The sequence below is a fragment of the Cottoperca gobio genome, chromosome 4 (genome assembly GCF_900634415.1).
Source record: "Cottoperca gobio chromosome 4, fCotGob3.1, whole genome shotgun sequence".
Lineage (NCBI taxonomy): Eukaryota > Metazoa > Chordata > Actinopteri > Perciformes > Bovichtidae > Cottoperca > Cottoperca gobio.
The window spans coordinates 21,615,383-21,735,382 of record NC_041358.1 but is presented as its reverse complement, the minus strand read 5'-3'; the positions used below and the strand labels follow the sequence as shown (position 1 = coordinate 21,735,382).

At 42.7% G+C, this 120,000-nt stretch overlaps 8 protein-coding genes across 20 annotated transcripts in view; 5 read left to right on the top strand and 3 right to left on the bottom strand.

The window, feature by feature from the left end:
• Positions 1 to 44,249: 44,249 nt before the first annotated feature.
• prdx6 (peroxiredoxin 6) lies at positions 44,250 to 49,272 on the bottom strand. Its single transcript, XM_029429059.1, has 5 exons — positions 49,083 to 49,272; positions 46,985 to 47,141; positions 45,673 to 45,816; positions 45,207 to 45,353; positions 44,250 to 44,548 (listed from the first exon to the last, which is right to left on the bottom strand). The coding sequence occupies exons 1-5, from the start codon at positions 49,172 to 49,174 to the stop codon at positions 44,423 to 44,425; spliced, it is 666 nt and encodes a 221-aa protein (XP_029284919.1). The 5' UTR covers positions 49,175 to 49,272; the 3' UTR covers positions 44,250 to 44,422.
• A 2,819-nt stretch (positions 49,273 to 52,091) lies between these two features.
• On the top strand, positions 52,092 to 59,060 carry plpp6 (phospholipid phosphatase 6). The gene is made up of 2 exons (XM_029429058.1): positions 52,092 to 52,730; positions 55,436 to 59,060. Exons 1-2 carry the CDS (start codon positions 52,238 to 52,240, stop codon positions 55,801 to 55,803), a joined length of 861 nt encoding a protein of 286 aa, XP_029284918.1. The 5' UTR covers positions 52,092 to 52,237; the 3' UTR covers positions 55,804 to 59,060.
• Positions 59,061 to 59,104: 44 nt separating this feature from the next.
• On the top strand, positions 59,105 to 63,156 carry LOC115006680 (dimethylaniline monooxygenase [N-oxide-forming] 5-like). Its single transcript, XM_029429057.1, has 11 exons — positions 59,105 to 59,223; positions 59,914 to 60,052; positions 60,163 to 60,351; positions 60,460 to 60,625; positions 60,709 to 60,851; positions 60,937 to 61,136; positions 61,328 to 61,463; positions 61,553 to 61,772; positions 61,870 to 61,942; positions 62,106 to 62,358; positions 62,532 to 63,156. Exons 2-11 carry the CDS (start codon positions 59,921 to 59,923, stop codon positions 62,679 to 62,681), a joined length of 1,662 nt encoding a protein of 553 aa, XP_029284917.1. The 5' UTR covers positions 59,105 to 59,223; positions 59,914 to 59,920; the 3' UTR covers positions 62,682 to 63,156.
• A 780-nt stretch (positions 63,157 to 63,936) lies between these two features.
• LOC115007068 (dimethylaniline monooxygenase [N-oxide-forming] 2-like) lies at positions 63,937 to 68,299 on the top strand. 2 transcript variants are annotated; one of them, XM_029429754.1, is made up of 11 exons: positions 63,937 to 64,007; positions 65,075 to 65,215; positions 65,411 to 65,599; positions 65,707 to 65,872; positions 65,990 to 66,132; positions 66,281 to 66,480; positions 66,644 to 66,877; positions 67,242 to 67,363; positions 67,450 to 67,522; positions 67,646 to 67,715; positions 67,803 to 68,299. In XM_029429754.1, the coding sequence occupies exons 2-11, from the start codon at positions 65,084 to 65,086 to the stop codon at positions 68,154 to 68,156; spliced, it is 1,683 nt and encodes a 560-aa protein (XP_029285614.1). In that variant the 5' UTR covers positions 63,937 to 64,007; positions 65,075 to 65,083; the 3' UTR covers positions 68,157 to 68,299. The 2 variants fall into 2 exon arrangements, with proteins under 2 accessions (XP_029285614.1, XP_029285613.1); XM_029429753.1 differs by having other exon boundaries at positions 63,980 to 64,361.
• Positions 68,300 to 75,098: 6,799 nt separating this feature from the next.
• On the top strand, positions 75,099 to 84,400 carry LOC115007038 (dimethylaniline monooxygenase [N-oxide-forming] 5-like). Of its 6 annotated transcripts, none has more exons than XM_029429707.1 (10): positions 75,099 to 75,253; positions 75,789 to 75,921; positions 76,011 to 76,199; positions 76,422 to 76,587; positions 76,826 to 76,968; positions 77,386 to 77,582; positions 82,666 to 82,813; positions 82,898 to 83,105; positions 83,208 to 83,280; positions 83,354 to 84,400. In XM_029429707.1, exons 2-10 carry the CDS (start codon positions 75,790 to 75,792, stop codon positions 83,763 to 83,765), a joined length of 1,668 nt encoding a protein of 555 aa, XP_029285567.1. In that variant the 5' UTR covers positions 75,099 to 75,253; position 75,789; the 3' UTR covers positions 83,766 to 84,400. The 6 variants fall into 6 exon arrangements, with proteins under 6 accessions (XP_029285567.1, XP_029285564.1, XP_029285566.1 ...); XM_029429704.1 differs by having other exon boundaries at positions 75,100 to 75,253; positions 75,741 to 75,921; XM_029429706.1 differs by having other exon boundaries at positions 75,121 to 75,253; positions 75,783 to 75,921.
• Positions 84,401 to 85,735: 1,335 nt separating this feature from the next.
• Positions 85,736 to 108,617, top strand: prrc2c (proline-rich coiled-coil 2C). Of its 5 annotated transcripts, none has more exons than XM_029428962.1 (34): positions 85,736 to 86,128; positions 90,072 to 90,241; positions 90,444 to 90,618; positions 90,796 to 90,905; positions 91,944 to 92,069; positions 92,193 to 92,494; positions 92,613 to 92,692; positions 93,133 to 93,278; positions 93,370 to 93,457; positions 94,292 to 94,427; positions 94,526 to 95,180; positions 95,286 to 95,458; positions 96,145 to 96,403; positions 96,511 to 96,721; positions 96,805 to 99,342; positions 100,063 to 100,226; positions 100,349 to 100,503; positions 100,952 to 101,372; positions 101,482 to 101,567; positions 101,653 to 101,847; positions 101,973 to 102,227; positions 102,407 to 102,499; positions 102,614 to 102,715; positions 102,816 to 102,987; positions 103,224 to 103,445; positions 103,669 to 103,781; positions 103,877 to 104,082; positions 104,579 to 104,810; positions 104,892 to 105,002; positions 105,157 to 105,351; positions 105,444 to 105,544; positions 105,795 to 105,921; positions 106,038 to 106,313; positions 106,715 to 108,617. In XM_029428962.1, the coding sequence occupies exons 2-34, from the start codon at positions 90,127 to 90,129 to the stop codon at positions 106,964 to 106,966; spliced, it is 8,592 nt and encodes a 2,863-aa protein (XP_029284822.1). In that variant the 5' UTR covers positions 85,736 to 86,128; positions 90,072 to 90,126; the 3' UTR covers positions 106,967 to 108,617. The 5 variants fall into 5 exon arrangements, with proteins under 5 accessions (XP_029284822.1, XP_029284821.1, XP_029284819.1 ...); XM_029428961.1 differs by having other exon boundaries at positions 103,874 to 104,082; XM_029428959.1 differs by having other exon boundaries at positions 103,660 to 103,781.
• Positions 108,618 to 109,375: 758 nt separating this feature from the next.
• myoc (myocilin) lies at positions 109,376 to 115,971 on the bottom strand. Of its 2 annotated transcripts, XM_029428963.1 has the most exons (5): positions 115,262 to 115,971; positions 112,405 to 112,473; positions 112,238 to 112,330; positions 110,574 to 110,785; positions 109,376 to 110,485 (listed from the first exon to the last, which is right to left on the bottom strand). In XM_029428963.1, exons 1-5 carry the CDS (start codon positions 115,746 to 115,748, stop codon positions 109,904 to 109,906), a joined length of 1,443 nt encoding a protein of 480 aa, XP_029284823.1. In that variant the 5' UTR covers positions 115,749 to 115,971; the 3' UTR covers positions 109,376 to 109,903. The 2 variants fall into 2 exon arrangements, with proteins under 2 accessions (XP_029284823.1, XP_029284824.1); XM_029428964.1 differs by lacking the exon at positions 112,405 to 112,473.
• A 2,655-nt stretch (positions 115,972 to 118,626) lies between these two features.
• vamp4 (vesicle-associated membrane protein 4) overlaps positions 118,627 to 120,000 on the bottom strand; it is a 9,138-nt gene continuing 7,764 nt past the window's right edge. Inside the window, exon 9 of one of the 2 annotated variants that reach the window (XM_029430249.1) lies at positions 118,627 to 120,000. This exon is cut by the window's right edge and continues 86 nt beyond it. The gene's annotated coding sequence lies outside the window, so the exon portion shown is untranslated. The other variant, XM_029430250.1, reaches the window with a different exon arrangement.

The window sequence follows — 120,000 nt, the reverse complement described above, 5'->3', positions numbered from 1 at the left end:
TCCCTCCGCAGCGTGCAATAAATAATCACAAAGAGAGGCCCAATAATTAGCTGGCATAGGTGTGAGAGGGCTATGGAGCCCAGTGGAAGGAGATGATCTAGAGAGGGAGTGCAGAATGAAAGGATAGATAGAGGGGAGTTAAAGATTAAAAGTTGATGCAGTGGTGCAGACACGGCAGACGTCGAAGCAGCCAAACAAACCCAGTGACCCCTCTCTCTGTCCCAGTGCTTTCCCTCTCTGATGTTTTCCTCTTTTGGCAGCAACAAGACATCTCCATCCCAACCCAGCCCTGCCCTTCCTCTCTCAGCCTCACCTAGCACACCAAATCACGGCCCAGTCCAGCAAAGCAACGTGAGCCAGCCCCGCCTGACCGCTCACCCAACCCTGCAGGAGGCAAAGCATGGAACCTCTGCTGCTCATGCAAAACACTGGAAAACTTTTATAGCTCCATAATATTTAAAAACTGCCCTCAGCTCCCTTTTTTTTCCCCCTCTTGTGATGCAGTCACATTCTTTCTGCATGTGCCACAGATGTTCTTACTTTATTGTAGCATTGTCATTGCTATCTTATTGTTATTTCCCCCCCTTCTATCTTGTACCCTTTTCTTTGCTTTCTCTTTCTCTTTCTCCATCTATGCCCCTCACCCCGACTCCACCACAACCTCCACCACAACCTCCACCACTGCGCGCTGCCTCCTCGTCTCGCTGGCTTGCTGTAACAAAATCAGGGGCTTAGAGAGCAGTCAGCGCCGAGATCCTCCACAATGTAAAGCAGATGTGGGACACACACCAAACCCCCCCCCCCCCCATAACACACACACACACACACACACACACACACACACACGCACACATACTGACGTGGAAGAGCAGCCTGGAGCATTTTGGGCCAGAGGGTGGAGAGAGAAGTAAGCAGAAACAGCTCTGTTGCTAGGATACGGCCAAAATAAAACAGACGCGGAGAGCTGCAGACTCTCGCTGAAACAGGCGGTTTGTTTCACACACACACACTACGAACTGTCAAGACAGGAAAACAATGTTTTGAGAGAGTCCTGGGAAAATGGATGAAATAAAAACTTTGTTGTATCAGATTTCTTGTACTCGTGTCTCGTGTTCAACTCGAGTTTGTTCACAATCAAGTAAAGAGGCAAATAGTTGCTTTGCCAATGTGATTATGCTTCAGTGTAGGGTGAGTGTGTGTGTGTGTGTGTGTGTGTGTGTGTGTGTGTGTGTGTGTGTGTGTGTGTGTGTGTGTGTGTGTGTGTGTGTGTCTGTGTGTGAGTTGAGGAGTTCAGGCTTGCTGGTACATGCAGGTGTGTGTGCAAATCTATTACTGATTGAACTGTTTTCCAGGGTGCTTATCGTAGCCAAAGGTCTGCTGTCTTCCTGAGAGATCGGGTTTGTGTGTGTGTGTGTGTGTGTGTGTGTGTGTGTGTGTGTGTTTATTTAAGAGAGAGAGAGAGAGAAAGAGAGAGACAGGGGAAGAGAGAGAAAAGGTTGGTGGCTGTCTGTCAGTGTCTAACAGCTTGTCCATCCAATCTCCACTCCACTCTCTTTATGCGTCTGTCTCTTTGGTATTTTGGCCTCTTTGGCTTCAGCAGTGTTACTTTCATGGATGTTAAATACATATTCGTGAACGATTCCTCAGAGATGTCTGTGTCCTAACCTTCCTCAGACAGAAGGTCTGCAGGAATGTTTATTTCCCTGTTCTCCAGAACAGGTGCTACACACACACACACACACACACACACACACACACACACACACACACACACACACACACAACCAAGGGGGATTCCTGGGACTAATGTTTAACAGAGAGAAATTGGACTGCACCATCAATTTTAGCTCTCTGTGTGCAGACACTGTGGTTTACTCTAGATAGCCGGGCCAAGCCTCAGAGATAAGACGACTCTCGGTCTGCCTGTGGGAAACATGAAAGCATTCTCTTTAAAACTGACTTCTCTCTCTGGCTCTCTTCCACCCTACTTTACAGTATGTGTGAATGTCAGAGACGGCTAGATCGTGTGAGCAGTGTGATTTTTACAAGTCCTCAATTGCACCCTTAAAGTTGAATACATATTTATAGGTGTTGACCAAAGTATTAGCATTACACTCATCAGGTACGTCAAGGGCATCGCACTCTCTGCAGGCACTCGTTTAAATATCCTTCCAAATATGTTCCATTATGTAGATTATACACATAAACCATCAAGCATGATGAAAACCTGTGTACTTTAAACATGTTCAGCCTGACTTGGTGACAGCTTTAGGTTGTGCAGCTGGACATCATCATGTTTTCCATATTTTCTCACATGCTGTGCATTTCCAATGACCTAGAGAGGTTATGGATACAAAGAATGAATGTTTGTAAATCCTACAGTCTTCACAACTCATCATCTCATAGTTAAACATACACAAACAGACACACACATGCACAGAACGTGCACACGCACATACTCATCTACACTTATACACAGACCTACCATGGTGAGTGCTATGAGTAGCTGTAGATTACAGAGCTGTCAAACTGGCTGCTGGAAGGAAGGCAATTAGATCAGGGGTTGTCTTGCTAATGGGCTGCCTGACCCCAGACACACACAAACACACACACACACACAAGTAGAAACAGAAATTCTTCGTCCTGAACCCTGCCCTAAACAAAAGCAGAGTACTGTTAAATGTAAGGTTGCCTTTAGGCTCAGAGGACTGTGGCTCACACATTCAGACCAGCACTGCAGGATATGCAGAGGCATGCACCTCACTAAGCCCTGACACACAGGTATGAAAAAGATTCCACTGGAAAACCACTGGAATACTGTACGGCTTCCCAGGATCTCCTAACTTTTAGTAAACACTGTGTGTGTTGTGTGGGCCCATGTGTGAATCTGTGCAATCTGTGTGTGGATTTGTAAGGATATACTGTATGTATGTATGTGTGTACAAGTGGGGTGTGTGCCTGTGCACACGTTTTAGGCAGACAGAGGATTCATTGTGATATGGTTGTGTCCCTCAAGGCGCTGGAATCTGGCACATTGTCTTTGTCGGAAACTCAAACCATTTACAACTCTCGACTTGTTTTGATCCTTTCAGAAAATTCCATTTCCTGCGGTCGGTTGGGGAGTGACTGTAGAGAAGCCTCTGGAAGGAAAAGCCTCATTATGGCTTTGGTGTGAGTTGGAAGACTTGACTTGAAGGTCAGTGCCAGCCTGACCGCTGCAATTTCCCTGTGTGAGAGTGAATTATGACCCTTAGATAAGAAGAAACCCCAATGTGGGTTCTTTGGTATTCGATGGGCGCACACAACCTGTTGAGAGGGAAGCTTCTTTAGACTTCACTTGTCAGCACAATCATGGTGATGATGTGGTTATTAATTGATACATTCATTGATATAGTTACTATAGTAACTGGTTATTAACCTGTGCATCAGTGATGCTGTGTGTGTAGTAGACAAGTGAGTGATGCACAGCTGTTGTGTTCACTGGTCGACATGAACCCAACATGGAGCAGTTCCATATTTCATTGGTGATGACATGACCACCCCTCCTCGTGACGATTATGGACTCATCCATGCAGAGTTGAGGAGTTGCGTGTGTAGGTTAGCCTGCTAATTATCTTTATGGTTTGGGTCAGGCTTTGTAGCTCCAACTGTGCATCCAACTTTGTGGCAGCAGTTATGAATGTCTCTTTCCTGTTTCAATATTGGTAATACCCCTGTAAACAAAGTGAGGTCCGTAAAGACGTTTTCCAGTTTGGCGTAGAGAAGAGCTTGACTGGCCTGCACAGAGCTCTGATATTAACCCAACACATGAAACTGTCCAACCTTATTAACCCCTGTGTTTATTTGAAATTTGCTTTACTTCCTCATTGTTTGACCCCCACTGGTGTATGTGTAAAAATAATAACAATAATATCGAAATCATCATTTTGTTCCTCTTAATATGTTGGAAATGATTGAAGTGGTTACTATTTGGCACAACGTAAGCTTAGACATTTGATGAAGCAATGTTATATATATTATATATATATATATATTGTCAGAGTAGATCACTGGTGCACATTTGTCTTTCAAAGAGTAGTGGAAGCTGTTATAGCAGTATATTGCAGTAATGCCTATAGTTTTGGAATGACAAGTTCAACAACCACATCGGGTATAATGTTCAGGTGTGCATGCACAAATACACACATAAGTAACCCCTTGTACACAAAGACACCAATGCTGCAGGGTGAATAGTTCTGGTGAAGGGGATTCTCCAAAGCAGGCTGCCTGTCAGAATGCGGGATGCCTCAGACATGGTTTTACAGCTTATTTATGTGCAATGTGTATGAATGGGTGTCGTGCATACATGCCTACATGCAGATGTGAACGCTGGGTTTGTGGCAGAAAGAAATAGAGAGAGACAGGACAGAGAGTGAGAGAGGTTATTTGTGTGTGACAGAGGGTAGCCTGTATCTGTAGCGTGTGACACACAGTGCTCTCTCTGCAGCAGCCAGGCCACAGTTTAGGGACTTGTGCCAAGGGACAGAATAGCTTGTCTGTTTCCTGCCTCTTACTGAGTGCTGATTGACAGCAGGGCTTCTTTGTGTGTGTGTGTGTGTGTGTGTGTGTGTGTGTGTGTGTGTGTGTGTGTGTGTGTGTGTGTGTGTGTGTGTGTGTGTGTGTGTGTGTGTGTGCGTGTGCGTGTGCGTGACTTCTCTGTCTCTTAGTGTATGCGTATTTCAAACTGACAGATTGACAGAAACACAGCACACGTTGCATGAAGGGTGATGTAAAGAAGTTGCCATCTCCACAGAAAAAATACACCCAGCGTCCTGTCAAATTGTCACTTATTTAACTGTTTATCTGGTCTTTTTGTTCACAATATCATGTCACACAAAAACACACAGCACTGTGGAACACATGCACGCATTTCACTCTCAATCTCACAGACCAGTCAGCCTCCATTTAAATAAACAATTTCTCCACAGAACATACTGTGGTTTATTTATTCAGGGTGTCAAATTGCGCACATGAACGCACACATACATACGTGCACAAACACACATGCTGGTCTCAGCTGTCATGTTTCGGGAGTGTCAGGTTGTGAAGAGCAGAGGTAGCTGCCTCACCTCTGAACTCTCTGCGGTCCCTCGAGGTCATGAGGACTGTAGACGCACAACATGTGTATCCGAGATTTCAGCATTCAGACAGAGGAAGGCAGAGATCAATGCAGGAAGGTTAGAGTGTGTTTGTGGAGGTCAAAGACAAAAAACAGATGTTTGCATACAGGAACAAAGTACAGGGTAAAGGATATGGTTGGAGAATAGCAGAAGTTAAGATAGGTGCGCTCGGAGTCTCTTTACCGCATAAATTAAACTGCAGAAGAAAGTCTGTGCTTTTTTAGAGTGGCTGAAATAAGGTTGCCCTTTATGTGAGTGAGCACATGAGAAGAAATCCAGTCATTGAAAATGATCTATTATTGAAGCACACATTTAAAATGAGTGTGAAGATGAACTGATAAGTAACTGATACAAGAGATGTTGTTGCACTCATCTCTAGAACCACAGATTTGACACAATTTATACATCGAATTTATTTGGAGATTGTTTTGTTAGACGACCTTGCACAACGCTGCCTGAAATGTTTACATTGCATTAGCAGTCATCAAAATGCACAATGATATGATATGATAAAATACAGTGTCTGAATACAGTGGGACACATTGTAAAAAAACAAAAACAAAAACATTTAAAGACAAATTAGTCAAATGAAACACAGTTTTGATTACATTGAAACGTTATTATTGTCTGGCATACTCTAGTAAAGGGTGGTATCACCATGCAAAGTCTAACAGATCAATAGTCGCCCATGTATTTCAGCCTGCTGAATGATTACCTGTGGTTTTCTATAGGTGGGTGGAGGGAAGACATTCCACATTGGGCCCGTTGCTTTGATTGGATGAATATGTTTGAACTTCTGAAATATCAGCACAGACATGCGCTCTTGCTTTATTTTGCATCACTTGTTTTTCTGCAGTATATATGTAGGAACAGACAAGGTAAGAAATGTAGAAGGGTCATGCTGCTAAGTTGCTAAATTTACATGTTGTTTGAAATCTTTTTTTAAGTCAGGGGGTAGTTAGGTAACAGGAGAAAGGAAGAAGAATGATAAACACTGTGTTTTGAAAAGAACACATTGAAAACAGCAGTAAAACAATATCAAAACAGAATGTACAGTTGGCACACATTTGGTGTCGCTCAAGTGTGGTTTATGTGTTTTCATTAACACGAGGTTGAAGGAGAGATTAGAAAAGAAGTGGAGCGAGGAGACATGAACTATAAACAACAGAAATTGGACACATCATCGAGGGCAGCTGATAGTCCCCCCCGCAACCCTCTTAGCAGCCCCGCCTGCGCCCTGCAATGAGCCCCCAGACATTCACTGAAGGACTAAACAGGAATCCCCCATAGCCCCGCGACAGACTGACTGACTCTGCATAGTGTAGATACACACACACACACACACACACACACACACACACACACACACACACACACACACACACACACACACACACACACACACAGACAGACTTAAATGCATACATGAATTTACACACAGGCTTACAAACAGCACAGAAATAACAGTCTGGGGTATTACCATATACACTATCTACCCAAGAACATCACCTCATCTACTTATATCACACTGCAGCGCTATATGACTTTACCACATGCAGTAATTTAAAACGAAAGTAGCACTCGTTGCTTCTGTATGGCTTTTCCCTTTGATATATTTTCATTTTCGTTTCAACGTTTCAACCTCCAGTCAGTTTTACTACCATTCACCTGATCTACCATCTTATCTCCTTTCTCTTTTTAATTTCTCTTTCACTCTCTCTCTCTCTCTCATATACAGAGGAATTTACATTATCACCTAAATCCATATGCTAACACACTTTATGCTTTCTGAAAGTACTTTTCTCACTGTTTAATTGATCAGTTTTCATTCTCCCAGCCCTCCCACAGTTCACGTCAACACTACTGTGTGATGCACAGGTGTCTGAGTGACAGAAAGTGCAGATGAAAGGAAAGGTCAGGAGTTCCTCAGCCTCAAAGTTCCTGACATTGCATCACCTCCCACAGCAGCGCTGATGAGCTTTGGTTCCCCTCAGTGCTCAGTGAAGTGCTCAAGCAGCAAGGAGGGGCTTTCTTCTGCCCTTTCCGCTCAACATTTGCATGGCACTCACTATCAGGGTTTCCCCTCAAACACAGAGTAAAGTGACACATGGGGGGAATGCATGGTCTCTCAAAGCCAGAGATAGAAGTGCTACATTTTAACTGTCCTGAGTGTCTTCACCGACACTGCTCAGGGGGAGATAATAGTAGTGGCAGTTGTAGTAGTAGTATTTTGGGAAAACACCTGAAGGAGTATAATTTCTGCTTTAGGATTTAACAGAAAACTGAAAAAAGATTGTAAGAAGGAACAGTTCCAGCTTAATCCCCATCATAATTCATAACTAAGACCTCTGCTGTATCCAGATGGCCACTGCTGTGTTTCCCTTGAAAATGTGTCAATTCATCATAATCTGTGAAATCCCAATCCAGTCCTCTGTCCCATGGCTCTTCAATGAGTCCTGTAGAAATGCACCTAAACTATTTAAAATGTTTCCTATCGTATGTAGATCTTGGCTTTACTGTACTACAGTCATTTTGAAGATCTCTTGAGATCTCGTTGGACCTGAATATGTACTGAATCTAAACTGAATATGTTCTGTCAGCTTTGCTCCATTTGTAAAATTGCGGAAAAGTAATTTCATGCTTCCGCAATGAGCTGAAGCCTTATCATCTGAGGATGATTCAGTGGTTTCGATCAGTGTGCACTTACTCAAGCATGAGTAGCTTTTCATGAAGCAGTATCATGTCAGCAGAAATGAAAATACTGTGTTCAGGAGGCGCTTACAAAAGATTGGATTGCCTCATCAGAGACTTTTGGAAGATAAAGAAATTAGTTTGACATTTTAGGAAATAGGCTTGTTTGCCTTCTTGCAGAGAGATACATGAGAAGAGCAATATCACTCTCATGTATGTAGCAAGCAACCTGTTAGCTTAGCTTAGCATAAACACAGCAGGCTCTAGGTCACAAAATCTGCCTACCAGCACTTCTAACTCACTTATTAACACATTTATCTTTGTTTAAAAACTGCAGTTTTACCTGTGCCTTCGTCTATCCAAGACCACAATAACAATTTAGGTAAAATAAGTTGCGTTCCCCTGTTATTTCCAGTTCAGGCTGATGTTCAGTTTGGCACGAGGCTGCGGGCAGATCTGCTATGTCATAATGGCTGCTCAGGACACATGAACCTCTCCGCAACGTGCTCCCTGCTCCTTTCTGTATCAGGTCAAGCTCGCCGTCAAGAATGTTGTCTATTTCCAGTTGACCTGCCGTGACAGCTAGTTAAATTCCCGGGTTATGCGATTAGCGTTGCCACAATGGAGGAAGAGGAGGGTGAGGAAGATGAGTGTGGGGTTTCCTGGGAAGCTCCCAGTCAGACATCTGCTGCCATCACTCTATCACCCTCCCACTCCCTCCCTCCTACTCTACCATCACACTGTCTATCTGCTGTTTGCCCTCTTTCTGTGTCAGAGATGGCTCTTTGTGGCGAGCATCAGAGCTCCACTGAATAATTCAAAGAGCCAGGAGGGACAGACAGTGGATTAAATCCCTGTGGAGGAGGAGGAGGAGGAGGAGGAGGAGGAGGAGGAGGAGGTAGAGAGATGAGGAGAGAGGACAGAGGGTTTTTTAGCCCATTAGACTTGAGGAGCTGAGGGGAAATTCATTGAGGAGGCAGCAGGTGGGAAGAAGTGTTAAATCAGCAGGGTGGAAAGAGAAAGGGAGGAGAGAGGCGAAAAGTGAGAAAGTAATCGAGCGGGCAACGTGTCACATGACCATCGGGAGATCCCTGAGCAGAGCTGGTCACCTGACTGACTGGAAATGCACCCTGCTGCCTGAGAACGATTCCCAGAAGTTACGTCTGTGTGTGTGAAACCATGCCTCCTGTCCTTGCCCCTAATACAGATTACATTATATAGCAGATGAGTGAATTATGTGACATTAATACATCACATCATTGGATAAGTGTATCTTTTATACTTTAAAACATATAGAATTAAATCCTACTATTTGAAATACATTCAGTAAAAACAAGATAGTAGAAATGCCAGGATGCCCTTCAGATGTCTGTCTGTGTTTACAGTAAAGTGTTGGCAGCTGGGATGAAAGGAGGATTTTCCTGAAACAAAGCTGTTTGTTTAAACGTCAAAGGTGCAGGGGGTGTTGAGTTAGTGTGACTGATCAGAGTCTAAACCGGGGTTATTCTCTTTCTCCTTCTGCTGCTGCTGGACTTTTGGGCCAGCTGTCTCACGCCCACTCAGTCACACACAAATGCACAATCTTACACACCAAAACAACCAGAACGTCATTTACAGTTCAGTACGTGCTTCTAGTTCAGAGAGTCAGGGGGATTTGATCAAGTGTCTTTCTTGGAAAAACTGTTTCTAATTCCTTATTGATTTAAAATCTCATTAAATGAGCTCTGAGTCGAAACTCATCGCTTTGCCCGACTACATAGTTCCTCTTGAATGGTTTATGTTGGCTGAGGCCACTGAGGTGAATGATTAACCATTCGGGTGGGTGAAGGTGGGTGTGGGATGAAGAGGGTTTGATTAGTCAAGTTTCAAGTGTGTGTGCGCAGTGTTTGGGGTCTAAGAGTTTTTACTCTGATAGTTTTAAAGCAAGTCTTGCCATTGTAACTGTCATATTTATTTAAAAAAAGTCAAAATATGCCAGATTCATGGTGAGATTACAATATTTTTATTAGTGTAGTGCTATGTGCTGTACGGTTTTAATTATTCTGGAGTTGATTTTTCAAAATATTGAAAAAGGTTCAGGACAAGCATGGCTATAAAAAGTGTTTACAAGTAACATGAAGAGACCAGAGATTAAGTGGTTGATCCCTTGAATAAAATCTTTGAAAGCAATCTTAACTCAATAACCACTTATTAGCTTTTTCTGTAGCTTTCAACCACAACTCCGGGTCTTCTTTAGCAGATTCAGTTTACTCATTTGTCGTCATAATACCATTGATTGTGCGGACTCCACCACTACCAACACAAACTACTATAAGAAAAGATAATTACTGAATGTAAATATATTGATTAGTTTTAGCAGAAACAATGCAGACCATGAATGGTATCACATTTTCAAAATCAAAGGAATCTTTTTATTAATTTTGTATGTTTTGTCACTCACTAAATGTTTCAAAGCTGACGGTAGACTTGACATTATTTGCCATTTTTGAACAGTATTTGAGAACTTTTCAAAATAACTTTATGAAAAATATACCACACAGTTCCCTTATCTTTTCCTCTGAAGTGGAAAGGTGAGTAAGACTTTAGTTACAGGGGTTTGCAGGTTATACAGACGTTTAATTTGATTTATGTTTCATGGTAGGTTTTGTGAGTCTTGCTCATACCACATTTCATGCTAAGGCTGATTGAGCAGCATCCAAAGCTGTGCATTCTGGGAGTGTGACTGAATAAACACATAGCAACCACAACTGCACAGTTTGTTGATGGACTTTATGACCCTTCTCTGTGCGCAGCGCCTTCAAACTTTGTAGCAGTGGATGAAAAAAAGCACACGGCATGAAAACACGTGAAATATTTTCCATGCGCACACGGTTTGTGTTCCCTGGAGGACTTCCGCACGTTAGTTTATACGTCCCCAGTGAGAATCTGGTGTTTGCTTTAGTTCCGGGTGGGTTGCGCTCTGGGTTTGTGGGTCGGCGTTTTCAGGCCCGTAGCTCTAGAAACAAGACCGGGCAGGACTTCTGTGTTTTTAAAAGAACGCCATGTGGCTGTTGTTGCTCTCATCTCCAAAATGTTTCTGTAAAAGAATGAGGATTATAAAAACTATCCGCCGGCCTCTAGGTAAATGTAGGTGAGGTTAATATGTTCAGTTCTTTTGAAGCTTACTGAAAAACACGCATCCAGTGTTGGTTTCAGAGTGCCCACTCTTGTTTCAGAGCATCAATAATGAAGTCACTCCCCAGATGGGCCAACATCACTGCAATGAGCAATGATAAAAAAAAAACTGCTCATGTCTGTCCACCATCAATCAGACAGACATCTGGCAGCGATTCATTTTGATCAAACTGTAGTGTGTTGCAGTTTTATACCTGCTCCTCTGTCTCTGTCTCCTTCTCCATCTTCCTTCCTCTCAAACCCTCTTTCTCTTCCTCTAACATAATTGAAGTGAGCTTCTCCTCTCCTATGTAACCCAATGCGCGTCTCACAGCACTAAAGTGTCGTTTGGGCCGCAGCTTAAGTACTCTGTGTGCTCTGTGCTGCGCTCTAACTTGTACAGATCAGCAGAATCCCAGATTAGACAACTGAATAATTCATTTTATTGCTTTAAATGCAGGTTGTGGTAAAAGATAGTTATAAATCCTGTTAGACTCCCGACCCTGTCCGTGTCACTGTTATGACCTGAGGATCCTACGGTGACCCACAGTGCAGTGCAAAGTGTCGTGCTGGTTATTCTATTCTTCTTATTTTTCCTCCTGATCTCTGCCTCTCATTCACTCACCCCACCTTACGAGGGCGGTGACAGCTCTGCATTAATCCTTCCAGGACTCAAGGACAAGTGGAGCAGCAGAGAGAGATTTATACATGTGTGGGGGTGGGGGGTGGGGAATGTTATGTCCATAATATTGACTGTCTTGGTAAAAATGGTAAAATAGTTTGGCAGAGAAGATTCTCTCAAGGCCAAGAGAAATATATAACGATTGTCTGCTCTTCCCTCAGATCCAATTATATAATAATGGATGTCAACATATTAGAGTGAATTAAGGTGGGGTTGTTGTTCGCCATCATCATCAAATCTTTAATAATTGATGCAGGTGATGTTTAATGTGGCCTGATATTATGATAATGGTTTAATGCTGCCCAAGTGGATCAGCATGTTAAAACCGTAATGTTTTTCCTGCGTGTGTGTGTGTGTGTGTGTGTGTGTCAGTTGTTTTCTCTGCTGTTGGAGGTGAGATTAACCTGATGATCTCATACTGTGGGTGATGCATTCTTGTGAGTCATCAGGCGATGCTGTGGGCCTTTTACTGTAACAAAGACACGCTCAGATTATCTCCCCTGCAGCTTTTATCTCCTGCTGTATTTACTGCTGCATCATCTACTCCCGTCCTCCCTCCCCCCCCCTGCCTCCACCTCCTCGCACAGCCTCACTCTCTCATCTCTGTTCAGTCCCCTTCTGCAGAAGTTGTTGGTTTTCTCCTCCTCTTCTCACTTCTTCATTCCTCTCTTTTTCTTAGGTACATTTGCAGTGGGTGAAAAAACCCCATTAAAGGAATAGTTTGACATTTACACTGCGCTTACTCGCTTTAGATCTCGAGTGTTAGATGAGAAGATCAATACCAACAACAATCTTTAGGGTGGTTTATGTTGCTTATGGATTATATTGGCTAGGACCAGTAAGAAATATTCTGGCACATAAAACCATAACTTTTATACTTAAACAGACAAGTTATAACTTATTTATGGTGAGCTTTAGAGGTGCTGATGTTAACTTTCTTTCCGCCTGTTTCAAGTCTTTATGCTAAACTAAGATAACTGGCTACTAGTTCCAGCTTCATATTTACCGTAATGACACGAGAATGTTTGATCTTCTCAGGAATAAAGCAAATAAATCTATTTGCACCAAATACAAATGCTCAATCGAGTTACTTCTCAGGCCTTCGTCAATAGCGGACTAGTCTGTTCGTCGGTTCATTTCTCCTTTCTTTGTCCTCTGCCTCTTTTCCTCCAGCTTTTCTATGTCACCCTGCCGTCTATTTGCATTTCTACCGCCGCTTGTGTTTTATGCCCTCCATCACACAGCAGTAAACACAAGAGCCACAGAGAGCGCTGGTTTGTTTTTTTAATTAGGTAAATGGACTTCAGTCTGCTGGACCAGACTGAGAAATCACTCCAGCGCTGTCATAACGATTTCTTAAATTAATGAGTTCAACTAAATGTTATTACCCACTGCTGTTTTTATTTTGGGTTTCCTTGGTTTGCTCTTGGGCTCTGAGAAGGTGAACACTCCACAGTTTCCAAAGAGCAGAGTCGACAGATGGTCATGCCAAAAGGGGAATTCACCCACGCAGCGGCCAACCTCAAACCTCAGCCTTACCTGCTCCTGACAGGCGGCAATCTGAGTCTCCCACACCCACAGAAGGTGAGGCCTGGCTGGGTTTGCCGGGCAGAGAAGTGGCCCTGCCCATCTTTCCAGGGAGGATCTCTTCAGACACAACAACAAACATGCGCTCAGACAGAGGGGTATTATCTGATGTTTTTATTGGAGATAATTATGTCAGATAATTATATCTATTAGCTATGCTGTGTCTTTTCAGCCACTCCAGTGTCAATATTATTTCAATTTCAGTCCTGAGAGCGCTGGACCCCATGGGAAAATACTGCAGGGTCGGGTAAAGAGGGGGCGTGAAGGGACCACGACATAGTGAGGTGTATGGATTTTATTTATTTATGTAATAAAGCTCTAAGAAAAATAGTTCAAAACAAATAATTGTATTTGTTTAGCTTGTTTTATTAATGTATTCAAGAGCACTTATGACCATGGAAGAAAAAAGCAGAATTTTAAATTAGTATTTAAAAAAACCCACTGAGTGATTATTTAGTATATTCAAGTAAAGCTATCATATAAATCATATGGCAGTCTATAGACGTGAATCCTTAACGTAGAAGAAAATCACATCTGTGTTATTACCAAAGACACACTGTTACCCAACCTTCCCTGTCTCCTTGTCGTATGAGCATTTCTTACTTTTGAGGGACTGTTTCCCTCACAGAGGGCTTTTGTGTGCTGCAGGTGTTGAGGTATATGAGGCTGTGCTAAGGAGTGTTTTATTCCTATGGGCCCCCTGAGGCCCCGAGGCCTGGTCCAAGAGAAAGACCAGAAGCTGTTTCAACTTCCTTTACTGTTGTTTTGTATGGAATACAACTTCAAACACTGTACGTCAGAGCGCACAGCCAACCACAGCTACACACATACACAACACACAACACATACTGTATGTTTCTCTCTCTTGTTATTACACAAACTGACACACAAAGCCTCTTTCTGCTGTACTTTCTCATTTAAAGACATTAATATGCATTATGTTAGCAGGACAGTTAAATGATGCTTCTGTATTGAAGTGATTGTTAAGTAAGTGTTGTGAAAATGGTTGTAAGCTGGTTTGTTGGGTTGTAGTCTGTCTGTATATGTTTGTCAGTGCCTGCGTGCTCTGCAGGGTTATTGTCCCATATTATGTTTGAAGTGTCTCATCTCCCAGTGGTGGAAAAAGTATGACTTCTACTATTTAAAAAGTAGCAGAATAAATATAAAAAGATTCTCTATTACAAGTAAAAGTCCTGAAATCAAAGAAGTATACAACAGTATCACAAAAGTAAATAATGCAGAATAGCCCCTTTCAGAGGGTTTTATTATTAATATAATGCATTTTTTACTAGTAATATATAATGTATAATAATAATAATATCTTTAGTCTGTAAAGTATCAAATAACTATTGCTTTTAAATGAATGCAATGGAGTAAAAAGTAAAAAATATATATATTTTTAAAAGTACAGTCCCTCTGCATTTGTCTGTGCTCCTGAAACACATTTTTATAAACCTGGAGTAAAATCCCAGGATTTCTCTTCATCCCTCTCACAGGAGACGATACAATTAGTTTTTTCTATTTCATAAGCATTGTTAAAATATTCCTTCAAATATCCCCGCTCTGTAAACGGCTGCTGCTTGCATTTGGAAGATGATTGCTAGGTTAAGGTCATTAAGGTTATCTTACAAACCATTTCTTACTGTAGGACAACTTGGAGGACTGTGCTATATTTAATATACACATTAGTCGAGCCCATAGTGATGATATACAACACAGTGTGTAATATTAGACTATAGCACCAAATGGAGTCCAGCCAACAGGTAGAGCAGCAGAGGAGAGAGCTCCCAGTATGGATTGTGTTCGCGTCTCTGAAGCCCCTGGAGCCACAACACTGACCTTTCCTGTTATGGAAATGTGCTGCTGGCTTTTCTAGGCCCACAGCCACACGCTGCTTGTTTGAATGGCTACACAGGCCCCCTTCTGCCGCCTGCGTCTTTCCTGAAGACTGCTTTTACTGTTTGAGCTGCTCTGTGAACGCACGTTTGTGGAGCATTGTTCAACAGAATGGGCACAATGTGTTCCCTTTTCATGTTATTCTCTGTCTTTATTTTGGCAACCTTTTACCTTTCTGTGTGGTACAATTGCACGGAAATTTACTCTGAACTCCTCATAAATAATGTTTGCTTCTATCTGTGTGTGTGTGTGTGTGTGTGTGTGTGTGTGTGTGTGTGTGTGTGTGTGTGTGTGTGTGTGTGTGTGTGTGTGTGTGTGTGTGTGTGTGTGTGTGTGTTGGATGTAAACCAGTTGATTTGTGATTCTAAACCATAAACAAACAAGGGTGTAGGGAGTCCACTTGTCATTTCGCAGTTAACTTCATGCTACTCGCTTCCTCCCTCACTCCTGTCCGTCACTGTGATTAGGGGCTAAACTGGGGCAAATGAAGTGACATGTTTTGCTTTGCAAAGAAAACAGAGCTGTGTTAATCCTCGCGTGTGGAGTTGTGTGTACGTCGGAGCAGGGGCTCTTGCTGCACACTGGGTCAGCAGTGATGTAGCGCTGCTCTCTGTCTGCCATCATCTGGACTTTCCATATGTGATGTGATTAGAAAGCAATTTGCTCCTTGACAATCTGATCCAAGAAAAACACCTGCTTTATTAAAACAAAACAAATTACCACATTTAGCCCCAAAGACACAGTACCGCAAGGTTTAGCAGCCTGAATACATCACATGGATGGATTATTATAAACAAATGGAGGTTTTAGGCGAACATGATCCTTATCGTGACGTATGGCGGCACTCCACCAAAATCTCCAGTATTTTTGTTTGACCCACAATCTGGACTGAAAGGCTTAACAAAACACAGCTGAACACGGCTGGTTGGATCATCATAAGTATTGTAATTGCAATTGTGTCTCAGAACTAAGTCATAGATGTTGTACTGTGTAGCCTCTTAATCTTCCATTTTTATTTAAGGAATCTTTCATCTTCTTTCATGCTGTGTAGCGCACAAATTAAATATTGAGTATCTCCAAAGCCTCAGCTCTAGTCTAACAGACCAGGTTTTCTGGGTATAACACAAGTATAATAATAGATAGAAACATTGTGTCTGTATATTTCACATCTTTTAGAGATGAAACAGATTGCGCCCGTGGGATTTCACTGTGCTGGGTTTCATAAAAAACAAGCTACCTTGTAAAATAAATATCTCTGGATTGATGTGGCTAAAGTGTCAGAAAAGATTGTAAGATCTACACAGTTTCTTCAACACATTCTGTATAAATGGGAGATTTTGAAGACAACAATTTTGGCTAGAGAGGTTTGGGGGGATTATACAGTGACGTAAACAAAGATCAGTCCCTCAGTAAAAATAGATTTAACAAACATCTTGCCAACATGAATTTGCATTAAATTTGACTTGAAATATCCTAGAAATGCCATGTGGCTTAGATCTGCTTAGGCTTGTGAAGCGTCCCTTTGTGAGGGCGTTAGTCTCTCAGAGAACGGTAATCGCCTTGCCAGCGTTTGAGGGACGTTAGCGTTGCATAGTATGCCTTAGCATTACACTAGTCAGCTGTAAGCCCGGATTGTTTATGATTTGTCAGAGAAACTAAGCACGGCATGATAATCGCTAAGCTGTTGGGATGCCCTTTCATTTTTGGCATTTTGTACAGTTTTTCGATGCTTCTGATGTACAATGAGGCCTTTTCATACCTTTGTAACACCAGTAAATCTCAGCTGAATGTGTGTTCAACTCGGAAATCAGTACGCAGTTCCCCTTGTGGGCTTCAACATAAATCTGTGTTAGAATCTGTATTTTCAGGGTTGCAACCAGAGGTCTTTCAGGCGTGACTGTGGCCTTCAGTAGAAACCAAAGAGCCAGCAGCGTTTTCTCCCCTCTGCACACTGTTTCTCTCCGTAACACTGGGTTAACCCCTTCTTTCTATCTGTAGCTTCTGATAAAGTTGATAAGTTGTCTAAAAGGAAGGAACAACATATATAGTATTTACCTGTTCCTTAATGTTTTTCACTTCCATATGCAAAATCAGAGACTCTGTCTTTATGCTTCACTGAACATTTGCTTTCTGTCTGGCTGCTCTTGGTGTTGCAAGTTTCTCCTTCGCTCACTCTCTCTTCCGCTAACCTGTTGTTACTTTATTCAGACGTCCCCCCCCCCCCCCCCCCCCCCCCCTGCGTGTCTCTGTCTGAATGTGCTGTGTTTTCTGTGTGTGCAGACTCTGTAGCATGCTTAGGATGCAATGGGAGAATGGCCAAAAGCAGCATCCCTGATACATGAAAACACAACCAAAAACCTTATACTCCCAGCCAATATTGTTCGAACACTTTCAGATGAGAAATGTTCATTGTTTTGTCATCATGTTGTTTTTCTGGACAAGAAACAGAGTTGCCATATCGGTATTAAATATGGTATTGTATTGTATTTTAATTTGATCAAATTGTCAGCATTCTAGCTTCCCATGTTTCTGAGCCAGACTTTGTGTACATCCTTTTTTCTATCATGAAAGCCTGCTTTCGGTTTCCTGTTTGCTACAGACTGCACTACTCAGACCACTATTGCCTTTCCAAGGCAAGCACATTATTTAAAAAGAAATTGTAATTAAGCATCTTATTATTAAATGTACAGGTTAAAAAAGTCTGTTCAACCAAGTGCTTAAAGAACAGGTTAAACTGCTTAAACTAGGTAAAACATGGGATCAGTAAAGATAATGATTTAATCCACTCTTGCAGGTATTAATGCTTTGTACCTTCCAAATATATATATATATATATATTTAACTTCTAACTTCCAATGGATTAGCATATTAATATAATCATTGTTTATTTATGAGACCCATGAAACCAGCAGACATGCAAGCAGCTCTGTGAGCTAAATGCTGTCATCAGAATGTTAACATGCTTGTACTATACTATAATACAAGGGTGTTAGCATATAATAATTATAGGAACGTCATTAGCTTAGCAGGTATTTGATCATCTTTTGATCCATGATGAATGTCAGAAATATTTGTTAACCAACAACTTGACTGACTTTCTTTAATTCCTAGAGCAATGCACAAAAGAGGAAAATGAGATGTGTTTGTAAAAGTTAGAAAACTTTCTGTCTCCCTGATTTCATATTACAGAGTCGACCAAATATAGTACACATCTGCTGCCAATGATCATTTAACTGCTCAGAATTATCTGAAAAACAACCCGGGGCGTTCTATACAAACAACCTGGCCAAGTTAACCGGCTGTACAAGGGTTTCAAGTAGTTGAGTCAGAACCACTCCTTCCCCAACTTGGTTTTCCGGTATGTATGAGCCTCACGGTGACAACGGTAAACAGGGATTTGTTTTTTGAAGAGTTGGCCTCCTTACGCCGAGAACACAAAAGTCAAAATCTGTTCTTTCAGCACTTCTCACCATTACCAACATACAGACAGACCAGATTCCAGCACTGGTGCCAGCCACAATAACGTGTGTGTGTGTGTGTGTGTGTGTGTGTGTGTGTGTGTGTGTGTGTGTGTGTGTGTGTGTGTGTGTGTGTGTGTGTGTGTGCATGTGTGCATTTTTGGACAAGAGATGGAGGGTGTTAGTGAGTTCAGAGGAGGATAGCGGTTGGGTGAGAGAAAACAGAGATGAAGCAGATGCTATTTCTCAGTTGGGGCAACCTGGGTGGTGCCAAGAGCCCGCCGTTGGCACGGGACTAACAAGTGTGTGTGTCTGTGCGTGTGTGTTTGTAGGTGTGTGTGTATGTGTGTGTGAGCGAGAGAGAGAGAGAGAGAGAGAGAGAGAGTGTAATTTCTAATGGGGTTAGGGGCTTGTCTCAGTGTTGCATTAGCTGTGCCCTTATAAAGACGGGAGCAGGATATACTGTTCTCATACTGAAATGCCATATTAAACAAACACCAAGCAGAGGGTGGTGAGACAGTGTGCGTGTGTGTGTGTGTGTGTGTGTATGTGTGTGTGTGTGTGTGTGTGTGTGTGTGTGTGTGTGTGTGTGTGTGTGTGTGTGTGTGTGGTGTGTGTGTGTGTGGGGAGATGGTGTCTTTCTCTGTGTGAGGCATTTACCGGCTTTAGGAGCTGGAAGACCGCACTCCTCTTGATGTAAAAATAGAATGTATACTTACAGTCTCTATACGCTCTCTATAGAAAGAGAAGACATTCAAGACCAATCATCTCCTGTGTGCACAAAGGAGGAGATCTTGAGTGGATTGTCAGAACTCAGATTGAAGAACAGGAACAGCTAATGAGGAATAATAAATGCATCAGTATCACTGTCATGTTTGGTATTCGTTTTGCAGCATTACTGTATAAGTAAAAGTTATTATCCTGAAGATTGTAAGTCTTGCTCAATTTGGAAACACCTGAGGATGGGATGTCTGTGCTCAGGAGGCTCAGGAGGTAGAGCGGCTTCGTCCTTTAATCATAATGTTGGTGGTTCGACCCTCCTGTCCTTGAGCAAGACACTGAACCCCAAGACACTGAACCTACTACATAGGAGGACGTGGTTTATTGTAAACTGTGGTGATTAATGTCATCTTCCAGCTCCGAAACAAATAACCTTTGTGTGTGTAGAGATGTAAAATCCAGGCGAAAAGGTGATCTGCCAACTTTACAGCAAATTGTATTTGGTGAAAATCAGTAAATATTAAAAACAGTGAGCCTTAGATGTAATATAAAACCGCTCTGTCTTAAACTTTCAGGGTAGTTTGTTGTTTTTGATGTGTATCAGTGTCTGCAGTCAGTCTTGTGCTGCTACTTTTCCTTTTTGCTCTCCCTTCTTCCTTTCCTCAGTCCCTCGTCTCCTCTCCTCTGTCTTAAGGTCACAGATAAGCATGTGTGTGGCTCACTCCATCAGCTCAAAGCAGCTGACACAGGTTGACCCCAGTGGTATGGTTCGCTCACACCAGCATTAACACCCTCACACACATGCACAAACAAACTGACATAGAGTTACGCGAATGTACACGCTCAGCAGCAACAGTTTTAGGCTGACTGGGAAACGCGCACTGAATGTTTGTTATGTCTGTCTGTGCGGTATTGTGTGAATCAGGCCCCATGCAGAGCGTCTGATACACTTCCACTGTGTGTGTGAACCATGCAGCTGCGCGGTTCACTGCTGTTTTCTGTCAGATGACTAAATTATTGGGTGGATAGACTTTTTAAAAGAGGCAAGAAGACATATGATTGAAGATTAACAGGAGAGGATTACAAACCACGTTAGCATCCGACTCTCATTTCTATTCCACAACTCCCTTGTTTTTAACCCACTCTCACGTCCTGCCTGTTCAACCTAACATTGGTTTTAATGCATGACTACAGCATTACTGATTACTATCATAAGTACTTTTTGCCTTTAAGGCAGCAGTTGAAATTGGCAGAAGCTCCTCACATTTAACCCCTTGGACAGGCTTGGCAGCAAAGAAGAGTGTTTGAGAGTCTTTAAGCACTTTGACATCACAGGTCAACTCTTACCGCCTGATGGAATAGCACATAGATGTGTCTCTGCTTATCGTATCCTGTCCTGTGCACCCAACAAAAGACAGTGAAGAGAAGTGATCACACATGTTGTTTATCTTGTTTGTTTGATTGTACACATTGTGGTTTTACGTGGGGTTATGTGTCAGACTATTTATTTGGCCGGTGACTTCTTGGAGACAAGATACGACAACCACAACTGGTATCTTGTCTCCAAGAAGTCACCAGATTTGAACATGTTGTTTTGTAGGGTTAAACAAACAAGATATAACATGTTAATATGTCAGTTTTTGCTGGTTGGTGGATTCTGTTTTGTTCTGACAAAGCCAGGCCAGCTGTTTCCCCCTGTTTTCATTCTTTAAGCTAAGATAAGCCGACATGCTTTATATGTAGCTTCATATTTAACGTACGGACATGAGGGTTTTATCAATTATCTCTTGGCAAGAAGGCAAATAAACGTATCTCCCAAAACGCCAAATTATTTCTGTTACTATGCAGTTCAGTTTAAACCTATGCAATCACATCGTTTCTTACATTTTTGTTTTGTTGACATATGTCAGCTACTGTGCACCACAGTCTACACTGCACTTGGAAACAAGTCAAGACAAAGGCAAGCTTGGAAGCAAATGAAAAAGAGAAAAACATTTTTTTTTTTCATTTTTAAGCGTCACAGTTTAGTCAGCTTGCTGCTTCTAATGAGGCTGTGGCTAAGAACATGTGCAGGTGTTGACTGAGATAACAACTGAAAGTGTTGCTAAAACAAAAACAAAAACATTCAAAGGAGAGAAGGAGTTCACTAGAGCTCTATAACTTGTTACACTATGTCGTTTCTGACCAGTTGGTGAGAATACAGTTGTGTTGTGTGACTGAAACCATCTTCCCTTTATTCTCACTGAGAGAGACAATGCAAGAAAGAGTGAGAGCTGGGTCCTTGTGTGTGTGTGTGTGTGTGTGTGTGTGTGTGTGTGTGTGTGTGTGTGTGTGTGTGTGTGTGTGTGTGTGTGTGTGTGCGTGTGTGTGTGTGTGTGTAGGGCTCTTTGCAGATGTAGGGCTGGCCGTGTGCCAGCAGCAGGGATCTCTGGGAGCAGACCCGGGCATGATGTCATTACCAGCCAGACCAAGGAGCCGCAGTAATCTGTGACATTGTGTCTTCGAAGGAGAGAGCCAAGCACCCAGTGTGTTTGTGTGTTAACATTATGTTTTAACTGTTTTCGTATGTGTGTGTGTGTGTGTGTGTGTGTGTGTGTGTGTGTGTGTGTGTGTGTGTGTGTGTGTGTGTGTGTGTGTGTGTGTACAGGACATGGTTATTGTCAGATTTCTGTGCCTGGTGTCCATCAGTCACACTCCTCCTTCATACTCTCCTCCCTCTGGTCATCAAAAGATGACCCTCAGAGGTTCAAGTGTGTATGAGCGTTTATGTGTGTCTCTCTCTGTTGTGGAGGTGAAATATGAGACTGTCTTGCTGTTTTCTCTTTTCTATTTCAGGTTTATGACTTTAGAAGGACAGATCAAAGTCTTACAGGATGACATTTTCTCGTTGGTCACTCTCGTTGGAGTTTATAGCAGATGTGATTTGGATGTTGGAGGAGAGGCAGTGACAGTCTGGAGGACTAATCCAATTGGTCTTTTTTATAGAATGGAAACGACAAAACTCGCCATGACAATTTTTCCCTTTTCTCATTCATTTCAGGCTGCTGTTACTCTGAGATGTATGGGGCCTGTCTGATGTTTTCCATGTTATATTTGTTTATGTTTGGCTAGTAAAGGGGGAGGCAGAGAGCCAGAGAGAGGAATCATTGAAGTGCTAGCCAGTGTTTATGTTTGTGTCTGGGTTTCCCTCTCTCACTCTCTCTCTCTCCATCTTTTCCTCTCTCTCGCTGCCTGTCTCACCATCTCCCAAACTCAAGTACAATTCAAGCCGAACCTGTCCTCCCTTCACTTTCCCTCCACCCTGCTGCCTCGCTATACACCTGCCAACCTTTACTCTCCCGCCTGTGTTTGTGCTCCAGTCTGGCTCTTGGCGTGGTCCGTCTGGATGCTGGGGAGAAGGAAAACCCATCAGGTGGAGCGCAGCTGGGAGGAGCTTTGAGGCGGGGAAGAAAGAGCGCCTGTGGTTCAGTGCGGCCTTCAGAGTTTTCCATCGGAACGCCGAAACCCAGACGTCTGAGCAAGCTTTATCAGGAAAGAGTCTGCTCCAAATGCACATACTGTGCAACAACACTCAGAAAATGAACTGGAGGAGGAGTGTGTAAATGTGTCCTCTCTGTAGTGGAAATTTTAACAACCTGGTTGACTTATGCTAACGTGCTTCTTTCTTTCTTTTTCTCTCTGTCAGTCTGTCTCTGTGTTCATGTGATTGTGAATAAATTGAAATGGCACTTCAGGTTTCACATGTCAGCAGGAAGCTCTGTTTTCAGAAGGTAGGTTTCACATAACGACCCAGTCCCCCATCTGCATCTCTTTCTACCCAAACACATTAGCACTCGCACTGCTGCTCCAATGAGCCCTCTCACCTTGGAATAAAGGGTTCACCCCACATGGCCTTTAACTCATTTCACCTCATTCTAGAGGTTCAGAGGTACCTCCAGGCCCTGAGACTGAGACATACATTACCACTTAGCTGCCTGTCACCACTCACACTGGGAGACATTCAAAGCCTCCACTGGCCAACTCTGCATGAGTGAACACAAAAATAGTTGAAAAATATCATGCAATATATTAAAACATACATTTAAATACATGGTAGGACTCATACGTAGCGTTTTGCAATATATGCAATATCAACATTATTGAAATATTCTAATTGCAGCATTGGTTTGCAGCTTTTTCCAGATGTACGTGTTTTCTTTCTGAGTTACCACACTCATTTCGTAAACTGGTGCACACACACCCAGAGGATAAACAAACAGTTGAACTGGTTGGTTATTTACCACACAGCTACCAGTTGAGGAGATTGTTACTGGAAGTTAAAGGGGCAAATTTGTAATTTCAGAATGACTCCTCTTACTGAAACTGCCCGCCCAACTCTCAGTGGTTTTTGTTTAGATAGTGTTTGTTTTATCTTCTTCCAGGTAAAATGGATCATCAAGAAACATGTTAAAGCAAACCCAGTGTAGTTGCTCACAGTGTTTCCCAATTGCATCCTTAAATATAAGACATGTGACAACACACTCACACAAACACTCATTAAATTAAAGCTTTTCATGGTGGTTATGGTTACTGGTACATACTGGTTATGGTTAAATATATTTCTTACATTTCCACTAACACTCGCTCTTTCTCACTGGGAGTTTTGCTGTAGTTTACTACTGAGAAAATGTAAACATGCAGAGAAAACTTTGACCTTTGCGTTTGCACTTTCTGTCCACCTCTGCACCAGCAGAGCTCTGAATCTCTGCCGTGCTGAAGCTCACCTTGTGCACTCATCTGTATCCCACTCACCACACCTCTTCTGATCAGGCTGCAAGGGATTCCCAGCTTGTCCACGGTGAGTTAACACCCCCCCCCCCCCCCCTGCATCGCTGTCACCTCCCACCTCCCATGTGGTTACTCCTGCCTACATGTGGTGAGCCTGTCAGTTCTCATGAGTGAGTTAAGCACTATAGTACAGACATGCTGCGGTTAGCTGATCTTTATGGTGTCCCTGACGATAATCCATAAGAAGGAGACCCCAATGAGGCCTCACTCATAACCACACAGGGACACATCAACAAATGCAAAATGTATGTGCAATCTCTCATTTATGCAGAAATGAAACAAAGTGAAATGACAGTTTAGTTTGTTTTTGCAACTAAAAGATATAAGTGTTACATTGTGCTACTGAAAATGTGCAGGTTGTAAACAAGGGAACAGTGTAGCCAAGTGATCTAAACTCATTTATTGGCAGGTAAAAATAAAAGTGAAAATGCATGGTAGGTAAAAGTTAAACCAGAAGTTGTCCAGTAAACGGTATAGATATTTATAATGGATCATTTGGAGAATAATGTTACCTTTTGTGTATATCCATAAAAGTATGTCTGACCTGGGGGTTTGTTTGACATGAAAGACTACAGCCATGCTGGCGGATCTATCTGGCTGTACTTACACACAGCTGTGCTTTGAGGTAACGCCAACATAAGCATGCTAACATGCTCACATTGACAATACTAACATGCTGATGTAAGTAGGTAAACTTGGTTTACCAAGTTCACAATCTTAGTTTAGTGTAGAACATTTGCTAATTAGCACTAAACACAAAGTATGTCTGAGGCTGATGGGAATGTTATAAGTTTTGCAAGTATGGAAAGATAAGGGATCACGGAAGTTGTTACAGTTCATCCTGAGCTTGGGTCCAGGAATATCTGCACAATATTTGATGGCAATCCATCTAATAGCTGTTGAGATATTTCAGTCTCTACCGAGTGGAGAGCAGACCTACCGACAGAGCAACATCTTCGCTGGAGCTGTGCGTCTAGCGTATAATCATGTTAACGTTGTTAAAGGATCTTTAATTTAGCGTGAAAAGTTATTATTTTACAGCAGATAGGAACATGGAATCAGACGCCTCATTTTATACTTACGCTGAGTTCCACTATTCTTCGACAGCTGATCATTCAATACAAGACACATTTATCTCTAACCTTTCACGAGACCACAGGCTATAGGTCATGTCATTATGTGAAGCATTAACTTCTATCTCAAAGATGTGAGCGGTGTAGGAGAGGGGATCCCATCACTGAGACGCCACCCAGCAGTGTCACAGATGCACAGCAGGGTTAGGGTTAGCGCTTACATCCCACGCAGTGTGTGGGCAGTCTGCTGCTCATCATATCCTCAGCTGTGGGGGGATTCTGAAACTGCGAGGGGGGAAAGGAAAGCCCTCATTTCAAAGTGTGTGTGTGTGAGCGAGCAATGGCAGTTAATAACAGGGTTGAGGTTGCAGGTACTTGGTCTTTATTATGCCCAAACAAGCTCTTTTTTAATCTCTCTCACGGCATCTAATATAGGCTACTCTGTTTTAGCTACACTTACAATCAGATGCTTTTTAGAGATGCATCCATCAAACACAATCTTTCAAGTGACACTATTGATCATGTGGATCAAGATGAATGAGGACATTAAAATAGGGTTTGGAGGGAGCAATTTTCTAATTGTATTCCCATTACTGTGGTTGCCAGTTCCCATCCAGCAACATTTTACTTGTGCATTAATATGAATAAGACCCCGCACCACCGTTCCCACCAATAAACAAGGCCAGCAGTGCCAATTCAGATGCATTACTAAACCCAGCTCCCCTAGCAAGATGTTCCGGTTAATTAAAACACGAAGGGCGATTTCACTGTTATGTGAGGAGATAACCTTAATGGAAGTCACAGCTTCCTATGAATGACCGTTACTTCGGTCAGACATTCAGGCTTGCACAATAGGATACAGGACCACTTAGCGAGGTGGTGACATGGTGCCGTACTTTAGCCAGTGAAGGGTATGGGGCCTTAGCATGAAGCTGTGAAGGTGCTGTTGTTTCTCAGCGAGCGGGTGTCCTGGTTGATAATTAGGTCAGCACAGCCCTCCTGGGAGGAGAGGGCAGAGGGGACACTGTAGAAACCCCTGAGCCCCATCACAGCCAGATGAAAAGAAAACACTCCCAGTACAGGTTCCACATGTCGGGGCGAAGGGTGAAAATGTGTTTTAGATTTTCCTCCTTCCCTCTCCTCTCTGGTCCTGTTTGATTCTGAGCTGGAAGGGAGTAACCTCTTAAGAGCTCTTATAACACCTCTCTATCCCGACGTTTCATTTTGTTCTTTCTACACTACGCAAGGCTGTGTGTGTGTGTGTGTGTGTGTGTGTGTGTGTGTGTGTGTGTGTGTGTGTGTGTGTGTGTGTGTGTGTGTGTGTGTGTGTACTGTGATGTGTTCCAGCCTATCTGTTTCTTCCTTCCTTTGGGTTTTAGTTAATCCACTTCTCTAGGCTTCCTTCCCAGAACAGCGAGACCTTTCTAAAGAAAACAGGGCAGAGCACCACCTTGGAAATCCCTCCACCTCTCTCATTAAAGATGAGGACGAAGACGAAGTTGATTTTACTGATTCAATTTAAGCCCATGAAACTGGACCTCAGCAACATCACTCCGAGAGAGGGATGAAAGAGAGAGAGAGCTGGGGACATTAAAGTAAGCAAAGATGAATCTGAGATCCCTCTGTTTAAAGCTTTGCATATTTTTTAGGTCAAATTCAAATTCCTTTTTGATAAGAAATTAGCCTTGGTGTTTGTTAAGTCTTCTGTATTCATTTGTGCTAGCTAAGCTAGTTAGTCTAGTCATCATTAGGATAATGAGTCAAGAGGAAGTGTAATGACATTTACTTGTATTTAGAGAGAACCAGGCACTGCGTGTATGATTGTGGTTGCACCCTGCACATGCACGCGTCCGCCTCTGCGCATGTGCAAACATGTGTGCATGTGGTTGTGTACAACATAATGACCCACTAGCAGAATTGCACGTGAGGCAAATGAAAGACCTTCAGAGATAAAGACCGTTCTTATGTTCATGTAATTCAAACAATAATCTGCTGTGCACTCGCTGATCCTGCCAAACTGGGATTCTTCTCTGTAATCACACTCCTCACGTTTGAACAGAAAAGCAAAAAAATGCCTTTCTTCTCACAGGCCCTTATTCTTTTAAAAGCCTTCATTAATAATTACAACAGGAATCCTGAATCAAATGTATAAATGTATGACTTGTGTTGACTCCCATGCTTATTTAAGAATCTTAGTATTGCTGTCATGTAGAGTCAAATAGGCCCTGAGGCCAAGCTGTATTTTCCATTCTCATTCTGTAGGCCTGTAAACCAACAGTCCTCTCTACAAGTACCGAGTGTATAAGATTTTAACGTCTTCCTCTGACACATGAGTGTGAACGTCAGCTCTGTGGACAGCAGTGTATTTGTCTGTGTCAGCGGCCCTTCAGCGCCAGTAAGGATCAAAAACGCTGGAATAACAATCCAGGAAACCGGACTGACCAACAGTTTCAACAGGCAGAAGAAGTGAATGAAAAAGTTGTTTTTTTGGTGAGATATTTTTGTCCTGCATTGGAAAGAGGTTAAAAAAATGAGAAACAGAATCAATGGGATTGGAGAATCGTGGAGAGGTGGAGTGAAAAAAGAACATTTCCTTTTTGAAAATATTATTAATATGAATGACTGTACAAAATACCCATGAAGTCTCTGCTCTGAACCAGGAGCGGTCATGAACTTCTAGTGAATCACTGTCAGAGGCATCTGCTTACTGGAAGAGTGTGAAGGCCGTTCTGCTTCATACGCCAAAACCAGTGTATCCACCTATTAAATTATTCAGTGTGTCAGCTGCAACATAAAGTCAAGACAAGCCAACTGAATTGAATAAAATGTAAAAGTGCAACTGTACATTTACTGCTACATGACTCAAACCAAATGGGAGTAAATTGCCAGTGTAAAAGCCCTGGATGGCGGATTGTAGTTCCCCTCACAAGAATGGGACTGGGGTATTCAAAGTAGAGTGAGAGTGTGTTTTCACAACTCCAACCTGAGCCTTGTTCCTCTCATCTCACACTACCAGCTGTGTTTTTGTTGTCTTTCCCTCATTTTCTGTCGTTCTTTTAATTTCAGAATAAGTGCTGACAGGGTCTTTCAAACAGCGAGAAACTTCTCTTTCTTCAGACTCTTTGACTATTGTTCACTTTGAGCTGAACTGTAAAAGCCTTTATGTTTAGACAATACATGCGTGATCCATATTTAAGACCTTCTACATTGTATAGAGACTAGCAGCACTCCGTTCTTTGCTCTGGTTTGTATTGCGTGCATCTACGTCATGTAAAATAAACAATGTTGTGTGGCTAATTGAACACAATGTATTGTGCAGATGTGTCCACACTGGATCAAAACCTGCTGCATATCTGCTTGACAAATCATCCCCCCCCACCCTCTAAACTCTAGACCTCTCTGTACCCCCCTTTGGCCTCTCTGAGGAGCCACTATGGGCAGCCTGGCTCCAGAGTTCTGCACCTAGAGAGCCAGGGGGTCTTCGTGGAGGGCATGCCCAAAATGTGAGTCCCTCCCGGGGGCACAGGGACTCTCATCGCCCTGGAATCACAGTGGAAGAGGTGGGGGACATGTGTGGTCATAAGCACGGCACGAGCACAGTTAATGAGTCACAGTAAATCCCTGGCTGACATTCTGTGTCGATTTCTGGAACTTTAGGCAGGAAAGTTATTGTGGAGAGAAGGAGGGAAAAAGTCTCTGTCGTCACTTCTTGACTCACTCGTTATCTTTGTGCAATTCCTCAGCCTCTTATAAATCTCTACATGAGCATGACCTGCAGTAATAAGCACCTCATCTGAATTTAGAAGGAAACGAGAGTTATATAAAAAAAAAGTGTTATTTACAGCCATTAACATACAAAAGGCTGCCAAAAACCTAATTTCCTGCAATATACATGTTACTCAGAAACCACCTCAATGAAACACTTCACCACTTGAGCCCTAACATTCCCAAACACAATATTTTTCTTTAAGTAGCTTAGATAAAAAACTGTCTTCAACGCTATCGTTGCTATATTTGCGTTTTCCAGTACTTAATTGAAGCCACAGGATGCTACTATACGTCAGTTCTAATGCATTTTTTACTGCTGCACCATTAAAAGAAATGGGAAATTAGACAATTAATGCAACATTTTATAGACATTTATAGACTTTTCTTCATATGGGGTTTTGAGTAAAATGTCTCAACATCACATAAGGTCACATAATTGTCCAATACTTTGGTTTATGAAATACCTGCAGAACCATAATGACATCAGGCTCAGCTGTACTTTGTGTTTAGTGCCAATTAGCACATGTTACCATGCTAACAACTGAGATGGTGAAAATGGTAAACGTTGTACCTGCTTGACATCAGCATGTTAGCATTGTCATTGTGAGCTTGTTAGCATTTACACAGAGCATTTATTCTTGAAGTGACACTTTCATTTACACTACAATGCCCATACCCCAACATTTCATATTCAAACAATTACCTTCAGTGGAGTTTTTGTTTTATGTACTCTGCTGGCAAACTAACATGTTTTTGTAATATTATTAATTATTGTTGTCTAATGGTAATAAATGACCTTCCATTTAACACGTGTGTCCACCGCATAACATACAATATAACAGGTATATAAAATGATACGTAAAGTGCTTTGTTTAACAAAATAGCACGGACTGGCACTTTCACTCACCTACTATCAATGCTATAATACTCTTTACCAATGCAGCTATGTTTGTACTTCTGTAGGCTTCTGTTTCCGTCTCACTGTCACAGATTAATTTGCGAATTGCCCTGTTAGAGACCCACAGGCCACTTAGAGCCTGTTGCCCTCTGACCTCTGGGAGGGGTTAAGTATGGGAATGAGAGGGTCACAGAGAAGCTAAGGGTTAATTGTAGTCCCTCTTAGAAGTAATCGGCAACATCACCCACGCCTAGTGCCCCCCTCCCCCCCCACTGCCTCCCAGCACACACACACCAACACACATTTGACAGCTACAAACAGCGGTCCAGCTCTCCATCCTCTGCAGTGTCCCTTCATATCCTGGCCTGCAGGCAAACAGTCCCCCTTTTTATGTAGACGGATAGATGTTCAGCTTGTTTCCTGCTACATATTTAGCATACCACAGAGCCATAGAAGGTCAGTTCTTGCCCAAGCCGCTCCCCCAGGACTTGAGCTGGACCTCACCGCAGGGTCACCCAAACACACAACAAGACCATAGTCTCAGAGATTCAGACATCCTTACAGGACTGAATACAGCAGGGACCCAGCACTGTCTGCTAATCTGTCATAGCCTAGAGCACAGAGGGATGAAGCTTCGGGAGAATCTCTGTAGGAAGAGGAATGTTAATTGGAGTGGAATTTTCCCTTTCTATTTTTTTTTATCAAGCTTGACTTAATTTATTGAACAGTTGTAGTTTGTCATCCTATTTGAGCTTTTCATTTGAAGGACAGTATGGGACTGTGTGTGCATGTGTGTGAGAAGTGACATGTACTGTCTGTGTGTGTGTGTGCATTCATGTGAGGCAGCATGAATGCGATTAGAGGACTGGGTTGAGCGCAGCAGGGTAAGAGGGCCAGATGGAGAGGCAGAGGAAAGCCGGGTTGGAATGGGAGGGTAATTGGCTGAGATGAAAAATGAGAGTCCTTGACCTTTTGTTACCTCCAGGGATGGCTGATAGCATGAGAGCCCATCCAATCGCCCCATCCCTGTGCCACTCCCTCACCCATAAAGATCTTTAACTACAGGGATGGAGGACAGGAGGGATGAAGGTAAAGACAGGCGGTGTAGCTCAGGGGGGAGTCACTTGGTTGTTCTTGGGCGTGGTGGTCATTTATTGTGTGTGTGTGTGTGTGTGTGTGTGTGTGTGTGTGTGTGTGTGTGTCTGTGTGTGTGTGTGTGTGTGTGTGTGTGTGTGTGTGTGTGTGTGTGTGTGTATGTGTGTGCCAGGGTCTCAGCTGTCTCAGCCTCCATTAGTCTCTAATAGGGCTGTCACTATTGGCTTTTAACTCTGCTTGTTAGCATGGCAGATAACCAACGAACCCACTGCCCCTCGCTTTTCCACGCATCCAGTCCCAATCCCGCAGATGTCATCATTAGCATTGCTATCTACCCACCCGCCCATCCAGGTCTCTGCACTTCATGTAGACACAAGCATGCCGGAGATGAGTCCTAGCTCAACTGCAACACCTGTGGGGGAAGGATTCTCGACAGCGCTGCTTTCTTTGGCACAGATCAACAACTACACGCAGGTTCTGTAATCTGATGAGCAATACCGTTTTAGCAGGAATTCCCTAGTGTCCCGCGTATGACCTGCTGTGTCTGTGTGCAGCGTGGTGACAGGTGGGTCCGTTAATTAAAGCTCAGAGCTAATGACAGGGCGGCAGACCTGAAGCCTGGCTGAAAAGAAATGGGGCCCAAGGGATGGGGAATTGTCGGCACGAGTATACTTGTAGACTGAAATCCTCATTGTTGACAAATGACTAAGACGTTGAAGAAAAGGGAGGACTTATTGGTATTTCTCCATCTTAAATTTAAATTGTTTTCAATAAACTAAAATGAAACAAAGTTTGGTTAAATGCATGGTTGTCAAAGAAATGACATTTAAAGTATTAATTTAGCATAATAAGGTCAACATTGCACCAGTAACCTTGAGAAATACAAGCATTTGTTTGTGTGATAATCCATCATACTCACAGCAAACTGAAAACTCTTATGGTTTAGACAGTCGCATTAAAAAGTGGAACTCTTTATGCGATGGGATTGATGTCAGTTCTTCACTTGGAGCTCTGCAACACACCTAGAGACAATGGAAACACAATAAGTTAATTCACTACTCTCTTTGACCAATGGATAAAGAACAAAACCTAACTGGATAGGCAGATACTATGGACTGACTTGGAAAGGGGACAAAGAGCTCAGATAAATGGGTAGGGAATTAAAGAAGAAAAAGCAGAAAGAGGGAAGGATTGAACCCAAGAGAGCAGGCAGCTGTGAGGAGGTGCAGTTTGTCCTTGTTAAACTCGCAGCCATATGGCCGGCATCTGAGCTGGTTCTGGAGGTGATTTTTATAGCTGTTTTTATAGCTTGGCAGGCTCGCACTGCTCCAATGAGAAAGTGCCTGCCTACCTGCCAGTGCACGGCCATTCAGCTGATGGAGAGAAATAAACATGAATAATGTCCTGAACTTTATTCTACATTTGGAATATTAAAAAGCACCAAGACCCTGTGCCTTGAAAAGAGATTAGTTGGGATAGGGATAGGGCTGATCCCCTGTCCGTCCCCTTTTGTCTTCGCTTTGCTACATTTCTTTGTCCTCTACTCTATCCATCATTCATCCCTTGAGGCCTTTTTTAAAATGAAAAGTTCATGGTGAAATGTGTCCATTTGAAATGAAAACAAACACTGTTGATTTCAGTCTTTGCCCCATCATGGTGGCTATCAGTATTACGCTACAATAGTTGTGCACTACAGACCTGTACTGTGGTCACAAATCACAGCTTTCACCAGCAAACAAGATAAATGTTTCGGTACACAGTGGTTCTCCATCACATGTACCCCATCACTTGGCCCTTATAATCATGACAAATGCTTAACAAATCATTATGCTTGATACTAACACCAATGATTGCTGCATTTTTCAGTACACACACAGACAAAATCAGTACTTGGGAACTTTTGTCTTTCTTAAATAGTCACAGAAGCACTGTTCCTTATAAGTAAACCACACTATGGGAACCTGTCTTCATTCATACTCACACACATACATTATATCTGCCATGCAGCTAATTTCTTTTTATCTTTTCCCACAAAGTTCATTAGGTTCTGCTGCCGTTGTTGTTTGAGTTGCCAAGCCTCTCCACCAAATTGCATTTCTCAGACATTTCTCTCAGCGTTTGAACTGGAAATATGAAGAGGATCAGGTTTCCACTGAGGGGAATTGGTGAGTGTGTGTGTGGCTAAATGGAGGTTTCTCGTCCTTTGTGAGACTCTTATGTGGACAGACAGATGCTCTACATACGTATGGCGAGGCATTGACTGGACAGGCTGAGATTTTGCACTCAGAGTTTTAAGTGATTTTTTGCAAACCTGATCAGCAAGAAAGCCCAGGTTTAAAAAAGGCGGAAAGAAAACCATATCTTGCAATGGGATTACTCCAACCTGCGACGCAAAATTGGGGCAGGGGCATAAAGTGGGGGCGCTAATGGTTTATGTGTTTATTCACCACAAACAGCCGAATGTGTGTGTGTAAGTGTTTCTGTCAGTATGTCAAGCTTAACCTCTGAAAGCAGAACTCATCAGAAACTCCCAAATGTTCTTTATGTTTATGAAAAAGATTGGAACCCCCTGGGATAAACGCAAATCTTTCACTCTTTTTTGCTTTACTTTGTCACTGACTGCCCGAGAAACCTGAAACATTTGAAACATGTCGACTTGTCAACTTAAAAAACGTGGATGAAGTGTGAAGCCACGAGTACAGAAGCTCTCCCGATGGGTCAGAAAGAGTACAATCTTAGATAAACTTCAGCCTTTCAGTGACATGAAATGAGGATCAAAGCTACATCTACTGTATCTATCGGCCGGCTTGAAACACGTGTAAGTTCAAAGTGAAGTACACACAGTGTTCGTTTGTCTCTGTGTCAGGTAACCACATCTGTGTGTTCACGTTTACATCATGATAATAGAGTCTCAACTCACCACACTGCCTCGCTCCAGCTCTTTCTCTTTCTTTCTCTCTCTCTCTCTCTCTCTCTCTCTTTCATCGTGACGTTGGGTGGTGGAGGACTCGTGGATCACGGCCAGCTTAAACAGTTCTCCCACTCTTCCCAATCTCCCCCCTCCCACTTGCTGTCACATCAAACCTGACCTTCAGAATCTGACTGCAGGCCCGCTTTAAGTGTGTGTTGTGGTTTTGGCAAATGACAAAAAGGGGATATGTAGGAGGGAGATGAATAAAGACAGGCACAAATTCAACTGGGGGGGGGAGATTGTTAAAAATATTTGATTCGACAGCATTCATGCAGATATAGAAAGGCAGAGAAAAACACAACTGAGAGGAGCTGAAAGGAAGGGTGGTACAAAGCTGAAATGTGAATTCCTGCCAAACTATTGTAAGTGTAGCTGCTCCGCCTGCAGCTGCCCGGGTAATCTTTCCCACTGCTCGTTCCTCCTCCACATCTGTCCTCATTCCCCCGCTCCTCTCCTCTGATGACAATCTGATCACCAAAACAGAGAAGCTCTCTAAGTCCTAAAGAATCTGGCCACACACTAACATCTACGCCCAAACACTCTCCCGTATGATGGATCGGTACGTCGTGAAATCTAAAAGTGTGCATTCCAAAGAAAGGGAGAAGCAAGGTGGAAACAACTCCAGGTTAATGCACGCAGGGTGAAATGAAGGAGAAAGGAAGGGACGTTAAATGGAAAATGGCTGTGTGCCAAGTGGCAAAGTGCCCTTTCAGCTGCCTGCTTGTTTTATACACACTCCTCTATCACAAACATCTCATCGCTGAGGACGAGCCTCAGTGTGTATGTGTGTGTGCATGTGTACCTGCAATAACTTGTTCCTTTGACCATAAAATGTAAAGAGGCTTTGTCTCGCAGACGGACGGTTATGAAGCGACTGTTTTGTTCAGCAGGCAGGATTGCGGACACAGAGACGTGTAATTTAGAGTGCAGCCTTACTTCCTGTCAGAGACTCATAAAGAGAGATGATAACACACTCATGGAGATGTGCCTGTCACAAACCTCTTGACAAAGCCTGATAAAGTACTGAAGCAAAACATGTGTCACTCTCTCAGCTCTGTGTGTGCGTGTGTGTGCGTGTGTGTGTGTGCGTGTGCGTGTGTGTGTGTCGCGTGTGTGTTTAAGCCTGCTCATCAGTCAACTCCTCTCCTCCCAGTCTGTGTTCAAAGAAGTGCATTGTCTCCTCTTATCTGTGCATCTGTGCAGAAAGAGTGGAAGGAGAGGAGGAGGAGCTGCAAGGTTGTTGTTAAACCTTCTGTTGCCAACCTGCTTTTAAGCTGTGATTTATTTTCACCTCTTAACTCTGACGAGCAGGCATATTACTGAATGATGAATGCTACTATTGATGGGGTCATCTCAGATTTTAGGACAGCTCTTCTTTTCTCCAGCTAGCCATGAGCTACAGACAGGTGGCAAATGAAAGGAAAACCTAAACATGACAAGTGCAGATGCTTTCATTCAGGGCTCGAGTAGTCGCCGACTGATTTGATGAGTGTGAGATGATGTAAATCATTTGCCATGGCCTTCACAGTTACCAGATCTCACATAACTAACACCACCTATCAAATAATCCTACTGCAGTTCAGTTTTAAACCAGGTGGATACAGTTAGGTTTACCATATATTCCTTTAAAGGACATTTCAAATTACACTAGCAGAATTGTTGGCCATTTAGGGGCAGCAGAGACTGAGAGCTGTGAACACAACATTGGGATATCATCAACGTTTAAGTTGATATGGCAAACATGTCAGCTAATTGTTTGGGATAAATTGTCTGCTATGGATGAAAATGATACTAATGACACTGAGACTGAACCAAAACAGTAACGTTAAGGGCTGGATACCCGAAACAATGAGCTGAAAGACAATAAAGGGGAAACTGCAGAATCGGGTGATAATTCTCTATAGGTTATGCAACCCCTTTCACATACAAGTCATGTCAGCCATTGTTAATACAAATATTAATTATAGCGGCTTTAAATGGATTATCCTCACAACTGCAACATAATAGTTTGGTATGAAAAAAGTTCCTCAACAATGTAAGTACAATGCAGAATGTCAAAAAAGTGCATAAAACAAGCTTTTCAATCACAGTAATGAAGGTAATTGCGATTAGATTGTTACTTTCTATCCATGTTAAATGTTAAGCACTTGGAGCTGCCAAACATGAGCCTTTCAACAGTGTGCTAGTATGGGTATATAACACTATTCAATGTGGTACAGTATAAGTATTGTTTCTGCTGTATTTAGAGCTCCCAGCAGACTAGTAACCACAGTGAATGCAACAAAGACCTCTATTTAAAAAGGGCTCTGTTTGCTGTTAAAATGCTGGATTGGTGATCTGTAGCATTTGCCCAGCGTGTTCTTCAACTAAAGATTTTAGTTGCTATTTTGGAAAGGGGGAAAAAACGAAAAAAGCATGCTCAGAATTCCCCCGTATCCACTATACCCCACTGTGCCTGATTGTCAGTGCCCGACATGAGAAAACCTGGTTGAGAACGGGCCAGCTGGAGCGGCCCTGAGCTCCTCTGAGAACCAGAGTTACAAAGGCTCACTGTGCTAGAGTGGCACTGAGAACTGCACCCTGGCAGCAGCTCCGAGACTTAACCAACGCTGGGCAACACTTGAAAAGACCTGGGATTCCATTCGCCTCCATCCACCTCGTTCTATTTCCTACTGGCGTCGCCCTGTCTCACCTTTGCTGTCTGTCTCTGTCTGTCTCTACATTTTCATATGTGGATGTCAACCTGTATTTGCCTTTCTGTTTGTTGTATTTTTCTTTACCCTTCTCTTTCTTTTCATTTCCCACTCCCTCTCTCAGTATCAGTGAGATCAAGTTGTCCCTTTCAAAATAGCTTGCCCTTTCGCACAGTAATCCATTGACTGCATCGTTTTTCAAAAAACAGAGTGAGGGAAAGAGTCTTACAGATTGTCCTGCCCTATTTGCACAAGTTCTTCTTTTTTTTTTTTTTCGTCAAATCCCCTGACAACATGACTGCGATGTCAACACAGCGAGACGGCTGGACTGAGATCAGGTGCATTGAGGTGGAAGCATGGCACTAATCTGCTATAAGAGGCCTAAATGGCACTCATTTACTAGCAGCAGGGAGGAGGGATAAAGTATTGGGTGCAGGTGATAACAGAATAGACAGAAAGAGGCGGGCAGCTGGGAAATCCCTGGTGAGGTAACACTCCTATTTTGAGGTCTGAGTCCCCCCCTGGCTCTACCTCAAACTGGGCCCAGCCAAATCCAAATCCACACCAGAAAATCTGTCAGATGGCCAATAACCTACCTGATGCAAGCTACTTCACTTACTATATGTACAAGTGCAGCTTCTGTCTCTTAGGTGGATAAATTACACTGAAAACACAGGAATCATAGCTACAATCTTTTTAATTGGTTTTGTATTAAAGCACGTGTAACCCTGTGGGATATCTGTGACATTTAGCAGGATTTGTGATAGTCTATTTAAGTCAGTAGTAACGCGGAGAGCCAAAGAATGTCTTGGACTAAGCTTCGGGTGTAATCACTTTATCCCTGCATCTGACCGCATCACTACTGTCCCAAACACCCTTATACAAATATTGTACTGCAACAAGGATTAATACGGCCGCGGCCTTTGACAGAGCTATAAATATCCAGGGTAATTCAGACGAGTCACATTTATGTTCTTTGCGCCTGATGCCACTGAATCAGGTTGGTTTGTTCATAATCCGAGAACAAACAGCAAATATTTGATTTACAGTTTGTTATTCCGCGTCACAGATAAGCTCAGAGGTCACAGCTGAGGCGGCTCTCAGCCTGCAAGTTGCAACCCCGAAGCAATGATGTTAAAATGTTTGTGCCCCTTGTGCCATCCCTTTTGTTAAGATGATATACTTAATAAGCTTTTATCTTGTGAGTTAATATATCTATGTGTTTCAACGTTTTGGGAAATATGCTAATCCAAGAGTTACATGAGAAGATCGATACCACTGTCCGAACCGCACCATAAAATAAGCAAACAATATAGTTCTTGCTTGGGTGCAGCAAACAGCAGAGACTCAAGGAAAGTCCCTGACCCAGCTAAGAAACAGCCCCGTAACATTACAAAGGGAATTGTAATTTTTACACATTGGTGGCTTTTGTACGGATTTAACAAATGAGATAAAATGGAGCTTTCCGTAAGCTTTTAGAGTTCCTTTAAGTGCTCGCTCTTTCCTTCTGCGTCTGGTCTTAATGCTGAACTAAGCTAATCCTCTGCTGGCTCCAGCTTCATATTTACTGTACAGATTAAAGAGTGGTATCGATACTAAATGTTAAACGCTGACCAACAGTGAGAATGTTTTTTGAGCGCACGCGTGTGTATGTTAGTTTGCAAAGTGTGTTTACTGGCAGGAGTTTCATCATGTGATAAAGTTTGTGTTCAGGTGCACCCTGAGGTGGGATACACCCACGCTAGTAAAGGGCAGATCCTGACCCTTGATCCCCTAAAGTTTCAGGTCAGACTGGAGGAGAAGAGCGGCCACCTTTGGCGGCTTCATGTTCAGCATGTTAGCGATAGAGTTAACCTCTGCATTATGCGCCACTGGGTCAATCCAAGGTGTGAAGCCACTGACCCGACGTCTCTTTCTCTTTTTGTTCCCCAGCAGACAAATGTGGTCGTTTCTTGGAACCCAAAGACAAAAATCAAAGTCACATCAACTCATTCTCCCCATTTCCCCCCTCCACAAGTCCTTATACCTACCTATGTATAAATAAACATGTGTACAGGCGGTCGACTCACCTTTCCTCCCCAACATCCCCTACTTAAATAAACATACAGGGGGAAACGAAGGGTTAATAGGGCCAAGTTTAGGGAAAAGGAGGGAGGCATGGAGGGAGGGGTGGAAGGTGAGGGAGGCCCAGGGGAGCTCATTATACTCAGACAGAGGTAACATTAACTCACACACACACACACACTTTGACACAAACCTCCAAACTTCTTTAACACACACATAGAGACGTATTACTCTCCATGTGTAGCATATGCTGGCTTAAAGCTCCATTAACACACAAAGTTTTATAAGAGTACTTATTGAAAGCAGTAAGCCAGAAAAACTCACTGGTTCCTGGTGGGGTGAAGCCTGCAAGCTCCATTATAACATGAGAAATAAATATATATCTGCTTTCCAGGATATTAAACCATGTATAGCAAAGAGTTGGTGTCTTAAATCTGCAAGGTTAAAGTTGGATATTGTCCAGAGTTTAAGAGAACTTTATAAGTATTTCTTCTTTATTAAAAGGAAAAGGCATCTGGGATATTTCTACTAATTTTACATTGTTCTTTTCCTCTTTTCCTGCCTCTCTCTACATTCGCTTGGCACTGTTTATTTACAAGTGCTTGTTTTATGATCATCGCTTTAATTGATAGTTAACCAAGGTTCTGCTCTCCCACTGTTGGATGAACATAAACAAGTACTAAAGCAAAACATGTGTCACTCTCTCAGCTCTGTGTGTGTGTGTGTGTGTGTGTGTGTGTGTGTGTGTGTGTGTGTGTGTGTGTGTGTGTGTGTGTGTGTGTGTGTGTGTGTGTGCTGACATGACCCAGGGTGTGAGAGAGCCAGGAAAGCCAGACTGGTTTCATTATTCTCCAAACTAGCCCATGATGGTTAGGGAAAATCGTCCAAACCCTAAACAGTTACTGTGGCAACAGTACGTCTCTTTTTTTTCATCCTCCCTCGATCTCTCTTTCTCTCTCTTTCTCCCTCTTCCAATTTCTTCTCGTTCCTCACCTCCGCAGCCTCCACCCGTTCTCTGCCCCGCCTCCTCGGCTCACCCCACCACATCACAAGGAACACACACAAACTGCCACGCACACAAGCTCACGCACCCACACACACACATGAACGTGGCACTCGCTCTCTCTTCCCCCAGCGGAGAGTTTCACTGCCTCTGCCCTCGGCTTAAAGAAAAATAAACCAGTGGAAAAGAAGACAGATGGAGACAAGAAACAGCAACAGGGGTTTATAATTGTAGGGTCTCTATCAAGTTTTTTTGCTCGTCCACTTCCTTTGCTGTAAAGTCCAAGTCAGGTTTCAGTGCAGGGATAACATCATGAGGAGGGACTGAATAAGATCCTGTTGATAGATCAGTTTTAACCAGGTAAACATGATTGTTATTACTCAGTCTACTTCTCCTATATGTAATACGTGTTCTATGAACATTAACCGTATAGTAGAAACTTGTGATGTGGAGACTTTACTCCAACCCAATATTATTTCAAATTCTATTTCACTTGTTAGCTTTTTACTGAGAGTCAGAAGATCGATGAGCTCAGAGCAAGAAAGTAAGTAAGTTAAGGGTTAAAGTGTAAATATACATTGAGCATATTGAGAGTGTGGCTTTAGGAACCTAAAACACACACACACACACACACACACACACACACACACACACACACACACACATACTAAAAAGATTAATAATGACTTAAAGAGGCGTAGCAGTGCTGCGCTTTGTTGCAGGTCTGGTGGTCTGGGATCCTTATTGGGTTGTGTTTGATGTCTCCTCTTAATGGCAAAGTCCCCTGCGTTATGATCGCACACATACATAGACACACTTTATTATGTGAACAGCCATTTGCCTTGTCGCCATGATAAAGCTCTTGGCGCTCTACTGGGGTTGTTTTAAAGCCCAGACACCCTTAGCCATTACTCAGGTGATATGCCAGCAGCTAGTGATCAATGTGTCTCTAATAGAGAGAACGGGGGGAGCGAAAAGCGAGAGAAAGACAGCGGTATTGATAGAGAGAGATAAAGATAAGCACAGAGAGTGATTGCACTTTTACCTTCTCATCCATCACCCTGTTCCTAGAGCACTAACTGGTTCTAACCTGTTCTGCAGTAATAGCCTGTCTAGATGCTGTATTTACGAGGTGCCATCAAAACAATGGCATTCATCTAGGCACTCGGATCATACACTTTCATCACTTTTATCATTATGTCTTCGCCTCTGTGTGCAGGTGTGTGTGCGTGTGTGAGTCTGTTGAAAGGCTTGTTGACCCATGCTTTAGCAGAAGTGAGGAAAGCTGAAGGATGGGTGTCGAATGCGAGGCGGTTAATGCTCCTTAAAGTTCAGCCAAATCCTGAGGACAGCATGCATGTTTCTGTTTGTCGTTTTGACCTTCAATCTCTTCATCTGTCTTACTGCCTTCCTTAGACTTACTGGGTAAGTTGGTTCACAGAAATGCCTACAGGTTTTGCAGGAGTTTCAGATTGTAACCACTGTGAATCCTAAGGAGGGTAAAACAGCATCATGAGTGCAGCAGAAACAAAGAGAAGAGCTTTGCAGTGTTTTGTCTGTGCATGGGAAAGGGAAGCTGAAGAAGTAAAAACTTTGATAAGCGAGTGAGAAGGGGGAGGTGCTTGTGTGTGTGTGTGTGTGTGTGTGTGTGTGTGTGTGTGTGTGTGTGTGTGTGTGTGTGTGTGGGAGATGTGGAGAGTGGGGAGAGTGAGAGTGCCAGGCGATGTAGGAGGGAAAGAAAGAGAGGGCGCGTCTGGAAAGCATCAAGCCATAGCTCGGCATATGTGCGAGTACATGTGCATGTGTGTGTTTTGTAGCTCCTCTGGTCTCTGGCTTGTTAACCCGCAGGTCACGAGCAGCTTCAACGCCTGGCAAACAGCATGGGAATAATGACCTCTTCCATAGCAAACACATGCTCATGAATAAACACACATACATAGAAACGTACATACTGAGTATGTGTTCACGGCATTTTTATGTTGTTGTTGTACGTCAAAGGTCTGCAACACCTTTTAAGGAGTAGTTTGACATTTTGGGAAATGCTTATTCGTTCTCTGTTATCTTTGGACAGAGCTAAGCTAGCTGTTTCCGCTCCTTTCCAGTCTTAATTCTAAGCTAAGCTATCCAGCTGCTGCCTGTTGAGTTAGCGTATAAACATTAGAGTGGTATCGATCTTCTCATCTAACTCTCTGCAAGAAAGCACAATTTCTTTAAGTCTCTGACTTTTTGTAGTTATTCATTGTTACTGTAGGAACCTCTAGTTAGCATATCGTTTGTTTTGCTCATGGTTATCACTTCTCAGGAAAACTGCTAATGAAACTGTGGAAAACATTTTCTTCTCTCAGATAAGAACCGTTTTGTGTGAGGACACTTCTTCCAGAGCAGTGCTTATGTCTTTGATCAGCAGTATGAGGTGCGTGTGTGCAAGTGTGTTATAGAGAACAGTAGAAAGAGAGAGAGACCAGCAGCTGGTGTGTTGTGTTTTGCCCTGTGAGACCTGGCCCAGGCCGGTGTTGTATTACATGTACTAGTGTTGCCGAGGTGAGGTGGGGTGAGTTGGTTCGATAGCCAAGATGTGATGGGTGGCAGATGAGCAGGAGTGTGGGGGGGGGTTGGTACTGGGCAATAAAGCCAGCATCTGACACCGAAAGCGCTTCAAATGCTCTGGTACAAGCTATTGTAGTCTGGAATTTGAGAAATGCATTTGATCAGTACGGTGTGTCCGTGTGGGTGTTATTTTGGACGACTCCTGGGGACAAAACAGCCACCAGACACGGGAAAGAGAGTAGGAGAGGAGGTGGAGGGCAAAGGTTACCTGGTGAATATTTGTACTTTTATCACACATTTGAGAAGCCAGCATGGAGCGTTGTTGAGAAGAAGAATGTAGGCCTTTCTGTCTCTACACAGAAGCTCTGTGCTCTAGATAAGAGAAAGAAAATAAAAGAAACAATATATAAAAACACAATATAGCACTTTCTTTATCCTTCATATGGTGTTTCTGTTAGGTGAGCAACTGATTAAAAAGAAAAAAGAAGAATAACATTCCTCTTAGCATTGTGTGCATGACAAGAGTGAAAAGGAGGAGGGTCCAAAGATATTGTATCTGGGTCTGCACACTCTATGCCTCCCTCCTCACTCAAAGGGAATCCCATCTTTTCTCTTTGACCTCAGCATTCCTCGGACTCTGAGTGAATGCAAGGCCAGAGCGTGCATGTGTGTGTAGATGTGTGTGTGTGTGTGTGAGAGATCAGTATTCACCTTCAAACTACTTGAAGTAATTAATATGATCCTCAGCCGAGCAGCTTTTAGAGTTGAATAACACAAAGGAAACCTACACCTCAGTGCTGGCTTCAGTGTCTCACCTACAGTTGAGGCCGACCTGCTGAGGTGTGTTTACTGCGGCTGAAGAATGAGCGTCGGTTCTTCATCTGGAAGTTAAGCCTAATAGTTTTATATACACAAGATTCTGCCGAGTTGAAATAAAGAAACATTTATTATTCTCAAAAATGCATGCTTGACATTGTGCAATCTCTTATTAGCCTTTGGCTTTTGTCACAATTAATCCTACTGTATTATTCATGCAAGTGAATAAAAGAACTTCAGTGATGGAACAAGTATGCAGGTCCTTTACTTAAAATGTTCCAATGCAAGATGGAAAAAATATTCAATTACAACTACATGTTTCTTATACATACAGATAATTGTATCTCTTTGGGCCTCAAACTTATTCAAATTAAGCCATATGTGGATTTTAGATGGGAAATGAAAAAGTAGACTTACAGCAGTCATATCAATGTTAGTGGATTAAAAGTACAACATTTCCCTCCAGAAATGTAATGAATAAAAGCATAAAACGCCATAAAAATGGATATACTCAAAGTAAAAAGGAACCTGAGTAAATGTAATTGTGTAGTTTATTCCCCCATCATACTTTGCATCCTCTTTAGCTGTGCAGCTGGTAAGCTTCGTCTTGAGAATGGCATTTAAAAAGCCTCATAGAACAAACAGAACGATCAATTTAAAAGACTAATCCATTGCACATTAAGACATTTAGACAGCTAGGCCATTAGCCTGTAATGCTGAGTTGGCAAAATGTATTTATTTTTTTAAAGAGTAAAAGGGGAGAACAGTTTGTAAACCTCACTGTGTACTTTGAGAAACATTGCTAAAAGTAGATCAACTTGATGTGGCCAATTCTCTTTTTAATTTATGGAAATGGAAATAAACTAGTAATTTCACGACATGTGGTACCACTCCCCATCGCTGCAATTGTTGAGAATGGATTGGTGCTTTTACCCTAATTGCTGTCTGGGGATACCATGAGTGGGTCAATCATAGTGCATATACTGCCATCTATTGATGTAAAGTGGTACTGCAGAAAATGGCAGCAAGGCTATATTACAAGTTTAGGTTGTAGAAGGACACCTAGTGGTACTGTAAGTGATAGCAGAGAAAGCTGTTACTGTCCCCAACTTAAAACTGCGTGAGAAGATTCAAAGATTCAGACGACATGTGTCAAAAGTGCGTTTATTAAAAGAAACAAGGCACTGTAAAAATGACACTGTAAACACTCCCGGTTCATTGCTGGGAACATCGCATGACACTAGTCACTAAATCAGATAAGTACCTCTATGCTTTTGGTCAGCGTAGAAAACTAAAGAAGGATGTAGTCATTAGTGTCTCTTCAGGGTTGGGTGTAGCGCAAGTAGTTCTTCCCAGAAGGCATCTCTTTAGTGGTCACACCGTTGGGGAAGAGAGCAGCAGCTTCCGCATCAGAGAGCGAAGGAATGACCATGACTTTGTCACCGACCTGAAAGAGACGACAGCAAGGAAGTGCGTTTTAAGAGCAGGGTCTAGTCTTGATTACAGTCTTCGAGGAAGCCCTTGCTGTAATGATGATTATGCAGCAGCCACATATGGCTCCTGTGTCATGTGGCTTTTGGTCATTTACTGCAGTGTTCTCACTAAAAATGAGGTCACATATACACTTGAATTGTTTGACAGTTGTATCTAAGGAGGTTGAATACACGTGTAACTTTGTTAAATACATTTAATGTATGGTTTCTGTGGATCATCACTGATCTGTATCTAAGACTAAATGTTTCTCCAGTTCTGTGGAGGGAAGCAGGAAGCTGGAACTATTGAAAGTTTGATCTGACTGAGGTCTATACAGTATCAGACCACAACCAAATTATTGGAGCTGACATGTGTGGAGTTTTGTGTGAAGAAAAGTGCATGAATAATGAGGAGGAGGCGAAGGAGGATGAGGAGGAGGAGAGGTAGGAGTAACTGCAGGAACTTAAAAAGGAATAGAAAACATTTAGGGAATTACTCATTTGCTTTGTGGCCGAGATTTAGATAAAGATTGATACAGCTCTCATATCGACATGCCAAATATTAAGTTGGAGCAAGGAGACGGTTAGCTTATCTTAGCTCCAGGTCAAGAAACACACAGTTTGACCGTTTACCTTCCAGTTGGCAGGTGTGGCAACCTTCTTCTGTGCAGTGAGCTGCAGAGAGTCGATAACTCGGAGCAACTCATCAAAGTTCCTTCCTGTGGTGGCGGGGTAGAGGATGGACAGCTTCAGCTTCTTGTCAGGGCCAATCACAAAGACCTGAAGTGGGTTAAAATGTCACAGGCTCAATATAAACACCCAGAATATGCTTCTTTTTGTACAGATGGCAACAAAAACATGTGCAAAACATGTAATTCAATCCATATCTTAAGCTGTTGCAAACACTATGTTTATTGCCTGCGTAAGACATGGCCAATCAACAGCCTGCCCTGCAAAAAGCCATCATTTTGCTCTGATTTGATTGGCTCACAGCTGAATGATGGCTTGATCAACTGCAACGCATTTTAACAATAAAAAGCTAAACCTTTCAGACAAATAATGTCAGGGCAGGACAGGTTTTCTGTCACTGGTTTCTTACACAGCGAGCGGTGAGGGGCAGCCCATCCTTGTCTCTCTCGTCGGGGTCCAGCATGCCCAGCTGGACTGACAGCTCTCTCTTGTCATCAGCGATGATGGGGAATGGCAGGGAGCTTTCAGCTTTACTGCTAAATGCCATCACATCCTATACAGAGGGAGAGACACATTCAGCCTTTACACCTTTGTTAATGTGTGACATCCTCATCCTAAATTAATAATTATCTCCATCACCGCAGCACAGGTTGGATAAGTGACCAGAGGCCCGTAATCTTTAACTCAGACACTATGATTGTAGTGCCTATACTGTTGCGTCACAGATGTTAATATTTATCTGGGAGGCCTAGTAGAGAAAGTAATTTGTTTAAAAAACATGTAGGTTTCTATTTGTTTGGCAGGGGAGCAGGTGGTGATACTGTTGTAGAATCAAAACGCAACGTTCATCCAACCTGACATTTGTCCAGTGAGCATTACCTCTTCATCAATCACTGGCCTTTCTGAGGTGTTGTTATTGTGTGGCAACCCACTTCAATAATGTCCGTGTGAAGGGTAGGGATTCACACATGAGTATTTTACACTTCCGTTTCATTAAACCACATGGGAGCAATGCACAATTACAATGCTATTCATGTAAGAAGTTATAAACGTAATTCATTTAAGGAAATTAAGTTCAAATAAATTAGATTGAATTAAAACCGATATAAGGTATTCAATTTAAATACAAAATAATAAGATTAAATTATACTAAATATGGTTAGAGTTTATTAAATTAAAATATTTTATTAAAATATAAATCATATACAATATAAAAACAATTAAATTCAACAAAACATCTAATTAAACATGAACTTAAAAAAGGAACCATATGTAATATATTTACAGTATTAAATCATTCAAATTGCCATAATATTTCATCAGAGATTAAGGAAACATGCTAAATTTAAATACTTCAGCTAAGGTTAACCTTAATTAATTCATCATGGCTATGTTGTAATTTCAACATTCGAGGACTTGCATTCAAATATTATAGAGTACTCAAGTATTTGACACACAGACGATGAAGTGATCCCAACTAGTGCTGGCTAAAGCCGTCTCACACACACACACAAACACACACGTCGAACTTTGAGCAGCAAGTAGTGAGTTATGACATGCGTGTCAATGTTTCTAGAATCATCTTCACACCTCATTTCTAACAAGCAGTGTCATAAGTCACTGCTGGCTGAGACAGTAAGCCAAATGCAAACGTGTGACCATTACCTCCCATAGTAGCCTCTCTTATACACCACAATTTAAATGTGTGCATAATCCTGTACCTTGCTCCAGTTGTGGTGATCCTGAACACTGTCAATGGACAAGGCAATCATCTTCACACCTCGTTTCTTGAATTGATCGCTGATGTTAGCAGCACAGGCGAGCTCAGTGGTGCAGACAGGAGTGAAGTCCTTTGGGTGGGAGAACAGGATACCCCATCTACAGAGGAAAACACACAAAGCAATGAGGTCTGTTTTCTACACATCATTGTCTGCCTGACGAACCTCAATGTGAAAAACTGACACCTGTCATTGTCATCCAACACTCACCTGACCTTGCATAATGCAAAGTATGTGGAAGTAAGTTTATGTACCAGCCATGTTACGTATTTCTAGACATAAGTTCAAGTGATCAGGCTAAATAAAGTAGACCAATATTTGCTTCCATGTCCCTGAGTGTTTAATGCACATTACATAACTTATACATTATTATGTTTTATGTGTGTTCTGTATTTGTGTCTGTTGTGGTTGTGTATTTATGTCTTGATGATTACCACTAGGAACACAGAGCCTGCATTTCAGAAGAGGCAAAAAGGCTGATGGGAGTAAGAGCACAAGCAGAATACTAAGAAATGGCTATAAAAAGAGAAAGACCGAAAACATTAAGTCTCAGCAGAGGACATTCCAGCCACAGATTGAAACAACAGGTGTCTGTGAATCTAGCAGACTCAAGCTCAAAATATTAAATCCAGCTGCGTACTCGAGGGTAAGAACGACGCATGTTTTAAACAGATATTTCATGAGTTTTCCACCTCATATCATTGATCTGGTTTTACTTTTCAATGTGATGCATTGTGCCATCACATGAGGTAGAAGCAGCAGTAAAGTGCTGCTCCACACAGGCATTGTGATCACAAGATGTTAGGCTGACCGGAAGCCTTATTAGATCTGTTGAAGCAGAACAAACCCTGGATACTGAGCGTGTCTAAGAGGAATGCGTCAGAAGATGTAAAAACTGTTTTACAGCAAAAACATGACCTTTACATTTCTATTAAAGAACGCAGAAGTGACACTTCTGCTAAATGTATTTTTACTAAATAGGCTTCAAAAGGTGCCTATAACAAGCATATTGTTGTCGTTGGGATGCTTTCCACTGGCAGAAACAAACTCAACCACCCACTGCTGAAAAACACAATAGATCTTAAAACCTAGGACACATTTTCAACAAATGGTGGCCTCTCATAGTACGACATCTATTCCCACGGGAAACAAAGAAGTTATTATGCAGTTACTGTAACTGGGTTGTTTCCTTATACTGATACGTGTGTAGTTGCAACATGTATTGTCCTATTAGGGAAATTAGGGCTAGTTACTAGTTACACTGTTGAAAATCTGCTCAACCACTGTGTGCACCACTGTCAGGATAAGGAACTTACGGGGGAGAAAAAAATCCTTTAAAATGATCAAAAGTGAATAAAATACGCACTGTCAATCAAGTATAATTAGATCATTCTGAAGAGCTTTTGGAAATTGTTCACATTGTCCAACCGACAAGATTGGAACAGGTAAATCAAGTTGTTGGAGCATCAACCCAGGCTGCATGCGAGTTTGGTTGTAATGCATGCAATAGTATCTATTTCTCCTTGCAAAAAAACAGCAGAGCCTAAAAGGTCTGGAGAACCAAAAGGTTATACAAGCACGGGGGCACAAATCCAAGTTCACACAAATGCTCACAATACAGGCCTTGTCCTGACTGTGCTTTCAGGCAACTAATGAATTGGCTGCCATTGCTCTCTTTTGAGCCTGCTGCTGGGACAGTTGAATATTGCTCCAAGTCATTCAAAACACAGAAATAAAGTGTGTATTTTATCACATTTAAAAAGGTATATTATCATTTTCTAATCCGACAGTCATGCTTGTGTAACCCCATCTATGACAGCCTGCCAGCGGGTGTCGCGTGACAGTCACAGAGGGATCACGCTCAAGTGATCTCTAGACTGGCGTCTCTGTAAAAGTCATGCACCTTAGCTTTTACATTCAGAATGAATCTTTACTCTGCACACAACCAGCTCCCATGGCTAAATCAAAATTAAAAACTTCGAATTAAAAAAACATTACAACAGAAAGGCTGTAGTAGGCTACAGGAAGCATGCGCACTCACGAGCTGCCCAGGAAATCGTGAAATTTGATCCTGCCGATTGTGGTGTCGGCCTCAAAGTTAGGGAACTCGTCTCCCAGCAGAAGTCCAGGCATGGTCGGCTCTTCTCTGCAGCTCAGACACGACTGAAAGGACGAGAGTCTACCTGCCTGAATGGCCTGTAGTGATCAGCAGCAGCGCCTCATGAATTAACCCGGATAGGGGCGGGATTAACTTCTGTTACGTATATCCTCGACCAATCAGAGAGAGAGAGAGAGACGTAACGATTATCTTTTTATTTCAATTGTTAAATTTACATTTATAAACATCAATGACGACAATAAACATATCTTAATATACAAGACCCATTAAATAAGACAGATAACTTAAATTATATAAAATAATAATATATTAGCATAAATAATAGAGAGTAGAACATAAATAATAATAAATATTATTATTATTAGTAGTAGTAGTAGTAGTAGTAGTAGTAGTAGTAGTAGTAGTAATAATAATAATAATTCTGCACTCTTCCATAGTTGCTCTAGGAGTTTTCAGTTCTTCATAAACTCTGAGGAGAGACTTTGCATGTTTTCTCTTTGATTTGTTTTAAAGCACTGAGATGATTGTACACAAGGTCCCTTCTAAAAAATAAAAATAAATTGAAATGGGAGCTAATTTCTCTACATTTGGATGCATTGATGAAACATTTAACCAGGTGTAGGCTCAGGCTGTTCAATAATAAGTCACTTTTAATGTCCTTCATGTTAATATCAAATACATTATATTCTCTTGTGAGAGGAGCAATTAGTGAATTTTGGTCGACAGCCAGTCCTGAAAATCCTCCCAGAATGCCGTTGGGTATATGGAAAACCAGATGATCTGTTTAAATTTAAGTATCACAAAATGTGCAGTTATTGTGATTAATATTATCCCATGATGTCCTAGCAGTTCATGGATGGATAAATATTATTCAGAATTTTGGGCTTACAGAATAAGTAATATAGTTAGATCTCAATTTCTTAATATCTGATTCTGAATATAGTTGGATGATCGAGTTTGTATTTGATCATATGGAGCAGAGAACAGGGTTGGTCATCACACATTTTACTTTCATTTGAATTCCTAATAGATTCCCTTTCGATGTGTAATGGAAGCCTAAAGTGTGACCTTACTCTCCTTAAGCTTATTCTGTTCAAAAGATATGGACTGTCAAAGACGTCCTACCCAGGCTCAGGCTTCGTACATGGGCCACACATTCTACCAGTGAAAGCTATCTGGGGTCCCCAAAAAGTTTATTTTAATTGAAATGCAACAACCTAACAAATATCCTGCATCGAGAGTTCATAAACAGGAAATTCCCAATAATTTCAAGTACATTTTTTAATCCTTATTTAATAATACTCAAGTCATCCTTATGGCAGTCACTCACTATCAGTCACATTGTGACAGCAAACCCCAAGAGATGTGAGAAGCATCCCCAACTGGGATTTTTCTTTGTTAGCGAATGAAGCTAACAACTATATGTTGTAGCCTAGCCAAGACAAAAGCGTATTTAAACTATAGCTCACCCTTTATACTATTTAAGGGTAGTAGTTGTTTTATTATAAACCATTTGTGTTAAAGCTAGAAGAGAAACACAGAAGACCGAAAAATTAACATTTTGACATGAAAACAACAAAAAGAGCTCTGAACCCAAATCTGAACATTTCAGTACGAATTATTTTTAACAGTGCCCTCTCGGAGCAAGGTCTAATGACTGTGACATTAGTGACTGTTAGAGTTTTCACAGCTGGAAAATCATGATCATTAAATTGAAGCACAGGTAGGCTTAAATCTATCTCACACGACTGTTTTCTATATCGTGAGAATATTATGCAGAATATTCCCACACAGATGCGGAAACATCCATGTTCAAGCAGCACTAAATACAATCATTTATGGAAAATGCAACAATCCCTATAGGTCATGGACACATCTACAAAGTGGAGGTAACAATGCGTGGAAAGATTGATTGTCTCACTGGCATGGTCATGAATTTGACAGACTTGAAGAGGTGCATTGAGGAAGTCCACAGAAACATAAAAACCTGGATCAGGACGTCACATACTTTGCAAATGTTGTCAGCACAACTGAAAACCTGATTGTTTATATCTGGTACAATATGGTGAAGGTTCAGCCAACCAACCTGCTCTACGTGTTTAGGATTAAGACCACGCCCATCCTCACATGTTGCCTTCATTTTGATCTCAAAAACAAATGTGTAAAGTTTCTTGAATACATCTGACACACTTGTGATGCTATTGGGTGGCAAAGTCTGACAGATAGACATAAACAACTGGCAAAGTACTGCTTCTGTGGTTGTTCCCACTGCAGTAGGGGTGTCATTATCCTACTTACAAGTACTACCTGTGTATCCAAGCCTGATATATCTTAGTCTTCTGTAATATAGCTCTATTGTTGTCCGATAACTATCATGAACATGGGTAGTTATTTTGAGTCCACCACACATAGGCCACACTGTTGGCTGCACTTCCGCTGTTGTAAATAGTCCCGAAACAAATGCATTATTTACTCCTGTTTGTTTAATGTTTGCTCAAATCTACAGTGCCTGAAGTTACTGAACCTTGATTTTTTTTTTTTAACTAAATATTATTGATTGTTTTTTTTGTGATTTAGGCTACATCTTCAGGTAGAATAAACGGGGCTTAATGAAAAATCAGTAGCTTAAGTATTCAGAGAGTTGGTATTTTCAAGGATTTTCTGACAGTAAGAAAAACATGTAATAACTCAATCAAAAACATGATTACAACATCAATCAAATAGATCTTTCCACAAAAGGCACAATCTAGGAATTAAGAGGTAATTACAGAAAACGTCAAAGAGTAAAGGTCTCCAACTTTCTTGTGCTCTATTTTAGGGCGAATTCAGTGCGCAACTAAAGCCTACTATACTGTAGCAACACAAGACTCAGAATGGATCTAGAAAACTCAATTTCCCAGGTATCTTTGCGTCAACAAAGATGGCGATTCGGCTCAGCGTTACAGGACGTGCTATGAATTGTGAACCGTACAACAGATGAAATAAAGGAGCGACAAACCGCACAGCACTGCAGACAATCTACCACTGCGGGTCAACTACATCACACCTAACTGTACGTCGGTAGATCAACAGATACAATGCCTTCTCCTAAAGCTAAAAACCCCGTCCGAAGCGGCGGAAGCCCGGTGCTCGGCAGCTCCAACGGCCGCTACGAGTTCATGTCGCTGACGAAGCCGTTGAACCGGTCCTCGCCGCCGCACCTCCACCAGCGGCAGGGCTCTGACCCGACCACCGCCCGCCTCCGAGCCTCGGAGAGCCCCACTCGGCGCCGGGGCTCAAGCTCCTCCACGGGCTCGGGCAGCGGCCAGGGGCTGTCAGAGGAGGACGGTATACGGCTAAACCCTTCCTTCATCCGCGTAGCACTCAGCTCCCTTCTCGCAATCGACCTGTGGATGTCCAAGCGGCTGGGGGTGTGTGCCTGTGAAGACTCTTCCTGGGGCAGTGTGCGCCCGCTAATGAAACTGATAGAGATATCTGGACATGGCATCCCCTGGCTGGCTGGTACCGCCTACTGTCTGTACAAGAGTGACAGTGCTACAGGACAAGAAGTCATGCTCAACCTTTTCATGGGTAAAACACTTTTTATGTTCCTCCATGTGTTGTCAATCTGTGTATCTCCACCAGGAGGGAATGAACACACATACATATTTACTTTACCTATGATAGACGTGTTTCTTCATACCACTAAACTTGGCTGATGTGCAGTATTTGTGTCACTTTGCATCCCGCAGCTCCTCCCTCCTCCCTCCCATCTTCTATTAGCACTAACAGGTGATCCCACCTCCCATGACTATTGTTCTTATTAATTGTCTGACCCATTTTATCTTTCCTCCATCAGCTCTGGAAGGTTCTCACATGTATATGGCATCTGTTGTTCATTCTGGCCTTAACCCACCTCTGTTTGTGCAGCTTTCCTGAGTCACACATGAGAGAAATGTATGCAATGATGAAGTCATGAGGTCAGTTTAAAGATTTGGAGAAAAGCAAGTTGTGAATTGCAATGCAGGTCCATCAGAATTAAAACGCATAACACAACTCTTCTCCAGCACACCTTGCCTGTGTTTACCAAATGTTTTTCCTCTGTCTTGTCTTAAAGCATAGTGGGCTGAAGATGAGTTATAAGACAGGTTTTGAACATGTGATGGACTTGTATTGAAGCTCATGCTGGTATGCAATTAATCCCAGACATAGCAACGGTGTGTTTTTGGACTGGAGATTGATTTATAAACAGTAATGCAGCTTTTACTTGGATTAACTGCCAGGAAAAACCTTCCTGGATGAGATGTTTTGTCTCCCTCGCTGTTTTCAGAGGTCTGGTTGTTTTGCCCACTAGCACTAGCCCACAATGGCAGTTTAGCCTTAGATGAACTTTTGTCCTAGTTTCTTCCTGTGTAGGGAATGAATGTTTTTATGTCAGGTGTGGGATAATAGAACTTCAACAGTAATTATGAGGCAGGTACAGACAAGTCTGTCTGTTTGTCTATCTTCCGCCTTGCACACACAGCTCTTCAAAATTCACACATGACCTCACCTTCCATGACCCATTGTATCTTTCCTCCATTAGTGCTGGCAGGTTCTCACTTGTAGATGATATTTGTTGTTCATTCTGCTCACCTCTGCTGCTCCTCCTTCAGTTATATCAACATGTTGCATCGCCTTTTTGTATTTACCTGATTTGAACCTTTTGAGTTTCTTTTTTGTTCCTGTGTGTGTGTGTGTGTGTGTGTGGGTGTGTGTGTGTGGGTGGGTGGGTGATTGGATGTTTATCTTTTGATGTGGGGCACTGAAGTCACAGATGAATCAATACTTCTGAAAGCAGGCAGTCTCCTACATAGCGTGCATGTTGCTTATGTAAGAGAAGAAAAACACTTGCCACACCTGTCTGTGGTGTGTCATGATGTGTTGACCGCTGGAATGCGTGGTAGTATTAGTACTGAAACTGTAAGGTGATTAATCAATTAGTCGTTGACATCAATTCTGATAGTTGATTAATATTTCAAGTCATTTATTAAACAAACAGTCACTGGTATCTGCATCTCAAATGTGAGGCTTTTACTGCTTTTCTGCATTTTATGTCATTCTTAATTGAATATATTTGAGAGTGAGACTGTTGTTTGGACAAAACAATTCATTTGAAGATGCATCCTTGGGCTCTAGAAAATTCACTATTTGTTGACCTTTTTATATTTTATACTGTAGAAGTTCACACATTCAGAAATATCGGACTGAAATATAGACAAAGCATTTTGTTGCTTATTTAATTAAATCCTGATTGTATTGTATAATTAACCTTATGTTCCACATCAGCTGCTTTTTTTATGGCTGCTAATAAATTGCTGCAACAAATGCTGCATTTTAAGAGGCCTTGAATGATGGTATTATTGCCCATGTAGAATAGGAGCTTTTCTGGGGGGGGGGGGGGGGATCTCACCTCGCTGTTTGCTGATACAGCTGCCGTTGGGAGGAATGGTCCAAGGGTACATTGAATGTTAATAGTATTGGATAAATAATTAGTTTTGCCACCAAACGTCCTTCAGTGGTCATTTAATATTTACCGGTCAACCTTCTGAATGCCAGATGTTAGTGACGGCCTCTGATCCTTTGCATAGACAGGTTGTATCTGCATTAAGATGGTCTGCTCACCACCAGAAGGCAGATTTTAAGAGTTATTAAATGGTATGATTGTGCATGTACATTTAGGTAAGAATTAAGAAAGAAAATACTGCCTTTAATTATAAAACACAGTTTTTAACAACAGCAGCTATTTGACCATTGAGTAGTTATCAGTTATCAACAAGGAAATAAATGTACTCTTGCATATTCCTTTAGCTGAAATCCTTTCATTGGACTCCCAGCAGCATTTGGCTCAGTGCCACCTGACGGTTGCATTAATGTTTCAGCACTGCAGTCCTGGAGAACACAACACAAGAAAATCTTTTCATCTAAGTCCACTATGCCAAGTCAAAGGCAGCCTTTTTAAATATAAGCTGCTGTTTTCCTTCACCACAAAGCACTTGTTATAGCCTGGTTATATTTGTTTATATCATCCCAGTGAAAGACACCAAGCTTTTAGGTGACATACTTTCCAAAAACATCCATGTTTCCTTGGATACAAACATACCCACTGTTATTGCGGTTACAGAATATCCTCTCTTTATGGGTCTAGATATTTAATTCAAGTGTCTTATATCTGTTTGCCAGAAGCTTTTGTGTTAATGTGATTACATTGCTGTTTCTTCATACACTATAACACGTCTTCCCTTCATCCCCTGCAGGCCTGCTGTTGGACCTGGTCCTGGTTGGCATAGTTAAGGCAGTGGTGCGTCGGCGTCGGCCAACACATAACCGCATGGACATGTTCGCCACCTTTTCCGTGGACCGCTACTCCTTCCCTTCAGGCCATGCCACGCGTGCCGCCATGTGTGGGCGGTTCCTGTTGGCTCACCTCGTGCTGGCTGCCCCTCTGAGGGTCCTCGTCCTGCTGTGGGCCGCCCTGGTGGGGTTGAGCCGAGTGCTGTTGGGCAGGCACAATGTGACTGACGTGATGTTTGGGTTCTGGATGGGCTATTGCCAGTATAACCTTGTAGAGATGTTGTGGCTCTCACCTCAAACCCTGCAAGGGCTGCTGGGACAGTTAGCTTAATATTAAGGATTAAAGGAGAAGGAGGAGACAGAGGAGGAGACAGAGGAGGAGGAGACAGAGGAGGAGACAGAGGAGGAGGAGACAGAGGAGGAGACATGGTGGTTTGAATCTTGATTGTCAGAGCACCTGCACACCTTTTTTTGTCTTTTTTTAGACTGATGTATAAGAGAAATGGTCTTGACTAGAGAAGAGAGTGCTATCAAACACACCTTTGACACTTCAGAAGCCCACTGTCAGCTCTCACTTTAAAGTGGCAAAGCCTGTAATAAATAGTACAGGACTTTTAATCAGGACAGACCAGTAGAAACAGATGTATCCAAGTTGCCTCCTGAAGCCCCCCCACTCCCCCTACTGGCCTGATTCACTTCAATTTTGTAAACTGCAAGCATGCTTTAGTTGCTAAGGGAGTGTTCATTTCAAAGGCTGAGCTTTGCACTTGATGATCTGCTTCAGATGAACTCCTATAATGGTACACCACAGAGAAGAAGTTAAAAAAAAAAAATTAATGTGAATCTTTGTTTCTGGAAAAAGAATGATAATAGCCTTTTTTTATTAACCAATTTGTATTTAATTATTGCAGAAGCAAAGAGCAATAAGCAGTAAAAAATATATACTGTAATGTAAATGATAAATCAGTGGGAATGTATCCTACGCTAATCTACTAACAAACCCTGTATAGGAGCAACTGCAGTTTTCCAACTGCTCACAAACTGCCATTTAAAAGCTATTTGAGGCCAGAGAGAAGAGGAGCACCTTGCCCGTCTGCCCTCACCTGCTCTCTTTCTTTAGGACCCTTTAGGACTCTTTCTAAGAAGGCTAACGCTGATCTTGCTATTAGCCATATGATTTCCCCACTCAGCAGTTTATGCTCCTGTTCAGCTGCAGCCTGTACATTCTCCCCACTTCACTTTATTTGACATCTGAGAGGATTAAACGTTACACCCTAACCCTTATCAACTTTAATCTCACCAATTTACTTTACTCATTGACTCATTCTAATTTCTTTTACAGTATCGCTGTGTCATAACTATCTATACTATATCACGTATTGCTGATTACTAATCAGCTCTGATAGATCACATACACAGAACCTTATTATTACCCGGTGTTACACATTAACATTAATGACTTGCAGAATGTTTTTTTTATCATGGAGTATTTATTAATATCAGATATAATATGTGCTTTAGCTTTTTTTTTTAACACCAAATTACAATATTTTTTATCAAACTCTTTAAATATTACAATGTTTCCCCTTTAACAGGGAAAATAAAATGTTATGGACAAAAATGTCACCATTTTTTAACACATATTTGTGTGTGGGAACCCTCTTCTCTAGACACTGACCGTTTCAAATGGTGTACTGAGGATGAAGACTGACATTCTGTACAATACATTTGACAGTAATTCAAAAACTCAAAATGTATTCAAGTTTATAGCCATCAAGTGATCCCAGGTTCTGCCTCTGAGGTTGGGGTAGCTAAGGTCATGTATGTTAGAGTGGATGAATGGCACTTTAAAATAATTCCCTGTGGGTCCATTCAGGTGATAGTTTTCACCTGAAATGAGAGCTTGCTAGAATTCTGCACTGTGAAATCGCTACTAAAGACACCGTCTTTGCAAACACTGTAATGATTCTAGTCTATCTAGAATAGACTACATTTATTCATAAAGTTAGACATTATGTGTAACTACGCACGTCACTTTTCAGCAGCGGCGTGGCAGCAGCAGCAGCACATAGTTTTATATTGGCAACCAGTTTGGATAAGTGAGGATGTGTGCTGCCAAGGTTCATAGACCAGACAAATGCAGTTTGAAGGCTACGTTTTGTAACCTATTACATGATTGGAATGAATGAATACAGGGTGCCTTGCCACGGCACATTTCAATGTCAGGTCCATGCTGTCATATCTAAGCTTTTTGAAAATGTGTGTGAGTGTAAAGAAAACTTTGGGTAGATCTTTAGTCACATGTTTTCATAATGTTTAAAATGTTCCATTGAGTCGTAAAGATTCACAAAGTCAATAATCTATAGAGGGATTAACAGCCAGGTGTTGGACTGTTGCAGATCTTCCCACTGTTCGTATTGGATGATGACGGGACCCTTTGACATACTGCACTTTGTATGTTAGGGATAAATCCTTACATTAACCTATTGACTTTGTCTGGTCCTGAGGGCGTCTGTTGTTGTGCACTGTGTCTTAGAATATCGACACGCTGACCCTCTGAAAGCCGATTTTGAATCACATTAATATTCAACTTTAAATGACGCGAGCAGTCGAGATGTTGTAACACAGATGAGTGTTTGACGTTAGCACTGTCACAGAAACTGTTGACCCGTAAAACGCAATCACTAAATGCACAAAGGTGTCCTGGGATGACTCCGGCCACTCTGCGAGCAGAAAGTAGAAAATGTAATGAGTTGTGTAACAGCTGGCTCTCTCTCACTCACTGTACACACACATCTTGGCACTGCCACCAGAAGAAGTGCACCCTCATTTCTGTGTCTTTTGGTCTGTTCTAATTTGTACATGGATTAGGACTATGATGAGATATGTGGACATATGATTTGTGTGTAAATGTATGATGTATGAACTATTGTTGAACCATTTTTATGAAGTGACTTAATTGAACAGCCTGCTCCCTGGTATACAGGTGCTCCATTATAGACTTGTATATAATTTATAGGCTCACATGATGTGCCCTCTCTGCAATAATTGACCAATGATCTTCCCAGTGCGGCAATAAGACGACCAGCGAGTGAGATGGTAGCTTTCATCCTCTTTACTTTGTATTATACCTTTTTTCACAAATCTAAATCTTTGTCACCAAATTATTTTTTAGGATTTATTTTTGCGTTTTACATGTTGATATTGCGGTGATGCAGAAACACCTTTATCACAATGAATACTGAAGAGATTTTCCACATTCCACATGTCATCCGTTTACTTAACATAAACAAAATCTATTTGTTTTTCCAGCTCGTCAGCAAATGTCACATCTGTTCTTGCACATAGTCAAATATGAAGCCTTTCTAATTTCTGTCTCTGCACTCAGTTTTGCCTGCTATATAATATAAATGATAGTGTGTTTAGACCTTAATCTTAATGTATATACATATGCCTGTATGGTCATGTGATGACATTGTGTTATGTTCAGTGGATTTTATTGTGCTGCTCATATTCCCCGAGCGGTTGTAATGTACTTGAATGATTTGAATGTAATGATTTTTAATTAAATGCGGAACAAATCTGAAACTGTCAATAATATATAGACAGGACAGACAGGTTAGACAGGACAGACTGATACCCCCCTCCTTCCCCCCACTGGATTTTGGTCGACAACATCATTTGGAAGTGGGAAGGATTAGAGAATACTAGATTTAAAGACTGCATCTTTAGTCACCGCCTCACTATAAAGGTATGTGCTCGAGTATCTCTTCTTACATTTGACATTTCCCAAGAAACCAACACGCAAGGATCAAGGTAAGAAAGAGAGCTGATCCACTTCTAGTTCTGGTATATCTTACTGCACAAAGTGCATTATTGTAGTGCCATTGTTGAGTAAGTTGGTAATATTTTAGTGAGATGTGTGATGTTGCTTATTCATGTGCACATGATTGAACAGCAACATGAGTGAACATAGTTTTTTCTTGCACCGATGCAATCGCAACACTTTGCTCACAGTTTGTCATTCTTAAATTTCAGTGTTCTCAAAGAAGTGTGAGATCTGCTGTTCTTTCTACTTCTAGGAACTGAGACTGAGCTAGTGCAAATATGTCACGATATCTGATCTACCTTCTTTGTTCTACCGTAGACTAGTGAAAGGACTCACTGGAGCATTAAACTTGCTGGCAATGAAACTGAGCTGTATCACTGTAAACATGCAAAAACCTATAGGCCCTTATTAAGGTCAAGACTGTATGTCTAGCAAACTTTGTGATGCTTTATAAAGCAAGACGATGCATGCACGAAACCTGTTTTAACCTATAATTATTGGAATTCATATATTACTAAACTATTATATAAAAATGGGTGGGACTGAAAGTTACACACTTAAATCAGATGACAGCGACGAGTAAAAAATATTTATTTTTCTCCCTTTGTGCAGCGCCGTCATGGTACACAGAGTAGCAGTGATCGGGGCCGGACCCGCTGGTCTGACCAGCATTAAGGCCTGTCTGGAGGAGGGCATGGTGCCGACCTGCTTTGAAAGCAGCGATGACATGGGAGGACTGTGGAAGTTCAAAGCAAGTCATTGTCATCATTGTGTGTTTATGCCCCAAGCTGTTCAAGTTTCTGCACGATCTTACCACAGTTTTTCTTTTTCCCCTTTTTCTGTCATTTGAAACCTCTGCAGGAAGTGTCTGAGCCAAACAGGGCCAGCATCTACCGTTCCCTCACTATCAACATCTCCAAGGAAATGATGTGCTACAGTGACTTCCCCATTCCTGCTGATTACCCCAACTACATGCACCACTCTAAAATCCTGCAATACTTCAGAATGTATGCAGAACACTTTAAACTGCTGAGACACATTCGCTTCCAGGTAACGAGAAACGACAGAACAGAAATGAGTATGTGGTTCTTTAAATATGCAGTTTTAATCTATATCTACAACCCTCATTTCTGTGTGTATTTTTTATATGTATTTTAGACCTCAGTGAAGAATGTCAGTCAAAGAGCGGACTTTTCTCGCACTGGTCAGTGGGAAGTGGTGACAGAGAATAAAAATGGACAGGAGGAAAGGCATGTCTTTGATGCAGTAATCTGCTGCTCTGGTCACTACACCTACCCTAACTTGCCGTTGAAAGACTTCCCAGGTTTTTACATGTTGTTTTTCACTTTTTGAATACCAACTTTTGTTGAACACAACATATGAAGGCATAATTCTGCTGTGTTGCAGGTATTGAGACATTTGAAGGAAAATACTTCCACAGCTGGGACTACAAGGGGGCTGAAGACATGTTTGGCAAAAGGGTGGTGGTCATCGGCATCGGTAATTCAGGAGGTGACATCGCTGTGGAGAGCAGCAGAGTGGCAAAGGAGGTTGGGGAGTCTTTTCTGATTGCTCTTGTCTTCCTTCTCCTTCAAGATGATGTGTGCATGTCTGAATATTGCTCTCGCTGTACAGGTGCATCTGAGCACTCGTCGTGGTGCCTGGGTCATACGTCAGGTTTCTGAAGAAGGCCTGCCAGTGGACATGAAGTACAACACACGCTTTGTCCACATCCTCTTCCAGCTGTTGCCTGTCAACCTTATAAACTGGCTGGGTGAGAAGAAAGTCAACGCCATGTATGACCACACCATGTATGCCCTCAAACCCACACACAGGTAGGTGCTTTCAGGACGACACAAATTATCCCTCTGCATTAAGTCGCTGAATTCTGCAGGCAGTAAAATCACATTAAGCATTACAACTTGCATAATGAAGAAAGATGTACAATACAATATTTGACAGTATCTATGTTACTGTATCTATGCTTCCATATTATCTATGCTTCCTTTCTCTGCTGCCTCCACAGACTCTTCTCTCAGATCCCAGTGATCAACGATGATCTGCCTTTTAAGATTCTGTCTGGGTCGGTCATTGTCAAACCAAATGTGAAGGAGATCCGTGGCTCCACCGTGGTGTATGATGATGGCAGTGCTTTGGAAAACGTTAGGGAACTTTGTATCCTAGAATACTTAGTTTCTTAATTTCAAGTACAATTTAAGCTTATCTCCAACTTTTCTCTTCCTTTTTACAGGTTGATACGATTGTGTTCGCCACAGGTTACAGCTATGATTTTCCTTACTTGCCGAGTAGTGCTATGTACAAGTCCGGGCACCGCCTGGGTCTGTACAAGCACATCTTTTCTCCCAACCTGGAGCATCCCACTCTGGCTGTCGTGGGTTTCATCCATGCCCTCGGAGCGATCATGCCCCAGGCTGAAATGCAGGCCCGCTTCGTCGCACGCGTCTTCAAAGGTGAGACTGCGTGTCCAGTTCATCACCTACCGCTAGTCTAGATACTTTCCAAGCAGTCCATTTACCTCTTGTCTGTTTTCTGTCTTTTGCTCTTCAGGAAATAAAAAGCTGCCCTCAAACCAGGCCATGATAAAGGCTATTGAGAATGACACCAAGGATATCAACAAAAAGTAAAACTTCTAAATATTCCTTTGCTTGATTATTTGTTGCAAACAACATTGTCAGTTGGACAGTAAAAAAAACTGTTTGAGTGCAGACAAAGAGAGCTATGTTTTTTTTATTCATATTGAGTCACTGCGTTAATTTTAGAGTACATTCATATCCTCTCCACAGCTACAATGTGTCAAAGTTGACGCCTCTGCAAGTGGACTTTGTTTCCTACATGGATGAGATGGCCGGAGAGATCGGGGTGCGACCAAGTCTCCTCTGGCTCTTCTTCACAGACTACCCCATGTTTAAGAAGGTTCTGTGGGGACCTGTCACATCCTACCAGTACCGCTTGATGGGACCAGGGAAATGGGAGGGAGCTCGCAGAGCAATCTTCACCCAGTTTGACCGCATGTTCCAGCCCCTAAAAACTAGAAAGGTCTGAAATGAACACTGTTTCTTCTACGTTCTATAAGCCTCCTGTGAAATTAAACAAATGTATAATGAACCTGCCCCTTTGTCCCAACTTATCTGAACATTTAGGACTGTTTGTATTAAACACGACTGTCTGACTATTTGGCCAAACTTAATTTTTCCTCCCATCTCTTCCAGGTGGAGGAAAAAGAGGCCTCCATCGCTGGCCCCCTGATTAAGCTGAGCCTGACCGCCATGGCTGGAGGAGCTGCTGCCTACTACGTCCATGTGCGCAACCCGGCCGCCTTCCCCGCCCTGCTGTGCAAGCTCCGTCCACAAACAGTCTAAACATGCTGCATCAAACAATGTAAAACATGCAAACCAAATACTATATTTGTTTCTATATGCCTTTAGAAATATGGGAATGATTATTGGAGTCACTGTCACTGTATCTATATATTTAGTAGACTTAAATGCTTAAGCTTTTTCCTTAAAAACAAAGTGATGTTTATGTGCAATTATTTTACATCGACACAATATGGAAATGTAACTGGTTCACATCGTGTATCAACACAATTGTAAACATAGAACAAAAATGTTCACTGCTAATGATTGCTGTCAGCATTTCCCTACAATAACCATTATTTTCAGAAACCCAGCCAATATTGAAAAATCCATACTGACTTAAAGTATAAGAATGTTGTATTTGTACTATGTTGTTTATCCTGTACACACGGCATCTATTGCACGTCTGTCCGTCCTGGGAGAGGGGTCCCTCCTCAGTTGCTGAGGTTTCTTCCATTTTTCCCCCTTTAATTATGGGGTTTCTGGGGTCTAAGGACACAGGGTGTCGTAACCTGTACAGTCTGTAAAGCCCACTGAGACAAATGTATAATTTGTGATATTGGGCTATATATATAAATTTGATTTGATTTGATTTGAGGGGATCCAAACTCGAGTCCTCAATGTCAGAGTTACAGACTGTGTGCAATATTTGTCCCTGAACTACATGAAAGTTACATCACTTCTTACATTGGAAATCAAAGTTGGAAGTGAGTGTAAACAGTTTTTGGAAATGTTTGCATAGTGAACTAAATTGGCAGAAGATAGACGTCTCTTTTTAATCTTTAGACATAAACATGTTGTCTTTTGAATGTTACTGAATTGTTAAAGGTCAACCACAACCAAGCTAACCAGATGTATATACATCGTATTTTACTTTTGAAGCACTGTGAATGTTAAAGAATGTTTTACTGGGTGAATAAACTAATGCATTAGAAATCTGTCATCTTTGGTTCAGTTCTATTGAAATATAATAATAATAGTGGTAAGTATGCATGAAGTAATAAAAATAAAATAAAATAGGACTCAATCAAGATGAAGCCCTCTAAAATAGCTTATTATACATTCACATATCTATGTGACCCTGAGTGAAACCTGCAGGTCCAACTACACTGGTGTGTTCGCTTATTTTGGCTAATTACATTGTTATCAACTCCGTCAGTCTCCGTTGCACAAGTTGGACCGTGCAGACATTGATCACGTGTGTCGCTACTAAGTGGGAAAAGCTCAACTTCGAAACAAGTAGTGCGCGCGCGCATGCGTGTGCCTCCTCGTCGCAAACATTTTTGGGGGTGGGAATTGAAATGTCGGGAGAACAGCAGAGAGAGAGAGGTGAGGAAAGTCAAAAGCGTTGGCAAGCATGGATGCATTTATAGTAGATCAGATAATGTACATCAGTTTTCATGTGCACCAAAAGGACGCAGGCAGCACTTCCGCATTCCCATCTGTCAACAAGTGGAGCGAATTTGTGAAGGAAATGTATAATAACTAGTTTAAGATGTTTATTCCTTACTGCGCTTTGATGTGCATGTTAAAATGATCTTTTACTTCCCTCCGACATCACTTAGAGACATTTCTACTCCAGCAAAAAGGGTTAAAGTCCAGCTCCTGCTATATTGTTCACCTGATTAGTTGATAAGCGACTGCTCAGTTCCTGTGAATGTACAGATCAGCATACTGGAGAAGGTGAGAGCAGTCTTTCAGACTTCAACAATGCCACGAATGCTTCTCTTGACATGCACAATACGATACATGCTGTACCTGTACCTCACATTTCCAGAAATATTCCTACGAGTTGAACTATGTTTTATTGAAATTAGATACTTGACATTGCTGTTGTTAAATAAGTGTTACCTGTTCTTAAGATGTTACAAATGCTTAGCTTTGTTGAATATGTTATATACAGAGATGAGATAAATCCTTAGTTTCATCAACTCATTTAAAGTAGGAGTAGGAGGAAAAGCTGCTCGCGAGAAGCTGTGTTTCATGAAGAGGGGTGGATTATAAAAAATAATAAAAGAGAGCGAGTCACTACTGAAAAGCTTCTGGAGTCTTAAGAGATTTGTTTTGCAAGCTGACAAAATCTAATTAAATCATGTATGTTTTGTAAAGATTATCATAGATTAATAACGTGTTATGATACTGAGATAATATTTACAGAGCTAATTATAATTGTAAACTATTTGCTGAAGTGGTAATCTAGCCTCATTTGATAATGTTAATAATGCTGGTTTCAGGAAGTGGCTGAAATCAATCATTTTTAATTAAGTAAATCAGTAAATATTACAAAGATTATTATAACCACATTATTACATATATATTATGTCAATGGTGATCATAGTATTTAGCTGAATGCACCGCTGTGCCTAGCATGTCTTTAGAATCTCTTTTCCTCTCAGTGATCAGCAATGGTTCGACGTGTGGCAGTGGTTGGAGCAGGCAGTTCTGGTCTGGCTTGTATCAAGATCTGCGTTGATGAGGGCCTGGAGCCTGTCTGCTTCGAAAGCAGTAATGACATTGGGGGCCTGTGGAATTTTAAGGTGAGTGGGCGCATCTTTTTAAAAAGATTATCCCACATATTAATCCAGTTGCGGGTTCAGGGCTTGTCTTATTGTATGGTCAAAGAGCTTCCCACCTCATCTGCAATAAGTCTTGCAGATGATTGCATCAGTTATGATGAAATCTATTGATTAAACAGTGAAATGTTTTTATCAGACTGATGTCTGTGTCCACAGGAGTCACCTGAGCCCGAGCGATCCAGCATCTATCGCTCCTTGGTGGTCAACACCTCGAAAGAGATGATGTGTTTCAGCGATTTTCCCATGCCTGCTGACTATCCAAACTACATGCACAACTCCCAGCTGCTGCAGTACTTCAGGCTCTATGCTGACCACTTTGAACTCCTCAGATACGTTCATTTCCAGGTCATCAAGCCAGGAGCGTCACTGTCTTTTCACACATTTCTAATATGTAAAGTCAAAGTTATTCATACATGTATATTTGTTTATGTGAATGTGGACATGTGCTTCAGACCACAGTGAGGAGTGTTACACAAAGTTCGGATTTCTCTCTGTCGGGTCAGTGGGACATAGTGACCTTTAACAGAAATGAAGAGGAGGAGAGACACGTCTTCGATGCAGTTCTCGTGTGTTCGGGCCACTACACCCATCCATCCTTACCCCTGTCAGACTTTCCAGGTCGGTAAACCAATAGACACTTTTCAAGCACCTTACAGAGTTTGATTTTACATCTGCACATTCTTGCTAGAAACTCTTGTTTTCCTTTTGATCTCTTGCACCATCTGGCTACTCCAGGATATGAGACATTTTCTGGCAGGTGTTTTCACAGCTGGGATTATAGAGATGCAGAGGCCTGCAGAGGAAAGAGGGTGGTGGTGGTTGGCATTGGCAATTCTGGAGGAGATATTGCAGTGGAGATCAGTAGATCTGCAGAGAAGGTAAGACAGAAGAGAAAAGCTTCACTGTTGTTAGCCAGAGAACCAGGGGACAGATGAAAACAATGTGTACGATCCTACTCGTGCACTGCATATTGTTACACCAACAGAATATATGACCCATTCCCAGGCTTTTTACTCTCTCTGACAGACATTTCTCAGCACACGCCAGGGGGCCTGGGTGATTGGCAGGATGTCCAGTAATGGTCTTCCCCTAGACATGACCGCTATCACCAGACTCAACAACATGCTCACACTAATTCTTCCCAATAATCTGGTCAACTGGGCAGCAGAGAGAACACTGAATCACAAATATGACCACAGACTGTACGGCCTGAAGCCCACACACAGGTGACACTTTTTGACCTGGATGATGTCAGTTCCTCCCCTGAGTGTGAGCATGGTGTCAGCTGTGCAGACTGTTGGCTAATACAATGCTGTCATTTTGAACATGATATAATTTTTGTGGTAAAATGGGTTTGCTTGACTCCTACCATTTTTCTTTCTTTTCAAGACTTTTGGACAAAAAGCCTTTGATCAATGATGACCTTCCTGGTCGAATCCTTCAGGGGGCGCTAGTAATGAAACACAATCTGAAAGGATTCAAGGACTCAGGAGTTGTATTTGAAGATGGCACTGTGGAGGAGAACATTGACAATGTGGTCTTCTGTACAGGATATAATGGAAACTTTCCATTCCTGCCTCCAGCTTTATCTGAGGGGCCTCACGGAGAGCTGACATTGTACAAGTAAGTATATGGTGGATAGAGTATTGTATAGCTCGGGCTGATTTTTTATTTTGTAAAGAAAGCAGATTGGAAATCCACATTACATCATTAGAAACTCAGGCCCTGATTTCCTGATGTTGTAAATGTATATGTATATACATATCAGTTAGATGAGCAGATAGATATCACTGTCCTTCTTATCTAAGGAAAGCATTTCCCAAAATGTCCTTTTCAGTAGTTTTATTGAAATGCCTTTTATATTTTGCCAAAATTGTGTACATTTAGCCTGATTTCAGTCTTTTTATTATGTTAGGAATAGCCTATATTATTGTTGTATTAAAATATAATTTTAAAAGATTACCTTACAGTTTATTTTGTTTTTCAGGACACTGTTTCCTCCTTCTCTGTTGCAACCCACACTGGCCGTTATGGGTCTTTTCCAGACAAAAGGACCAATAATGCCCATTGTGGAAATGCAGGCTCGGTGGGCTGTCAAGGTCTTTACCGGTAAACAATTGTGAGCTTTAAATATACGCACACACACTATGGACTGAGAAGCAAAATGTGTAAGTTGGTGTGTTTCTTTCCTCAAGGCTCGAGCCGTCTTCCAGCTAAGGAGAAAATGCTGGAAGTCATTGAGTCTGAGAGGAAGAGAAACATGAAAAGGTAGATTTCATCTTCACATTGATTCCTGTTCATTCATGTTCTTCCTGTGGAAAGCAGAATTTTGATTAAAAATCATTTGTGTTAAAAATGACATTTGAACAAATCAACTTTTTTCCCCCCTAGCTATCCCTGCCCACGAAAGGCGGCACTCCAGGTAGATTACATCCCTTACCTGGATTTCATGGCAGAGGAGGTCAGTTCAGTTCAGCTCTATAAAAGTGTGCTACCATTCTTACTGTATGAGTTGGACACAACCATCATGATAGACTTCCAATCACAGGTGAGGGTTCGACCAAACTTCCTGAGACTACTCCTGAGAGATCCTGTGCTCTGGGTAAGTGTCTTCTTCGGTCCCTGCACTCCGTACCAGTATCGTCTCTCGGGGCCCGGACAGTGGGCCGGAGCCCGTCAGGCCATCCTCACTCAGTGGGAGCGGGTGGCTCAGCCTTTCAGAACCAGAGCGGTACCGAAGAGCACGCCATCTGTCCGGTTTTCTCCCTGGCTGCTCTTGTTTGGAGGAACTGTAACAATGGCTGTCTTGTCTAAAAATGAGATTATTCCAGTGCTGCAGGGTGCTGCTGAGATTCTGGACAGGTGCAAGATGTTCCTGAGGGACTGCTGGTTCACTGGTTAACCACAATAACATGATGAAATCTGGGTCCAGTTTGTAACATATGTAATAGCAATTTAAATGTCTACTGTTTTAATTATATAAGTTTCCTATGTTAAACAAGCCAACTGCCATTTGATGCTAACATAGGAGTGCCGGTCAGATCAAACCAGGGCCAACTGCCATTTCATGTTAATACAAGACAGACGCATCCTGATTAGACTTAACTAACAAAAGACACAGCCAAATGTTTAACTAACAAAAGACAGGACACAGCCAAATCCTGATCAAACTGTTTAACATACTGAGACAGAATATTGAGTGTATCACCCAATATTCTGTTTTACATAACTATTACCATTACAAGCATCAAAGGGCAGTTTGGCTCGGCCCCCCTGTGGTTTTTTCATCACCTCGTCTCCAAACCAAATTGTATAAAATGCCTATGTGTCTTCTTCTAACTTGTGCCCTTCCATAGACTACGCTGTATTCTGTGAAACTGGTGCCAATTTGTGGCCACAAATAAATGCACAAAGACAACTCTGTCTCTATCACCATTTATTTGATTTTATATACATCTCTCCAGAGTAAAGCAGGAAAACTTCCACAACACATATGATCCAAAATCCTATATGTTGCAATAAGATGTAAAATGTAAGAAAACATTTGATCATAGATCCACCTTTTTAATATCCAGAATGATCAAAGATGCAGTGAAAGATAACATTTCAGAAGTCATGTACTGTCATTTTTTACTTTACTTTACTATATTTGTTTTAATATGTCTTTCTTTTTCTTATGTGTTACGCATGCAGAGTGAGAGACAACCTCCCACTTTTAATGTGGAGTACAAATGCGGTGTATGTAATAATGTGGCTATAAAATTGCGAAAGTAGTTTGCACTCTAAAGGTCAGAGAAGCCTGCACGTTACCTTCATGTTGCATGTATAAAATCATAAATTGAGGCTTACTGATTCAAGAAGAACTTTTTTTATGTGTGTCTTTCCGTCCGTCCGTCTGTCCCCAGTCCGCTTTACACAGCTTTACAATAAATTTCAGCTCATTGTTTAGCTAACCGGCTGTAGATTTACTGTTTTGGTTCACTCTCACCGCTCTTATTGTGTTATTGTCCATGGCAGCAGGCAGCTCTTTTCAGTGAAAAAGCTCTAAAAAAAAACCCACTGTACACTCCCTGTTTATCCCCAAACTGCACACAGGCACAGTTGGCGAGTAGCTGGTGAACATAGTGGAACATTTAGCAGCAAAAGAAACACAAAATGTTCCCCTTCAGGAAGTGTTGGAGACCAAAACCAGAGCTAAAAGAGAGTGAATATTGGACTTTTGTTCACCGAGTGGGCAACACATGACTACAAATTGATGTTAACATTGCTCTGTTACTACTGGATGTATCGATAAGCAACAAGTTCACCATATCAACTTAAAAGGTAATGATAAGTCAATGCTGGGTTCACAAATTGTTCCCACAGACCCATATTGGCCAAAATGAGTTATAGTAGGTTTGAATTTGTGGCAACACTTGCAATTTAGCCTTTCCTAAAGACTTACCAGTGCTAAAGATGGCACCAGAGGAAAGCTAGACAGCGTTCAAGCTATGTAATAGTGCAAAAATGTAAATGTTGTCCTGATGGTTTTAATAAAGGAAAGATCAGGAAGTCTACGGTCCCTTGTTATTCACTGGAAAGTTATATATATATATATATATATATATATATATATATATATATATATATATATATATATATATATATATATATATATATATATATATGTATATGTATATATATATATATATATATATATATATATATATATATATATATATATGTATATATATATATGTATATATATATATATATATGTATATATATGTATATATATATATATATATATATATATATATATATATATATATATATGTGTATATATATATATACCCTGTCTATATATATATATATATATATATATATATATATATATATTCATATATATATATATTCATATATATTCATATATATATTCATATATATATATATATTCATATATATATTCATATATTCATATATTACTCAACATGACGTGATTGACTGCCTCGCACAGCACCTAACCCTGTAAAAGAAATTCTTGAAGTAAAGGACAAGGTGTGCCACTGTGTCTTCGTATAAACTCTCACACGGCTTTACTGATATCAGGGCTATAGTAATTGTCTTCTGTGGACAGCTGAAGAGAATCTCAGTCACTACATGAAAACATCTTAATCATCCAAATAAAATACCCAAAACAAAAACTTCAAACTGATTGGCCTTCTCTGCAATCTAACAGGCAACTGTACGCCATTTATAAAAACTATTTGAGTAGAGAAAAGCTGAGACCAGTCAATCACATCGCCTTGTAAGTGAAAAGGCTTCAATTTCAGAGCCCTTCTTCAAACTCAATAAAGCACATCTCTTGACGTTATGTAATCTATCTTGATGATCCAGTTCTCTCTTTAGTCTCCCTCCCTCATATACTTGACAGAACGCATATTATTAGCCTGTCGCTTATAGTTTGTAAATGCATTATGTTAAAAAACAAAGAGGAAGTAATACACTTATCTACTCTGCAAAGCAAAAGCCTGAATGATGTGAAGATCTGGCATTGAGTGTCGTAGGTTCCTTGGTCATGTCGACATTAAAAGATAAAAACAAAACAAACAAAAAGTCCTACAGCGGGGATCCCTACGGGAGGTGGGGCTTTACTTTCTTTAATGGTGATAGCTGTTGGGTTTTGAAGCCCAAAGGGCGCTGTGATTGTCCTTCAAATGAATCCAGTAAACTTCTACTTGATCAAGATTATTTATTTAAAGTGATGATGACAGCATTTCAAAAATACCCTCAGCCGAGGACACTTTCACACACCAAGTCCACAGTCCGAATCAATAAAGAGCCAGTTAGCTGTCTGTTGGTAAAAGTGGTACAAAAACATCATAAACATTTTGCTATATTCTCTACAGAAGGGTGTCGTCATCCCTCATTGGTACATTTTGGCGCGGTTATGCCCCTTGGTGGGCAGTCTTGTTGTGACGAGATGGAGGTAGACCTGAAACTCTTTGAAGAGAACCTACAGTGCTTCACATTCCTGACTAATATAGTGCTCATTGTACATTTGTGCAGAAATACATGTGCAATAATACATTTTGATTGAGGTGGACGAGTACATGTGATAATTATTAAATGTGACACAATACAATCAGGAGTTTATTTACTTCACATAGCCTTTTCCAAATAATGTGTGATGTCACGATAGTGTATCCCGTTCCTCCTTTTTATATTATTTTGAGCCGTTGCTTCTCGTCATCTCAATATTTAGTAAGATGCAAACTTTCCATTTGTAGTGTCTCTCTCGAGTGGAGTTGCTGGCAGTACACCAGGTTACCCACCTGGTGCAGGTTTGCACTCTTCCAAGGGTTTACCTGCTGAGATATTTTTTAGTTTTTTGTGGCCGTTGACTCTTAAGATCAGCTGCTGACTTCAATAAAGATGGTTCAAACCTGCGCTCAAAACACTTCAGCTTATGATTGTAGTTTAACTTTCCAGTGAATAACAAGGGACCGTAGACTTCCTGATCTTTCCTTCAAAAAAGTTCTTCTTGAATCAGTAAGCCTCAATTTATGATTTTCTACATGCAACATGAAGGTAGCGTGCAGGCTTCTCTGACCTTTAGAGTGTAAACTACTTTCGCAATTTTATAGCCACATTATTACATACACCGCATTTGTACTCCACATTAAAAGTGGGAGGTTGTCTCTCACTCTGCATGCGTAACACATAAGAAAAAGAAAGACATATTAAAACAAATATACAAGTAAATGTTAAAATGTTATCTTTCACTGCATCTTTGATCATTCTGGATATTAAAAAGGTGGATCTATGATCAAATGTCTTCTTACATTTTACATCTTATTGCATCATATAGGATTTTGGATCATATGTTACAAACTGGACCCAGATTTCATCATGTTATTGTGGTTAACCAGTGACTGATACAACCCAAATGTCTCTAGGATTAACAAATCTACCCTCTGAGGACAAGATACTAGAGGAAATTGAGAAGGACACAGCCACCATGCATCACAGGTAAGACATAAAGCATTTATAATGTATTATATACTCTCTTTAAGACTTAATATAATAAAACACTGACCACCACTAAAATAGCATTTTTTTGGACCCATTATTTAACAAAGTAGAACTGCATTTTATGGAAGTGTTGCATAAGCTTTTGACCATGATGGTGTTTGTTTCATGCTTCTCTGTGTCTCAGATATGCCTGCTCTGAACGCACCCCGATCCAGGTGGACTACATCCCTTACCTGGACTCTCTGGCAGAGCAGGTGGGGGTTCGACCAAATGTCCTGTGGCTCTGGTTGAAGGACCCCAGACTGGGACTGCAAGTTTTGCTGGGTCCCTGTACTTCGTATCAGTACCGTCTGACTGGACCGGGCCAGTGGGCCGGAGCCCGTCAGGCCATTCTCACTCAGTGGGAGCGGGTGCTTCAGCCTTTCAGGACCAGAGTGGTACCAGAACCCGAGACCAGACCCTGGTCTAGACGGAGCGTCATAGTGATATTCTCAGGTGCAGCGCTACTGTGCTGCTTCTGCTACAATAAACACCAGCCCTCCTTTTTCGCTCCTATATTCTGTAAATCTGATTTCTAAAAGCACAACAGAAGTGGTATAATCTTTTGAGAGAAAAATACTTCTGTATTAAACAGATTATTTTTCCCCATCTGCTGAGAACATCTGAGTTTATTCATCTTTAACCCCTCAAGAGTTTTGTTTCATACTGCTTTCATACTCTTTTAATCACTCCTATCACTACCTGGAACACAGCACCATCTTGAGGCCTCTCTGTGTTACTTTAACTAAAAAAAACACCTGGTGTGTGTGTGTGTGTGTGTGTGTGTGTGTGTGTGTGTGTGTGTGTGTCACAATGATGATCTCAGTGGAAAATAAAATGTCTTTGGTGTTATTTAATAAAGAGTCAAAAGTATTCAACTGAAAGGACAGATGACCTGCACCAACGTGTGTTACGACTATCTGACCCCGAGTACACAGAAACACAAGTCATCTATACAGTAGAATGATTTAGGCAGGACAGCAGGTAATACACTTTTCTGTCTACCAAATAGGAGCAAGGAAAATTGTCTGTGATAAAATAAGCCAGTGCACCAAAGCAAGTGAAGAAAACCCGGATATAAAATACTGCAAAGGTGCCCGGGAACAGGAGATGGTTTAACATCTTTAAAGCTGCTTATGTACAATATGATAACATGATGATGGAGAAAGCAATGAAGCAGCACATTGCAACACATTCTCTATCTCAAAGTGCTGGAGACAGAGCATGGTTTTAGACTGTACCAATTTCACAAAAAAAGTGAGAAATAAAGTCTTTAAAATGTAAAGTTTTGGCTAAGTCTGGACAGCAAACAGAATGCTTTTGCTTCTTGACAACTTAAATAGCGTTCTTGGGTCTGTACAAACCACTGTTGAATATTGACAGCTGTATATTTGACAACATTATGCACAATGAATCTGTTTTCCAGTGGCATGTGACAGTATTTGAGGACATAAAGTTTATTTTAATCTCGTCTGTTAACATTAATGTAAACAGAACCTGTTGATTTCATGCTAGCGGATTTTAATCAATAGAAAAAAGCTAAGAACCATTATTCCTGCATCACTTAGGAGATTTAAATATCGAATGCGTGAGTAAAAACACAACCTTTGTTAGAAAAAAATGGAAACTGTACATTTTTTCTGTGATGTTTGCCTTGCACCATGTGTGGGATTCAGTGTATGAAAATCTGATTCTGTACAGTGATATAGTATATTCAATGAATACTATGCAAAATAACACAAGAAACACGGCATCGAATAAAAGACTTAAAATAAGTAACTTGTTGATTGTGTTATATTATACAACATTTTTGATTATTGTCAGAAGTCTTATGTTGCTGCAACTCTGGAACGTGCAGTCAGGGGAGGCAGAGAAAAGTAAAAAAAACTAATAACAAAATAAATATAAATGTATATTTGTCCACTGGTCTGTGCTATAACTGCATTTTCTGTATGATTCCAATCATTTTGATCATTCTTATAGTCAAAATCGGTGAATTTGCGTATTAGGCAGCGACGAGCTGAGTCTCAAAGACACCAGGTGAGGCAGACAGTACTCTGCCGCACTGAAGAGGGCGCACGTGGGCACCATACATGTACCTCTCTGATTCGCTATAAATGTAACGTTCTTTTTTGGCTAAATATGTACCTTACCTGTGTGTGTTTACACCAGTAGTCAATGTTCATGCTGCCAAGAAAATGTTGAATAAACTATTCAGTTGGGTTCATATATTCGTAAATCTGACTCTGAAAGAGTGAGCGCCTCCCCAGCCATGAACCTCACTGCACGTCACTGCAACTTTAATTAAGTTTTTGTGTTTAACATAGTGTCTGCCATATTTCCGTAGTTTCACATCAATGTATAACTAGGTGTTCGACCATGAGTGTTGCAAGGTGCATTCATTTTCGTAAATGTCAGGCCACGCTGCCATAATGTGGTAATACTCAAATATTATTACAGAATACTAAAAGATGATAAATAAACATTGTGGATTAATTATGGAAATAAGTGGGTGGGGGTTCACTTTTTTTGTTCATTTTTGCATAACTACTATCCCCTGTCTACCCTACGTGTGTGTGTGTGTGTGTGTGTGTGTGTGTGTGTGTGTACTGAATGTGGTGGCTGATTGCAAGTCTGAATATTATCTACTATGGACTATGAACTGAGATCGATTGATCGGCATGCAGTGATTGGTTGACAGGGTTTTTTTTTGGCTGTTCTAAACCTAATATATAATCAGACTTGTCATAATATCTTCCCTTGACTGTTAAATGTACAGTGAGTTGTTTTTGAGGCACTCAGTGTTTGCTTTTCCACCAGTTAAAGATCTGACGCTGCAGTATCTAGATGGTCGCTTGAGGACACCAACACAATCTCCCTTCACTCCGCCCACTGCTGAATTATATTCAGCACCTAAAGGTCGTTTCCTTCTTCGAATAGCAAAAGGTAAGAAGATTTACTTGCAGAAAGATACTCGGTTGTAACTTTTGAGTGCATTTATGTTTAGAGTCCTTTCATAAAAGTGTGAAAGAAATCGACGCTAAACCTGTAAATGCTGCTGTAGTAGTCGGAGGTTGTTGTCACCGCCCGTGCAGATTCTCACTCAACAAGTCAAAGTTCGCTTGGAATAGAATGTTTTATTGGGTAATTCAGTGCATATGTAAAGTCTCTGCAAAAACTAGAAGCTACAGATTAACTCGTCTTGAACTTTGATTGTGATCAATTATTACGTGTGTGGTTCAGATCCAACATTTAGAAAAAGGTCCTCGACACTAGTTAAAACTAAACTCAAGTGCGGACTAGTGTCCCTAAAATAATAAAAGTTGCATTTTACAGACAGATATAGCCCACTGTATACAGTAGGGGAACAACGTGTTGTTATGGCCATCTTCCTGTTGTGTGTAGCCCCATGAATCCATATTTTTGTTTACAGATTTTAAAAAATTCAGTCTAATCTGGTTCATATTTCACGGAGCTGAAGGATGACTCGTCGTGTAGCAGTGATTGGAGGAGGAAGTTCAGGTCTGGCCTGTATCAAGTGCTGTCTGGATGAGGGGCTGGAGCCTGTCTGCTTTGAAAGCAGCGACGACATTGGTGGTCTATGGAGGTTTAAGGTGGGTCACAGTGCATGCATGTTCTTTTCATTCCACAGCATATTTAGTAAGTGTTGGTGTATTGTATTGGTTGGTGTATTATATTGCAGGAGAATCCAGAGCCAGACAGGGCCAGCATCTACTACTCCGTCATCATCAACACCTCCAAGGAGATGATGTGTTTCAGTGACTTTCCCATCCCTGCACACTTCCCCAACTACATGCACAACACCCTCATCATGGACTACTTTCGGATGTATGCTGACCGCTTCCAGCTCACCAAGCACATACGCCTCAATGTAAGGATGCTTCAATAATAATAATAATAATAATAATAATAATAATAATAATAATAATACATTTTATTTGTAAAGCGCCTTTCATGGCAAGAAGCAGTCTCAAGGCGCTTCACTGTGTATAGTTCTGTTTTTGTAGTGATGCAAACATATTTAAAGATGACAGTCAGTAGTTGCAACTGTATTAACTCTTAGTGTGATTGTGTCTGCCTCTCTGTTGTTCAGACGAAAGTTTTGCAGGTGAAGCAGAGATCGGATTTTTCTCGTTCAGGCCAGTGGGATGTTGAGACAGAGAACAAGGATGGCAAAAAGGAGAAACACATTTTTGATGCCGTGATGATCTGTATTGGACATCACTGCCAACCCAACATGCCACTACATGATTTCCCAGGTACCATTTAGTTCAATAAGCAATATGAAAAATACATTATGTTATTTCACAATTAAACTTTGACAGTCTTAACTAGCCTGTAATGGCAACACTTTACAATGTGGTCATATAATTATGTATCAACAGAAAGCAGCACCGCCCAAAGAGAATAGTGTTGTCAGTAGAATGTCCCCACACAAGTCTTCTTGTAGCAAAAGTAGAGAAGCACTTTGCCCAACAAGTCTTTTTTCTATTTTAGGAATTGACACTTTCAATGGAAAGTATTTCCACAGCAGAGACTACAAGACTCCTGAGGAGTGGAGGAATAAAAAAGCTGTAGTGCTTGGAATAGGAAACTCTGGAGGAGACATAGCAGTGGAACTGAGCAGAGTCACCAAGCAGGTTTGGATGAGATAGGTTACATACAACTATCATTAAGTATCACATATCACAATTGTATAACAAGAGCAGTCATACAATCAAACAATGTGTGAAACAAATCATTTGGAAGTTGAGTTTGTTGTTCTGAATGCGCATACAACTACAGTAAATATGCTAAATCGCTGTTGAAGCAGGATGTATTGCAAAATTTAAAGAACATGTTGGGTTATGCTGCAGGTAACAGAGCCACAGAGTTTAGTTAAATAATGTAAAACTAAATTCATTTTACAGCTCCAACCACCTCTTCTGAGTCCACTTTCTAAATGCTAGAGTTCTATATTCATATTTCAGATACAAACATTTTGCAAACTGTCAATATTAAATAAAGATTTCTAAAATACCAGCATAATGACTGACTACCATGTCTTCTCTTCCCAGCTTTACCTGAGCACTCGAAGAGGAGCCTGGATTCTGAACCGAGTTGGGGACAATGGGCTTCCCCTTGATTTGGGTTTTAACAGGGTGCTGAACTCTGTGCAGACCATCCTACCCTTTGGTGTTTACTGTGGTCTAGGAGAGAGAATGCTCAACCAAAGATTCAATCACGCTCTGTACAATCTTAAGCCAAAGCACAGGTACTGTATCTGTTTGTTTTTTCTTCTACTTAAGCTATAGCATAACTGCAAATAGCAGACTCTGATTTCGCTTCACTCAACAAAACTTGCTGTAGATGTTCATGGTCCTCATGCAGTGGGTCTGAACAACTATGCTTCGCCCATCAACATTTCCGAGGGCCACCATCGGGACAGGAATTATTTGTGTACTAAAGCAGAGGGATGCACACACACACACACACACACACACACACACCAGGGATACACACACACACACCAGGGATACACACTAGTGATGTGTCCTTCCGTGTTGAGGCTTCGAAGCGTGTGTCGAGTAATCGCGGAAGATGTATGCATTGTTCAAATCAAATCAAATCAAATTTATTTGTATAGCCCAATATCACAAATTATACATTTGTCTCAGTGTGCTTTACAGACTGTACAGGTTATGACACCCTCTGTCCTTAGACCCTCGCATCGCACAAGGAAAAACTTCCTAAAAGAAACCTCAAAATTAAAGGGGGAAAAATGGAAGAAACCTCAGGGAGAGCAATTGAGGAGGGATCCCTCTCCCAGGACGGACAGACGTGCAATAGATGTCGTGTTTACAGGATAAACAACATAGTACAAATACAACATTTGACAGAAATTATGTTGTGTTGGAAAAAAAAGAGAAAGTATGGATGAATCCAGGAAAATGTCAATAAGGCTTCCCGTTGTCCAGCAGGACCAGGGCAGCAGGCGCTGTCACGATTCATGATCCTGACGTAAACTTTATCAGTGGCAACCTGCCACATGAGAGACAGACACTCCGGGGATGATACCCCGGATGGTGAGTTAGTAACATACATTTACATAAATGCATACAGATAGAGAGGGAGAAGAAGAGAGGGGAGGGAGGGGAGGAGAGAGGAAGAGAAGGAAGAGAAGGAAGAGAGCAGGGAGGTGTCCCCCGGCAGTCTAAGCCTATAGCAGCATAACTAGGGGCTGATCCAGGGCAAACCTGAGCCAGCCCTAACTATAAGCTTTATCAAAAAGAAAAGTCTTTAGCCTACTCTTAAATGTGGAGAGGGTTTCTGCCTCCCAAACACAAACTGGAAGCTGGTTCCACTGGAGAGGAGCTTGATAGCTGAAGGCTCTGGCTCCCATTGTACTCTTAGAGACTCTAGGAACCACAAGTAACCCTGCAGTCTGGGAGCGCAATGCTCTAGTTGGTTTATAAGGTACTATGAGATCTTTAAGATATGCTGGAGCCTGACCATTAATTGATTTGTAAGTCAGGAGAAGGATTTTGAATTCTATTCTGTATTTTACCGGGAGCCAGTGCAGAGCAGCTAATACAGGAGTAATATGATCCCGTTTCCTTGTTCTTGTCAATACACGTGCCGCTGCGTTTTGGATCAACTGAAGAGTCTTATGTGACTTTTTGGGACAACCTTATAACAATGAGTTGCAGTAATCCAGCCTTGAAGTAACAAATGCATGGACTAGTTTTTCTGCATCATTTTGAGACAGGATGTGTCTTATTTTTGCAATGTTACGTAGATGAAAGAAGGCAGTCCTTGAGATTTGTTTTATGTGGGAGTTAAACGACAGATCTTGATCAAAGATGACGCCAAGATTCCTTACAGTGGTGCTGGAGACCAAGTTAATGCCATCCAGAGCTTCTATGTCATTAGAAAATGCGTTTCAGAGGCGTTTAGGGCCAAGTATAATAACTTCAGTTTTGTCTGTGTTTAACATCAAAAAGTTGCTAGACATCCAAGTTTTTATGTCCTTAAGGCATGCTTGAAGTTTAGCCAATTGATTGGTTTCATCTGGTTTAATTGATAGATATAATTGGGTATCATCCGAATAACAATGAAAGTTTATGGAGTGGTTCCTTATAATATTGCCCAAAGGAAGCATATATAAGGTGAATAGAATTGGTCCAAGTACAGAACCCTGCGGAACTCCAAGACTGACTTTGGCTGTCATGGAGGATTTATCGTTAACAAGTACAAATTGAGATCGCTCAGATAAATAGGACTTGAACCAGCTTAGTGCGGTTCCTTTTATGCCAACACAATGTTCCAGTCTCTGTAGTAGAATGTCATGATCAACAGTGTCGAAAGCAGCACTGAGGTCTAACAAGACAAGAACAGAGACAAGTCCTTTGTCTGATGCCAATAGAAGGTCATTGGTAACTTTCACCAGTGCCGTTTCTGTGCTATGATGAACTCTAAATCCAGATTGAAAACCTCAAATAAACTATTATTATGTAAAAAGTCACACAACTGTTTTGCGACTGCTTTCTCAAGGATTTTAGCGAGAAAGGGAAGGTTAGATATCGGCCTATAGTTGGCTAAAACCTCTGGATCAAGACTAGGCTTTTTAAGAAGTGGTTTTATTACAGCTACTTTAAAGGATTTTGGTACGTAGCCAGATAATAGAGACAGGTTGATCATATTTAATAACGACGTGTTAATTAAGGGTAAAACTTCTTTAAACAGTTTAGTTGGAATCGGGTCTAAAAGACAGGTTGATGGCTTAGACGAAGAGATTGTTGAAGTTAGTTGGTTAAGGTTGATTCGAGTAAAACAGTCTAGATATATTTCAGGAGTTACAGATGTTTTTAAAATTCCAACAGTTGAAGTTAAGTCATTACCAATTGAGGTCAGGAGGAGATTAATTTTGTCTCTAATAATTATAATTTTATCGTTAAAGAAGCTCATGAAGTCGTCTCTACTGAGAGATATAGGAATAGAAGGCTCTGTAGAGCTGCTACTGAGTTGTTGGTATTGCGTTTGTATTGGATCCTTATGGAGCCAGCCAACTAGCGAAACAATTGTTATGCATGCCAGCATCATCTGTGAGCATGTAGATACCAAATCTAAATCTGTTGAAAGAATAATGTACATCCCACATACTAAAGACCAGCCCCGATGGCGCAGCTCGTAGAGCATTTGATCCACTTTCTAAAGGCTTGCCTCAGCAGCCCGGGGTTTGAATCCGACCAGTGGCCATTTGCTACATGTCATTCCCCTTCATCCAATCTTAAACTATACTATCATTTAAGGCGTAAAAAGCCCACATTTTTTCCCAGCACTCTCTTCTCAATAACACGTACACACAATCATCAATCTTTATTTTTAAATAGAACATGATATTCATACATCTTAGATGTGTGCATCAAAGAATTTTCAAGGCAAAGATACTTTAAATCCACTGCAGCCTTGCACTTCGCCAGAAGCTTCGAGTAATTAACCCATTTTCGAAACAATTGGCGGAAGTGGTTCAGTGCTTCACAAAAGCTTAATTTGCCCATCAGTACTTCACACACCTAAGCCATGCCATTATAATCACTCTGCCGGTTTCTATATTTATTGTCCACTTGATGGCGCAGTAGAGCAAATTAAGCACCATGAAGCTTCGGCCCATTAGTGAACCAATTGTTCTGCCCGCGGTGGGTAGTTAGTTAGGTAGTTAGCATGGTAGCCTCTGTGACACGTACCGAAGTGTCACCACATTGTGCCGCTTTGCCGTCGCCCCGCAAATGAGACATACACACTTTTCTTTCACTGTTGTAAAAAATAATTCTTCCTCCCAATCATTTTGAAAATAGTAGTTTCCTTTTTCTGCCATGTTTAGCACATGTTGTCTAATAGAGATGACAGCTTGGCTGTCATTCTCCCCAGTCTCCCACCACCTCCACAGTGTCCAGCGGTCTCCCCAGGACAGAGCTGGCCTTCTTAACCAGTCTGTTCAGTCTCTTCCTGTCAGCAGCCGAGATGCTGCTGCCCCAGCAGACCACTCCATAAAAAATAGCTGATGCCACCACAGAGTCAAAGAAGGCCTTAAGGGGTGCCCCTTGCACTCCAAAAGACCTCAGTCTCCTTAGCAGATAAAGCCTGCTCTGTCCCTTCCTGAACAGAGCAGCAAAGTTATTTGACCAGTCCAGTTTATTGTTCAGGTGAACGCCCAGGTACTTGTAAGATTGTACAATCTCAATGTCCGTACACAGGACGTTCACTAGTGTTGGGGGGGAATGATGGCGCCTCCTGAAGTCCACCACCAGCTCCCTGGTCTTCCCTGCGTTGAGCAGGAGGTGGTTCCTCTGGCACCAGAGGGCAAAGTCCTGTGTCAGCTCTCTGTACTCCTTGTCATCCCCATCAGAGATAAGGCCGACAATAGCAGAGTCGTCTGAGAACTTCTGCAGGTGACACTTTGCTGTATTGTGGGTGAAGTCTGCAGTGTAGCGGGTGAATAGAAATGGTGCCAGAACCGTTCCTTCAGGGGCCCCTGTGCTGCAGACAATCGTGTCCGAGTGACACTCCCGGGTCCTCACGTACTGTGGACGGTTGGTGAGGTAGTCCAGAATCCAGCTAGTGAGGTGATGATCCACCCCCGAGCACTCCAACTTGTCCCCCAGCAGCCTGGGTTGAATGGTGTTGAAGGCACCGGAGAAATCAAAGAACATGATTCTCACAGTACCCCCAGCCTTCTCCAGGTGAGAGTTGGATCTCTGCATCAGGTAGATGACAGCGTCATCCACCCCGATGCCAGGGTGGTCGGCGAACTGAAGTGGGTCCATCGATGGTCTCACAAGGGGTCGAAGATAGCCAAGGACCAGCCTCTCCAGGGTCTTCATCAGCTGCAATGTCAGTGCCACCGGTCTGTAGCTGTTGAAGTCCTTGGGGTGGGGGGGTCTTTGGCACGGGTACCACACAAGATGTTTTCCACAGTTGTGGTACCCTCCCTTGCTTCAGGCTCAGGTTGAATAATAGCTCCACAATCCCGCACAGTTGGTCGGCGCAGGATTTGACGAGCCTTGAGCTGATGTCATCTGGACCCGCAGCCTTTCTTGCCTTACACCTTCTGAGCTCACTCCTCACCTGGTTGGTTGTGAGGGACAAAGTGCAGGTAGTGGGTGGAGGGGTGTGTGTGAGTAGAGAAGCAGGAGACAGAGGATGTGTGAAGTAGCTGACAGTGGGGGGTTGAGGGAGGGGGCAGGGTGGAGATAGCAAGTTTATTCATTAGACTTTTCGTCTCATTTTAATTTAAACGATTGCAGTGTTCTTTAAGTTGTAGTAACATAACTAACGAATGGGCATTTTATTCTCAGGTTGTTCAACCAACATCCCACACTTAATGATGAGCTTCCCAACCGCATCCTATCTGGAACAGTTCAGGTGAAACCCAACATCAGCAGGTTTCAGGGGTCCAGTGTGGAGTTCGATGATGGAAGTGTCGTGGAAGATGTCGACCTGGTGGTAGGTTTAATTATTGAAAAAATGTATTCACACACACACATACACATACACACACACGACTGAGATGAGTCCCCTATCTTGCAGGTGTTTGCCACAGGTTACAGGTTTTCCTTTCCATTCCTGGCCTCACATGTGACCTCAGCTTGTGAGAACAAAGCATCTCTGTACAAGTATGTGTTTCCCCCTGAGTTGGACCGCCCCACTCTGGCTATCATTGGACTCGTGCAGCCACTGGGAGCCATTATGCCTATCTCTGAGATGCAGGCCAGATGGGCCACACGTGTCTTTAAAGGTAATACAGGTTGTAACCTTTTATCATCACTCAGTCCTGTTACAGAAGTATTGTGTGTTAAAGAAGACGCGCCACTGTGTCACAATCTGTCCTTTCAAACAGGCTGCATCAAGCTTCCCCCAGTGGCTACCATGCTTAAAGATGTCCAGTGCAAGCAGGAGACAATGGCTAAAAGGTACTGCAGTGGATTTACTCAACTTTCTGATTACTTAAATGTTTTGGATCTGAAAGTCGTGTCTCTTTTTCAGGTATGTCACCAGTCAGAGACACACCATCCAAGTCGACTATATCAGCTACATGGATGAGATTGCAGAGCTGGTGGGGGTTCAACCCAAAATCCTGAGGCTGCTGCTGACTGATCCCAGGCTGGGACTGAATGTGATGTTCGGTCCCAGTACTCCGTACCAGTATCGTCTCAGAGGGCCAGGGAAATGGGCTGGAGCCCGTCAGGCCATCTTCACTCAGTGGGAGAGGGTGGCTCAACCCCTGCAGACCAGGCCCTGTGATGAGCCCCAAACCAAGAGATCCTTTATGTGGCCTCTGATTCTGTCAGCTGCTGTGGGCTTGGCTGCCTATGTTAACAGGAACAACCTTCCAGCTTTCCTTCAAGATCCCACTGCACTGTTGGACAAGATAAAAGTTTATCTTCCTGCACAGTGATGTGCAATTAATATTTGATGTGATTATGACTGTAAGTAGTGCAGGTAGTGTTAATAATCAGCATAGATAACACAAATTCAATTAAAAAAACAAATAGATATAGATATAGCTCATTAATCTTAATAAGGTAATGCCTAAGCAAGCAGCTGCATTTTAATGTCCCAGCTGGTCCATGTGGCCTGCTATTTTGTATGGTGTTTAATCATTTAAAATATAGTGATGTACTTTATTTCATAGGCTGGTTTGTAAAATCTTTATCTTGAAAAGAAGTAAGAACTACAGCTGTTCATTAGCATCAATTTGATTACCCCATCTCAAGGCTGGATAGTGAATTTAGATATTTTACATTGGTCAATGATGCCACCTAATGGCAGTTTCAGAAACCAGCTGATGTTTGGCTTGAAAAAACTACATAAAAGGATAGTCCTTCCTTTGTGTGTCACTGCATCATACTGGGATCATGTGATTTTAGGATCTCCCTCTGGGATCTTTGCAGTTTTCTTTTTAGCTTATTTTGAGGGGGGTATTGGTAAATACATTAGGAAAGGTAAGCAGAGACACTTACACATAATGTCCTGTGCAGGTCTTTCACACTATCACCGATAAGTTAATCGTTGGCTTTGGCAATAAAACAAACTTATAAAGTATTAGGCTTGCTTGGTTTTGTCATAGATAGACAGACATAAAGTGAGTGAGAGAGTGAGAGTGAGTGAGAGAGTGAGAGTGAGTGAGAGAGAGAGAGAGAGTGAGAGAGAGAGAGAGTGTGAGAGAGAGAGAGAGAGTGAGAGAGTGTGAGAGAGAGAGAGAGTGAGAGAGAGAGAGAGGCTTTAATGTGTTTCAAGTTCTTTATTATCATATGTACAACAATTACAGAGAAGCCACAGTCGTTGTCAATAAAGCTATTGGCTCTCAGAAAAAATCACGTATACACACATATACACACATAGCTGGATTGACTGACGTTACCAGTCTTCAAACTAACCGCCACTCGTAAACCACCGGAAGACCCCGGAAGATGAATCGTCCACGCGTGACTCGTTAACATTTAGGTTGCCAGGTTTTGAGATACCTATGATATGAATGTTATTTGAGTTACGTCAAATATTTGACATATTTAGGCCTATAGACCTATCAAGTTACGCTATATACTATAAGTATCACTCACAAAATCAAAAAGGACAACTGGCTTGTGTAACAGAATGTACATTAACAGGTAGTATTATCTTTTTGGCTTTAATGTGTTTCAAGTTCTTTATTATCATATGTACAACAATTACAGAGAAGCCACAGTCGTTGTCAATAAAGATATTGGCTCTCAAAAAAAATCACGTAAGTAAAAGCAAAATGAGAATTTAAGTAATATAAATTTGTGGTAGACAGTATTGCAAATGTAAACAGGAATTTAGTAAATGTGCATAATCAGAAGTAATAAATATGTACATGTAGTAAATGTATATGTATAATAAGAAGTAATATATATGTATTATTAGGCTTTTATTTCACTGACATTTTTCTGTGTGTATATATATACATATATATATATATATATATATATATATATATATATATATATATATATATATATATATATATATATACATATGTACACACAGAGCTGTAAGCAAAATAAAAGCCTAATAATAATAATAATAATAAAACATTATTTGTATTTCACCTTTAATACAAGACATGCAGCACAAAGTTCTGTGATAAAAAAACATAGAATGTAAAACATGCGATGTAAAATAAAATCCATTCAATAATAATACGTATAGAAAGGTAAAATTAAATTATAATGGTAGGCTATGCTTATCTACACTACCATAATGTAACTAGATCTACATATATTTTAAATGCCATTCATGTGTGTTAATTGTAACAGATGTGTGACTGAGCACCTGGCTGAACAGGGGGTTTAGGGTTTTAAAAGGGGGATATGAAACAATAAATCTGGCAACCATTGTCTGCCATCTTTGATTGTGCGACAGGCCTCGGCGCGAGCAGCGGGGCCTCACACAACTAGAAAAACGGTCTGACACGAGATAACGGGAGGGGATAGACACGGAACCACGGGACAACTGCGTACCGGTTCCCACAGTAACGGCCGAACAGACAAAGAAAGTCTGACAGCTTGAAACGGCACAGAAGACATAAAACAGGAGCCGTGCATGTGGAGAGCGGTTTGTAGACAGCCAAAGAGCAAAGTAGCTAACCATCGTTAGCAGAACAGGGTTAGCAGGCTAGCCCGCTTTTGTAATCCGCCGGCCAGACACATATCCGTCCACCACAAACCACGCCGGATTCGGATTTCAAATCAGGCCGCACAACAGCCAAACGGACAAAGAAAGCACCGGCGGTGGCAGGTGAGTCTGCATGTCATGCATGGTGAACATTTTAAGTTTTTTTTTCTTTCTTCCCAGTAGCTGATGTGTTCACACAACGCTAGCTGGTTAGCATGCTGTGGCCACTGATGGGCTGAAAGTGGATGTGATGGCGACCAAAGAGAAACGAAACTATGCAAAGGGATGGGAGCTGTCGGCCTGCTCTCTTAAGAGTTCCATGTTTCATATTTTACTGCAACATCTGTGTTATTGACTAGATTATAATGTTCACATTTTTGTGTGGAACTTTTGCACAATTTAAGTTTTATTTGAACCCGGTCTGGCTGAGTTCCGGCCGAGGAGGGCCTCTAACGTTAGCGTTACTCCCTGCCGGTATGAGCCACCCAGCCCACCAGTATGGTTTGATTCATGGAGAAGGATGGCCTGCACACTTATCAGTGATTTTTACAGAAACTATATGATATTATAAATGTGGCTGTCATCTCATTTGTTAGTTTTTTTTCTCTGAATGGGTTCAAGTGTGCTAAAGATGTATCATCATGATGTATCCTTCATTTTCATGATGTGAAGACTTGTGTACAGATTAGCACCGTGATTTATTTCTCAGTCATGATATCTTGCAGATCCAACAGAGGTGATCTTAAAATAACACATTTGTAATGTGCGATTCTGTACATTTAAGGAGCTTGGCAGGGTGTAAAGTACTCGAGACTAAATGATTCATAAACTCAATTTGCAGATGTGGAAGCCACCTGGGGGATTACTAATAAGCAACATGGTATTGATTTATACATTTGCAACAATGATTATACATGGGTCTTCGTGTAAATAGTTTTAGGGAGGCCATCCTGTCTGTGACATGGCCTGTTCAGAGATCCATTGCTGAAGATGGAAGGTTTCCAATCGTCTCTCTCCCCCCCTCATGTTTTTTGTTAGAAGAAGCCCCTTGCATTGACCCTGATCATGTGACGATTAGTTGGTAGATGCTTAATATTTGCTCATTAATTTAAGTAATTAATACAGTGTGTGTGAGAGACGGAGTCAAATTCCTTTTTATTAATTTTAAATACAACCATAGTAGTTTTTGTAACTTTGACTAGTATTCGTAAGGTTTATTCTCACAATATACTCCCCATTGTCACTGTAGAGATTTTGAAGCATATCGTTTTTCACTGGAGCATTACAGTACAAACCAATAGGGACAATTTAATACAACCCTGTTCTTTCAGCACCCGTCATTTAGGCCATCTACATGACTTCTTATTCTGGGACTTCGCTGTTAGACAGATCAGTGCAATGACTCTCGGTAAACCAAATATTAGTGTGCATGAGCACTGTACAGGGAAGTCGATCCTACATTTCAATTGAGTCATAATGTGCTATCGGGGCACTCTTTTGTGTAAGTGTGTTTAAGTAACAGTCATTGTTAAAGTGAACAATAATCCTGTATGAACTGTAAAGCAGGACACTTGAGTTCATTCTGCTATAATCGCCACAAAAAAGTACCTTTACTGGCTGCATGGTTTGAGACCAAATCTGTGAGCATTCTTAACACATGCACAAATTAACTAGTTTTTGCTTAGTAGAAACTAAAATGTTGGTGTTTTGTGAGTATTGTAAAAGGGAGAAAAAAAGGCTTATCTTGATGGATGGACTGTGGTGCAGAAGTTGTTGCCAGTGTGCAGAGACATGCTGGAGATCTGGCTGGGAAGCAGGGATGCTATTGTATGTGTGGGGACACATTTTTGGTCTTTTTCTCTTGATACAACCATCTAATACTTCAAATAGGGAGTCCAAGGTCCCTTGCCCTCATTGACCATATGTTGATAGTTTAAGAGATGGAGTTGGTGAAAGTACACTGACCATTCTGTGTGGAGAGCTCCTCCCCAGGGGACCCTGGACCACAGGGATTCTCCTGTGGCACTGAACCTGTAACATTAACTGGTGGGTCTTTGCACAGAAGAATTAGGACTGTTGTCATTTGGGATGATTGGCCCCCTTTTTTATTTTATCAGTGTTTCATCTTCCCCTTTTGTTTCCTTATTTCAAACCTATCCTTTCACATCCCATATTCCTCTTTATCACGCTATTTTGCAGACACTTGAACCAAAACCTTCACCCAACATCTGCACCATACTCCTTATTAAGTGGATCTTACACAAGAAGAGAATTCTGGGGGGTTTGTAAAGGTTCAGTCTTGATTATGTATACCCAGTTTGGGACTCTTAGTAACTCTCTGATTTATATTCAACATATTAAATATAATCATTGTTTGTTCGGTGATTTGTGGGAGTCCCAGACAAACACCCTCAATCCCCAACAGACCACTACTACTACTTCTTTGCTAGACCAGCTGCAGTGATGCAGAGTACTTTAAAATGATGAAATGTTCCTGTTGCATTCAAATCGTTTTGCCTCCACGCCTCCTGTCAAGCGACGCTGCTAAAAATTACTAAGTTGTACTCTAAACATTGTTTTATTATGATGATAAATGCAATGGTTTCATTTGTCAATTTCTAAAACAATTGTCTGCTGATACGTGATCAGGCTGCTCTGCTAAATTAGGAAGCAATTTCATGTCTTTTTATTGTTCCGCTGTACAGTCTTGCAGTCTGTTCCCTGCTGTAATGTCTGAAAATGGTTCTTCCAGAAACGACACCAGACAGCTGCAGAATCTATCTGCAGATACTTGGGTCTAAGCCTCAATTTCTGTTGGTGCATCAAAGTGTCACAATTCCTCGGCTTTCAGTATTCAACAACCACTTCCAGAACTGGAAAAGTGTCAAAGAAAATATTAAGAGAGGGTTGCTGCCTGCACTGTCCCATTGCTTTGACACTCATTTCAAGAGGCACACATAAGCTCCAGTCTTGTACCCTACGTACTTTTAATTGACACTTCCTGCAGAGGCACAAAAACAAAGTGTACACCAAGATACTGATGACCTTACAATGCCAAATATTTAGTACATTTTATTCAAGTGAAGCTCTGAAAAGTACTCTACTATGATACATTTATGTTTTTATTTTAGGATTAAAATTGGACTTTCCCTCATTTTAATTATATTTTAGGGCAGAACAGAACATAATATAAAGTATCAATTGAACTGGAATCATATATTTCGTACCTCTACTAGGAGCTGTATTTGCTGGCCTCACTACTCCAATGTAAAGAAAAACATAAAATGACAACCTGGGTTTTATTATCGTGGTTGATGCCATCATTGCATTTGACAATTTTACAAAATAAAAAAAAAAAGGACTTTTCCTTTTTTTAAATGGATGGATGTTCCTTTGCAAGGTGTGCCAAGTTGCAGATACAGCTTGAGCTCATCAGAGGTGTCAACCCCCCCACCCCCCGTGAACACACACACGGAGACTGTTCCACCACTTAATAATAAATGACCTCTGTGTGACTTAGAAAAGACACTGCAGCCCCAAACATGCAGTCTCTCTGTTCATGGTGCTGCTCACTCCAATCCAGCCTTCTGCGTTGTGTTTCTTGTAACCCCTCGGTGCGCCCCCAACAGCAGTGACTGTGTCTTGCTGCTTTCTTATATCATCTCCATACTGCATACAAAATTAAAATTGGCATTTTGTCACTGGTGAACATATCCAATAGAATTGTTTCCCAAGATCCTGGTCCAAACCCAGTCTACACTTAGCCAATGTCATGTGTGCAGGACTCAAATTAGAAGCTTTGCACTGTTGAAATTAGGGTTCTCCGATCTGCCAGATCTGTAACGAGATTGGTACTAAGAAGAGTGAGAGAAGTCGGTTCAGAGAGTGGCCTCGTTGTCTAGTTTTAAGGCGCAGATGCAGAGCAGCTTTATTGCTTTGTAAACCAACATCAGACTCAGGTGTTTAACATCCAAGGAGTGTTAAGATACCTGTTATTGTCTAGTGTCAAAAGCCAATAGCCTCACCTTTTTCGTGTTCTCGTTTTTCTCTCACCCTTGGTCTGTAGGAGGCTGGTTCTGGGGGCGAGGCCAAAGGACCAGACTCAATGAGTTTACAGCGAAATGACAGAGAAGTCAGGACAAAGCACCAAGGCAAAGGATGGCAAAACTAAATATGCAACCCTTAGCCTCTTCAACACATACAAGGGCAAATCTCTGGAAACCCAGAAAACTGCAGGTAAGCTGCCACTATGATTCCCTGTTAGTCTTTCACACTATTGCATGTGATAACTGAGTGGACTGCGTTTGCAGTAAATATGTATAGCTTGTTTTGTCTTCATTGAATTGAACTAATCCATGACAAAGTGCTTTCCCAGACCTTAAATAACCCAAACCTAATCATGCTGCTCTCATACGTGTGAAATCTTTCTCCATCCCAGTGGCTGCCAGACATGGGCTCCAAAGTTTGGGCAAAGTGGCTGCCAGCCGGCGCATGCCCCCTCCGGCCAACCTGCCCAGTCTGAAGGCAGAGAACAAGGGAAACGACCCCAACGTCAACATTGTCCCCAAAGACGGTAGTGGCTGGGCCTCTCGACCTGAGGGAGGGGAGGAGAGGTACATTTAAAAACTTGTGAACGTGTATTGCATAAACCCACTGAAACTAAGCACCTCTCCAAATGAGTGTGTGTTAAGCAGTACAGAATATCTGGAAGTGTCAAAGTTGGAGGAGTGTGTCATCCATCTTTCAAATCATGAGTGTTGTTGGAAATTGTCCTGTTTTATGTGCCACAGGCAACAGGAGACACCCCCGCCCCCGATCAAACCACCAGTGATCCCGCCACCAGAGCCTTCTATTGTGGGTAGCCGCTCCTGGGCCAACAGCAAGCCGACGCAGCTAGAAGGTACATTTTCTCTTCACTTTCTCCATAAACATTACACAAACTCATAAAAGGCAGATATGCTCTGGTTCTTTTTGGCATTTCTGTAGGAGTTTGTGAACACTATCCAGTACGTTACCAAAGTCACAATCCTCAATTGGTGTACAGCACTCAAACATTTGCCTGGGTCCAGACCTTTTTTGAATAAGTCTGCTCACTGTAGTTAACTGCTAAGTCTGGTATCTTCACATGAAGCAGAAATTTCTTGTTTGAAAAAGCAATCGATCCAATGAGCACCGCGGGGGGGGGGACTAACGACATTGTCAAGCTGTTGTCAAGCGTACTTTACATATACTGCATGCCTTCTCAATACCCCCTGACATCGTAGTTTTGTACTTTGCTCCGCTCCACTCTTAAAACCAGTATGTTGGCATGTCTGCACATCAGTGTTGACTTAATATGATGTTAGATTCAGCAGGTACGTCGGTCTCTAGTGATTGGTTAGGGTAAATCGAATCCCATACCCCTGCGTAAATTAGAGTGCAGGCAAGATGTCAGACTGAAGATGGAAATGGTGTATAACAAGTTGACAATTCTGTCTGATATAAGGCAACTCCTACATTAAGTCTGCATGCAACATTTGAGCTTTACTAAAGGTGATGTTGGGTTGGAAGGACAGTGTTTCCCCTAGGTTTACTGCTTTTGGAGGGGCGCTCACCGTGAGAGGGGGGGATTGCGTGCGCGGCGCGATTTCTGAATCTGAACGTGAATGCGCAAAGTAGACGGTGCAAACTGAAACGTGCACATAAATTAGATCAATAGCATAAGCGTGTAGTTGATTTAATAAAAGAGCACCTGTGAGTTGTGAATTCGAGAAAGAAAGAAAGAAAAAACACCTTGAATTTCAGGCTGGGCTCCGTTGGCGGGGCGCTGCGCCAAGACAATGTTAGGGGAAACACTGAAGGAGGACTGTACACCAATTGAGGATTAGACAATGCTTCTCTGTAAATCACTGTACTATATATATCTGTGCATTTATAATAATGTGCTCGTACTCTATAGGAGCTCCTCGTGTGAGCAGCCATTTTCACCAGGAGTTTCCCAGCTTGCAGGCGGCTGGTGAGGTGGAGAAGGGGGACGGTCAAGAAGAAGAGCCTTATGGACCAGGCCCCAGCCTCAGACCTCAAAGTATGGCCACACTCATAAACACCAGTGTTCTCTGATTGCTTTGCCTTTTCCTGGCCTTCAGTAACCTCAGGCACTGTAAGTAAAGTCAATCAATTAATATCTCGCCTCCTTCTCTCATGTTAGATGTTGGCAGTTGGCGTGAGGGTGGAGGCAGGAATTTGATCACTGCACCCAGCCCCCCTGAGATGGACAACAGGCCTCCGGAGGAAGGTGGTACGGCCCTTGTTACCTCTACACCACCAGGGGAAGCTGATGAGGCTGGGCAAAACGTAACCACTGACATTCAGAGGGAGAAGAAGGATGGCAGGGAGAGGTTGCCCCCCTCTGCCCCCCCTCCTCAGCCTAAACTTAATGGGGGGCAGCAGCCTCCTGCTGGAGTGCCAACTCACTTTGACCCTGCTTTCCGGAGCATGATGCCACCATATGTAAGTCTCGGTTTGATATTCTGGACAGACCGCATTAGCACATTGAAGTTACAGTATCTAGCTGTAGTGTTTCTCTGTTCTTGAGCCTGCGTGATAGTTGCTGTCTTTGTCTTTTTAGATGTTCCACGCGTACCCTCAAATGACTTTTGCCCCAGGGCAAGGAAACTTTAGATACCCTGTACCACAAGATGGAGCAAAGTGAGTTTACATATTCATGGATGAGCCCTAGTTACTTGTTACTTGTACAGTTGAAGCAAAATTAACTATTTGGATTTGTAATTAATTGTATCATTGCACAAACACGTATACTCTTGAAATGATGATTAACAAAACAATTGTTCACTGTAAAGACGTTTTTATGCATGCTGTTTATATACTGGCTGATATTTATGATTTGATATTGACCTAAGTGTCCTAAACGGCAAATATAAGATCTCATAAGATCACAGAAGCACAACGTTTATATCAGTATGAAATTAACCTTATATTTTCTCGACCCTGTGCACAAATTTGGCCAATGTCAGACGCAGGATACATTCCTCATATCTTAGTTCCTTGTATAGATATGAGTAGAGGCAATTGTTAATGTACTAGAACAGGTGCCTTAATGACTTTTCCTCTCCTTTTTTCCCCTGTTGGGTGGTCAGGGGTCCTCGTTCAGCACGACCCCAGCAGGCTCCCCCTCAATCCTGGCTCCTGGACCCAGACAGACCGTCTATCATCAGCGCAACAGAACTTAAAGAGCTGGACAACTTAGACACTGATACTGACGAGGGCTGGGCAGGTTAGTAGCTATACCTATCAACTTCTGAGTTGACTAATCAGTCGAAAAAGGTAATTTCATATTTATCAATCCTGTCCCTTCTGCACTCCAGGAGCCCAGATGGAGGTGGACTATACCGAGAAACTAAACTTCAGTGATGAAGAGGAGAACCAAGCTAATAAAGACAAAAGAGAAAACTGGTTAGTATTTTAATCCTAACTTTTTAACACTTTCATTGCTTTGAATTCACTATTTAGCATCTTTGATTTAGTATTACAGAAAAACACTTGTGTGGTTATTTATTTAATCAATTTGGAACAAAATATGTCAAATTTACATTACTGACATTTATTTTTACAATGTTTGTTTTAGCAAATTATATTGTGAGATGGAAATCCAGTGCATTTTCTTTCCATAATATTTAATTTAATAATTAATAATAAAGCTTGACATGATGTTGATCTCTGATGGCTTTCCTATCAAACGAATAAAAGGCTTTGCAAGTAGACTTTCCGACCACACAGGTGAATGGTGAGCCGTGGCTGCCTGCTTGGTTGGACATAATACACAATAAAATCCATATCCCAATGGTGTGCCTTGACACATGGCTGACAATAATGTGAATTATGTGATTTTTATTTAATAGAACACATGGAATAAGAAATTCATGGTATAGTCCATATACTCAATGAATTTGACATTTTGTGTGAATGTATTGTGAAACTGACAGGACCTTCACATATTTGAGAGAGAACACATTGTATACTAGGTGTTCTAACATGCCACAAGTATACATTTTGAACCAAATGGTTATTGCATTGCAGCCTTGGCATTACTGCAGGATAAAGAATGTGCCAAATAGTTGATACGGTGTTAAAGGTTTCGGAGTCAAGTTGTGTCAGTGAGAGCTTTTGTGAGGAGGTTTGATGTGCAGCCGTGGAGTGAATAGCTAGGAGAGCTAGTTAACTGGGCATTGTCAGTTGGAAATGTTCTTTTTCATTTTTTTTACTTAACTATATCGACATTATTTTCAGGGAGTGGATGGGTAAAGTGGAGCGTATAAGATCTCGGCCACCAGACGGTCAGGAGGGCTGGAAGGAGGGTACTGAGGACCGTGGGGCCAGTAGAACCTCACGGGCCGATGGTCCACAGGCTCCACAGGACTACCAGGTAAAGTTGGATATGCACTACACAAGCGTCACATCATGCATGCACAGTTTATTGTGAAAAGCAAAGGGAGGATCTGTACTGATTTCTCTATTCTCCAGGGCGGCGGTCGTTCTGTAGTTGGCGGAGCGCCACGTGTGACCAAACCACAGGCTGCAGCAGCACCTGGTGCCGATGAGGACCCTGAGGCCTGGCGACAGAAGCGCAAGAAGCCTCAAGAAGTTTCTGAAGCTGTAGAAAGAGCGAGGCGCCGAAGAGATGAAGAAGAACGGCGGATGGAAGAACAGCGGCTTGCTGCTTGTGCTGAAAAACTTAAACGTCTCAATGAAAAACACCGTCCGGCAACTGAGGGCAAATCTGCCCTTTCTCAGACCAACAATGATGAAGTAGGAGCTGCCGAGGAAGAAGAGTCATCAGCTCCTGCATCCAGTCCTGTACCTTTGATCCCAGTTTCACAATCACCAGCCCCAATCATGCAAGTTCCTCTACCTGAGAGGGTGGATCAGGATGGGGAGATAATGGAGCGTGAACAAGAGATAGTAGAACAGAGTGTGGAGGAGGAGGAGGAGGAAGAGGAGGAGGAGATTCACTTGCCTCGTCAGCCCAGTCCTCCTATCCAGAGACCTGTGGCAGTAGCTCCAGAGCCTCCGAGTGATGAAGAGAGCTCCTTGGTTGAGGTCGACCCCCTGATGGAGGAGAACCAGGTAGACAGGACAATGCCTATCCAAGACTATTTCAACTTAGAGGACAACAGAGGTGAGCTAGCTAGGAGGTTACATGTAATTGATAATTGTTTAAATGCTACTGACTGCCATTCTTTCAGTCATGGATGCCAATACTATTGGTTTTGTTTTCCTACAGTGGATGAGCCCCACCTGTCTCTGCCTCACGTGGACCCCCCCAGTGGGGAGGATGTCACTGTGGCACCACCACAGCTTGAAGGAGAAACTGCAGCAGCTATGCGTCCCTCTCTTACCTCAGGCTATTCCAAACAGTTTCAAAAGTCTTTGCCGCCTCGTTTCCTCAGACAGCAGGTAAGGATGTCCACATCTGGCCTCTTAAGTAATAACGACTGGGATGTTGTTTGCTAAATCATGTCGGTGTGTCATTATAATTTTTGTCCCTCAAGTTAACATAAGAAAATAACATTTACGGTTACTTAGACCTTTCCATGGTTGACTTGTTGATTAGTCATAGAAGTAAAGGGCTACCTAATATTTCTGTTTTACACTAGGGCTGATTTACAAAATCGCAATATTGACCAGTGCAATATCCAAATGACAGTCCAAATCCAAATTTTGTTTCAAAATGCCATTCTGAATTAAGTGTTGTGGTACTGCAGGGTTAGGGTTAATCTTTGTTTGGTACAGATCCTCAAACATCAAAACATGATCATTTAAATGTATTTTTCAGTGAAAATAATGATGCAAAAAGTATCATATCCTCCAATATGCATCCCTCTAATTGCGATATAAGTCAAAATAATAGTAATTATGTATTTCTTTTCTAAATCTTTTAGCCCCAATGCAAAGAGTAAAGTGGCTGTGCCATATTTGCTCAAGTTCTAACAAAAAGGGATCATAGGTGGCAATTTTCAAAGTAAAAAATGAGCCATAAGTACTACAAAGACAATCATTTACAATATGATGTATACACATTGGGATAAACACATTATTGACCTTTTTATTGTTTTTGTTGCTATTCCTTGTTGGTCGTGTAGGAGCAGATGAAGCAGCAACAGTGGCAACAACAGCAGCACCAGAGTGGGGGCTCTGTGTCTCCATCAAATGGTGGCGGCGTTCCAGCACCCCAACAACAGCAGCAGCAACACCGCTCGATGTATCAACCCATAGGCCCCCACCACCAGCACCTGGCTTCCATGGGGTTTGACCCCCGCTGGCTCATGATGCAGTCCTACATGGATCCCCGCATGATGTCAGGACGTCCTCCCATGGACATGCCAACTAACATTCACCCTGGTAGGGAGATATGGAGAATATTTGAATGTCTTTGTCATATATGGACTGACAAGCTAATAGATGTGCCAGACAACCTGTTTAAAGTCACTCTGTTTTGTCCTGTCCAGGGAGGATGCCGCCTAAGCAGATTGTGCGCAGAGAACCTGGTGACAACTCCAGCTCCAGCTCTGACTCCTTTGACCATTTGACCCGACCAAATCGTGATCATGGTCTGCCGTCAGACTCTCGGATGGTATGGGGATCGGACCCATATCCACAATCAGAGCCATTACCCTCTGTAACTCCTCCAAAAGGACGGGATGATGACAAGGATCTGAGGTTAAAACAAAACAAATAAATGACGCTATAAGAAAAATATTTTATTTACTGGACATGACTCACTAACAATTGTTTCTCTACAGGATGGACTCTGGTTTGGATCTGGACAGGGGTCTCCCAGCTATGTTTCCCCAGGACCACAGTGCATTGGACTCTCATAATAGTAACTTCTTCCAGGACCCTACAGAGTCCCTGTCAGCATTTACCCAGGGCCCAGAGGATTCATCGGGGCCTCTAGACAGAGTCCCTGTAGGCTCAGCCTTTGATTCTGAGGAACCAGGCCTACCCAGTGGGGAAGAGGTAGAAGCTCTTGGTCAAGCTATGCTCCAGAGGAGTGTCTCCCAGGGCTCCAGCCACTCGCTCAAGCTAGATGAGCCCAGATTTGATGGGCTATCCCTGGGAACAAAATCCCTAGAGATACAGGACACAGGAGAACAGGCTGATGATAAGCCTCAGAATGAACTCGACCCCCAGGCTGCGGTGACTTGCAACAGGGCTACACCACCTGCTGATGGATTACACAAACAAGAGAAGCTGCCTCTGCCAGCTCCAAGCAAGCAGAAAGCTGAGCTGCGCTGGGGTGGAAGATCAGGGGCCGGACGCAGAGAAGGTCCTGGCGGCGAGAGACCTGTGCGCAGGTCTGGGCCAATAAAGAAGCCTGTCCTCAGGGACATGAAAGAAGAGAGAGAGCAAAGGGAAGAGAGAGAGAAGCGTCACGAGAGAGGAGAGAGAGGGGAGAGAGGAGAAAGAGGGGAGAGAGGAGAAAGAGGGGAGAGAGGAGAAAGAGGGGATCGAGGGGAAAGAGGAGACCGGTCCAAAAAGGATCAGTCATCCAAAGCTCCATCTGCAGCTGCTGTTGTGTCTGAGGGCTCTAAACCTCAGGGTGAGGGGAAGAGGGAAGCTGCTGATCCTGAGGAAACACTGACTGTCCATCCAAGAGTCAGAGATTCCCAGCCTTCATCTGCAGCTCCCACCTCTTCCTCTCAAGAGGAGAAGGCAGACAAACCGCCCAGCAATGACAAACATCCAGAACCCAAACTGCCATCCAGGAAAGAGTCCAACCTTCCTCCACGTGGCTACCGACGTGAGGAGAGGGAGAGGGAACGCGAGAGGGAGAAGGATATGGACAAGGACCGAGACAGAGACCGAGATAGAGACCGAGACCGAGACAGAGAGTGGCCTGCTGACTCAAATTTCAAAGCGCGTGGTCGAGGGGAGTATTATTCCAGAGGACGGAGCTACCGTGGGACATATAGTGGCCGAAACAGGGGGGGTCGTGGTCGAAGCCGGGCAGAGTACAATTACCGAGAGCCCCGATCACGCTCTGATTTACCTTCTGCTGGAGGTGCTGCTGCCTTTCGCAACAGGGAAGAAAGCGAAACACGCAGCGAAAGCTCAGACTTTGAGGTTATACCAAAACGTAGACGCCGTCGTGGTTCAGACACAGATTCTGAAAGTGAAGGTGGGAGAGAGTCTGCCAGTGATACTGGACCCTCTGACCGTGAGCCTAGCACCAAACCTAGCCGTCCATTGAGACGAGAGCTCCCTGGGGAGGCCCGGTCTGGGCCCCACAAACCAGGCTTTGGACCGCCTCACATTGGTGAAAGGGTTGGACCCAGAGGGGATGATGAAAGCAGACCCAAGCCAGGATTTCTTCCAAAAGGTGAGCCTTCTCGACGAGGAAGGGGAGGTCTTTACAGTAGACGAGGTGGAACAAGGGAGCGTGGTGGTCCTCGCTCAGGCCCTCTTAGACGGCCAGGAGCTAGGGAGTCCTCTTCTCAGTGGCCCTCTAAACCCATGGAGACATTCAGGCCTGAGGACACAGAGTCCTCACAAAGATATGACAATCCTGCCGCTGACAGACGGCCCCCTAGGTCTGATGTCAAGAGATTTGGGGATGGGGCTCTTCAGAGTAGTAGAGAAAGGCCTCGTCGCTCCAGACCAGCACGGCCCCCCAGGCAAGATAAACCCCCCCGCTTTAGGCGTCTGAAGGAGCGGGAGGCTGCAGTTTTAGCTAGTGGAGAAACAGCCCCAAGTCCCCCTGTCCCTCTACTCTCAATGCCTGCTGCTGCTGTCCCTAGCTCTGCCCCAATCTCCCTCTCCCCAACCCTGTCTAGAGCCCCCGGGACCCCTGTAACTGTGCCTGCCGAAGTGGCAGCCACTATGCCAGCACCCGACTTGTCCTCTCCTATGGAAGCACCCTTGCCTGAGACCAGCAGCCCCACCATCACTGCAGTCGGTACCAAGTCCCCTGACTTGTCCAACCAGAACTCTTCAGATCAAGCCAATGAGGAATGGGAAACTGCGTCTGAGAGTAGCGACTTCAACGAAAGGAGAGAGCGAGAAGAACGGAAAGGAGCACTTGAGGCGGCTCATGAAGCAGCCGCTGCCTCTGCCCCGGTACCCGCATCCCCTCAGGGCTCTTTGACTCCCAATAAAAGCCCTCCTGATGGACGGGTGACTCCGAAACGTGAAGGGGCTCCTGCAGTAAAGAGGAGTTTCTCAAATCAGAGGCCTACAGAGAGACAGAATCGTAGAGGCAACAGTGGAGCCAAACCAGTCCGGAGCTACGCAGGGGGCAAGGGGGAGAGGAGGGGAGGGGCCAAAGCCGGCCGCAAAGGGTGAGTGTGAAAATTGTGCTTTTGTCTGTTGTTACACATTTACTTTGTCTGCTTACATTAACACTTCAATCAGCACAATGAAATTGACTCGATGAACAATATGCGGAAGAATAATACTGCAAGTTTATTTACATACAATAAACCTTTTTGTGTCGTATTCTTCCTAATAAATAGTTGCACTTCATATCACAAGTGCACAATCTACATATTTCATTGAACTGTTGGTATTGTATGTCCAAATGGGCTTTGGCTGTTAAAAGATTCTCCACTTTGGTATATTACCAAAGATGTGCTGTAATTGGCCATCAAGTGTAGTGGTTAAAATGTGTTAAAGATGGCATCAGTGGGGTGGTATTTTAACACCCTCTAACTTTACCTTTTGCAGTTGCAGATGGAGAACAAAGTGAAAGACATTTTCTTCCTTTATGATCATGAAAGGAGAAAATGTTTTCACGGCAAGATGTTGCTTTAGATTCCAGTGCATCAAACCCTCCTGCTGTCTAGTGGCAACTAATAGAATAAACAATTGACGCATAGCTTTTGGCTCAAATATCATGTCATTACAGAATTAATTTACATGTTAACATTCTTAGTGTCTCAGGCTTCCTTCACCACCACACTGTTGTCACCAACAATAAAATGTGTCACATGAGTCTTTCTGGTTGTGCCTCAATGCCTCAATCTCTTTCTGTCTCAAATATGCGTCTCTGATACAAACAGCCCTTCAGCACAGCAGAACTTGGATGGGATGGCACAAACAGCCGGAGGAGCATCCCAGAGGCCTACAAAAGACCAGTCTAGCCGTCGCAAAGAGGAGGCAAAACAGGCCGCCAAGAAGCCCAAAGAGAACGCTCTTTCTCAGTTTGATCTGAACAATTATGCCAGTAAGTAAATGCATTTGTATTCTGACACTAATGAGCAGCTACAACCTGTACCCGGCTCCAGCTGCACTTCGCCTGAAAACTGAATGTAAATGTCTGGATTCTCTTTTGTCCCGTCATTATAGGTGTTGTGATCATTGATGACCACCCAGAGGTCACCACCACAGAAGACCCACAGTCCAGCACCAATGATGACGGCTTTACAGAGGTGGTCTCCCGCAAGCAACAGAAACGCCTGCAGGACGAAGAGAAACGGAAAAAGGAAGAGCAGACTACTCAGGTAAGAGGAAGGATAGCTTGGGCCACAATTATTTTTTTGAAACTGAAAAGACACGGCAATACTTTGATGATAATGAGCCATACCTCTTTGAGTCAGTATTACCTTTTGATACTCGTGCTATGGCTGCAGGATATTCTCCAACTCATTTTGGCCGATTGCTAATAACCATATTAGCACTGTTTTTAATTATGCCTACTGTTAACGTGATGGACCACTGGTAGATGAAGACATACAATTCAATGCTTTTCAAAATATACACATTCACAGGACAAAATAAGGGTTACATGTAAAACAAGACATATTTATTTTTTTATTCAGTTTTGTCATATCGGAGGTAATGTTAAATTCTGGACAATGCCAGTATATCATTTTAAAGCCTTTTTATCTGCTAATACCGATGACGTGCCAATATCATTGTGTATCCCTAACTCGTACTGTGCTCCTCCAGAACTGGAGTAAAAAAGGCTCTGGTGAGAAGAGCAGAGGAGGAGGAGGAAAGTTGCCACCAAGATTTGCTAAAAAGCAGTCATCACATCAGCAGCAGCATCAGCAGCAACAACAGCAGCAGCAGCAACAGCAGCAGCAACAGGCATCCCAGTCTCAGCCTCCTTTAGCCCCCACATCTCAGGCCCAACAGCAACCCCCCATTTCTGCTCCCCAGCATCCTCACCTTGCCCCCTCCCAGCCCGCTGCATCCCCGCAGACTCTGGAAGGAACAGTTGCTCCACTGCCCTCCATCCCCCCTGTCTCTGTGGATTTTACCTCAAAGAGCCTACCCCCCGCAGCTGCGCAGATACAAAACACTCTGGGTACAGAACTGTGGGAGAACAAGGTTGCGAGCTCCACAGTCCTTCCTGATGTCAAGAAGCGTGAGTGGATAAGTCAATTCTTGTTCAAATTGTATTTGAATCTCGTTGTGATGCAGGAGTGAATTTGTCAGCAAACTCTATTCTAAAATATGCAATGTGTATATTCCAGTTGGTCCAATCAGCCCTCCCCAGCCACCTTCTGTGAGTGCCTGGAACAAACCTCTTACCTCCTTTACTGGCACTGTCTCCTCTGAGGTATGTTGAATACGTCCGTCTCATCTTTTGTTGATTGTATGATCCTTTAGCTAAATGATTGACCATTAAAAACATTGTGTTTCAGGGTATGAAGCCTGGATCAGAAGGAAGTATAGAAATGGCAATAGACATTATTCAGTTTGGAGCGCCATCATCTGCAGGCAGCACTGACAGTGATGGAGTTCCAGCGTTACTAGAAACCGTCTCTGAAAACAAACTACCCGCTCCCAAAGAACAGAGACAGAAGCAACCTCGAGCTGGCCCAATCAAAACGCAGAAGGTAACTCTACTGTGGAGGACACTCACCGTTTTTTTTAATTCATCTATAAAGCTTTAATACAGATTAATAAATAATTGTATTCATTTTTGTAATCATGTAAATGTTTAATCTCGCCTACTCCCCAGCTTCCCGAAATGGAACCAGTGGAAACCAAGGAGTACAAGCCAGGTCCCATCGGTAAAGAGCGCTCTTTAAAGAATCGCAAGGCCAAAGACGCACGTGGAGGCGAAGGCGAGGGGATGGAGGGAGGAGTCCCTAGCGGAGGCGTCAGTAGAGCCACAGACTCCAGTCCTCCCTGCATTGACACCACAGTACCAGAGCTGGGAGGAGACATCGAGGGCATGATCACAGTCCCCTTAGCGGAGTACATTAACTCTAAGGTACATCAGTGTCACATGATTGCACAGCTAGGCTTTATTATTTTTATGTTTAATTGTATGATGGTTGGAATAAGCCCAGTACCTCTTAATACCTCATGCCTGTACAAAGTGGTTGGATGAATGATAGTCATGCGAGATAAATTGATTACTAATACTGAAGTCTCGTCTTTCCCTCTCAGGAGTCTGTTACCGACTACACCACACCCTCCTCCTCACTGGCTGACAGTGTTCCTACAGGAGTTAACAAAATAGAAGAAAGTTTGGTGGCAAGCGTGAGTACACATCCTTATTTTAGAGTTCTGTGCCATACAGTTGTTATAGGGAAAATACTCTAATCCTAAACATTCGATATTATTTAAAGACTTTGTGGTGTTGATGTATTTCAGGTGGCACTACCCCACTCATTGCCCCTTCCTCGACGAGAGACCCTGCAGCAGGGCACCAGCCTCAGCACGGTCTCTCCTGCTACTGTTGACCTAACATTAAAGGTACACAGAAAGTAAAGTGGCTTCAAGTGTGCTGTACTTCTAAGAAATGTCTTATTGAAAAAATGACCTAAACACTTGTTTCCTTCCGTCTCCTCCTCAGATGGAATCGGCTCGTAAGGCGTGGGAGAACTCCCCGAGTCTGGAGAAGAATTCTCCTGCCACTTCCTCTTCCTCCCCCATCACCCCCGGTGCATCCTCGTACTCCACCTTCTCCTCAGCCTCCATGCCACAGATCCCTGTGGCTTCTGTTACACCCAGCACCTCACTCACAGGTAACATACGATCAATGTATAGCTCCGATAGTGTCGTCATTAATAATTTTCCGATTCTGAATATTTGAAACCGTTTTAATACTCATTGTCCGCACTATTGATACACCGGTACGAGCTCTTCTCTGACATTCTACAGTACACTGACTTGTTTGTTGCTGGATCCCCCTTGAGGATCTGTAGTATCCACGCATCCATTATAATCTCTTGTATTCACCGTTTGTTTCTCCACCCTGCAGGTTCTGGTACCTATACAACATCATCCCTCAGCACCAAGACCACCACAGCCTCTGACCCCCCTAACATCTGTAAAGTGAAGCCCCAGCAACTGCAGAGTGGAAGTCTGTCCTCCTCCAGCAGTAGCAGTAGTAGCGGCAGCTTCTCTCAGTTGGGCTGTGTGCCTACACTCCTGCCCCAGCAACAGCAGACCCCACAGGTGTACGTCTCTCAGTCTGCAGCAGGTGAGAAAAACATGGCACTGATCTGTGAACGTTAGTTATGTTACGTAATGCTGGCTGCATTGAAATGGTACAATGTACATAAAACATATTCAGCCATCTATATTTTTAGTATCAAATTTGAACACCAACCTCTTAGTTATTTTCTTATAGCCCTAATACTTCAGTTTCATGTTCTCTGTTCGTGATCACTAATAATTGCCCCTTGTATGTTGAGGTTCTGCAGCTCAGATTCCAGCCTTCTATATGGACACTAGCCACTTATTCAGTACCCCCCACCCTCGCTTGGCGCCTCCCTCCCTGGCGCAGCAGCAAGGTTTCCAGCCCGGCCTCTCACAGGTACGACTTTCTGTTGGTCAGTAACATACTGCAGGAATGTTTGTTTCAATGTTGGAGGTAAAACTACCGGTCTGTGTTTCTCCATCTTATAGCAGACGGCAGTGCAGCAGATTCCAATTCCTATCTACGCTCCACTACAGGGTCAGCATCAGCACCAGCACCAACATCAGCACCAACATCAGCACCAACATCAACACCAACACCAACATCAACACACACACCAGGCTCAGCTAGGACTCAGCGCTGGTCCTCCAGTCTCTCAGCCACAGGACCTGTTCAGCTCCTCACTGCAGCCTTACAGGTAACGCTCAACACCACACAGGTTCTCTGCCTTGAAACATAGCTAAGACTGCACTGTTTGAAACGACAGTATCCCTATTTGTTTAGGTTTCGTTGTTCTAAGGGCGCTCCGACAAAGATCTTTGGTGGCGACAGCTGGAAGCGTTATTGGCAGATACCGATCAATGGGTCTACTTGAAACCTTCTATTTATGACGTAGAATTATTTAGTTATTCAACTATTCTTAAAAGCATTGTATGTTAAGTATTAAAATTTAATTAGAAAGTGTCATGAATTGGCAAGTAAGATGTGCAACACATTTTAGCGTATAGAGAAATTGTCTTGCATATTTTTTGCTTCATCTGGTTGGCTTTTCTGATCGCTCCCTTTTATAGAGACCACCAACTTTTTAGAATGGACATCAGCCTATTATATATATATATATATATATTATAGCCTATACGATTGATAGGTGCATCTCTATTCTCTCATCTGATCCTGTTCTGATCCGTCCTCAGGTCTCAGCAGGCGTTCATGCAGAGCAGCCTGTCTCAGGCCTCCATGATGCTGTCAGGACCGTCCCTGCACAGCTATCCTGGCGTGCAGGCATCAGAGTTGGGCAAGCCTCAGTCTAATATGGCCTATCAGCAGGCCTCCTCCACCCAGCACATTCCTATTCTGTTTGAGCCGCAGCTGAACCAGCCCTCTGGCATGGGAGGCTCCCAGCTCATTGACACACACCTGCTGCAGGTAACCAGTCTGCTCACAGGAACTATTTCACTCTACCTTTTTATGATAGTGACTAACCTTTTATATCTGTGTTTGGTTCAGGCTCGACAGGGGATGAGTCAGCATTCAAACATGTACTCTGGGCAGGTACAACAGCACGGACAGAGTAGCTACTATAGCAACGCTCAGTCGGCCAGTTCTGCAATGCAACAGGTAACTTGCAGGCAAACATAATGATAGACACTTAATGTTTATAAACCTCATCCTCAAAGTGTTGTAAAAGAGGAGAGCAGCACAGTTTTCCGTCAATTGATAAATCAATGATTTGATGCTGTTATGTAACCTTTGTGTCTTAATCTCCCTCCAGGTGACAGTCCCTCTGTCCAATTCCCAGTTGTCCCTGTCAAATTTTGGCTCGGGTGGAGGCCAGCCCCTCCTAGCGCTGCCTCCCACTCCTCCCCAGGCCCAGCCCCCCAACATCAACCGACAGCCCCCGATCTCCCAGCCATACCGAGGCATCATGGGCCCCAGCCACAGCATGATGCAGCCTCCCACTAGCAAGGTATTGTAGGGTGTGCACGTGTGACTCTCAGACACACAGGTGGAGTTTTAAAGGGGAATTGTAACAGCTTTTATTGTGTTGACACTTTTCAGATGGACATGGATCTGAAACTCTTTGGCAGTGGGATGGATATGAAGCCCGGGACCCCTCCTATCGGCGCCAGGAGCACTACACCCACCTCCAGCCATTACAGGTACCACCCATACATTCATGTACTATCTGGCACATCTAAAAGCCACACCAAGCTTTTTGTTTTATGTTAATATATGTGTATGTACAAGCAGCAGCAAACCTCAAAGGGTAGAGCAATGCTCCTTATGTTTGTATTCCATGCTATACAGACCAAAGTCCAATAATGTATCAAATGTGGTTAACCCATCATGTGTCATTTTGTTGCACTTTATAAACATGCTTTTATTGTGTCCCCTCTCCTCTGCCTGCAGGGCCAGCTCCACATCTCCTAGCAGCCAGTCCAGTAAGATCAACAGCATGCTGTACCAGAAGCAGTTTCAGGCTAGCTCTGCTGGCATGAGAATGGCACAGCACTTCCCTGGCCAGTTCAACCCACAGGTAGAGCAATAATCATAAGACCTGTATTTTGATAGTGTTTTATGTAATTCACTGGTTATTGGCATTAAATGAAACTGTGAGACATCCATTAATCTTCTGTTTGTTCCTCATTCCAGATTCTGTCTCAGCCCAACATCGTCTCTCCTCTGGTTCGACCTCCTCCTAACTCGTTTGCTGGTGGTGTCCAGCGCTCTCCAATGGGCCCTCCAATGTCAGCTAATGTGGGTGGTGGTCTCATGCCCCATCCCCGACCTCAGCACCTACAGCATCCGCAGCATCAGCAGCACCAACTGCACCAACAGCACAGCCAGCACCCTCCCCGAGGACCTCCTTGTCCCTCGCTTGCTCCCAGAGGACCACAGGGGTCTCTGAAGGCTGAACAGGACCTAAAGGTTTGGTTCACTATTTTATCTAACCCCTAACCCTATTTTATCTTTGCATCCGTTTTATTTAAATGGGTTTGTATGAGCGACTCATCCGTAGTCTGTATTGCCGTCGGCACGCCCCCAGTTTGGAGAAACAGACAGGAGTACGGGCACGGTAACAAAGCAATATTCTGCTGTGCACAGGGCAGCAGTAAAACGTCTATTAGCCAGAATTTTAAAGTCTCACAAGAACACTAATGCACACACCGCTTCCGTGCTGGTACTCCTTTGTTTCTCTAAACTGGGAGCGTGCCGACCCTCATCTACTGTATGGATGAGTATCTTCATTCCGAACTATCCCTTTAACTGGCCTCTCTTTCAGTGATGGGTGAGTTGGCTGATTTGATTTTTGCTCTATCACTTTATAGGCGAAGCAGCGTGCTGAGGTGCTCCAGTCCACTCATAAGTTCTTCTCAGAGCAACAGCAAATCAAGGCCCCGCAAGTCAGCAAAGTGACCCGGCTTGATCAGGGGGGGAAACCCTCACTCGACACCTCTGCGCCAAACCACCAGGCAGTATGCGACCGCCCAGATTCCGACAAACCCCCCATCTCCACGGCCAAGCCCATACGGACTGGCCCCATAAAACCGCAGGCCATGAAACCAGAAGAGGGCAAGTAAAGATCTGCCGAACCCTCTACAGAAGACAATATGAATGGATGGAAGAGAGAATCTAGCACCATTCACTCAGTCACCACCTCATATCAGCCCTGGGGGACAGTGTGGGGGAGGAGGATGAGTGGATGGTAGTGGTTACTGAGAGGAGGCACTGTCCTGCGTATACATAATCCTCTTCTTTCTTCCCCTATCTTGTCCCACTGTAGGTGGCGGCATTTGAGTTGGATTCTTCAATCACATTTAGATGCCGATAAAATGGCTGCACAAGTTGTTCCATAGAAATCTACTGAGACGGTAGATGAGAGGAGAGTTGGAAAGAGAAAATTTAAATGAGATTTGCTGCTGTGTTTGCCATTGTTTTTATAGATCTTGATTTCTGTTCCCTTTTTTTATTGTATTTTTTCCCCCCAGTAGGATCACGCATATTATAGGAGAAACCAGTTTTGCTAACGAAAGAATGAATCAGTTTTGTTTTTGTAGTCAAATCAATCTTGTTAAGGAGATGTCATTTAGTGAAGCACACTTTTTGTTGTCCAATCTCTCATCATCACTAATCAAGTGATTTGTGCACGTGGAAATGCCCCTCATTACCGCACGCATACACTCAACGGTTTCATACACGGTTACCGCACTGAGACATGTAATTCTCGTCATTTTGTGTTTGTTTTACCAGAATTTGAAATGTGAAAATTACAGCAGTTGATTGAAATTAACGATTGATTTATTGATAAGTCTGCCTGTGAGCCTTTGCTCCTGCCTTCTGCTCTCATCTCCTTGCCTGGTAATTACTGATGTGTGTGTCGGGTGTGTGTGCGTTTGTGGTATAAACGGGGAAAAGCTCGTAGCTGGACTCTCCTGCATATTTAGCCAAAGGTTAAAGCAGCGCAGAGATGAAGTCACAGACTTTATTGGCATTGCTGTTGCCATGGCAGCAGAGTTTTGATTGCACTCGCAGGATTACATGGATAATGTATAACCACATACAGCGGTTCCAGATTAGGAGTTACTGTCACACACCCTTTCACTGCTTCCTCACCCATCCTTGCTGTCACACAAACACACACCTAAACACACGTCACTGTAAAGCACCCAGACCTGCTGCTATTGACTGATTTCAGTGCCCTTAGCGAGAGTATAGCAGGATGGGGCTATTTAGAGGAATCGGAACGGTGAGGAGTTGAAACGGTAGACAACCTTTGAGCTTATGTCAACCCTCACAAAGAGGGGCACAAGAACAGGACAGAGAAGACGATAAAAGATAAAGCCTCAAGTTCAGAAGCGTTTGGGCAGAAGGACACGTATTGTTTTGTTGTCTGTACTGATGAGAGCAGTCAGTGCTGTTTTCCTGTCTCTGCCTCCGCTGGCTGTCCCACCCACAATGCTTTCATCTCGGGGTTGTGGTGACAAGGGTCCTTCAGAAATGTACAGTAGTATGCACCCTGAGGTGGGGAGGGTCCTCCTCTGTCCCAGCTGGGGGGGGGGGGGGCGGGGGAAAAGAGTCCTTTCTTTGGAGGATGGATGAGGGAGGGAGGGTAATGATTTTTTTTCTTTTTGTTGAACTTGTACAGGGGTTTCATCGCTGTATTAAAATATGTACGGTCTTATTTACATTCTCTTGGTTTGGTTACAGAAACTAATAAAATAATATACTGTTGATGTCTGTCAGTGATGCCTGGTTTGTACTTGAAGCCATCTTCCACAATCTTTCCCCCTTATTTTATTTTGTGCTACATCATAACCAAATTCAGTACGGATTATATCGTACCACTAGGTGTCACTACAACACTTACCAATTTAAATGAACATTTCAGTGGGCTTGGATAAGTAAAGTGTAGTAATGCAATACTTGCGTAACACATTCAAATGAGGTGCCTTTTTAAAGGGTTTATAAAGCAACACATGTCTTTTGTTATTGGCCATTAATAAAAACGTTTGCATTGCCAGGTTTTGGCTGCTGTTGATCCTCCTACAGTACACTTTGTGTATGCAAAGGATCTGGTTTACTATATACATTTATTGGCAAATTATTAAGACTTAGACTTGATGAATTAGATCAATTTTATTTATACAATAGCAACAGATGACTTCTTAAACTTTTTGATGGCTTATTAGAAAGTGTTGACCTTTTAATTAATGATTTAATTCAAGTTTTTCACAGCCTGGTTTAAGTTATGACTTATTACTTATATAACTTAATAAAGCATTACTTATCATACTTGTGAAAACCTCAGTCAACTTTATTTTTTTGAAAAGAGATTAAAAAAGTTATCAATAACCAGAAGGGAGAAATGTTTGTTTCTTAGTAAACATTGATGTATATTACTTCTTAACCTTTAATACACGTATTGCACTACAACCCCTTTATAAAGAGGTAGAAATACTTCTCTAAAGCTACAAAATAACCACACAAACTTGTCATTTAGGAAATTTATTTCATGATTTTGAACATTAAGTCATTATTTTGACTACAGTTTACAAGTACATGCAATATTCAATACATGCTGAGTGAGAGCAGTTTGTTTAATGAGAGATGTTGACGAGTAGTAACAGCGGAGTTTGTAAATTGTATGCATTAATTATCCCACTTAGCTTGTGAAACTCAAATATACTGTATATAGCTTATCAAGAAAACAACAAAATCATACATCTGCATTAAAGGCGGTACAAAAATAATTCCTCTAAAAACATTTGTGGGCCGTGCAACAGCAAAAGCCCACCCACTGGAAAAAGAAAAGAAAAAAAGAATACCTGCGGGGGGGGAGGGACAGTGTTCCTCGAATGTCTCCATTTAACTTTGGAGTTTGGTAGTTAGGCTCTTCTACACGTTGATACTGATGGTGTTGGTTTATAACTACTACTACCACACACACATTATGCGTCTTTGAAGCAGGAACAAATGTCAATGCAAATGTCACTTTTCAACAGTCACTCATGGCGGCCTTAGTTGGCCTGCTGGTGACCCAGCCTGAGGTCGTAGGACACCATGTGGAAGTTGTCCCAGGCAAACAGCTTCCTCTGAGCCAGATTATAGTCGATCATGCTGTTGTAGCGGTACCTGTTCCTGAAGGGGATGGCCATGGACTTCCCCTGGCTGGTCTTAGTGTCATACATGTAGTTGATGATGGTGTCGGGTGCTGTGTAGCTGGCCACGGTGTACAGCTTGCCGCAGATGATGAAGGAGTTTGCCACAGAGTTCTTCCTGATGTTGGTCTCCCAGCTCCTCTTCACCTCCAGACTGTGTGGGTCCAGCAGCGAGATCACGATGGCTCCTTTGGCCTTGCTGCTGGAGTAGACGGCCCACAGTCCCTGCTGATCCACAGACAGGTCGATGTCTGTGTAGCCGCCCCAGGAGTAGGGGAACTGGCCGTGGAAGCCGGCGTGGGGGAGATCACGACGGGTTGCGATGCTCTCAGAGGCCAGGTCGAAGCGGATGAGAGAACGGCTACGACGTCTCTGATAATACAGAGAGCCTCGGTACAGAGTGGCACCAGTGCTCTCCACCAGCTCTGGCAACAGCAGGACCTGTCACGTGAAAACATGAGACAATAAGTGTAACAACCTGACATTTTGGTTTATTCCCATGAACGAATATCATCCATGTGACACCGACCTTGGATGGAAAGCCTTTGGAGAGTTGTTCCATGTCGTCATACCCGAACAGCTGCCTGACGTCAGAGCCTATGGTGTCGATGCGCCACACCATGTTGGGTCCGTACGGGGAGACGGCCTCAGGGTCCTGCATCCAAACGCCATATTTACCGGCTATATTGTCTGCCTTCCTGTGAGTGACCGGCTCACCAACCGAAACCAACTCCCCACAACCTGCGAGCAGGAGGAAGAGTAAACATGAGGAAAGGATAAAAAGATTTGTGAGACACATTTAAACTATCTAATATTTGGCATAATCATGTGAAAAGCTATGCAAGAGCTCTGAATCTCTACAAGATGGCGAGTGCTGACTGCTGTTGCAGGTGGGTTTCTGGTCTGTTTCCCCTTCACATACTGTTTCCTGTAGCAGTGCCCTCTGTGGTTGAGATAAGGCAGGCTGTATATTTACCACTTCCTAAAAATACACCCTTGCTCTCAGGTCCAAGACGTGGCACCGGATTAAGGGTTAGATAGGAATTTATTTATAAATACACCCATTGCCATGCAGCTTCCAGGATGCGCCGCATCATCGGAGATAATGTGACTTCATGTGGGGACTGCACGTGTATGTTCATGATCACTCAAAAACAATCGAACCTGCAGAGAGAGCCAGTTCCATAGCACAAGCTATGGAGTGGCTTTGTGAAGGGGGAGGTGTGTGTGTGAGAGAGACTCCCTCGTCAGGCGTGAGTTCCTTTCCTTTTACAAGATAAACGTGAACCTCGGGCAGGCCCTCATAACTATGGATTGGCATGACTCTGGTATTCTCACCCCAAATGCTACAGTATTAATAGCAGTATTTGCTTTGAAGCTGTCAGCAGGGGGTGTCATGTTTGCCAGGTCAGATGGAGGGAGGGGGGGGGGGGGGTATTAGCTGCTAGGACTGGATTTTAAAGACCTATACTGGTCTGTTTGCAAATTTGAGCTTTTTTACATTTTTGCTGACTGTTTAATATTTGTTTCGGACCGTTACAGGCTCCTTCAGTAACTTCTCATACACACAGATTTGATCTTAAAGGTGCCATGTGATTTTGATTGTACCACATACATCCCACATACAGCGGCATTGTAAGATTACTCCCCCAATGTAAGATCACATCCAATAAAAGCACTTTGAAAGTAAGAAAGGTGCCGTGTGGAGTTTTCTTATAAACAAGCAGAAGTTCTGTTTACATTCATTGTTTCTTACCAAAATGCATTGTGTGTATGCAGTGGGTCTGACACATACTACACATGATACATTTAAGCTTACTTGCTGTCTTCTTCTTCTCTGCCTTTTGCTTTGCGCGTTATAACTGCCTATCAGTGTAATAGAATAAAGATGGCCGCAGGAATGTGTATCACATGAATGGCGTGCACATATACTTCTACTTCTAATAACATCACTCCTGCTACTAGTGGTCAAAAACTTCACAGGGTACCTTTAATGAAGAAAATAAAAACTGTCAGTTGCATCAATGTTTTCTTATTTTCAAATTATTCATAGGTAAGAGGAAAACACTAAAACATCAGCGTTGTTTGCTAAATGGTTATCTGTGATTTCAAATATATCTTACTATATATCATACTAAACATCTTGTATGGTTCTGTTTGGGAGAAATAAGCAAGAATATTTCAAACAGAGACCTGTGTTGTCCTCAGAGGTGTCAGGAGCGGGTACTTCTGTCACCTCAGCCTTCAGCTCCTGGAAGCCTGGACGTCCATACTGCCACGCTGAGTCTGACAGGAAGAGATGGATTGAGTTGAATAAGAAACAGCAAAGTGTAGATGATTCAGCAGAATGTGTGTCCCACCTCTCAAACTGCTGCTGCTGTCTCCCTGCCTGTCGGGCCTGGTCATCAGGTTAGACATCGGATTGGGACCTTGACACACGCATGTTAGCGAATTTAGGGATTTCTGTTGCACATTTAACACGCAGCGTATAATAGTTAAGAGAGTGTTTGTGTAGCTAAACGTCGCTATGGCACGACTGACAACAGAGAATGTGACAGCAGGAAACAAACACCCCTGACTGGATTCCCAGCTGCTCTGGAGTCAGGCAGGCGGTAGATTGGCCGACCATAACACACGTATTCGACACCCATCCCACCCCAGCACTGTCAACTTCACGTCCTCAAAACTTCAAACCAAGTGTTTGGCCTTTCCTCCCCCGTATCACTGTCAGATATCAGCCTTCTTCTCTTCTCTCCTCCTTTATTCAATCCTCCTCTTGTCTCTCCCCCCCCCCCCCCATTTACCATCGACCCTGTCCTTAGTTTCACATTTGGTTCCTTCATGAAACCATTACTGTGAAATGTAAACAAAGTCAAACAATGTCTGTAAACTGTATACTCCTCACCGGTTTGTCGATACAAACAAGGTGATGTTTACAAAAGAAAATGAGCATTTCAAACAGTTTTCATGGAAGTGTATATAACGTGTGTGTTTGTGTACCTGTAGTCAATGGGGGACTATTTATATGTGTGTGAGCATGTGCCTGCTGTGCTCTTGCACGTGCAGCGTTTTCCAGTGATTTCAAGCGCATAATGAGCCCTAATGATGCAGAGAACATTAAACGCTAGCATCTGGAAGCTGATGTTGATTCTCAGCGTTGATGAGGAGAAGCTGGAAGCAGGTAATGGGCCAGATGACGAGTGACATGGGAAAATGTTTCACAATAAAGGGGTTGAGCCCACAGGACACAGCCATTCATCATCATCATCATCATCATCATCATCACAGGTAAACAGCCACATTCTCTTACTGTCTTTTCCACAGAGTGTGTGGGTGTGTGTGTGCCATATGTCATATCCTGCCTCTTTGTTTGGGATGTCACTGAGCAAAATACCATAAACCTCATAGAGCACACGAGTCTTAGTCTCCCAGGAGGCTCAACCCTGAGGAGCCAGCAGTCTAATCAACCCCTGCTTCAGTTCAGTTCAGTTCAGTTCAGCAGAGCTGTTGGATCAGTGATTAAACCGACGGAAGAAGTTTTAACATTTACATTTTTACTCAGAATTGGCCACAATCTGTTCATAGAACATTCTTTATGATAGTATTTCCTGTTGGCTGCACATTCAGTAAATTGAAAGGACACATCTGAAAGGCATGGTGAAAACAAACGCGCTTTGGCAATGAGTAAACGGGACATACATGCTCCTCTGTGTGTGGCCCCTGAGGCTGCTGGTCTGCTATTGTCCTCCTCATTTTGTCTTCTAATTCTATTCTATTAGTTCTGCTTTGAGCACAAGCCAGGTCTTCATTTTAAAAACATGTTGCCACTTTTAGTATATAGGCTCGCTGGCTTGTGATGGTCCATTTTCTAAAGTCATACAATAACACTAACGTATATCAGCTCGTGTATTTTGAGAGGCAGTTCTTACTAAAGGTTATAACCACTGCTGGAGTTGGAAACTTGTCAAGAATTTTCCGTCAACGTTGACTTTTGATCTCCTCTCTCTAGTTCTGTGTGTCGTCCTCTCTCTAGGATCTATTCTACATCTGCTTCTCACCCTGACGGGCCCACTCTGTGTATTTTAGTCTACAGGTGCAAAAATGAAGAGCTACACAGATAACCTGGAGCATGCAGGATTTCATAAGCTCTCCTGCTGCTGGCCATCTGAGAGCCAAGAGGGCAAACAGAGTGTTGGCTTAACTGAGAAAAGAAAGGGGGTTGGTGACCAACAGGAGGACGAGCACAGAGACTAATTAGACGGATATTTGTCCACTGCAAACACACAGAATACCGGAGCTCAACCTTACTGCCTCCATTATAACTCTCCTGAGATCTGTGCAGCCCTCTAACCCCTGTAAATATAGTGTTCTTGGCCCTGAGCCCTCTGCCCCCTCCATCGCCTCCAGCCCCGACCCACCAGGCGTCATCAAGCGCGAGATGAGAACCTGGCACGGAACAACCACTTCCACGGCGTGCATCACATTTCAGCCCCCCCCTCCTCTTCCCAATCAGGCTATTCGCGCCCTGCTCGTCATGCAGAGGGAAACACCAGTCATAAAGAAAACAGGATCTAGTCATAAATACTTAAATTACCCTCTCTGGCCCGCCACCATCATCCCTATGCAGGCGGTGTCTTGTGTCTCTGCAGACTTATGGGGCAACCACAACATCAAGCACACAAATTCACACACACACAAAAGGTACATACAACATCAGAGGATGCACGTTATCCCCCCCGTTATCTTTAAGGGGATTTATGGAAGATATGGTGTCAGGAAAATCCTGAGCTTAATATACTTTTTTAGTTTTGCTGTATGTCTATTTCTGTGTATTGAGAGCAACCCACCCACACACACACACACACACACACACACACACACACACACACACACACACACACACACACACACACACACACACACGCACACACACACACGGGACCCCTGTTCCTGTGCAATGCACTCGAATGCACTGTGGCTCTGTACGTGCATAGTATTTCATACATAGATGTTATTTATACGTCATAATTTCTCTGCTCCTTTTCAATTTAAATCTACAATAAACATATGTGTGCACAATAATCTAAAAGGTGGGTATTTATAACACACGTTTATATTCAGAAGTAAAAATAATGTTCTATTTACAAATGCCATTAAGCTTGGCACATTTTTTGAATCACTCATAAAGTGTGTGGTGGTTTAGAGTGTATCTCTTACCCCCGACAGGTCTCATCAGGCCACTGTCCTGCACAGAGAGGCTTGGTGGCACCACGGGGGTCTGTAGAGGACAGGGTCTGTTCCTCAGCCTCTCTGTCTCTCTCCTCATCTCCTCCATCCTGCGCTGAAGCCCCTCCAACTCCTGCCCCAAACGTTCCTTCTCTCCCTGCAGCAGGTTCCTCTCCCCTGTGACACGGTTCAGCGCCTCTTGAAGCCCAGGCTGAGCTCTGGCTGCGGCCCCTTGGGAACCACCAGTGCCCCCTCCAGTCAGCTTGGACACCAGTACTTCCAATAGGCTGAGTCTAGCATTCAGGCCCTCCACCTCAGGGCCTCCGGTCTGCGGGCAGCTGGCCTCGGTGGGGCTGGGTACATTGAAGGTGTACTGGCATCGTCCACTTCGGTCGTTGCCCCTCCACAGAGCAGCTCGGTCCTGTGCGTCACCTCGCAGCACAAGACCACACATACACAACAGGAGAAGGAGGAACATACTGGAGACGGTCCTTCCACACGCAGAGATCAGAAGGTTACTTTCAATTATCTCTCTGGAGAATCACTTTATTTCTTCTGTCCAGTCTGTCAGCTGGAATTCTTCTTTAATCATTTACTAATTCCCAATTTCCTGGTGATGACTTTCTTTCTTATTTTGTATTATCTTATCTCTGCTTCTTCTCTCCTCCCCTCTCTTGTTCTCTGTTTCTCCTCAGTGGACAGGTCTGTAACTCTGAGCTCTCCCTAACAGCTCACAGATATTTATACAATCTGGAGGGGAAGGAAAGAGGGGAAGAGAGAGGAGAGGTGAAAAGGAGGGAGGGGAGAGAGGGAGGGGGGAGGGGGGGGGGGGTCAGAGGCAAAGGGGGAGGGAGGGAAGAAGAGAAAGTAATGGGATGCTGGTTGCTTTGGGGACAAAAACATTCAATTTGTACACTGTTTTCAGTTTCAGTTGTCTGTCTTTCTGCAAAAGCAGTTCTTTTGGATTTAAGAGTCCAACATGACAGCTCTCTGTCTTTGAAATGTGTGTAATACATTCAGCCCCCCCCCCCCCCAGTGTCATTTATTAATGTCTTATCTGTAGAAACATCCCCTGATATGTGTGATGCAGCCCCATGTGTCAAAGAGGATTTGGTTGAGGTTTGGCCCCAACATGGAGAGCTTGGCCTCATTGGATACAATTACCTCCCCAGGAGCCGGTGTCCCCTTTCATATTGGTAGGGGGCCAGAACGTGACGCGAGCAGCCGATGAGGGTCGTCATCGGGAAGGATCGAGGTTACAAGTCAATCGATGACCGGATACCTGATGCTGACCCCCACACAGACTTGGTCCCTTCAACTTGTGCACATTATGTGTGTCTATTCATGCTGCAGACTCCACTCACTGCAGTTTTTAAAATTCATATTTAATACAACATGAGTGAGCTACCGGGGTCCAATTCTGTTTGGGAGGATTTGATGCAGTCTGCCTCTTGTCCTTCCTCTCTCGTCTCTTTGCTTCAACACAATATCACAAACACGTCTAAGCGCTGCCTGCGCGGCTCACTTCTGCAGTCATGTGAAAGGGAGGATGATCTCTTGTTTATTTTCAGAAGGGAAGGATGAAAAGATTTGTTGCTCCAAGATGCACGCAATGAGGCAGGTGTGCAGACTCACGCACCTTCCAATCTCTGCACACTTTTATACCTTCTATCCATTTCTTTTCCCCCTCGTCTTTGTACTTCTGTGTATGTTCAGACTTCTTGTGCATCCGTCTCTGCTGAGCTGCCAGGCCACCCTGAAGCCTGAAACATCTCCTGACCCAGATGCTTCACTCCAGGGGAGGCTAAAGGACAAAGGTTGCAAAGGGGAAGGGTGCATACTCTTAGAAACACACATTTGATGCCAGCCTCATCTGCTTCTGTCAGTGCTTGTTTACAGACAGCCGGTGCTACCTGAGACAGTCGTCTTGGTAGATGATCTATGATTGTTTAGTCAGATGGATGAATGGATGACTAAGGTACGGCATGTGTTTGACTTTGAAAACACATCCGCTTACAGAAAATATCTCAACAATGTGACGAGAGGGTGGAAGGCGAGACACATGAGACAAGTGAATAAATCATCAAAGGAGGAAAAGATGAGAGTAAAACCATGTGTAAACAGAAAAGAAGGAGAATTAAGCTCCTGTACAAGGAAAAGTGAGAAAGAGGTAAACTATAAATAAGAAAAATAGAAGATGAGGAGTGTTTAAACATATGAACAATGTTGTATTCACTAGAATCCCTTGTGAGTGTGAGTATCACACGGAAATGTATTCTCTACTTCCTGTTGCTACTCACATCCAGATCTCCCTGATCACTCCACTGGACAGGGTGTGTGCGTGACTGGCTAATGCTGCTTGGCACATTGTCCACTCTTCTCTCTTGTGAGTCAAATTCACTGTTATATGGCTCAAATAATTGCCGCTATGCCCGGAATCTGAAGTCATCCAGTATGAGCCCCTAACGCAGGACCAAAACATCCACTGCTGCCAGTGTGGGTGTGTCCCTGCAGGCAGAGAGGACAGAAACGTCCTCTCGTTCACAAATAAACAGTATAGTGGAACACTGAATTCTTTTTTCCCTTTGCATACAGCTGAAGTCCTGACCAGAGGCTAAATCAAACCTCCAGGCCCCCACTGGGTTTGCAGATAAAGAAAAGAATTGTGCCTGTGAGACCTGAACGGAGCTGGAACATTGTACAGAAACTTTGCTACGTTTGATAAGAATTGTCGAGAGTCGAGAAGAATTGCATGCGGGCTTTTTCACCGCAACAAGTGTACGAGATGAAATACTCTCTCCTCTTCTTCTTCAAAGCTAAAATAAGACCGTCACCCCCCTGCTGTGCGCACCAGCAATTATTGCAAGCTGGAAGACCATCTGCCATAGATCAATGAAGTAAAAGACCCCTAAGGGCCTATTTCATTTCGACTCCCTGAGAAAGGGTTGGGCAGTGCTGGCTGAGCAAAGGGCAGAGCTGTCAGTGTGTGTTCGCGTCTACTGTCCGGAGAGGACGAGAGCAGCGGGTCTGTCAGAACAATAACGCTTCACGGCGTCCAGTCCCTCCAACTTTAGTGCCATTTTGGGACTCCACACTGCCAGTAAAGTCACAGACCAATAAAAAAAGTTGGGTAATGAGGAGAGAAAAAAAGAACGCTCAGGACAAGAATATCCAAAGTGATGAAGAGCGGAGGGACGGCAGGACGATTAGTTTCTCCCTCTTCACCTTCAGTCATCTTCTTTCCTTACATTAACCTTATTAAAACTTTTTTCTCCGTTTCCCTCCGATTGCTCCATCCATCCATCCTCCTCCCAGGAAGAAAGCCAACCAATTAAAACCAGATGAAACCAGAGCGGTGCCCTTTAAAAATCACTTTATTTCAGAGCGAAAAGGATCCGTGTATCACAGTCTTCCAATGCAATGCCAGAGTATTGTACATCATTACATAATCAATATTTACAGCAAAAATAAATTACATTCAAAATAATAAAATGACAATGTCGAGTTTCAATGTATTACAGTTAATTAATGCAGTCACAATGACGTTTGATTCACAGCTCAACTTTGCGTCACTGTAACGCCCCCTGCTTCATAGTAATGTAACAGTAGAGACCCCAACTGTCCCTTCAGTGGCGACGGGGGTGCCGGCATCCATACGAGCATCACATTGAGCAACCAGCAGAAATAAGTAGATAAATAGTGAAAAATAGTGGAAAAGGACAGAAGCAGTATTAAAAACAAAACAGAAGCATGTGCAGAGTTGGAGACAGGTTCATGTCTCTAGCGGGAAAGTAGGACAGCCGTGACCGATCCGGCCCAGAGCTCGACACAACCCAGGAGGAAGGTGAGCGGTGAAGAGCGTAGAGGGCCGAGGAGACATTCATAACCTGGATGTTTTTGGTTTGACTGTACAGAATGACAAGCCATCAAGAAGCAGACCGAAATGGAAAGCGGCGATTTATGTAGTAGAATAATTAAGATAGAAAGTGTGATGTTGTCTAAACAGATGACCTTCCTCTTCAGGCCCTGTTCCAATCATCTGTACTGATGAAGAAGAATACCTGATAAGTGAAACCACTCTACTGTCAGAAAGCCTTTTTGATGGTTAAAAGAAGCCAATTTTGACTACGAAGATGAGCCTCAGATGTTCTCTAGCCTTGTGTTGAACGGTGCAGTGTGCTTGTGCTCGCAAAATGTTCCCTATAAAACGCCGTCCTCCTCAGGCGGTGAGAAGACGGCACACAAGGAATCATGGATACACATCTGAGGTTCATTCACTAAATGCTAAAGCCCCCTTTATATGAGGCTGCTGCAGCAGATCCAGATCAGCTAAACTAAGAGAGACAGTTGGTATGGATCACCTGCCTTTACAGTATCCATCTATATGATGAAATGTGCAGGACAGGGCCCTACGTGTGATATGCATCATGGCATGGAGAACTCCTTCACATTGACTAAAGGGGGTAAGAGACAGCGTTTTCTCCCAAACTGCACTAACATATCCCCACAAGTCTTCTGTGTCCCCTTGCTTTAGCTTAGTTTCAAACCAAGGGTCTAACCGAGCCTTAGTACTGATCTCACAGCAGATTTATGTGGAAATACCAATAATAAGATCTGTACTAAGGGCAAGTTGAGGCCATATCTTTGAGGGTACACAGGCTGACACTGAGGAGGGTGTGGGAGGCTGGCTGGCGCCCCCTAGCTGGAGTGGAGGACTGTGTGCAAAAGAG

Bases quoted from the DNA above. Each gene is read 5' to 3' on its own strand.
- LOC115006680 (XM_029429057.1), top strand. From the start codon at position 59,921: ATGGTACACAGAGTAGCAGTGATCGGGGCCGGACCCGCTGGTCTGACC. The intron at 60,352-60,459 runs GTAACGAGAAAC...TATGTATTTTAG, and splicing joins TGAGACACATTCGCTTCCAG to ACCTCAGTGAAGAATGTCAG. The intron at 60,852-60,936 runs GTTGGGGAGTCT...CTCGCTGTACAG, and splicing joins GCAGCAGAGTGGCAAAGGAG to GTGCATCTGAGCACTCGTCG.
- prdx6 (XM_029429059.1), bottom strand. From the start codon at position 49,174: ATGCCTGGACTTCTGCTGGGAGACGAGTTCCCTAACTTTGAGGCCGAC. The intron at 45,817-46,984 runs GTACAGGATTAT...CCCTCTGTATAG, and splicing joins ATCACCACAACTGGAGCAAG to GATGTGATGGCATTTAGCAG. The intron at 44,549-45,206 runs GTAAACGGTCAA...CGTCTCTTTCAG, and splicing joins CCACACCTGCCAACTGGAAG to GTCGGTGACAAAGTCATGGT.
- prrc2c (XM_029428958.1), top strand. From the start codon at position 90,127: ATGACAGAGAAGTCAGGACAAAGCACCAAGGCAAAGGATGGCAAAACT. The intron at 95,459-96,144 runs GTAAGGATGTCC...TTGGTCGTGTAG, and splicing joins CTCGTTTCCTCAGACAGCAG to GAGCAGATGAAGCAGCAACA. The intron at 105,003-105,156 runs GTAACTTGCAGG...ATCTCCCTCCAG, and splicing joins CCAGTTCTGCAATGCAACAG to GTGACAGTCCCTCTGTCCAA.
- LOC115007068 (XM_029429754.1), top strand. From the start codon at position 65,084: ATGGTTCGACGTGTGGCAGTGGTTGGAGCAGGCAGTTCTGGTCTGGCT. The intron at 65,600-65,706 runs GTCATCAAGCCA...CATGTGCTTCAG, and splicing joins TCAGATACGTTCATTTCCAG to ACCACAGTGAGGAGTGTTAC. The intron at 67,364-67,449 runs GTAAACAATTGT...TCTTTCCTCAAG, and splicing joins GGCTGTCAAGGTCTTTACCG to GCTCGAGCCGTCTTCCAGCT.
- plpp6 (XM_029429058.1), top strand. From the start codon at position 52,238: ATGCCTTCTCCTAAAGCTAAAAACCCCGTCCGAAGCGGCGGAAGCCCG. The intron at 52,731-55,435 runs GTAAAACACTTT...CATCCCCTGCAG, and splicing joins CATGCTCAACCTTTTCATGG to GCCTGCTGTTGGACCTGGTC.
- myoc (XM_029428963.1), bottom strand. From the start codon at position 115,748: ATGTTCCTCCTTCTCCTGTTGTGTATGTGTGGTCTTGTGCTGCGAGGT. The intron at 110,786-112,237 runs GTCTCTGTTTGA...TCCTGCTCGCAG, and splicing joins CACCTCTGAGGACAACACAG to GTTGTGGGGAGTTGGTTTCG. The intron at 110,486-110,573 runs GTCGGTGTCACA...TTCACGTGACAG, and splicing joins CCAAAGGCTTTCCATCCAAG to GTCCTGCTGTTGCCAGAGCT.
- LOC115007038 (XM_029429707.1), top strand. From the start codon at position 75,790: ATGACTCGTCGTGTAGCAGTGATTGGAGGAGGAAGTTCAGGTCTGGCC. The intron at 76,588-76,825 runs GTACCATTTAGT...TTTCTATTTTAG, and splicing joins GCCACTACATGATTTCCCAG to GAATTGACACTTTCAATGGA. The intron at 77,583-82,665 runs GTACTGTATCTG...TTTTATTCTCAG, and splicing joins AATCTTAAGCCAAAGCACAG to GTTGTTCAACCAACATCCCA.